Source organism: Leptodactylus fuscus, chromosome 4 (genome assembly GCF_031893055.1).
Source record: "Leptodactylus fuscus isolate aLepFus1 chromosome 4, aLepFus1.hap2, whole genome shotgun sequence".
Taxonomy (NCBI): Eukaryota; Metazoa; Chordata; class Amphibia; order Anura; family Leptodactylidae; genus Leptodactylus; species Leptodactylus fuscus.
The window spans coordinates 117,129,774-117,273,952 of NC_134268.1; the positions used below are offsets into that span (position 1 = coordinate 117,129,774).

The 144,179-nt window shown below is 43.4% G+C and overlaps 1 protein-coding gene across 1 annotated transcript; it reads right to left on the reverse strand.

The window, feature by feature from the left end:
* Positions 1 to 17,421: 17,421 nt before the first annotated feature.
* On the reverse strand, positions 17,422 to 115,231 carry ANKH (ANKH inorganic pyrophosphate transport regulator). Its single transcript, XM_075270979.1, has 12 exons — positions 114,710 to 115,231; positions 61,772 to 61,988; positions 58,696 to 58,814; positions 57,085 to 57,168; positions 43,916 to 44,086; positions 42,182 to 42,316; positions 39,645 to 39,737; positions 36,528 to 36,623; positions 29,729 to 29,858; positions 28,127 to 28,250; positions 20,800 to 20,899; positions 17,422 to 20,181 (listed from the first exon to the last, which is right to left on the reverse strand). Exons 1-12 carry the CDS (start codon positions 114,803 to 114,805, stop codon positions 20,065 to 20,067), a joined length of 1,482 nt encoding a protein of 493 aa, XP_075127080.1. The 5' UTR covers positions 114,806 to 115,231; the 3' UTR covers positions 17,422 to 20,064.
* Positions 115,232 to 144,179: the final 28,948 nt, after the last annotated feature.

A 144,179-nucleotide genomic window follows, 5' to 3' on the forward strand; every position in this document is an offset into this window, starting at 1 on the left:
GGACCTGATGGCAACTGCGGCACCTCGCTATGCCGTCCCTAGCCGTCACTACTTCTCCCGGTGTGCCGTCCCCACCTTGCACCAGCACGTGTCACTCAACATCAGGCGGGCCCTTAGTTCCGCGCTTTGCACAAAGGTCCACTTGACCACCGACGCGTGGACAAGTGCATGCGGACAGGGACGCTACATTTCACTGACGGCACACTGGGTGAATGTAGTTGAGGCTGGGACTGCTTCCCAAACTGGCCCGGTGTACCTCGTCTCCCCGCCTAACATTCCTGGCAGGGACACGAGAAGAACACCCCCCTCCTCCTCCTCCTCTACCGCCTCCTCCTCCGCCACCGCCTCCTCCTCCGCCTCCTCCTCCGCTGTTAGATTGACCCCAGCTACGAGTTGGAAACGTTGCAGCACTGGCGTTGGTAGACGTCAGCAGGCTGTGCTGAAGCTGATCAGCTTGGGGGACAGACAGCACACTGCCTCCGAGGTGAGGGATGCCCTCCTCGATGAGACGGCAATATGGTTTAAGCCGCTGCACCTGGGCCCAGGCATGGTCGTTTGTGATAACGGCCAGAACCTGGTAGCAGCTCTGGAGCTTGCCGGACTCCAACATGTTCCATGCCTGGCCCACGTCTTCAACCTAGTGGTGCAACGTTTCCTAAAGAGCTACCCCAATGTTCCAGAGCTACTGGTGAAAGTGCGGCGCATGTGCGCCCACTTTCGCAAGTCGACAGTAGCCGCTGCTAGCTTAAAATCTCTCCAGCAACGCCTGCATGTGCCACAACACCGGCTTTTGTGCGACGTCCCCACACGCTGGAACTCAACGTTTCAGATGTTGAATAGAGTGGTTGAGCAGCAGAGACCTTTGATGGAATACCAGCTACAAAACCCTAGGGTGCCACAAAGTCAGCTGCCTCAGTTTCACATCCATGAGTGGCCATGGATGAGAGACCTTTGTGACATCCTACGGGTCTTTGAGGAGTCCACAAGGAGGGTGAGCTCTGAGGATGCGATGGTGAGCCTTACAATCCCGCTCTTGTGTGTTCTGAGAGAATCCCTGATTGACATCAGGGATAACTCAGATCACACAGAGGAGTTAGGGATAGCATCCGATCCGTCACAGCTGGAGATTAGGTCCACACATCTGTCCGCTTCACTGCGTTTAATGGAGGAGGAGGAGGAGGAAGAAGAGTTGTCCGATGATGTGATGGTGATACAGGAGGCTTCCGGGCAACTTCGAATCGTCCCATTGTTGCAACGCGGATGGGTAGACATGGAGGATGAGGAGGAAATGGAGATTGAACTTTCCGGTGGGGCCAGAGGAGTCATGCCAACTAACACTGTGGCAGACATGGCTGAGTTCATGTTGGGGTGCTTTACAACCGACAAGCGTATTGTCAAAATCATGGAGGACAACCAGTACTGGATCTTTGCTATCCTTGACCCCCGGTATAAAAACAACATCTCGTCTTTTATTCCGGTAGAGGGGAGGGCCAATCGCATCAATGCTTGCCACAGGCAATTGGTGCAGAATATGATGGAGATGTTTCCAGCATGTGACGTTGGCGGCAGGGAGGGCAGTTCCTCCAGTAGGCAACCAAGTTCTCACCGGTCCACACAAACGAGGGGCACACTGTCTAAGGTCTGGGACACCTTGATGGCACCCCCTCGCCAAAGTGCCGCCACGGAGGGTCCTAGTGTCACCAGGCGTGAGAAGTATAGGCGCATGTTGCGGGAATACCTTTCCGACCACAGCCCTGTCCTCTCCGACCCCTCTGCGCCCTACACGTATTGGGTGTCGAAGTTGGACCTGTGGCTTGAACTTGCCCTATATGCCTTGGAGGTGCTGTCCTGTCCTGCCGCCAGCGTCCTATCTGAGAGGGTGTTCAGTGCAGCCGGTGGCATCATCACTGACCAGCGCACCCGTCTGTCAGCTGAGAGTGCCGACCGGCTCACTTTGATAAAAATGAACCACCACTGGGTAGAGCCGTCATTTTTGTGCCCACCTGTGTAAAGCACCCCAACATGAAACTCCATGTCTGTACTCAACCTCTCCAATTCCTCCGCATCCTCATACTCATCCACCATAAGCGTTGCACAATTCTGCTAATACTAGGCTCCCTCCACCCTGATTTCCCCCAACTCTGCTGGTTAGAGGCTCCCTCCACCCTGATTTCCACCAACTCTGCTGGTTAGAGGCTCCCTCCACCATGAATTGGTCCAAACTGGGCTGTTTAGCGGCTCCCTCCACCATGAATTGGTCCAAACTGGGGTTTTTAGAGGCTCCCTCCACCATGAATTGGTCCAAATTGGGTTTTTAGAGGCTCCCTCCACCATGAATTGGTCCAAACTGGGGGTTTTTAGAGGCTCCCTCCACCATGAATTGGTCCAAAATGGGTTTTTTAGAGGCTCCCACCACCATGAATTGGTCCAAACTGGGCTGGTTAGAGGCTCCCTCCACCACGAATTTCCCAAAACTTGGCTGTTTAGAGGCTCCCTCCACCATTAATTGGTCCAAACTGGGCTGGTTAGAGGCTCCCTCCACCATGAATTTGCCCAAACTGGGCTGTTTAGAGGCTCCCTCCACCATGAATTTCCCAAAACTTGGCTGTTTAGAGGCTCCCTCCACCATTAATTGGTCCAAACTGGGCTGTTTAGAGGCTCCCTCCACCATGAATTGGTCCAAACTGGGCTGTTTAGAGGCTCCCTCCACCATGAATTTGCCCAAACTGGGCTGGTTAGAGGCTCCCTCCACCATGAATTGGTCCAAACTGGGCTGGTTAGAGGCTCCCTCCACCATTAATTGGTCCAAACTGGGCTGTTTAGAGGCTCCCTCCACCATGAATTTGCCCAAACTGGGCTGGTTAGAGGCTCCCTCCACCATGAATTGGTCCAAACTGGGCTGGTTAGAGGCTCCCTCCACCATGAATTTCCCAAAACTTGGCTGTTTAGAGGCTCCCTCCACCATTAATTGGTCCAAACTGGGCTGGTTAGAGGCTCCCTCCACCATGAATTTCCCAAAACTTGGCTGTTTAGAGGCTCCCTCCACCATTAATTGGTCCAAACTGGGCTGGTTAGAGGCTCCCTCCACCATGAATTTGCCCAAACTGGGCTGTTTAGAGGCTCCCTCCACCATGAATTTCCCAAAACTTGGCTGTTTAGAGGCTCCCTCCACCATTAATTGGTCCAAACTGGGCTGTTTAGAGGCTCCCTCCACCATGAATTGGTCCAAACTGGGCTGTTTAGAGGCTCCCTCCACCATGAATTTGCCCAAACTGGGCTGTTTAGAGGCTCCCTCCACCATGAATTTGCCCAAACTGGGCTGGTTAGAGGCTCCCTCCACCATGAATTTCCCAAAACTTGGCTGTTTAGAGGCTCCCTCCACCATTAATTGGTCCAAACTGGGCTGGTTAGAGGCTCCCTCCACCATGAATTTGCCCAAACTGGGCTGGTTAGAGGCTCCCTCCACCATGAATTGGTCCAAACGGGTTTTTAGGGGCTCCCTCCACCATGAATTTCCCAAAACTTGGCTGTTTAGAGGCTCCCTCCACCATTAATTGGTCCAAACTGGGCTGGTTAGAGGCTCCCTCCACCATGAATTTGCCCAAACTGGGCTGTTTAGAGGCTCCCTCCACCATGAATTGGTCCAAACTGGGATTTTTAGAGGCTCCCTCCACCATGAATTGGTCCAAACTGGGCTGTTTAGAGGCTCCCTCCACCATGAATTTGCCCAAACTGGGCTGTTTAGAGGCTCCCTCCACCATGAATTTGCCCAAACTGGGCTGGTTAGAGGCTCCCTCCACCATGAATTGGTCCAAACTGGGTTTTTTAGAGGCTCCCTCCACCATGAATTTGCCCAAACTGGGCTGGTTAGAGGCTCCCTCCACCATGAATTGGTCCAAACTGGGCTGGTTAGAGGCTCCCTCCACCATAAATTGGTCCAAACTGGGCTGTTTAGAGGCTCCCTCCACCATGAATTTGCCCAAACTGGGCTGGTTAGAGGCTCCCTCCACCATGAATTGGTCCAAACTGGGCTGGTTAGAGGCTCTCTCCACCATGAATTTCCCAAAACTTGGCTGTTTAGAGGCTCCCTCCACCATTAATTGGTCCAAACTGGGCTGGTTAGAGGCTCCCTCCACCATGAATTTGCCCAAACTGGGCTGTTTAGAGGCTCCCTCCACCATGAATTGGTCCAAACTGGGGTTTTTTTAGAGGCTCCCTCCACCATGAATTGGTCCAAACTGGGCTGTTTAGAGGCTCCCTCCACCATGAATTTGCCCAAACTGGGCTGTTTAGAGGCTCCCTCCACCATGAATTTGCCCAAACTGGGCTGGTTAGAGGCTCCCTCCACCATGAATTGGTCCAAACTGGGTTTTTTAGAGGCTCCCTCCACCATGAATTTGCCCAAACTGGGCTGGTTAGAGGCTCCCTCCACCATGAATTGGTCCAAACTGGGCTGGTTAGAGGCTCCCTCCACCATAAATTGGTCCAAACTGGGCTGTTTAGAGGCTCCCTCCACCATGAATTTGCCCAAACTGGGCTGGTTAGAGGCTCCCTCCACCATGAATTGGTCCAAACTGGGCTGGTTAGAGGCTCTCTCCACCATGAATTTCCCAAAACTTGGCTGTTTAGAGGCTCCCTCCACCATTAATTGGTCCAAACTGGGCTGGTTAGAGGCTCCCTCCACCATGAATTTGCCCAAACTGGGCTGTTTAGAGGCTCCCTCCACCATGAATTGGTCCAAACTGGGGTTTTTTTAGAGGCTCCCTCCACCATGAATTGGTCCAAACTGGGCTGTTTAGAGGCTCCCTCCACCATGAATTTGCCCAAACTGGGCTGTTTAGAGGCTCCCTCCACCATGAATTTGCCCAAACTGGGCTGGTTAGAGGCTCCCTCCACCATGAATTGGTCCAAACTGGGTTTTTTAGAGGCTCCCTCCACCATGAATTTGCCCAAACTGGGCTGGTTAGAGGCTCCCTCCACCATGAATTTGCCCAAACTGGGCTGTTTAGAGGCTCCCTCCACCATGAATTGGTCCAAACTGGGTTTTTTAGAGGCTCCCTCCACCATGAATTGGTCCAAACTGGGCTGGTTAGAGGCTCCCTCCACCATGAATTTCCCAAAACTTGGCTGTTTAGAGGCTCCCTCCACCATTAATTGGTCCAAACTGGGCTGGTTAGAGGCTCCCTCCACCATGAATTTGCCCAAACTGGGCTGTTTAGAGGCTCCCTCCACCATGAATTGGTCCAAACTGGGTTTTTTAGAGGCTCCCTCCACCATGAATTGGTCCAAACTGGGCTGGTTAGAGGCTCCCTCCACCATGACTTTCCCAAAACTTGGCTGTTTAGAGGCTCCCTCCACCATTAATTGGTCCAAACTGGGCTGGTTAGAGGCTCCCTCCACCATGAATTTGCCCAAACTGGGCTGTTTAGAGGCTCCCTCCACCATGAATTTCCCAAAACTTGGCTGTTTAGAGGCTCCCTCCACCATTAATTGGTCCAAACTGGGCTGTTTAGAGGCTCCCTCCACCATGAATTGGTCCAAACTGGGCTGTTTAGAGGCTCCCTCCACCATGAATTTGCCCAAACTGGGCTGGTTAGAGGCACCCTCCACCATGAATTTCCCAAAACTTGGCTGTTTAGAGGCTCCCTCCACCATTAATTGGTCCAAACTGGGCTGGTTAGAGGCTCCCTCCACCATGAATTTGCCCAAACTGGGCTGTTTAGAGGCTCCCTCCACCATGAATTGGTCCAAACTGGGGTTTTTAGGGTCTCCCTCCACCATGAATTTCCCAAAACTTGGCTGTTTAGAGGCTCCCTCCACCATTAATTGGTCCAAACTGGGCTGGTTAGAGGCTCCCTCCACCATGAATTTGCCCAAACTGGGCTGTTTAGAAGCTCCCTCCACCATGAATTGGTCCAAACTGGGTTTTTTAGAGGCTCCCTCCACCATGAATTGGTCCAAACTGGGCTGTTTAGAGGCTCCCTCCACCATGAATTTGCCCAAACTGGGCTGTTTAGAGGCTCCCTCCACCATGAATTTGCCCAAACTGGTCTGGTTAGAGGCTCCCTCCACCATGAATTGGTCCAAACTGGGTTTTTTAGAGGCTCCCTCCACCATGAATTTGCCCAAACTGGGCTGGTTAGAGGCTCCCTCCACCATGAATTGGTCCAAACTGGGCTGGTTAGAGGCTCCCTCCAACATTAATTGGTCCAAACTGGGCTGTTTAGAGGCTCCCTCCACCATGAATTTGCCCAAACTGGGCTGTTTAGAGGCTCCCTCCACCATGAATTTGCCCAAACTGGGCTGGTTAGAGGCTCCCTCCACCATGAATTGGTCCAAACTGGGTTTTTTAGAGGCTCCCTCCACCATGAATTTGCCCAAACTGGGCTGTTTAGAGGCTCCCTCCACCATGAATTGGTCCAAACTGGGTTTTTTAGAGGCTCCCTCCACCATGAATTGGTCCAAACTGGGCTGGTTAGAGGCTCCCTCCACCATGAATTTCCCAAAACTTGGCTGTTTAGAGGCTCCCTCCACCATTAATTGGTCCAAACTGGGCTGGTTAGAGGCTCCCTCCACCATGAATTTGCCCAAACTGGGCTGTTTAGAGGCTCCCTCCACCATGAATTGGTCCAAACTGGGTTTTTTAGAGGCTCCCTCCACCATGAATTGGTCCAAACTGGGCTGTTTAGAGGCTCCCTCCACCATGAATTTGCCCAAACTGGGCTGTTTAGAGGCTCCCTCCACCATGAATTTGCCCAAACTGGGCTGGTTAGAGGCTCCCTCCACCATGAATTGGTCCAAACTGGGTTTTTTAGAGGCTCCCTCCACCATGAATTTGCCCAAACTGGGCTGGTTAGAGGCTCCCTCCACCATGAATTGGTCCAAACTGGGCTGGTTAGAGGCTCCCTCCACCATAAATTGGTCCAAACTGGGCTGTTTAGAGGCTCCCTCCACCATGAATTTGCCCAAACTGGGCTGGTTAGAGGCTCCCTCCACCATGAATTGGTCCAAACTGGGCTGGTTAGAGGCTCTCTCCACCATGAATTTCCCAAAACTTGGCTGTTTAGAGGCTCCCTCCACCATTAATTGGTCCAAACTGGGCTGGTTAGAGGCTCCCTCCACCATGAATTTGCCCAAACTGGGCTGTTTAGAGGCTCCCTCCACCATGAATTGGTCCAAACTGGGTTTTTTAGAGGCTCCCTCCACCATGAATTGGTCCAAACTGGGCTGTTTAGAGGCTCCCTCCACCATGAATTTGCCCAAACTGGGCTGTTTAGAGGCTCCCTCCACCATGAATTTGCCCAAACTGGGCTGGTTAGAGGCTCCCTCCACCATGAATTGGTCCAAACTGGGTTTTTTAGAGGCTCCCTCCACCATGAATTTGCCCAAACTGGGCTGGTTAGAGGCTCCCTCCACCATGAATTGGTCCAAACTGGGCTGGTTAGAGGCTCCCTCCACCATTAATTGGTCCAAACTGGGCTGTTTAGAGGCTCCCTCCACCATGAATTTGCCCAAACTGGGCTGTTTAGAGGCTCCCTCCACCATGAATTTGCCCAAACTGGGCTGGTTAGAGGCTCCCTCCACCATGAATTGGTCCAAACTGGGTTTTTTAGAGGCTCCCTCCACCATGAATTTGCCCAAACTGGGCTGGTTAGAGGCTCCCTCCACCATGAATTTGCCCAAACTGGGCTGTTTAGAGGCTCCCTCCACCATGAATTGGTCCAAACTGGGTTTTTTAGAGGCTCCCTCCACCATGAATTGGTCCAAACTGGGCTGGTTAGAGGCTCCCTCCACCATGAATTTCCCAAAACTTGGCTGTTTAGAGGCTCCCTCCACCATTAATTGGTCCAAACTGGGCTGGTTAGAGGCTCCCTCCACCATGAATTTGCCCAAACTGGGCTGTTTAGAGGCTCCCTCCACCATTAATTGGTCCAAACTGGGCTGTTTAGAGGCTCCCTCCACCATGAATTGGTCCAAACTGGGCTGGTTAGAGGCTCCCTCCACCATTAATTGGTCCAAACTGGGCTGTTTAGAGGCTCCCTCCACCATGAATTTGCCCAAACTGGGCTGGTTAGAGGCTCCCTCCACCATGAATTGGTCCAAACTGGGCTGGTTAGAGGCTCCCTCCACCATGAATTTCCCAAAACTTGGCTGTTTAGAGGCTCCCTCCACTATTAATTGGTCCAAACTGGGCTGGTTAGAGGCTCCCTCCACCATGAATTTGCCCAAACTGGGCTGTTTAGAGGCTCCCTCCACCATGAATTGGTCCAAACTGGGTTTTTTAGAGGCTCCCTCCACCATGAATTGGTCCAAACTGGGCTGGTTAGAGGCTCCCTCCACCATGAATTTCCCAAAACTTGGCTGTTTAGAGGCTCCCTCCACCATTAATTGGTCCAAACTGGGCTGTTTAGAGGCTCCCTCCACCATGAATTTGCCCAAACTGGGCTGGTTAGAGGCTCCCTCCACCATGAATTGGTCCAAACTGGGCTGGTTAGAGGCTCCCTCCACCATGAATTTCCCAAAACTTGGCTGTTTAGAGGCTCCCTCCACTATTAATTGGTCCAAACTGGGCTGGTTAGAGGCTCCCTCCACCATGAATTTGCCCAAACTGGGCTGTTTAGAGGCTCCCTCCACCATAAATTGGTCCAAACTGGGTTTTTTAGAGGCTCCCTCCACCATGAATTGGTCCAAACTGGGCTGGTTAGAGGCTCCCTCCACCATGAATTTCCCAAAACTTGGCTGTTTAGAGGCTCCCTCCACCATTAATTGGTCCAAACTGGGCTGGTTAGAGGCTCCCTCCACCATGAATTTGCCCAAACTGGGCTGTTTAGAGGCTCCCTCCACCATGAATTGGTCCAAACTGGGGTTTTTTAGAGGCTCCCTCCACCATGAATTGGTCCAAACTGGGCTGGTTAGAGGCTCTCTCCACCATGAATTTCCCAAAACTTGGCTGTTTAGAGGCTCCCTCCACCATTAATTGGTCCAAACTGGGCTGGTTAGAGGCTCCCTCCACCATGAATTTCCCAAAACTTGGCTGTTTAGAGGCGCCCTCCACCATTAATTGGTCCAAACTGGGCTGGTTAGAGGCTCCCTCCACCATGAATTTGCCCAAACTGGGCTGTTTAGAGGCTCCCTCCACCATGAATTTCCCAAAACTTGGCTGTTTAGAGGCTCCCTCCACCATTAATTGGTTCAAACTGGGCTGTTTAGAGGCTCCCTCCACCATGAATTGGTCCAAACTGAGCTGTTTAGAGGCTCCCTCCACCATGAATTTGCCCAAACTGGGCTGTTTAGAGGCTCCCTCCACCATGAATTTGCCCAAACTGGGCTGGTTAGAGGCTCCCTCCACCATGAATTTCCCAAAACTTGGCTGTTTAGAGGCTCCCTCCACCATTAATTGGTCCAAACTGGGCTGGTTAGAGGCTCCCTCCACCATGAATTTGCCCAAACTGGGCTGTTTAGAGGCTCCCTCCACCATGAATTGGTCCAAACGGGTTTTTAGGGGCTCCCTCCACCATGAATTTCCCAAAACTTGGCTGTTTAGAGGCTCCCTCCACCATTAATTGGTCCAAACTGGGCTGGTTAGAGGCTCCCTCCACCATGAATTTGCCCAAACTGGGCTGTTTAGAGGCTCCCTCCACCATGAATTGGTCCAAACTGGGTTTTTTAGAGGCTCCCTCCACCATGAATTGGTCCAAACTGGGCTGTTTAGAGGCTCCCTCCACCATGAATTTGCCCAAACTGGGCTGTTTAGAGGCTCCCTCCACCATGAATTTGCCCAAACTGGGCTGGTTAGAGGCTCCCTCCACCATGAATTGGTCCAAACTGGGTTTTTTAGAGGCTCCCTCCACCATGAATTTGCCCAAACTGGGCTGGTTAGAGGCTCCCTCCACCATGAATTGGTCCAAACTGGGCTGGTTAGAGGCTCCCTCCACCATAAATTGGTCCAAACTGGGCTGTTTAGAGGCTCCCTCCACCATGAATTTGCCCAAACTGGGCTGGTTAGAGGCTCCCTCCACCATGAATTGGTCCAAACTGGGCTGGTTAGAGGCTCTCTCCACCATGAATTTCCCAAAACTTGGCTGTTTAGAGGCTCCCTCCACCATTAATTGGTCCAAACTGGGCTGGATAGAGGCTCCCTCCACCATGAATTTGCCCAAACTGGGCTGTTTAGAGGCTCCCTCCACCATGAATTGGTCCAAACTGGGTTTTTTAGAGGCTCCCTCCACCATGAATTGGTCCAAACTGGGCTGTTTAGAGGCTCCCTCCACCATGAATTTGCCCAAACTGGGCTGTTTAGAGGCTCCCTCCACCATGAATTTGCCCAAACTGGGCTGGTTAGAGGCTCCCTCCACCATGAATTGGTCCAAACTGGGTTTTTTAGAGGCTCCCTCCACCATGAATTTGCCCAAACTGGGCTGGTTAGAGGCTCCCTCCACCATGAATTTGCCCAAACTGGGCTGTTTAGAGGCTCCCTCCACCATGAATTGGTCCAAACTGGGTTTTTTAGAGGCTCCCTCCACCATGAATTGGTCCAAACTGGGCTGGTTAGAGGCTCCCTCCACCATGAATTTCCCAAAACTTGGCTGTTTAGAGGCTCCCTTCACCATTAATTGGTCCAAACTGGGCTGGTTAGAGGCTCCCTCCACCATGAATTTGCCCAAACTGGGCTGTTTAGAGGCTCCCTCCACCATGAATTGGTCCAAACTGGGTTTTTTAGAGGCTCCCTCCACCATGAATTGGTCCAAACTGGGCTGGTTAGAGGCTCCCTCCACCATGAATTTCCCAAAACTTGGCTGTTTAGAGGCTCCCTCCACCATTAATTGGTCCAAACTGGGCTGGTTAGAGGCTCCCTCCACCATGAATTTGCCCAAACTGGGCTGTTTAGAGGCTCCCTCCACCATGAATTTCCCAAAACTTGGCAGTTTAGAGGCTCCCTCCACCATTAATTGGTCCAAACTGGGCTGTTTAGAGGCTCCCTCCACCATGAATTGGTCCAAACTGGGCTGTTTAGAGGCTCCCTCCACCATGAATTTGCCCAAACTGGGCTGGTTAGAGGCTCCCTCCACCATGAATTTCCCAAAACTTGGCTGTTTAGAGGCTCCCTCCACCATTAATTGGTCCAAACTGGGCTGGTTAGAGGCTCCCTCCACCATGAATTTGCCCAAACTGGGCTGTTTAGAGGCTCCCTCCACCATGAATTGGTCCAAACTGGGGTTTTTAGGGGCTCCCTCCACCATGAATTTCCCAAAACTTGGCTGTTTAGAGGCTCCCTCCACCATTAATTGGTCCAAACTGGGCTGGTTAGAGGCTCCCTCCACCATGAATTTGCCCAAACTGGGCTGTTTAGAAGCTCCCTCCACCATGAATTGGTCCAAACTGGGTTTTTTAGAGGCTCCCTCCACCATGAATTGGTCCAAACTGGGCTGTTTAGAGGCTCCCTCCACCATGAATTTGCCCAAACTGGGCTGTTTAGAGGCTCCCTCCACCATGAATTTGCCCAAACTGGGCTGGTTAGAGGCTCCCTCCACCATGAATTGGTCCAAACTGGGTTTTTTAGAGGCTCCCTCCACCATGAATTTGCCCAAACTGGGCTGGTTAGAGGCTCCCTCCACCATGAATTGGTCCAAACTGGGCTGGTTAGAGGCTCCCTCCACCATTAATTGGTCCAAACTGGGCTGTTTAGAGGCTCCCTCCACCATGAATTTGCCCAAACTGGGCTGTTTAGAGGCTCCCTCCACCATGAATTTGCCCAAACTGGGCTGGTTAGAGGCTCCCTCCACCATGAATTGGTCCAAACTGGGTTTTTTAGAGGCTCCCTCCACCATGAATTTGCCCAAACTGGGCTGTTTAGAGGCTCCCTCCACCATGAATTGGTCCAAACTGGGTTTTTTAGAGGCTCCCTCCACCATGAATTGGTCCAAACTGGGCTGGTTAGAGGCTCCCTCCACCATGAATTTCCCAAAACTTGGCTGTTTAGAGGCTCCCTCCACCATTAATTGGTCCAAACTGGGCTGGTTAGAGGCTCCCTCCACCATGAATTTGCCCAAACTGGGCTGTTTAGAGGCTCCCTCCACCATGAATTGGTCCAAACTGGGGTTTTTTAGAGGCTCCCTCCACCATAAATTGGTCCAAACTGGGCTGGTTAGAGGCTCTCTCCACCATGAATTTGCCCAAACTGGGCTGGTTAGAGGCTCCCTCCACCATGAATTGGTCCAAACTGGGTTTTTTAGAGGCTCCCTCCACCATGAATTTGCCCAAACTGGGCTGGTTAGAGGCTCCCTCCACCATGAATTGGTCCAAACTGGGCTGGTTAGAGGCTCCCTCCACCATTAATTGGTCCAAACTGGGCTGTTTAGAGGCTCCCTCCACCATGAATTTGCCCAAACTGGGCTGGTTAGAGGCTCCCTCCACCATGAATTGGTCCAAACTGGGCTGGTTAGAGGCTCCCTCCACCATGAATTTCCCAAAACTTGGCTGTTTAGAGGCTCCCTCCACTATTAATTGGTCCAAACTGGGCTGGTTAGAGGCTCCCTCCACCATGAATTTGCCCAAACTGGGCTGTTTAGAGGCTCCCTCCACCATGAATTGGTCCGAACTGGGTTTTTTAGAGGCTCCCTCCACCATGAATTGGTCCAAACTGGGCTGGTTAGAGGCTCCCTCCACCATGAATTTCCCAAAACTTGGCTGTTTAGAGGCTCCCTCCACCATTAATTGGTCCAAACTGGGCTGGTTAGAGGCTCCCTCCACCATGAATTTGCCCAAACTGGGCTGTTTAGAGGCTCCCTCCACCATGAATTGGTCCAAACTGGGGTTTTTTAGAGGCTCCCTCCACCATGAATTGGTCCAAACTGGGCTGGTTAGAGGCTCTCTCCACCATGAATTTCCCAAAACTTGGCTGTTTAGAGGCTCCCTCCACCATTAATTGGTCCAAACTGGGCTGGTTAGAGGCTCCCTCCACCATGAATTTCCCAAAACTTGGCTGTTTAGAGGCTCCCTCCACCATTAATTGGTCCAAACTGGGCTGGTTAGAGGCTCCCTCCACCATGAATTTGCCCAAACTGGGCTGTTTAGAGGCTCCCTCCACCATGAATTTCCCAAAACTTGGCTGTTTAGAGGCTCCCTCCACCATTAATTGGTCCAAACTGGGCTGGTTAGAGGCTCCCTCCACCATGAATTTGCCCAAACTGGGCTGTTTAGAGGCTCCCTCCACCATGAATTGGTCCAAACTGGGTTTTTTAGAGGCTCCCTCCACCATGAATTGGTCCAAACTGGGCTGTTTAGAGGCTCCCTCCACCATGAATTTGCCCAAACTGGGCTGTTTAGAGGCTCCCTCCACCATGAATTTGCCCAAACTGGGCTGGTTAGAGGCTCCCTCCACCATGAATTGGTCCAAACTGGGTTTTTTAGAGGCTCCCTCCACCATGAATTTGCCCAAACTGGGCTGGTTAGAGGCTCCCTCCACCATGAATTGGTCCAAACTGGGCTAGTTAGAGGCTCCCTCCACCATAAATTGGTCCAAACTGGGCTGTTTAGAGGCTCCCTCCACCATGAATTTGCCCAAACTGGGCTGGTTAGAGGCTCCCTCCACCATGAATTGGTCCAAACTGGGCTGGTTAGAGGTTCTCTCCACCATGAATTTCCCAAAACTTGGCTGTTTAGAGGCTCCCTCCACCATGAATTGGTCCAAACTGGGCTGGTTAGAGGCTCCCTCCACCATGAATTTGCCCAAACTGGGCTGTTTAGAGGCTCCCTCCACCATGAATTGGTCCAAACTGGGTTTTTTAGAGGCTCCCTCCACCATGAATTGGTCCAAACTGGGCTGTTTAGAGGCTCCCTCCACCATGAATTTGCCCAAACTGGGCTGTTTAGAGGCTCCCTCCACCATGAATTTGCCCAAACTGGGCTGGTTAGAGGCTCCCTCCACCATGAATTGGTCCAAACTGGGTTTTTTAGAGGCTCCCTCCACCATGAATTTGCCCAAACTGGGCTGGTTAGAGGCTCCCTCCACCATGAATTTGCCCAAACTGGGCTGTTTAGAGGCTCCCTCCACCATGAATTGGTCCAAACTGGGTTTTTTAGAGGCTCCCTCCACCATGAATTGGTCCAAACTGGGCTGGTTAGAGGCTCTCTCCACCATGAATTTCCCAAAACTTGGCTGTTTAGAGGCTCCCTCCACCATTAATTGGTCCAAACTGGGCTGGTTAGAGGCTCCCTCCACCATGAATTTGCCCAAACTGGGCTGTTTAGAGGCTCCCTCCACCATGAGTTTCCCAAAACTTGGCTGTTTAGAGGCTCCCTCCACCATGAATTGGTCCAAACTGGGCTGTTTAGAGGCTCCCTCCACCATGAATTGGTCCAAACTGGGCTGTTTAGAGGCTCCCTCCACCATGAATTTGCCCAAACTGGGCTGGTTAGAGGCTCCCTCCACCATGAATTTCCCAAAACTTGGCTGTTTAGAGGCTCCCTCCACCATTAATTGGTCCAAACTGGGCTGGTTAGAGGCTCCCTCCACCATGAATTTGCCCAAACTGGGCTGTTTAGAGGCTCCCTCCACTATGAATTGGTCCAAACTGGGGTTTTTAGGGGCTCCCTCCACCATGAATTTCCCAAAACTTGGCTGTTTAGAGGCTCCCTCCACCATGAATTTGCCCAAACTGGGCTGTTTAGAAGCTCCCTCCACCATGAATTGGTCCAAACTGGGTTTTTTAGAGGCTCCCTCCACCATGAATTGGTCCAAACTGGGCTGTTTAGAGGCTCCCTCCACCATGAATTTGCCCAAACTGGGCTGTTTAGAGGCTCCCTCCACCATGAATTTGCCCAAACTGGGCTGGTTAGAGGCTCCCTCCACCATGAATTGGTCCAAACTGGGTTTTTTAGAGGCTCCCTCCACCATGAATTTGCCCAAACTGGGCTGGTTAGAGGCTCCCTCCACCATGAATTGGTCCAAACTGGGCTGGTTAGAGGCTCCCTCCACCATTAATTGGTCCAAACTGGGCTGTTTAGAGGCTCCCTCCACCATGAATTTGCCCAAACTGGGCTGGTTAGAGGCTCCCTCCACCATGAATTGGTCCAAACTGGGCTGGTTAGAGGCTCCCTCCACCATGAATTTCCCAAAACTTGGCTGTTTAGAGGCTCCCTCCACCATTAATTGGTCCAAACTGGGCTGGTTAGAGGCTCCCTCCACCATGAATTTGCCCAAACTGGGCTGTTTAGAGGCTCCCTCCACCATGAATTGGTCCAAACTGGGTTTTTTAGAGGCTCCCTCCACCATGAATTGGTCCAAACTGGGCTGTTTAGAGGCTCCCTCCACCATGAATTTGCCCAAACTGGGCTGGTTAGAGGCTCCCTCCACCATGAATTGGTCCAAACTGGGTTTTTTAGAGGCTCTCTCCACCATGAATTTGCCCAAACTGGGCTGGTTAGAGGCTCCCTCCACCATGAATTGGTCCAAACTGGGGTTTTTAGAGGCTCCCTCCACCATGAATTTGCCCAAACTGGGGTGTTTAGAGGCTCCCTCCACCATGAATTTGCCCAAACTCTGCTGGTTAGAGGCTCAATCCACCCTGATTTTCAAAACAAATGTTGGTGCCAACCTCAACTTACTACAAGGGCCAAATTCACTGCTGGTGACAAGCTCTCCTCACTGCAAGTGCCAAATACACATGTTTCAAGGTGTTTTCCTACTGTCAGAGAGGTGGTATTGAGTGTGTAAAGTGTGTAGTTGTTAGGCAGTGATGTTGGGGTAATAGAGGGTCTTTGGTGTGTTAGATGCCCCCAGACATGCTTCCCCTGCTGTCCCAGTGTCATTCCAGAGGTGTTGGCATCATTTCCTGGGTTGTCTTAGTGGACTTGGTGACCCTCCAGACACGGATTTGGGTTTCCCCCTTAACGAGTATATGTTCCCCATAGACTATAATGGGGTTCGAAACCCGTTCGAACACACGAACATTGAGCGGCTGTTCGAATCGAATTTCGAACCTCGAACATTTTAGTGTTCGCTCATCTCTAATCTCTATATTTTAATCTCTTGTACGTACTTTATTGATGGTGTTGTCTTAATATGTGCACAATTAAAGCTAAGTTTTATATGCACAATTTTGGATTTACTTCGGAAGAGACTGTGGTTTGGGCTGCTACCAACAACCCTGTGTGATTTCGACCTTAGTGTACACTAAGTAGCAAAAATAAAAACAGTGGAATAGCTTTTTCCCTCTTCCCCATAATAGAATTAATAAGTCAATCAATAATTTATATGGACCTCCAATTGGTTTTGTTAAAAATATGGTACATAACATGAGATATCCCATTCAAAAACCATTTTTATTTTTTTGGAGTTGGAACCTTATCTGCAGTTACAACAGCCTTTACACTTTTGGGAAAAGCTTGCACAAAATTGTAGAGTGTGCCTGTGGGAATTGTGTCCACACTGCCATAAGAAAATTTGTTCACACTACCTTTCGGGTTTTCCGTACTTTAGGGTTTCTGTTTTTCGGGTCCTCATCTGCTTAAAAAGTGAATACCTACAGGCCCCAAAGAATGTAATGGGGTCTGCCGAGTCTATATCTGGTTTCTGCCCAAAATTGGTGAAAAGAAAACGCAAGTGTGACTGTAGCCTTAGACTGGTAGAACTGTATAAGATGTATTTTAAGCAACATAAAGGGAGTCTGTCACCAGAACACTCCCTATTGAACTATAATGAGACATTCTGGAGTGGACATGAATAAATTACTTTTATTACACGGAATGGTGTCTGATATACACTGTCTATCAATAAGTATTGGGACACCTGTAGTAGAATGAATAAATGTTTTTCTATATTCAGTAGTTGGTAGAACCCAGCAGATGCTACAGATGGTATTGAGCGACACAATACTCCTGGATGCCTGGTGATACTCCTGGGGTATGTGAGCCATTGGTTGGGTGCGGTTTCTCTGGCCAGCACTTGTCAGTCTCCATCTCCCAGTTTTGGGGGTCTGCCGACTCAGGGCACATTCCGACAATCAACGTTCACCTTCCACTTTGTAATCACATAGGCCACTGTTGATTTTGAGTAATTCAGTTCACTTGCTATTTCCCTTAAGGATCGACCATTTCTCTCTCGAAATCGGACAACTCTGCACTTTGTGGCATCCTGTATGCGACTAATGTCAATGCTGTTTCCTATTTAACAGAGGAAGGCATGACGTACATCACGACCACAGATATCATCATTTGCATGGGTGTCCAAATACTTTTTTTGGAAGACAGTGTATTGCCTTGTTTTGTTTTTTTTTCCTGAAATGCTAATGGTCTGTTGGTAAGTTCAGAACACCAGGCAGGGGACATGGTGGTTGATAGGTCAGATGTAAGTTTCCCCTTAGCAATGTTTACCTGTTGCCTACGATGATGTCTACCTGAGTATATGATCACACACACAAATTAGTTTAAATGTTTTATTATATTCCCTTTAATTTCTACATAAAATGAATTTCACTCTTCCAGTCATATTGTCAATTGCCATTTAGTAGATGTGTCTCATAACACATTCATATACATCTTTCATTTTTTTACAGTTTTAAAAGTCGATTTTTCCAGCCATATCCCCACACACATTTTAAATATATTCACAAATATTCAAAAATACTGCTGATTATATTTCTAGTCAAGTACCCAGAGAAAAAAAATATTATTAAAAAAAATATTCCATTTTGTATTCTGTGTCCAGAAAGATATTCAGTTCTATACAACCAGAGGGAAGATGAGGCTCCATTGGAAGTAACAATTTATACATATCTAACATCAACATAGAATAAGTAGAGCCAATATACAGGTATGAGTTGTAGGAATTGTCACAGCTGACCTACAGAAAATGTGTCCTGGTGCCCAAAGCAACCAGTCAGGGTTCACTTTGTATTTTCTAAAATGCTATAGAAAAAATGATCGCAGGCTCTGATGTTGATAAATTGGTTTTATACCACACAATTCTGTCCAGTTCAGATGGTTGTGAAGAGGAAAACAATACAAGTAAACTACATATTGCATTGCATTGCTGTGAGAAATATCTACAACCTCCTCTAGATACAATGCCATTCTTATCACATAACTTAAAGTGCTAAACTATTGTAGGACTCCAATGTCTGGATTCAGACACGAGCAACATATAGACGTGCCGTTCATTGTTTTATTAACCAGAACAAAAAAATAAGTTATGGCACTAAATAAGTAGCATATTATAATCTATGAAAAAAGTGACTAAATAATATGCAGACTAGCGGAGTATAAAAATGCTGCCCATAAAATGCTTATGGATGACAAAGGCTTTAGAGAGATGTGGAGAATGAAGAAAAATCTTCTGTATTTTGGGGATAATATTTGTATAATAGTAAGCTGGACATTACAGGGTATGCAGAACAGAAACAGTTAACACCACTGATTTTTACACACATACAATATGGGCCTCTAGTACTGACAAAAAGCAACTAATAAAGGTGATGGCCTTCACCTTCCATCCAAAAATGGTATCCGGATCTGGATTTGGCCTGCACTTGCAGCCGCATCTAAAGCCATGTAGGCTCCTGAGTTTTATAAATGATTTTTAGGCTGAGGCCCATGTTGCAGAAACTCAGATTTTGTTGCGTTTTTTTGAGCCAAAGCCAAGAATGGCTACAGAAGGAATGGAAAATCTATATGAAGATATTATACTTCTACCTTCTGCTCAATCCAGTCCTGGGTTTGGCTCAAAAACTGCAACAAAAAAGCTGTTTCCACAGCCTTAGGGTGTTGTGTTATTAGGTTTTAATTCATTTTTTCAGACTCGTGAGATAATCCAATAAAATGTAAGAACATTTTGTGTAAATCTGTAAATACTTTGAATTATTCCAAAATGATCTTATATGACACATTCTTCTCCACTGTTAACCTAAACGATCCAAAAGTCCAGAAACCTCCCGTTACCATCGTGCGGTATAATGCAGGCGCTCAGGGGACAGTTATAGGCCAAATATGTCTTTACCTCAGTAGAATCTAACTAGGATTTTTCTATGTTTTATGTTACTATCCAGGTCTTGCTAAATTTTTGGGACGATACAGGGACTCTGCATAGATATTTTTGCTGTTGACTGGACAAGTAGGCCTCAACCTATCCATTCCCTAGAAGTACTAGTACTTAACTGTCTGACAGTCTCCTATCTCCCTCCATGTTGGCAAAGTCCAACAGTCTTGCTTATGAGGGAGTCAAGAAACACAGCTGCAGACCAATGGATTGGGCCACCAAGGTGTCATCCAATCTATGGTCTGGGGAGTGTAGATACGTCACAAGGTAATTCTGAGTGACAAGCAGCAGAATTCTGAAACCAACCATAGATAAGAATGGAGAAAATGACAAGATCTACAACTAGTAGCCAATAAGTTAAAGCAAAATAGATACAAAAATGACTCAACTTTTTATACAGATTGATACTGTAAATGTTAACAGCGGAGATACACTTGGTGGTCCAAACAAACAGAAACTTAGGTCAAGCATATTAAAAGTTGGATGTAACCATTACAATGTATCAGCAACTGATGTGTGGTATAAAATCACTTTCTCTCGGTTTTGTGCGGTGACTTGTCGCTGAGTTCATATGTGCTTCTGTAGCTGCTTTCTAAAAATAAATCCTTTTGAGCTGAGAATTGGTTCACGAAATGTAACTAAAATAAGAACCCAGAGCTGAATTTCAGTACTCTTATATAAGTAAACACCGGTCAGATAAAGAACATAATGGGACGGCAGCTTTGTTACCAGTAGAGCCAGACTGTAATGCTTTGGTTGACAAATGGGAACTGTCCAATGAAGCTCAGTGTAGTCACTGTCCAAAAGTCCATCCGGAAGGATCTGCTGACTGCATGTCCATGGTCTGGGAAGATAAATGCATGATATCTGTAAAGCAAGAAGCCTCTGTCAGGCTCGGTCTATAGGAAGCATACCCAGTATGCTAAACCCTGGAGACTTCTGAAACTAGGTTTCCATACAAAGAAAATAAGAATTGTTTGAAGACCGAAGACAAGGAGGGGGCGGTCTTACTACTCCAGCCAATATCCTGCTCATTCACCATCTTCTTTCAGCTCCACAATGTCTGTTAACTCCTCACTCTGAGGCATGTCAGTCATTGCTGAGTCTTCTCCTTCCACCGCTGTTTCTGTCTCATTCTTCTTCTTTTTCTAAGACATCAGATGGAAACACTTAGAAATTAAGTTTACCAGACAAGATTCCGGTTGGAAAATATGGTAATGCCATGAGTCAATGGAACACAAATACATTATCTATAATTAGTCCTAAGGGAACTTTTCGATATTTACTGGATACAAGACTGCCACATGTATACTTTAGAATATATAACAATTTGTGATACAAGGGGATATGGATGCTATTAGCTGCATCTTCCAGGAGTAGATAGAAAGTTTACTACACATAAAAGAATGTAATTCCTTGTACCTGTAATGCCATTAGACTGATAGCCATTATATGAAAAATTATATTTTGTCCTTTATATGTAATTATTTTAGTTCTGATAAGGTTCTAACAGTTGAATGCAATATGGTTTGTATTGGCCATCATGAAGCTAATGTATCCAGGTTATAGGTACCATTAACTCTCAAACAGCAGTTAAGCAAATACTTAGTAAAATAATCTGCAGCGGCATATACTAACAGCATTCCGTAACTGCACCTTTCCTAATGATTAATGGAGAAATACTAGTAATTATATTATGGATCAGGGAGACATAAAATATCTGATTTCATGATTTATGGTTATGAATAGAAGTAAAAGGCCATTACCTGTTTTCGATAAACGTAGCAAGATGCAATAGCCACCATCGTGGATTCTCCAACAAAGCCAGCAAGAAGGGATCCTACTCCTAATGTGGCCCCATGAACCCTGCACACAGTAATATAACAATTACATATAATAAGATAGAAAAGCTAAATATGCTCATACATACATACTGTTATGGTCTGCAAGTTAATTAAAAAAAAAAAAAAAAAAAAGTAATAACCTGCGGAGCCCAACTGGGCTCTGAGCTAGACAGAGACGAGTTCAGAGTGTGTGCTACCAGTGCAAATCAGAAACAGGGCAGCTTGCTGCCAGAGACCTAAGGTGTGATTCTAACTAAGAGGAAATTCTAAGGCCAACTACAGAGCAACAGCACTGGAACCATGCACACAACAATACAGCAATGAGGATCTGGAATGAGGCTAGGGCAGCGGGCTGAGCCACCTGCCTCCTTAAATGGGGAAAGGGCGGTTCCAACAGACCAGCCCAGCTGCCCACACCGGGCGCTCATTGGTTGACACCTTTGTCCGTCAGACAACCAACCACGCCCAGCTGTTGCAAGGAAGTTAATCCCTGCTAAGCAGGGCTCCATCAAGTAGGAAAGCGTGACAGCCGGCAAAACGCAACAACAGAGGAGCGAGCTGCGACCCATCCCCTTGGCCGCAGCTGCCGCACTGTCCTAACACATACATACATGTGCAACCAATGGCAGGATGGAAATGACACCCGCTGCATTGCCGGCAGCCATTTAGGCAGGAAATAGGCAGCATCTCATGAATCAGTACTACCCTCACTGCTATGGTTCATAGTAATATTCAATTTCCCATTGAAATATCTGAATTGTTTCAACTGGTGTAAAAGTACTTAAGAATTGACAAATTTGAGCTAAAAAGTTGACCATACATGAATTAGCTTTGGTGGGTCTCCATTACAATTATCTTGATGATGTTGCTAGTCCCACTGCATAGTCATATGGTCCACCAATTTATGCATGCGGCCAGTATTATGTATCTCAATGGTGCACTATTTCACGGAATGACACTTTTATATAAACTCTGGGTCAAACACCTATTGTGCAGCTCTTCTCTGTTGTGCAGAAGGGTCACCATGAAGAGTCAATATCTATTAATATATAGGATCCTCTAAGTTTGATCCCATCACACTTAGAGTAACCCTCACGGCCAGCATGTATTGGTAAAGGTCAAACAGCAACCATCAGTTTTTCACAGCATTGCCCATTTATATAAGTGGCCTCATGGCTTCAGCTTGTATTCAAGGGAAAGCAGAGCGCTGCAGTATAACCTCAGGACTAAACCCAAAGTTTTGGGTAGAGCCTACATTACACTCTTCCCCCTTTCCCCCTTCTGCTAGGTATACGGCCTGGCTCATCAGAGGTTTTTGCATCTAGTGGCTAAATAAGCAGATTACACAAAGCATGATTGATTTACCAGTGCATACTGTCCGTGAGGGCTACCCTAGGTGTGGTGAGGATCCTATATATTAATAGATGCTGGCTCTTCATGGTGACCCTTGTGCACAACAGGAAAACGCTGCACAATAGGTATTTTGTTGTAACCCATCCTTGCCTAACTGGTGCTTGGAGTTTATCACAATTCCAATAAAACCTATTAAATGTTCTCCCAAAACTTCACAGTCTGAAAAAGTGTTCAGTGCTGAGTGTCCATTGTGTTCCATATCAAATAGTCTTTAGTACTCCACAAACAATGCTCTTTGTTTATCCAGTGAGAGCTCATTTCTGTGACTGCACAGTAGACACGCACATTGAGATTAACCCTCCTGTTCATTGTCCCAATGTCCCAATCTTCTAGAAGACTCTTTAATTGGTTCCTAGTTGTCAATAGAGATTTGTGTATCTTTAAACGCTAAGTCATCACGTATGTTCAGTCTTTCTAACCTGTCACCAAAGGCTTTACATGGATACTGTACAATGCATAAGGAAAAAACAGAACAGATCCAGAGATTTCTACCTAGGGCCGGCCAATTGATCACAAAATAGCAGAAACAAAAGTCAGTTCAACATGAACTTGCTAACATCAATTGTTTCATCCATGTCATCCTGTGTCTCACACTGTCATTGGTTATGGAATATGTCATTAACTCTATGCTATCCAGTCAGGATTGCTGACATGTGATTCTCTAATTCGATAGCATAGAGTTAGTGACATATCTGATATAGATTCTGACATAGAGTCTGCTCACTAATGCAATGCATTACATTGTTAATGCGCCTGCAATAGAACGAATAGAATGACAGGCCGGAGAGCCTTTACATGGCTCCCGGTTGGCATAGCAATGCGATGCAGGCCCCGGAGCTTATTCCGGGTGCCTGCGATTACAGGAAAAATGGCGCCGCCAGGAAAATGGCACCTCTGTCAGCTTTGACCGAGGCGCTGTAGGGGTTAATGCGGCCACCATAGTTAAACACTTGGCATCCACCGTCATAGTATGCCGGATGTTGAGAAGGAGTTAAAGAATTCCTCCAGTTATAAACAAGTTTTCATGAATGAACCGTGCAGGTGAATATAAGACACTTTGTAATACATCTCAGATAGATCCTAACATTTCACTTTAGAATTTGCTTGTATAGTTTAGAACTCACTGTTTCATGCATGATGACAAGCTATCCTGGCCTTGATGCAACAGAACAAGCCCAAACCATGATACTACCACCACTGTGTTTCACAGATGGCATAGGATTTTTATTTTGAAATGCAGTATTTTCCTTTCTTCAAGCATAATCGTTTCTCATTTAATCAAAAACTCTCCATTTTGGTTTTTTTCTGTCTGCAAAACATTGCTCCAATAGCCTTCTAGCTTGGCCATGTGATCTTTATAACTGCAGAGGAGCATTTATGTTCTTTTTGGTGAGCAGCAGGTAACCGCTGTTTTAACAGTCCGCCTCTCTGTCATTTGGGTCCCCGATGGATCTGAACAACAGAGAGCCCAGCGCAGATGTGAACCTAGCCCGATAATGGTCTTGAATTTCCACCATTTGTAGACAATCGGCCCAACTCTGTCTGATTAGCAGGGTTAAAGATGTAGGCTGCTCGGAAGCAATACAGTGAGTACAATTCAGTGGAGACCTGGAGCTAATGGCCAGACTGAACTCTGATCGCAGGCACTGCATGCAGTAATCAAAATAAAAAAACGGGGAAAAAAAGCCCCCTCCAGAGTCGGTAATTCTTCCGATGCATGGTGGCTCCATCACTGTAATGTTGTGGGAGTTGTGCTGTTCCTATGATAGCCAGGAGCCTAATAGAGGTTCCCAGGCCTGCCATAGTATTGCAGCTATTGAAGATGATGCTCAGACATTCACTACCTGACCACTTCCAGTCAGGTCTTGTTTAGCTATGACATTATCTAATGTGCACAGCGGACTGTGAGTTTATCAGAATGCTAACTATATCCTGTACGGTATGTGAGTAACTAACTTCAGAGTACAGCAATAACACGATTCACTGGCAGTATAATGTCATCTATAAGTAAGACATGAAGTATAATTAACCAGGCTTGTTCTATGTAATTAAACATTAACTTTATGTTGTGTAGCTGGTGAAAGGTTACTGAACATTATATATAACATACCGTACAAGCTGTACCGATCTATAAAGTCATGTTTTATCTCTTACAAGATTGCCTATTTTGGGCCTTCAGGGTCAACTGATTTTTTCACATTTCCAACAACACATTCCAAGAGCCTTACCTATTAATCTTTATCACTGAGAACGCAGTTTAGTGACATTTTTTGAAGAATTGTTTTATTAACACCAGATTGCAATATATACAATACTAGAAGGAGGACCCAGCATCGCACGGGTATATTACATTTTATGTTTGTGTAGTGGCTCCATAAGAATTGTCCAATTTTGCACTGTGGTTTGTGTGTATGTCCATAAGCGTCATGTGATTATGTGTATCTCATTTTGGATATCAGTGAAAAACATGGATCAGTTGTTATGGATACCTGGAGTAAAGCTGTATCTAATCCTTCCCTGTGTAGTACTGTGTCTAGACGCAAGTATCTAATCCTTGTTGGTGTGGTACTGTGTGCAGATGCACATATCTAATCCTCCGGCATGTGGTACTGTGTGCAAATACGCGTATCTAATCCTCCCCCGTGTGGTATTGTGTGAAGAGGCGCGTATCTAATCCTCCGGCAAGTGAAACTGTGTGCAGACATGCATATCTAATCTTACAGCATGTGGTACTGTGTGCACACGCGCATATCTAATCCTCTGGCGTGTGGTACTGTGTGCAGACACGCATATCTAATCCTCCCTCGTGTGGTACTGTGTGCTGAGATGCGTATATAATTCTCTGGCGTGTGGTATTGTGTGCAGAGGCATGTGTCTAATCCTCCAGTGTGTGGTATTGTGTGAAGACGCATGTATCTAATCCTCTGGTATGTAGAACTGTGTGCAGATGTGCGTATCTAATCCTCTGGCGTGTGGTACTGTGTGCAGACGTGCGTTTCTAATCCTCTGGTGTATGGATCTGTGTGCAGATGTGCATATCCAATCCTCTGGCGTGTGGTACTGTGTACAGATACGTGTATCTAATCCTCCCCTGTGTGGTACTGTGTGTAGATGCGCGTATCTAAACCTCTGGCGGTGATACTATGTGAAGACATGCGTATCTAATCCTCCGGCGGGTTGAACTGTGTGCAGATGTGCGTATATAATCCTCCCCCGTGTGGTACTTTGTGCAGACACACGTATCTAATCCTTCAGCGTGTGGAACTGTGTGCAGACGCGCATATCTAACCCTCGGTCGTGTGTTACTGTGTGCAGACGCACGTATCTAATCCTCCCGTGGTATTGTGTGGACGCGTGTATCTAATCCTACGGCATGTGATACTGTGTGTATCTAATCCTCTGGCATGTGGTACTGTGTGCAGATGCGCGTATCTAATCCTCCCCCATGTGGTACTGTGTGCTGAGATGCGTATCTAATTCTCTGGCTTGTGGTACTGTGTGCAGACACACATATCTAATCCTCCCCTGTGTGGTATTGTGTGAAGAGGAGCGTATCTAATCCTACGGCGTGTGGAACTGTGTGTAGACGTGCGTATGTAATCCTACGGCATGTGGTACTGTGTGTAGACACGTGTATCTAATCCTATGGCGTGTACAACTATGTGCAGACACACGTATCTAATCCTATGAAGTGTGGAACTGTGTGTAGACGCGCGTATCTAATCCTATGGCATGTAGTACAGTGTGCAGACGTGCATATCTTATGCTCTGTTGTGTGGAACTGTGTGCAGATGCGTTTATCCAATCCTTTGGCATGTGGTACTGTGTGCATACGCATGTATCCAATCCCCCGGCGTGTGGTACTGTGTGCAGACGCGTGTATCTAAACCTTCGGCATGTGAAACCGTGTGCAGATGCACGTATCTAATCCTTCAGTGTGTGGAACTGTGTGCAGATGCATGTATCTAATCCTGTGGCGTGTGATACTGTGTGCTGATCTGTGTATCTAATCCTTTGATGCGTGTATATCAGTTTGGATATCAGTGTTGGATTGTGCATGTGGAGTGACCGTGTGTATTGCAGTTGGAATATGAGTGAAAGACTTGCAGGTTTGTATCGGCTAGGGGGGGGGGGGGGCATTGTGTTTTGAATTCTGTATCTCAGCAACGGTACGTCCGAGCGAGTTGGGGTTTTGTCTTCAAACTTCCTGGATACCTGAAGTATCTCTGTACCAAATTTGGTGAAGCTCGGTACAGTCATTTGGTTTGCATTAGAGAACAGACAGAAATTCATTTTTAGAATATAGAGAGATAATGATTTAAAGTGTAACTAAACTTTCGGACAACTTTTGATTATCTGGCAGTATCTGTATCATTAATACATTTTGTAATATACTTTATTAGCAACTTTTGGATCCTTTCTGTGAAATTCATTTTTTCACCATTTTCCTTATTTCTATATTGAAAGCTGTTTCTTGCCTCTTACATAACTGTATATGGAGTCCGGGCTTGGAGTACGGAGCTGTGTAACATGTACAGAAAATGAGGGTTGGGAAAGGGTCACTTCAATCAGTTATATCTCAGAGACTATAAAACATACAAACTTGCTTTAGGTGTCATATGAAATAAGATATGCTCTTCTATATATTATTTCTAGAGACATCACTGCTTGAAATCAGTCGAGATTATGATATTTTATGCAACTGCATAATGTATAGGATATAAATATCTCAATCCCCAATGTGTTTTCAACCAGTGAAATCTCTGGCAATAATATAGCTAGTGCTGAAAGCCTTATGACATCTCCTCTTTCATATGACACCCAAAGTAAATTTGTATATTTTATAATGTCCGAGATAGAACTGATTGAAGTGATCCACTTCTATCCTCATTTCTCTGCATTTTACACAACCCTATTCCAAGCCCCTACTCCATACACAGTAACATTCAGGGACAGAAGCAAGGGGAAGAATAAAGCGGTGCAGGATTTCACAGTAAGGAGCAAAAATTTGTTAATAAAGAATATTCCAAAAGTTATTATTGACATAAATGTTGGCAGAAAATTAAAAGTTATAGTTATGCTTTAATAAAAATGTGTTTAAAAAGCTTAAAGTTTTCCTACAAATAAAGTATACTGTGTTACCAGTGTGGCATAGGAATGTCAAACATTTCTAATATCTTGACATACATCTATCAACGCCATGTCGTCGTTTGGAAAAGCAACAACTGTTCAGAAACATACCGCCATGCTAACTTTTTTTAAAGCATCACTTTTGTAGCACATATAATAATTCAGTGTCTGATGTTAATATTTTTATAGGGAAAACTGAGAAAACAGCAATATTTCACCTGTTTGTTTTGGTTTTTGGTTTATTAATTTTTCCATGAATTGTTCTAATTGTGCCAGTACCAAATATTAGAAATGAGCGAGTACTGTTCGGATCAGCCGATCCGAACAGCACGCTCGCATAGAAATGAATGGACGTAGCCGGCACGCGGGGGGTTAAGCAGCCGGCGTCAAAGTGGAAGTACCAGGTGCTTCCATTCATTTCAATGCGTGCGTGCTGTTCGGATCGGCTGATCCAAACAGTACTCGCTCATCTCTACAAAATATCTATTTCAATCACAATTTTTTCTTATAAATTTTTTTAAAAATGACATTACTCATCCTAGGGGAGGAAGCAGACTCCTGCTCAAGTCCTAATAGAAATCAGCACTTTCTATTAGGATATGAATAGAATACACTAGGATATGAATTGGACACACTCTCTGGCACTAGTATAATCCAGTACTCAAGGTCATGGTTTACCATGCTGTCATGTGAAGAAGAAACTTACCCTAGATAAGGCAAGATAATAAGACTAGAGATGAGGACGATTATTCTTAAGACAGAGCTTGGTGCCAACACAAATGTCTTCTTGAGTGTCATCAGCCATCCAGTTAAGTGGGCCCGCACGGTAACTGAATGAAGAAAAATCAGAAGAGAATAAAACAATGTAGTGCTTACACAGTGTCTCCTGAATGCAGGTATCACATTTACCACTATTCACACTATTGTTACTAATCTTCCTTGTTTCCATCTGTTATAGGCCATTAGGTGAGTGATTGATACAGACAGAACACGGTCCGTCTGTATTCATTCTAATGTAAAAATAATTGAAGCTTTCTTACTTACTTCTGCAACGTATGAAGACTTAATGGTAGACAAGTTACTATGATAAATAAACTACTGCGGAGAATTCCCCTACCTCCTCCAGGTTTGAGACCCTCTAGTGGCCGTGGGTAGTGTTTCGGGAGTCATCCGGGTTCTCTAACCTATTCTCATGACTCTCCCAACCCCCCCCCCCCTCCCCTGCCAACCTCTGTCCTTTCCTCTTGTTCCCCCCCCTTGATGTCTGTGTGTTCCCGGGTGTCTTTTCGTCTCCCCCTTTCTTTTCTCTTACCCTATTTTTCTCCTCCCTTGCCTGTTTTGAACCTTTATGTACATTTGCACACACATTGTTATGATGTTCGTACCATTGTCTGTATTCTGTACTGTGCACTTACCCTGTTTACTTATGAAAAATGTAATAAAAACTGATTACACCTAACAAAAATAAACTATTAACACTTATTTTTTGAAAGAGCCCTTACTTTGCAGCATTTTTCCTCACCAGTGTAAAGCTTTTACATGGTACTGTACAAACCCTTTCAGTTATTTTCTGAAGTTTCACAGTGATGTCATATGTCAGGACAGCAATAAAGCCAATGACCTGCACACCTCACTAAAGGGGATCACAGCACTTGGAGGCTTACTGTCAGAAGTATGTAAGATGCTTTCACAAGCACCGGAGCACTCTAGTCCTGGAATCTGGGTTAGGGAAGAAGACAGTTTTGTTTTCAGACACCCACTGACATTAAAGGGGTTGTCCATGCTTTTTTAAAAAAAAAAATTATGTGGCCTATGCTTAGGTCAAAAATATCTGATCAGTGTGAACAGACAGCAGACTTCGGCAATGCAATGCAGACTTCAGCTATACAATGCAAGGGCCAGTCACCAGGACTGCATCCGAAATCTATGGGAGCTTAGCTACAGTAACAGGGCCAAGGCACTACGTCACTATATTGCACTGGAAGCAACTCTGACCAGTACTCTATCAGTACTGGGGAGGGCTATAACCCCCCCCCCCCCCCCTTCCTCCAATCAGATATTTATGACTTGAGCTAAGGACAGGCCCTAAATAAACAAAAACCATGGACAACCCCTTTAACGTCTGACATGTCTCTGTGATCTAAAATGACTAGAGGGTAACTGTACTTTTATCAACCTATACCTACACCATGTGTGCCACAGTATGTGCTTAAGAACATGAATAGAATAATAAAGCCACAACAATAAATGGATCTTTGACACGAGTATTATAAAACTGCTACTATTTCGAGAACATCATTTAACTTACCTGGTACAGGGAAGAAGGAAAATATCCTCAAAGGAATCACACAAAGCTCCGCAAATGCAAAATCTACTCCAATTATGTCAACAAGTATCTTCTCTGATACATTTGGAGTCCAGAACATGACAAAACATAGCTGGGGGCAAAAAGATATTTGTAAATTATCCAAATCCTAGCTTTGCAGTAGATTTATAAGACATTTGTTAACCCAAACTGTAAATTAAAGGGGTTGTTTGGTAGATTTTTTTTAAAGAATGGTGTAAACTAAATAAATAAATAATACATAAAAAAAATAAAATAAATAATAATAATAATAATAATAAATAAAATACATAAAATAATGCACGTGTCATCAATCCACCAGCATCCCAAAAATGACAGCTCATGCAATCACTATAATAAGCTTCAGCCCCTGATTGATTCGCAGTATTTGTGGTGAGCCATGAAAGTCCAGGAGACAGGGGCTGGCAGGATCATGAGATATCACTTTTTACTTTTTTAAAGCAGGGTTTAAAAAATATACACCAGACAACCCCTTTAACCTAATACATTTGTAAGCATTCAGTCGAGTCCTAACCTTTGCCTAAGCCATTCTTTTATTCTGTAAACAGCAGAAACTAGCATCAAAGCATTAATGTGAGTCTCCCACCTCCCCAAGCATATTAGCATGGTACTGAGTTCATTACAATAAGAAACAACATACCCCTTGTTATGTATGTTACATTTGAAGATTTGGAGGAAATAACTTTGTAGTCTTGTAAGGCGGTCCTTCAGCTTTCTGTATTTGCCACTCAGACCCATACCATCCCCTGCCTGTGCCACCCCATGCAGCAAATGTTGATACACTCACTGCTATTACATCCCCCATCCCACCCAATCCCTGCTGCCGCTGTAGTAGTGTATTAATGCTGAAAGGCATCACTTGGGAGGTCCACGTGTTTCTGACAGGGTATTTATATACTGCTATACTTTGTGATGCACACTAAGAACTATCATACTTTATGGGGTACAATAGGGATCATCATTATGTTTGGTAAAAGCATTTTCATTTTTATTTGCAGGCACAGATGGAGGAGCATCAAGTGCAATGTAGGCCTACCAGAGGCTCCATAGACTGCAGCCAAGAAACACCAAGTACATGTGCAGGAATTCAAAAAAACAGCGTCATAGCTGAAGGACAGCAAGAAACTGTCAATGATTGTATCAAGGCTGTGATACAAACCTGCAACGGAGCTTTTAGAGCAGGGGTGCCCAATAAGTCGATTGCGATCTACCGGTCAATCGCAATGGACGTATCGGTCGATCGCAGGATGCAGCCAGGGATCCCCGCTGTCTGCTTCTTCACAGTGCAGGCTGAGAGTTATCTCTGGACACTGGCAGGCTGGGGCTGCGGCAGCCCCGCCTGCCAGTGTCCGTAGATGACTCTCAGCCTGCGCTGTGAACAAGCACTTGCAGGCCGCTCTTAGAGATGGAGGGGGCCGGGGTGCTGCTTCTTTACAGACATGCCCCGCTCCGCCTACAGGCCCCCTTCCGGCCCCGCCTACATGCCCTCCCCGGCCCCGCCCACAAGAAGTGGGCAGTCGATCTTAGGGCTTGGTTATTTAAAGAAGTAGCTCACTTGCTGACAAAGTGTGAGCACCCCTGTTTTAGAGGTTCTGGCATAGCCCTATTGTATTTGATCCTTATATTTCTAAAAAAAAACTTCCAAGGAAATGGTGCATTTACTGGACTATCTAATAAGGCCTTGTTCACATCTGCGTCAGTAGTCCGTTTGGGGAATCCCCATGCGGACTGCCCCGAACGGATTATCGACGCAGATGTGAATGAGGCATTAAGGTAAGATGTATAATGTCATAATGTCCCTTACAATGCATTGAGGCTGGTCTGAGATCAAACTTTCTGGTTACAAACTCTCAATAAACACAAAGTGATTCATGCATGCATACATACTGTAGATGAGTCATGATGAACCCATCACATATCGGGGTCTCAAATGAATACTATACATCACATTAGAAGGGCTATTGCATATATGTCACTCTAATACTCTACATGCAAAATATGGATGCAACCAGCTTGGTGTAGTTAGTTTTTTAGTAGCTCTTGTTCTTTCTAATGAACATGCAGTCACATATGTATCATACAGGTTCAGAATGGTAGGGGTTCCTGCAGTCAGTCCCTGATCATCAAAACCCTATGTCCAAATATACCATATTGGACCATATACCAAAGTGGACCATATAAGAGGTCCACTTGGTGACCAAAGTATTTGCCAATGCACCCTAAAATTAGCAAATAGTAACAATAATTCCCAGTGTTGTTGTTACTTTTAACTAGCCATGCCGCCGATTTCCAATGACCATAAAAAAATCCATGAGCTACACGTCTTCTAAATTCACCTGAGATGTGACTGCCTGTCTCCCATCAGTACCCATCACAGAGGTGCTGTTTGGGAAGCCTTTAATGTCACTACCTGCCTCCCATCACTAACCATCAGAGCGGTGGTGTCTGGGAAGTCTCTGATATCACTACCTGTCACCCATCACTAACCATCAGAGCAGTGCTGTCTATGAAGCCTCTGATGTCACTGCTTGCCTCCCATTGTTACCCACCAGACAGATGCTGTTTGGGAAGCCTCTGATGTCACTGCCTGCCTCCCATCACTGTCCATCAGAGAGATGCTGTCTGGGAAACCTCTGATGTTGCACCCTGTCTCCGATGGCAGCTGCCAGGGAGAACTGTCAGGTAACCCGTGCAGGGCGATATTTGCAATCTGATTTGTGCACACTGTTATGTGATTTGGGATTTGTGGTTTGCATTTGCCTTATTCAACACAGAGTATAAATATGTCTCACAATATGACTACCCATTTACTCGTATTTTCCATGGATACATGTGATGGCAGTCCTGTCACTATACATGGAATCTGTGAGATAGGGACACATAGTTGATCTGTGAGCATTATATGACTGTAATGCTTCCGCAAGATGTGATGCAGTCTGTCTAGTTGAAGTAATCAGGTGTTCCCATCCCCATAATATCCCATAAATGATTGATGAGATGAGGGTGCAACACCTCAAACCTCCAACTAATTCTAGAATGGAGTCCTGTGACCCACTAGCTGTTACACCCAGAGACTAAGTGGAGAAGAGGCCATGCAAGTGTGCAGCTCTCTCCATCTACTTCAATAGGAGCAGTAGAGCTCAGCTATTTATATATTCCCCACTGAAGTGAATGGAGAGAGCTGGGCAACTAGACAGCCACCTCTTCAATATCCAAAACGTTATTTCTAGGATAAACTCTGCTGTAGGTCATAGTATAGTGGAAATACTTGGTTTATGTTACATGTAAAAAAATAAATAAAAAATTAACCTTAAATTTTTAGCCTTAGAAGTCAAAGGCACTCAATTGTTTTTTAATCCACAACCCTACAAATGCTATAGATGACTATTGATGGAAAATTAAATTATGCACAGATCTTGATCTAGGCTCTGGGTCTGTGGAGTCTGATGATGATGTATCTCACTGCACAGACATTATATAGTGTTGTGCAACCTCTAGTGGGCATAGCTGTGTACTGTGCACCCTTTACAGTACATACAGTAGATAAAAATGGGGTCATAGCAGTGTGAAGAGTGATCACAGGGTACATGCAGGCGGTTTCCCACCAGCACTGTAATTCATTATAAAGACATCCCACAGATATCAGCATATATCATTTACCCTGTAGTATCGCACGCAACAGGAAAAAATCCAAATAAATTCTCAAAAAATAACAATCTACGGTAAGTATTAAAGGCTGCTATTGTGTGACAGCAGTGAAGCATGCAGCTGTGCAGAGTTGTTCCCGTCCTGCTCATAGTCATCCTCACCTGACTCTCATTCCACTTCCATCTCACTATGAACGTGAGTAACAAAACAAAGCTGGGAGTGTCAGGTCAGTAAGCGCTGACTCAAACTGGCTTTTTCAGCAGTTCTTCCACAGTGATTCAGCAGCCCGCTCTGCCCACATATACAGGAGCAGATTTATTATCTCACAAGCAAAAGGCTATTTCCATATAACGTGTCTGCGGAGACTATTTAGTTACACCGGCTCTGACAATTATATCAGCACTTAACCCCCAATACGTCTTGGTCTGGTGTGGGGTATATATTTATTCTAGAGGACAGCTTTTATGTAAATGGGTGACATGTATTAAACACTTCAGTGTGAAATCTCACTGATAACCTTACTGAGAAGTAGTGAATTATATGTCGCATATATATGTGTGTGTATGCTGTACATATGTGCATGCTTGTTACAAGTGTTACCTTGTCTCTGACCGTCCCTTTGAGTATTAGTGAACAAAGGCCAGTTCCTGGTCATCCATTTAACGTGATCCAAGCACTGAGCTGCTGCCGGCCTAGTCACAGATCACTGCTTGGTGCTGCACACAGTGGTGGAGCCAACGATGTGAGCAATTCACTAGACTCATATACTTCAATGGACCATTACCCCTTCCCTAACAATATCAGCAAATTATAACATTACATGTAGCAGACGTTTTCTGCTTATGAGAAGGCTCAAAGCATGCAAAATTCAAAGTGTAAAATCTAAGGTCATCTCTGCAGCATATAGATATAATTGATGGGCTATTTTTCTTCAGAACATGTGAATAGGATGTATGTACATTTATTTCTCCCTGTGATGCCATTTCACAGGGAGAAAGGGAGAAGCAGCAGAGCGAGAAGGAACTACTGCTGATCAAGAAACAGCGATCTTCGCAACAAACGTGCTGAGCACCCCCACTAATTTAATATTGATGGTTTATCCTAAGAGAGCAATATACCCTAATAGATCAAACATCTAAAAACCCTCAGGAATTCCTGTATCACTTAGTTATTTAGAAAGAAAGTTGATTCATATGACATTAACATGAGAATTTATTAAGATTAATATTTTTCATACAATATTTGACAAAGATAAAACACACACAAATAATGTACAATATTCAGCACTCCTATGTGCATTTACTAAATTCTACAACTTATCACAATTTGGTTACCCATGCTGGAGTCAGCCATATGTACAAAGAAGTCAATGAAACATATGCTGACTGTACTGTACTTATTGAGACACAGATTCTATATATACAATTTCTTCAATTCTTTAACTACCACCAAGAACAGAGTTACAGAATCTGCTGTTTCTCCAACGTTAGCAATACCTGGACAGGAAGGAGAATGTGGAAGCACTGCTAGCTTAAAGGGAGTCTATCACTGCAAAAAGTCCTTTTTAGCTAAACACAAGTTTGAATACTACTACCTTTAATTTTTGTCCCTGTCATTTCTTGTTAAAACGTTTTCTTTCGTTATGCAAATGAGCCTCACGGAGCGCCCTGGGTGTTCCCAAAGATCTCTAAGCACCCCTCGCATCATGCCTTTAACATCACCACTCCACTGCTTGTGCTCCGTCTCTCCTCCTCCTTCCTGGCCTCTGACGCTGCGCTGTTCTAGTTGAACTCTCGGGCATGTGCAGTATCAGAGCAGACAGCGCAAGTCTGAGCGACCATTTTGGTGTGCTCAGTTCTTTTGCAGGTGCAATATGCTATAGTTAACCACAACAAAATGGCCGCTCGGACATGCGCAGTACGCTCTCACTGGATCGGTACTGTGCAAGCCTGAGATTTCAACTAGAACAGAGCAGTGTCAGAGGCCATGAAGGTGGAGGAGAGACACAGCACAAGAAGTGGAGAGGTGGTGTTAAAGGCATGGGTGTGAGGGGTGCTCAGACACATTGGGGAACACCCAGGGTGCTCCGTGAGGATCATTTGCATAACGAAAGAAAACGTTTTATCAAGACACGGCAGGGACAAGAGAAGTAATGGTAGCAGTAGAAAAACATTTTTAAAGACTATGTAAATGTGTGTTTAGCTAAAAAGGTACTTTTGCAATGATAGGGTATAACTGGTTAAATGGAGTCTAACACTAAGGCCCCATATTGTGGAAACACAGCTTTTTTTTTTTTTTTTTTTTGCAGATTTTGCTGCTTTTTTGAGCCAAAGCCAGGAGTGGATTGAGCAGAAGGTAGAAATATAAGGACTTCCTATATATTTTCTATACCTTTTGTAGCCATTCTTAGCTTTGGCTCAAAAAACCACAGCAAAATCTGCAACAAAAAAAGCTGTGTTTCTGCAAACTGAAGTCTTAGGCTGGGGCCCCACGGAAGGTAAATGTCGCAATTTGCCCGGAGCGGGGACGCTGCGGGAAAAATCACAGTGTTTTACAGTGCAAGCAAAGGGGATGGGATTCATGCGAATCCCATGCCCACTTTGCGGAAAAAAATGCAATGTGGACATGCTGCGATTTGCAAAGCCATTGCGGCTTTGCAAATTGCAGCATGTCAATTATATCTACGGAAATGCCGGCGGCTTTCCCATAGATATAAATGTAACAGAAAGTCCGCGGAGGAAAACTCTGCGAACTTTCTGTTGAAAGTGCTGCAGAAAGAACTGCAGTGCGTTCACGCCGCAGTTCTTTCCGCAGCGCTTTAGCGCTGCGATTACGGCCCGTGGGGCCTTAGCCTTAAGCTGAGGCCCGACAATGCAGAAACGCAGAACTTCCTATATATTTCCCTTTCCTTTTGTAGCCTTTCCCAGGCTTGGCTCAAAAAAAAAAAAAAAAACCCAGCAAAATCTGCAACAAATGAAGCTGTGTTTCTGCAATGTGGGGCGCTATTTTTCTGAGGTAAGAAAAAAAAAATCCCCTGTTTTTAAAAAAATCCAGACTGTCCTTTTAAGTCAGTAGAATAAACAAATGGACTTACCGTAAGTGAAAGAGCCATGCAGAAAAAAGTGAAGTTTTTGATATGGGTTTTAGACACCGTATTACCAGTATTAACCATTTTATTGCTTGGGTTATTCTAGAAAAGCAGAAACAAATCATTTATTATACAATAATCCTAATTCCTTTTACTATTGTAGACAATTAAATTACTTGGGCTTGGAGTGTCCACGGCAATCTGTTTCATGCTTGTCAGTTTTTTTTTAGGCAGGCAAGAAAGGTAAGGAAAGGTACCGGGGGCCTACTGTAACTGCCCCTTAGACAGGAGTTCTGCTACATTCCAGACATGAGGCCTGACAACTTGGGCCATGTTCTCGCCATATTTTTTCCTTCTGTTAAATATATATGTACCAACATACCGACATACAAAGCAAGGCTAGATTTTTTTGATTTTTTTAACAGACGTCACATGGCAGCATTTATTTCAGTGAACGGGAGGTATTCTCATGACCGTTATTTTGATGGTCCATGGTCATGGAGGATCAAAATATAGGCCATGTATTATTTACTGCTGTTTCATGGATCCCTCCATACACTTAAATGTATGGGGGATTCGTGAAAACCAGTGTCCCTCAGGTGCAAGACCGCTGTGAAAAATGGATGTGTTTCATAGCAATTTTGAACCTCTTTCACGTGCATCTAGCCTAACAATGGCACAGGCTGTAGTGTTGCATGCAAAAATAGTGTCTCATTACCTACTGTACATTTAGAAGATTTGCAGCAGGATATGTTTTTTGTAGAAATGAATACTGTAGGCATTGCTGATACCACAGCAATTATAGCAATTAATGAGATAATAAGTACACCCATATACCTTTAGCTGTGTTTTGAGTGATTTCTGGGTGTCTTTGGGAGCTCCTGGTTTCTTCTGCATTTGTTTACTGGGTTCAGCTTCTTGCTATGTAGCTTCTTCAATAACCTCTCTAACCTTACTCCCCCGCCTCCTTTCTCTCTCCCTCCCATACACGCCCTCCCTGTCTCTCTAGCTATCCTGCCCTTTACTACCTACTCAGACCAACCCCGAACCCATTATACAGTATACTTACCTTCTTGTGAGACGGCACACGCTCTTCTCCATCGCTGCTCTGTTCTCCGCAGCGATGATCCACCTTTACTGCACATGTGGAAGCTGTGCAGTAGATGTGGATTATTGGCAGCAGTGTGTACACTTGGAGAAGAGTTTACACCTACCAAATTGGTAAAAAAGGAGTAGCCGTCCCCAGGAAGAGATGTGAAGGGTACAGTCCTATGAAAAAGTTTGGGCACCCCTATTAATCTTAATCATTTTTTGTTCTAAATATTTTGGTGTTTGCAACAGCCATTTCAGTTTGATATATCTAATAACTGATGGACACAGTAATATTTCAGGATTGAAATGAGGTTTATTGTACTAACAGAAAATATGCAATATGCATTAAACCAAAATTTGACTGGTGCAAAAGTATGGGCACCCTTATCATTTTATTGATTTGAATTCCCCTAACTACTTTTTACTGACTTACTGAAGCACAAAATTGGTTTTGTAACCTCAGTGAGCTTTGAACTTCATAGCCAGATGTATCCAATCATAAGAAAAGGTATTTAAGGTGGCCAATTGCAAGTTGATCTCCTATTTGAATCTCCTCTGAAGAGTGGCATCATGGGCTACTCAAAACAACTCTCAAATGATCTGAAAACAAAGATTGTTCAACATAGTTGTTCAGGGGAAGGATACAAAAAGTTGTCTCAGAGATTTAACCTGTCAGTTTCCACTGTGAGGAACATAGTAAGGAAATGGAAGACCACAGGGACAGTTCTTGTTAAGCCCAGAAGTGGCAGGCCAAGAAAAATATCAGAAAGGCAGAGAAGAAGAATGGTGAGAACAGTCAAGGACAACCCACAGACCACCTCCAAAGAGCTGCAGCATCATCTTGCTGCAGATGGTGTCACTGTGCATCGGTCAACTATACAGCGCACTTTGCACAAATAGAAGCTGTATGGGAGAGTGATGAGAAAGAAGCCGTTTCTGCACGTACGCCACAAATAGAGTTGCCTGAGGTATGAAAAAGCACATTTGGACAAGGCAGCTTCATTTTGGAAACAAAAATTTAGTTGTTTGGTTATAAAAAAAGGCGTTATGCATGGCGTCCAAAAAGAAACAGCATTCCAAGAAAAACACATGCTACCCACTGTAAAATTTGGTGGAGGTTCCATCATGCTTTGGGGCTGTGTGGCCAATGCCGGCATCGGGAATCTTGTTAAAGTTGAGAGTCGCATGGATTCCACTCAGTATCAGCAGATTCTTGAGAATAATGTTCAAGAATCAGTGACGAAGTTGAAGTTACGCCGGGGATGGATATTTCAGCAAGACAATGATCCAAAACACCGCTCCAAATCCTCAGGCATTCATGCAGAGGAACAATTACAATGTTCTGGAATGGCCATCCCAGTCCCCAGACCTGAATATCATTGAACATCTGTGGGATGATTTGAAGCGGGCTGTCCATGCTCGGCGACCATCTAACTTAACTGAACTTGAATTGTTTGTCCAAAATACCTTTATCCAGGATCCAGGAACTGATTAAAAGCTACAGGAAGCGACTAGAGGCTGTTATCTTTGCAAAAGGAGGATCTACTAAATATTAATGTCACTTTTCTGTTGAGGTGCCCATACTTTTGCACCGGTCAAATTTTGGTTTAATGCATATTGCACATTTTCTGTTAGTACAATAAACCTCATTTCAATCCTGAAATATTACTGTGTCCATCAGTTATTAGATATATCAAACTGAAATGGCTGTTATAAACACCAAAATATTTAGAACTAAAAATGATTAAGATTAATAGGGGTGCCCAAACTTTTTCATAGGACTGTAAGTATAATGGGGTGGATGGAGGTGGAATAGTAGTGATGATCTGTTTCTGGAAATGGCGAAACGGATTGTCACCGGATAATCAGAAAACGTCCCTGGGGTGGTCATATGAACGCCCCATGGTTATGAGTATAAATACATTTTTGATTAATTATGTTATTTAGAAAGTTGGCAAGTTATCCGAGACAACCCCTTTAAGCATAGGGAAAAACATGGAAGAGTAAATAAAGTGGATGATCTGATTTTACCTTGTCAAAAGCAGGATAAACAGCACGTATCTCTGTTAGCCAGCCATATGGCATGTGTCCAACGGGGTACGTAGCAGTGAGGATTGCCACTGCCTGTGAATGAAGAAAATTGACAATAGCTTAATGTCTCACTACAGGTGGAGAATTGTCTTGACTTTTACACCCTATAAATATAAATGGCTCTTCTCAGACTTACAAAAGGAAACAAATACACTGTTGACCTCAAGACAAGCTCTGTGCCAAAAGAGGACATAGATACTAACCTCTAATGGAAACTTGTACCTCATCCATTATGTTTTATCTATTGATCTCAGTCTTCTAAAAGTAATAGGCCTGTACAGTGGGCAGATTACCAGGACTTGCAAGATGTAAAAAGCAGTGAATGAAGATGTAAGTACTGGATAAAGAAACTACTCTTAGGCCGAGAGCCCAAGTGGCGTAAGCGCCCCAAAAAAGCAGTTTTACAGTCACTGCAAGGTGGATCAAAAACAAAAAAAGAAATCGCACCGAGCTGCATATGGTGTATGGTGTACCATACCAATACAGCCAAAAAGTTCACATGGATTTTTTTGGCTGCAGATTTTGACATGGATTCTGCCTCAAAATCCACCTGCCAAAATGGCTCCCATTCAATGGGAACCACTCGCTTCATTTTTCTGCTAGCAGAAAAAATGAGTGATATACCTTATCTTGCTGCGGATTCGGCGCAGCAAGTTGTGAAAAGTTCACAACTACTGTACAGGCGGTAGAGCCGATCAACAGAGGGTTCCTGGATGGCGGAAGCGGCAAGGTCCATACACCCGAAGGTGTCGCACGATATGCCAAAAGGACTGTGGAAAATTCCCCCAGGAATTGCCAGAAGGACCACATTTCACCAGGCAGTAGTAGAATAATCATCTTCTTTATTAATGTCGCAACACACAACGTACATTTCAGGGTGAAAACCCCTTTTTTAAGTGTACATGGACAAGCGCTATACAGACATACACGCTACAGACAACAGGAAGACACTCCCACCTGACCAACAAGTGAGTGTGTCTCCTGCTGAACCAAAATCATCATTGGTGACATAAAACATAGTAAATATATATATATATCGCATAAATAACTAATTAAATACAGGTTACCCATCATTGGTAGTATTCAGGCATCAATAAGAGGTTTCAGGGATCAATAAAAAAAATCACCAGGCTCATTGCTATTGGAATGGACCAGTGTTCTGCAAGTGTCCCTGCACACATGGCTAACATTGTGTGTTGCGACATTAATAAAGAAGACAATTATTCTACTACTGCCTGATGAGGCACGGTCCTTCTAGCAATTCCTTGTGAATTTTCCACAGTCCTTTTGGTATATACTGCAAGGTGGATGGGATTCTAGTCAATCCCATCGACACGCTGTGGAAAAATACGGACAGCAGACGCAATGTGATTTTCAAAACCGTTACTGCTTTGGAAATCGCAGCATGTCAATTACACCAACAGAAGTGCTGGTGGTGTCCCTATAGGTATAATTTTTTATTGCAGCCTGCTACATGGGGCTTAGCATTACAGAGGTATCCACTTTTATGGATGTCCTGGTTTACAGATCTTATGGAAAGCTGCAAAAATATACCACTGTATACGTACTGTACTTCCAAAGTAAACAAAAATACAGATGCAGCAGTCTTTAACTTATTTCAGCATGAGATCACACAACAAAAGAAAGAGAAAAGGTTACGTTACAGTTTGCAGAACCAGAACCAAATTAGAAGAAGACTTTGAGATAATCTGCTATGGGTGCTGTAACCAGTTATTGAAATTAAAGGCATCTTGCAAAAGTTAACTATTGACCATCTATCCTAAGATGTCTTATACTACAATGTGCAGGTGAGGTTAGCACTGCACTGTGAGGTTTTCACTGAATACCAAGACAAGTGCTGCACATGGAATAGGGACTGCATTTGGTAGTGTAGCGCAGTCCTATTCACTTAAATGGGACTGAGCTGTAAAACTGGCTACGTGATGAAGATCATCAATAGTTAACTCTTGGCATCAATGGCAGGTACTTCATAGTAATGATATGGATGTGGGTTAACCCTCATTATATCCATGAAGACAGCCCTTATCCATATGCATTATTGTAGTAGGAGAGTAAAGACACTTGCTTAGGACCTCCTCATGAGTCACAACAGAAAGAGACTCTGTAATAACATCTTCCACTTTAATGGATTCTTCAACAGAATGGCCGCCACGTCATGATATCATCAACTACATTCATTCATCCTATTGTTTTCCACCATACAGACTATAGAATACACTATATATCAATCTGCTCTGCTATAACATGCTGTCAGTACGCTACATCTTTAATGTGACAGGTTCCTCTTTAATTCTTAGAATAAATATTTTTTCTACAATTTCTATGGTTCTACACAACAAAACAATTATATCTTTGACATTATCTCCATATTATATACTGTGAAAGTAAGCTATATGATTTTAATATTGTCTGTAATAGAGATCTATATTCCTTTAATGTCTCTCATCCTGACTCACCTCCGTTGCTGCAGCACTACCACCTAGGTCACGTGAAACAAAAAGGTTAACAATAGGCCTGCTGATCCGCTGAGTAGCTAATATTAGTGCTAACGGCCACCAAAAACTCAGCATCTTTCTTATTGTGGCATCTCCCTGTAGAGTAAAAGAGAACACATTCGATTAGAACAATACCCTGGCTGCTGAGGAATACAACACTACATGGACTGTTCTCGTATTCCTGAGCTAACACATCATAGAAAATACTAAATAAAACCAAGCCAATGTGCAGGTGCTGGAGCAGAATTCTGCGGTCATTATGCACAATAAGCTATATGACGCTGCTAAACAATCCAGCCATGAAACAGGACAGTGGGATTCTATAAAGTGTGTGCTATTGTAGAAAAAGCTTCAATTGATGCAATGTTAGGGGAAAAAAGCATGTTCTCCCATCCCTTTCCTCCTGTGTATATCTAATAAGCAATGTTGCTGTATTGAGCCCCCTGAAAACGGCATCAGCAATGACCTCCTTCGTGAATTCTGTAATATCTTGCAGAGGCAAAAACACTTGTACCCAATAGTAAGACACAAAAGAAGCTATAGTAGTAGGCTATTACTATGGGCAACTTCATATATGGATGACTTTTTGTGTGTATATGGCACCTGAAAAGTTGAATGACCCCCCCACACTCTTCCAATAGAGTAAGAAAGAGCAGGAATGGAATATATGCCAGGTAACATGCAACCCCTAAACCTCCAAACTCAACGAATGGTGCTGTCTAAAACAAAGTTCTCACTTTGAAGGGATTGTCTAGGATTTGGACAAATCACAGAGGAGGCCAGGGTAGATGAAACAGAAAAGTCATACTCACCTGTCCCCGGCGCTCAGGTGTCCGCCACCGCTTGTACGTTTATGTGCACTGTGCCTTTCTCATACATCACCGGGTCCTTTCCATGCACCACAAGGACCACTGATTGGCTTCCGCACTCATGTGCGGTACAGGACTTCCGGCAGCAAAGGCACGAAGAGTGAACATTGGAGCACTGGGAACAGGTGGGTATGATTTTTATTTTTTTTAAATTTTACACCTTTTCCCATCTCCTCTGTGATTTGCCCAATTCCAGAAACACCTCTTTTAGCATGGTACATTCCTGATAGTGGAGGAATATCCTGCAAGCCCACCTAGAATAAGCAAGTTTTTACCACCTAAATTTCCAAAGGCAAATAAAAAGCCTACGGTATTTTTAACACTAATATAATACTCTCAGTTTCCAAATAATTCAGTTAAAATCAAACTTCATTGTCATAGAATCAGAATGATTGGTAAAATGTTAAAATCCCATGTGGTTTATTTGTGCTTGGTTAGTTATTAGTCTTAGAACTTATATACCTTTCTAACAAAGTATAAAAAACAAAAAACTTGAGAGTCTTCAGTAGATGATACCTTTTTTAATGGCTAACTCATAATGATGACAGACTATAAAGTATCGAAGCTCTTTGGCTTTCCATATAGACATATCAAAGACATCTATCATGATAATAATAATAATGATGATAATAATAATAATAATACTTATAATAGTAATAATAATAACAACAACATAAAAATAGATGACCCTCTAGAGACAATTTGCTCTATATATAAATAAATAAATAATGGATAGCAATAACATAATGATTGACTATTATATCAAAACGACAACAATAGAGTATGAACTAAGTATGTATAAGTGTTCATACTATCATTCACTTACCCCCACTTCTGGCCCACTGCTCTCTGGAATCTTATCATGTATATTTTTATAGTATCCCAAACACAATGTGGTACAGCGCACAAGTGCCCCTATATATAAGGAGAGGATTGGGATGAGAAGTGGCTCCCTGCATTCCAAGTGACTGTGAAGCAGAATGGCAACAAACACAACCTAGAAAACAGAAAAATAAAAAGAAGCATTTATTATTAATGTACAAAAATAAAACAGCACTCAGAGACTATACACCTGCCATAATGACATACTATTAATAATGTATGGACGTTTCATTGTGTACAGCTAGAGCTAAACACTTGAGGGATTTCATATATTTATTAGAGATAACGGGTATTACTTTGATATTTTCATGTTACAGAATAAAAGGCTGTGCAGAGCTCTTCACATGATGATAACATGAATCAGTGAGAGACATATAGCAGGGATATTGTCTGAAGTAAAGTAACTGCTCATTACATTCGCCTTGTAATATTCATATAGGAGTCTCACGTGACAGTGCACATCCTGGATATTTTTGTGTTTTAACTTTCTCTGCAACCTAATGTATGCCCAAATCAGTCCAAGCAATTGACTAGCACAGGATAATGGTTAAAGACGACCTTTCACATGTAATACACCGCTAGAAAGCCGACAGTGCGCTGAATTCAGCTTTCCCATTCCCGTAGCGGTAAGGAACATCCCCTCTCACAGTACAGTGCAATAGATGCTACCGTGAGGAGGGGCGTTCCTGACAGACTGTCAGAAACACCCTTGTAACACTGAAGAGCTACAGTAACGGCACCGATAGCTCTTCAGTGTGGCACAGAACGGGAAAGCCGCTGAATTCAGTGCACTGTTGGCTTTCTAGCTGTGTATGCTTTAATGCTGTATTTTAGGTGGTGGTGGGTACATAGGTTTACTTGACACACACATCAAGGTATTCAGAAACATCAGACGGTCAGCAATCTGTCATAAGCAGCTGCATGACAAAGAGAACTGGTCACAAGGTGAAGAGACAGCAGTAGCAGTATTAAATTGATGTATATTCCAAGGGGCTTACTCAACATAACAAAAAATTGACCTTTCAACATGTACCAGCTTTCAACCAGCTGGATAGTATCACCGCTTTCACTTCTCACCATGTTTTGCTGTACAAGGATAAATGGATATTGTGACTGCATCATAAACTGTGCCCTATACAGAATAATCGGCTACATGTGCCATTTTTAGCTATAAAAATGGCAATCACACATTCAAACCTTTTCTTAAGCCAAGAAAACCTTTCCATTTGTTTCCAACTGAACACATAACGCTTATAGTGTATCATAGGTACAGTGGTTAACAACACTGAAATGAGAAAAGTATTCTACTGCAGAGCTATCCAAGTGGACCCACAAGCCATACTGAACAAAAAACTGGATTTTTGTACTCACCAGAGAATCCTATTGTCATTGTATTCACTGGGGGACACAGCACCATGGGTATCGGCCTGGTCACTAGAAAGCGGACACCAAGAATATCAAAAGAAGCCAGCTTTGCCTCCAGCCAACAACCACCATGTCCTAATCCCAAAAATGAACCAAAAAAGGCCCAGGCAGGATCAACAAGAAAATAAGGGTGGTATCTCTGTCCCTCAATGAATACAACGAGAATAGGATTTTATGGTGAGTACAAAAATCCAGTGTTTTCGCTTATTTTATAGGGGGACACTGCACCATGGGATGTCCTAAAGTAGTCCCAGAGAGTGGGAAGCATAATACAGCCATGCGAGCCTCCTAGCACACAACCACAGCAGAACCTACACCCCAAGGTGGCATGGGCAGAGGCCACAGAATGGATTTGAGATCCTGGAGAAGGAGTGGACAAAGGCCCAGGTTGCAGCCTTGTAGACCTGGGTAGCAGAGGACTGATGCCAAAACATCCAGGAGGCACCTACAAGTCTCGAGGAAGAGTTGTCACACAGAGAGGCAGTGTCCAATCCTTAATAGCAGACCAAATCCATTAGGAGACGGAAATTTGGAAACAGCCAGGCCCAAGCGAGGGCCCTCTGGGAGATAAAAAGGTATCCAAATGACGGAAGGGTCAGAGAAAGACAAACAGACCTAGATTGACTGATCTAGGCAAAGAAGAAATCGCTCACACGGTGCCTGGGGACTTGGCAGAAAAACAGTAAGAAGACTGGCGTAGGAGGGATCACATGCCAAAGGAGGGAGAGAAAGATTTCCGCTGAAAGATTCCTGGGGAGGAGAGCCATCAAAGAAGCTCTCGGCAAACTCGGGGAGGCAGGAGAAACAGGAGGCCGAACTGGATGGAGAATTGTCCCAGATGGCCAGAAGCACCAATTGCAAGAGCTCAAGTAGAACTGACCCAAAGGGGGAGCACGGAGGGATCCTCCAAAGGCTGGACACACTGGATCAGGTGGCTAGGATGTTGGACTCTGGGAGGAAAAACTTGCCCTGGGTCATGTCAAGGATCATGCCCAGGAATTCCATGCACTGAGAAGGGACGAGGCAGGACTTTTCCTCGCTGATGAGCAAGCCAAATCAGTGAACGGGGTCAAGGGTGATAAGCAAACTTGTCAGAATCTCCATCCTGGAGAAAGCTTACAGGCTTAGGCCACACATTCTAGAAAAGCAGTTTTTTTGTTGCAGATTTTGCTGTGTTTTAAAATGGTATACATTTATTAATAATATCAATAAAATGACATGACAAAAACAGCAAATAGTAAAAGGAACAAACAAAGAAAGGGGGAGGCCAACGTTGCCTTAATGCATCACATATGGAGAAATAAAAACATTAATATGATAAAAGGACACAGGTGGTGGTTCTGTCTTTTGACAACGTGCTTTCTTGTTAATACTGAATACACCATGCATATACGTTTGTAGCCTGTTAACATTCGTGTATTTTTTTCCTGTGTTGTAATGAACAGGGCATATAAAGATAGCAATTATACATCTGCCTCCTGCTAAATTCCCTCCTGGCTTTGGCTCAGAAAACTGCTGCAAAATCTACAACAAAAATACAGCCATTTTACAACGTGTGGCCTTATCGTAATGGCCGTAATGGAAAATACTGTAAATGCAAGCAATCTTGTGACGACTTTTCTCTTTTACCATATACAATAGTTCCAACCTAGTAGATTATTTGGTTTAGTTTTTCAGTTATCCAACACTGACGCTAGTTTCACACTAGCATTAGTCTCGTTGTCATTCAGGTCCGCATGGGGACCCTAAAGACGGAGAACATATCCATTAAAAAAGCTGTTACCTGTGGATATTCGCGGACTCCATAGACTATAATGCAGGACTTTTCTCTATGCCGATTTAAGACGGAATTTGTGTACGGAGAATCCAACACAGATGTGAATCTAGTCTGACACTAAACTGGTACCTAACTAAGGTAAAACCAGTTTATCCAAAGTGTACAAAATAATGGTAATGATAGGGATTTCTATTTTTAGATATGATAACATGGAGAATCCAGTTTTGCTGTCGCTGTCGCAGTGAGTCATGTCTCATTACAGCAGAGGATTGTGTAAATCTCCTTTTTATCTTTAACAGTACAAGAAAGCTTTTACAAAATAAAGGAAACTGGAATAAAAACTCCTACATGATTCCTAGAAGTGATGGTGATCCCAGTAGGTGTTGTCCAGCCTCAGGCTAGGTTCACAACTGCGTTTCCTAAGGTAATCCGCATAAAAAAGTGGTTACCTTAGGAAACCCATGGACTCCGTACACCATAATGGGATCTGTGTGGTTGCCGTCCAAAAAGGGTGAAAAATGCGGAGAGGGTAATGGAATCCCTGAATGTAATACATGCGCTGGTGTGAACCCAGCGTCACTGAGTTTAAATTGGTTGTCCAGAATATTTTTAAAAAAGTAGGAAGAGCAGGGAATGTGATAAAATAAAATATAAAATGTAAAAAACCAACTATTACCCAGTAAATCCATCGCCACTCCAACAGAAATGCCCTGTTTCCTGCTGGACATGTCCTGCACACTGACATGAATGCTGCACCTGCCCTCAGCAGAGATGCCTGCATGAAGGGAGGACAAAATAACGTGAAACTGGCATCTAACGCAGGGGGCCACACGGTGGCTCAGTGGTTAGCACTGCAGCCTCACAGCACTGGAGCCTTTGGTTTGAATCCTGCCAAGGACAAAAAATCTGCAAGGAGTTTGTATGTTCTCCCCGTGTTTGCGTGGATTTCCATCCCATACTCCAAAGACATATTGATAGGGAAAAATGTACATTGTGAGCCCTATGTTAAAAAACTGGCATCTAATGCCACCACATTCAGTAAGTATGGATAAATCTTATGAGTGTGGGCTTTTATTGCTATATATAATAGTTCATGACAATCAGACATGATTTATTGAGGAACTTCATGATTATGCAAAACAAGATTTGTAACAAAGGTATTTTAAGGGTTAAAAAGTAGAAATAATAATACCTAGGTTAAAGTCATTCTTAGGCACCTCGTTGCAGAAATGCAGCTTTTGATTTTGCTGTGGTTTTTTGAGAAAAATCCAGGGATAGATTGAGCAGAAAGCAGAAGTATAAGAACTTCCTATATATTTCTTCCTTTTGTAGCCATTCTTGCCTTTGGCTCAAAAAAACAGTGCAAAATATTCAAGAAAAAAAAACTGTGTTTCCTCAATGTAGGGTCTCAACCTTGAGGCCTGGGTCCCACATGGTGGAAACGCCACTATTTTTAAAAACAGAGGCATTTTACAGTCAGAGCAAAGTGGATATGGAATTCTAGTGAATTCCATACCCACTTTGCGGTAAAAACCACTATGCAAACACTCTGCGATTTCCAAAATAGGCACGTTTTAGGAAATCACAGCATGTCGATTATAACTACAGAAACACCGACAGTTTCCCCATATGTATAATTGAAACAGAAAGTCCTCAGATGAAACCTCTGCAAACTTCTGCAAAATTCTGCATCCTCTATTATGGCAAGTCGATAGTTTTGAGCCAATTGAAATCAATTTACCATTTCTATTGTAAACTTTGTTCCACATTAAAGTACAATACAGTTGGATCTGGACAAGGTTTTAACACATTTCAACCAAATGCCGGGGAAATATCTTCATGAAAAAACTGACCTCCAGTATGAATTTTTAAATCTGTTTGCAACATGTAAATTTTTGCTGCAGATATTCATCACAAGCCTCAGCAATTTCAATACAAAAGAGTGACATCTACAGTGTAATTCACTGAAAATTTGCAGATAAAATCAACATTGCATATAGATTTTGCTGCAGCAAAATGTAACACTGGATTTGATACAATAAACTCTGTGCGCAGTTAATATTAAGTGTAAATGGTGTTAAAAATTAATGTTTCAAATGCAACAGAAGTCAAAGTAGGAAATTATTATTTTTGCTTATTTGCAATAAAATGCGTACAGTCTGCATACATGCGACAATTCAACTGGCAGGGTAGAAAAGAACATATGTATGTACTGCATATAGCCCAAATGGAGAAAACAGTGTCACCATAAAAAACAATACTGCACATTTACAACTACCTAGCTGGCAATAATGGCAGCTGCCATATAATTCTATATACACTGGGCTGGTGGTATCAGGAAAACGTACAAAATACAGTTGGAGATACCCCACTAATTGCAATAGAAGCTAAAACATAACTTTTAATAACTTAATTAAAAACAGACCCAAATCCCCTTTAGAAAAAAAAAAAAAAAAAAATAAAAATTGCTAGGACATTAGCCTAGGTGCTGCATATGTAGCGGAGGGCATCAATAGCAATTTGATTAGGGCTTTTTCTACCCTTTTGCATTTTTCCAAGTGGATTGGGTTCTACATTACTAGTTCACCTTAAACTGCCATATAATTCCCAAAAATTCCTCATGATATACAGAAATTTTATGCTTAAGAAAACCTTTCTATATTCAAGACAAGTCTGACCAGGTACAGACAGGTCACTGGAGGACTATTTAGAACAATCACTCAAAATGAAAACGGTCACAAAAAAAATATGCAAAAAATGTTGGCCAGGAGCCGTATAAGGGGGATTTCACATAAGTATTAGACTTTTTGTGGCAGTTTTTGATGCAGGTTTATAAGGCAAAGCCAGGAGTGGATCCAAGAAGTGGACATTTTAACAAAGACAGAAACTTCTATTCTCTTTTATATAGAATCCACTTCTGGCTTTGGCTCTAAACTGTCACAACAATGCCATGTGGAACGCCAGTTTAACCTATAAAAGAGAAAAAATAGAACGGTAAAATGTCCTCCTTTTCAGTGTTTGGGCCTACTGCTGGCTAAAATGACTTTCTGTCTGAGTTGCATTGCGGACAATGATTATTATGAAAGATAGCAATCCAGAAACTACACTGTGGAATATGGCGATGCTATCTAAGCAGCAGCTAAACAAGTAAGTGAACCCATAAATATGGCAGGTTAAGATGTCTGCAGAGGCGTAAAATAAAAAAGATCCAGTACTCAATACTCCAGCCTGCAGTAGTAGAATTTATTGAGAGGAAAACACTATTACACCTCTATTTTATGAGTGGGCAGTTCTCCTTTAGTGACTCTATGCATTACAACCGACTGTGCAGATAATATATAGCAGAAAATGAGAGGCTGTGATCAGTAAAAACACTTCATGTTCTTTTCAGAGGGACAGACACACAGCTGTAATTCCTGACATGGCACCTCTAGGCCCAGACAAATGTGAGAAATAGGCGGCAGGAATTGTTTCCAGTTGTGCGAAGCCTGAAACTGAAAAGTGTTCTATGAAATAACAGCTTGTGATGATAAATATCAAGTAAAAGGCTCCCGCTATATGACAGCTCTGTATTTTTGTAAACTGGCTCACCCCAGGGTATTTTACATTTGCAATAACATTTCTGCACCCGAAAATATCTGTAATGGTGTGGTCTTGAAAGAGGTGTTAGAATCATATCTTCTATCTTGTATTTTGTCATAACTCTTTCTCTAGCAAAGATAAGTCTTGTCTCAAAAGGAAGTGGTTAGACTAATTAACATGGAGATGCTATGGGGATCAAAGAAGGAAAACCCTTTTCTTCTCTAGGTAATAAGGAAATGGAATGCTAATGAATCCTCATGAATCTGATCAGCTTTAGGGCTGCACCTCTGTCTTGTCAATATAGAGTGTGTGACACAGGATGCCTATAGAAACACTGGAAGTTAGATCCAAGAAGTGACACAAAAGTCTTTGATGTGTAATTATCTTCTGAGCCTTGAGATACACATACTGTATACAGTGACTGTAGGGGGTTAGCTTCCTGGTGGAATGTAATGCTTTAGCCAATGGATAGAGGCTACCATTCCACATCCAATCCTGGTATGTTATGTTATGTCATAAGTCCAACCTGCTTTTGTCTGTATAAATATTGACTCTCTGTAACAATAAATCAGAACTCACTTGATACACTATCAACTGCGTGTGTGTGTGTGTGGCTTCTCCAGGCCCAATGGGTGGTAGCCCATCTAGGCCTGTTAATTAATTATTAATTTGGAGCTCTGCAACCAACAGAGGTAAGAAATAAAAACCAATTGGCCCACATGTATTAAACCTCTTGCTTCATATAAACCACCTTTTTCTGATGCAAATTGATAAATTGATTTGCACTAGAGATGAGCGAGTACTGTTCGGATCAGCTCTATCAGCTCTTAAAGGGGCTCTATCAGCAAAATCATGCTGATAGAGCCCCACATATGCGTGAATAGTCTTTAAAAAGGCTATTCAGGTACCATAAATGTTATATTAAACTACCCCCCAGTTTTAAAATAAAACCCTAAAAAAGAATGTGCTCTACTTACGAATCGTGCACGCGAGCGGACACTGATATTAAAAAAATGGCCTGCCGTAGTAGCAGCCCAGGCCATTTTTTTAACATCAGTGTCCGCTCGCGAGCGCAGGAGGAGGACGGGACCCGAGGACATCGGAGGAAGAGGAGGCGTGGATGAAGATGAAGACACACCCTGAATGCCCGCCCAGCGTGCACGATTCGTAAGTAGAGCACATTCTTTTTTAGGGTTTTATTTTAAAACTGGGGGGTAGTTTAATATAACATTTACGGTGCCTGAATAGCCTTTTTAAAGACTATTCACGCATATGTGGGGCTTTATCAGCATGATTTTAAGATATAGCTTTAAGATATAGCTGTTTTAAAAATATTGAATTAAAAGTCAAATGAAGGTCAATTAATAAATATTAGTAAAAAAAAAAAAAAAGAAATCTCAGAATTCCAATGTTCTTTAAAGAAATACAATAGGGCAGGTTTACCAGTTAAAAGTCACATTTTTTTTGCCAATTAAAAGCAAGAGCCAATGTGGTAGATTTTGGCATATCAAGCCTAGCTTTAAGCTGTCTAAGTTAAAGAGGACCTGTCGCTAGGTCTTTGTTAGCTAGTGTATGGATATATAGTAGCCATTTAAGAGAGAGCAGGTTGGGCCTGATAAATAAAAAACACTACTCTCTTCATCTGAGACATCTATGGCAAACACAGACATCTACAATGGGCAGACTGGAGGCCTACAATGGCATTATAGGCAACCTGCAGCAGGAGGGTCAGTCACAATCTACAATGTGTTTCTCCCCATTTGTCTCTTGTTTAGGGAAGAAACATTACTGCCAGGAGATTCACTCAGTGCTTTTGAGACATTCCCACACTAATATTTGCATGTAATTGTAGGATCTGGCACAGTAAATAGAGATAGACCAACAATATGATATAGCCTTATGATATAACAGATGTCCTACCAATGTGATGGGCTTATAATACTGCATTTTATCTTCTAGACAGATGGAATATAAATGATATATAAACACCACATTGATAATAATCAGGTCTGTAAATGCTTAATGTAATCTAATCAAGAGATCAATAAAGTCCTTCTTTTATGGCCAAGAAAACCCCACAGCATGCATTTACTGCTATTCACACAGCTCTTTGTCCCAGGGATCAGATTCATTCACTGGTTTTGACAATGTCATTTTCTATGACTGGCATACACATTTGTACTTTGGTCAGAGCAGTAGTAATAAGAGTACAGGCAAGAAATGTGTGGGAGAGGTTAACCCAAGAAATAATCTATCCTAGTGAGGAACTAGATTTCACCTAGAAGACAATCATTAACCATTACAGACTTGCCGGTCACGACCCAATAGCTTAGGAAGAGCTGGATTCACAAACTAGTTCCCAATTATTTCTCTGTATGGGTAAAGCCCACCTTTCACATTATTGTATTTTTAGAACATGGAATTAATCTGTATACAAAGTTGAGAAACAGCAACTATTGGATGGAGGAGTAACTAGAAATACTATTTTTTGCTTATATTGCCTGGTGCTAAAGTAGAGCATGCTCAGTGAAAGAAAAACAAAACAGCTTTATTCTATGTCCCTCTTAATTGCCTTGTTTTGGGGAGGACATCTTCATTGACCAGTCTTGTTGTAAACATATACTAAACAGTTGTAAATCCTATTAATATTATAAAGGTGAAAGTTTGTGAGTTTGGATGTTTGTGGGTTTGTGTGTTTGGATGTTTGTTCCTCAATCATGCAAAACCCGCTCCACCGATTTGGCTGAAATTTCCCACAAACATAGTTACTACACAGGATTGCGCAATAGGCTACTTTTCGTCACAATAGCGCACATACGTTTTTCCCAGGACCCCCACAAAACCAAAACTCACATCACTATCTCTGCAATCTCACACACTTTGGACCATAGCAAGCCACAAAATTCATATTACCCTGTATAGCAGAGGTCGGCAACCCCTGGCACACGTGCCAAGAGTGGCACTCCTGCCATATTTCACTGGCATGCCAGCAGCACAGGACCTGCAAGAGTTACATGAAGTCGGAGCTTCCCTTCAGTGCTCTGCTAGAGCTGAGGCATAAGGACACTCCCCTTTTCTCACTGCCCTCCAATGAGAGGGGTGCAGGAAACCCAGGGGGTGGAGCTTAATCGCTCAAGTCTCAGCCTGCTATAGTGATAGCTCTTGCCGTCTGAACCCTGCAAAGGAGGAGAGGAAGTTGCTAGCAAAGTGAAAGTAAAAAGCACACAGGTCCCTTCCTTTAGTTCCTGTTCTCATTAATGTCAGGCATTTGGGGTTATCAGTTTAGTGTTAGTAACTCCCTGTGCGTCACATTAATAGGAATAAACCCCATCATGTCCCTCATATTAACCCCTGTGTGCCTCATATAAGGGTTACTAATATGTAATATAGGTACTAATAAAAGACCTCAATAATGAAGATACTTAATTATTACCTCCAAGTCTCTCACATATCAGTAACTCTTACACAAGGGTTAATGTGAGGGACATGATGGGGTTAATTGCTATTAATAAGAGGCACATGGAGTTACTAAACTGTCATGCACAGGGCCGGACTTTTATCTACAATTGTGGATAAAACTATGGTCCTGTACATTTCAATGGGCCCATACACATAGATCCTGTTTTTGCAGCTGTGTGTCCGGGACAAATTGAGCTGTAAAATGTACAGCAAGTCCTATATATGTCCTATACCTTTCCTACACCTGTCCGTATTTGCAGCCCTGTCAATTTATTTTTAATCTATAGGTCAGTGAAAACCATATCCGTGCCATTTGTGTGCAGGAGGCCTAAGGCTGAAGCACCACGTTGCGTTAACACAGCGTTTTGGTTGAAAATTTTGCTGCGGTTTTATGAACCTAAGTCAGGAATGAATTGAGTGGAAGAGAGAAGCAGAAGAACTTCTTGGATTTTCCCATTCCTTTTGGAGCCATTCATGGCTTTGGATCAAAAAAACGCAGCAAAATCTGCAACAACAAAAAATGCGTTTTTACAACGTGGAGCCTTAGCCTTAGGGTGTTTCTTTTTGGGTAGTGACATCGTGTACCCAGGTGTTCCTAATGCCAAATCCAATTCCTGGGCACCAGCACTGTCAGGGCCTGTGCACACAGAGTTAACGCGAGTGTATTTTAGCATTGTACACGTGTATAGAATACACGTGTAAAAATAACACTCCCATTGACTTCAATGAAATATTTTACATGTGTAAAGAATGCACCAAAAACTTTCATTGAACTCAATGGGAGTGTTATTTTTACACGTGTATTCCATACACGTGTAAAATGCAAAAATACACTCACGTTAACTCCGTGTGCCTGGGCTCTCATTTTGGTGTAAGTGTGACACCTATTAATTCCTGGATGTGGTTTAGCTGTTACTGCGCCACCAGGAATTAAATGTGGCTGAAATTAATCCAAATTTCACTTACAGAAAACTGCAGGTACTGGCGACCGGGGATGCAGCATCCAGGTACATAGTGTGTCACCCCTGTACAGATGTTACCTCCCTCTGCTACCAGTCACATATGTTATCACTAATTGTGGGTTACATATGTGCTTACATCGCTACTAATGAAAAGTACAGGTGTATCAAGGAAAATAACAATAAACACATGTGACTGGGAGCACAGTATGGCTTAGTTCACACGTGGAGCGTAATGGCGGATTTTGGCACCAAGAATGCCGCGGGGAGCCGCGTCACTCTCGGGTCAAAACCTGCCTGCCACGACAGTCGAGGCTTCCCCTTCCAGAGTAGGCTCAAATGAATGGGCCTACTTCAGAAGTTGCTGCCGCCTGAAGAAAGGGCAGTCCGCCCTGGCGGTCTCCATAGACCACCATTGTGAGGGGGCGGATTATGATGTGGATTATGCACCATAATCCGCCCCCTCTGTGCCCATGTTAACAAGCCCTATGACAGCACCTCTATGTTACAGTTTGTTCTATATGACTTTAGTGTGGGTGTCATCAGCCTAAAAATTATTGTGCGGCACTTGAGTACCTCATCTTTGATTTTTTAAATTTAAATCGGCACGCCGAACAAAAAAGGTTGCCTACCCCTGCTCTACAGCCTAGCCCCTAACCCCACACGATCACATTTACATATACTTTACCACTTTCACCCTCACCTTAACGATACTCCAGGAGGCTACCTCTTTAAGGCAACCATGTTTGCCGACCCCCACCGCTCTGACGATCCGCGACATCGCCCACCCAGCCACTCCACTGTGGCGCCAGGAGCAAGCGCATCTTAGCCACCTACAGAACATGTTTCCAGCACGCCACCATTTTGCACCTCCACCGTAGCCCGCAGCACCCAAACTACTCTCTCCAGCCCGGCACACTCCCCGACGGCACTCTCACCTCACTGCTGTTTCATCTTCACGATCCATCCACCTTCCCTAGGTCTCCACGCCAACGACACTGGTAAGTTCCGATAGCATGTTTGCATTTGGGACTACTTCTGGCCTGTATACTCTGATGTACCGTTTCAACACACCATGGACATATAACAATCGATAATAATGTCACCAATCTGCCTTACTGCCCACCTTAGAATTATCCGGCGTCCCTTCACATAAACTAGAACTCAAGATTGGCGTCCCTGTTCTACTCATGCGTAATCTCGATGCACCCCAATTGTGTAATGGCACGAGGCTACGTGTCACACAACTAGGAACAAATATAATTGAAGCCACTATTCTTACAGGAGCAGCTAAAGGTGACAGTGTGTTAACCCCACACATTCCAATTATACCAAATAATTTACCATTTCAATTCAAACGACTACAATTTTCCCTTAAGTTGGCTTTTACAATGACCATTAATAAATCCCAAGGACAAACGCTGAAAGTAGCAGGAATACATTTGGCCACACCATGCTTCTCACATGGACAACTTTATGTGGCTTGCTCAAGAGTATCCTGTGCCCAAAACTTACATGTACTGGCGGAAAATAACAAATCATACAATGTCGTATATCAAAGTATAATAACTTGAAATACCTCTGTCCCAAAGACAGTATGTACAGTGTCTCAGGGCTTTAGGGCTTCCAAAACACCTTAACCATATGCAAAACAAAGATACCCTATGAAGTATTCTCCCCCGCTTCTTTTTTCTAGCTGATCATAAACATTTAGTAGCTGTCAGCTGACACTTAAAGCTATGACATAAGAAGTGATCTCAGAGCATCCTACAGCGGATCAACTGTCTTATGACATCAGAACAGAGCTCAATAACACATGCTGAACTGTCATCTGTGCTATGATATCATAGATTAAGTGAAAAGCACACGTTCATCTGTGAATTACATATGAGGTCAATATTTCGTACACACCTGTGCTATGACATCAGAAATGGAGGCGCATCCAACCAGAAAGCTGTATTTGTGCTTCAGTAATATGCCAGCATGTGTCCATGCCTTTAGGGGGAAAAAAACCCAAAAATCATACATTTATATGATACAGTGCAATATTTTCCTTAGAATGTTCAGCCTTCTTATTCATTAAAGCACTGATAAATATATTCTATATAAAATGTATTTATCTGTAAATGGTGGAAATACTAGGCTGCACTGGTAAACCAGGGCATATAACTTTTTTTTCTACAAAATAATACTATTATACAAGTCTAGTTGTGTAACCCCATTGGGTTTGGTCAACTGACAGATTCTAATGAGAAAAATCTCAGTTTATTAGGTGCCATAAACCATCACATTAAGTGGCCACGTGAAATGTTTATGGCATTTCATCTTGCTGCTTGTATACTTCTGTATTGGAGTGTATTACAGTTTTATACTGACAGCCAGTGTATTTAGACCCCATTTGTGAAGTCAGACACTGATGTTGGGTGAAAGGCCATAGATCAAGTTTTCAATTCATCCCAAAAGATGATTGATGGGTTTATGGGCAGGGTCACTCAAATTCAGCTCACGCAGCCATACCTTTATGGACCTTCTTTTGTGCCCTAGGGACACAGTCATGCTGGAATAAGGAAAGGCCTTCTTTTGATCCACACAAATTGGAAACAATTGCTTAAAATGTATTTACTCTTTTCTAGAAATAAGGGGCCAAACCCTGAAAAACAGCCCCATAGCCAAGCAAACTAATATTTCTCCTCCATCAAATTTTACAGTAGGCTCTTTGCAGTTCAGCAAGAAGTACACTCCAGGTATTCAACAAGTCTTAGAATTGTTAGACTGCAGGATAGTGCTGTCCACAGCCTGGGCAGTGCCACTTACAATTACACCAATTGATGGTTACTGGCCAAGTGGTTTTGTATGTTAACCTTCCAAACCTTGGAGCCAATGGTTGCGGCCAAAATGCCTAAACACAGTAAGGCCGGGTTGACATGATGTATTATGGCACGTAATGTGGTATGTAGACGGCGCGGGAGCTTTTGCTCGCCGGCCGCAAAATAGCGCCGCATATATGGTACCGGATCCCATTGAAAACAATGGGAGCGTATACGGCCCGCAAAAGCTCCCGCGCCGTCTACGTACCACATTACGTGACATAATACATCGTGAGAACCCGGCCTAACACTTTTTGGCTAAATATCTATTAGCCATAAAGTATAGAGTAGTCGCAAGTAGAGATGAGCGAGCAGTATTCGATCGAATATCGAATACCATTATAGTCTAGGGGGAAAAAACGGGAATGTGGTTCCGGTTTCCATGGAAACCAAAGTTCGACACATTGGATCCTCCAAGTTCAGGAAGTATCAGGACGAGGAGGTTCTTGAATTGAATTCAATGGAATTTTCCTGCGTAGTATTCGACCGATACAAGTATTCGCTCATCTCTAGTCACAACCTGTTATTGCTCTAATTTTCCATACATATAACAGGCCCACATAATTATCAAAATGTTATCATCTCAAACTAAAATAGATCACATAGTCTAGAACATGCTAATAAGAAAATATTCATATTATTCATCATTGCTCACCATGGCATCCATAAAGGGGAACGCTGCCAGGTACAGGAAGGCTTTTCGTGTTTTATTCCCCACAGACTCATCCACATGGTGAAGCTTGTTAATGATATAATATCCAAGATCACTATATGCTGTGAATGAATAGAAAAGACAGACATGTGCAATGTCTATGTACAAGAAGTAGGTGAAATGAGCCGAGAAAAAGAATGCTATAAAACAGGATATACAGTAGTTTAACAGGCTATAAAAAAACATAAGGCACTTTAGCATACATTCTAGTAGTTTTCTTATTTTAAGATTACTATATGGGACTAAAGGCTTATTTTACAATTACCTGTAGGAGAACATGGGAATATATGACACTCCCAAAAGCTTATATAAAGTAAATCTGGGAATTTTGAATCACCATCCAGGAGACACAAGGTCCTGTGGTAGCGAACCTATGGCACGAATGCCAGAGGGGGGAACTCAGAGCCCTCTCTATTGGCATATGCGCCATTGCCCTATCCAGGCTTCCTGATAACTCACTCACACTCACTTAGTGTGTTTAGGGGGGTCCACTGTGCAGCATATAATACAGTGTGGAGGGGTCCCACTGTGATGCATATATATACTGTGGGTGGGGGGCCCACTGTGGAGCATATAATACTGTGTGGGGGCTACTGTGGATCATATAATACTGAGTGAAGGCCTCTGTGGAGCATGTAATACTGGGTGGGGGGGCCACTGTGGAGCATAAAATACTGTGGGGGGGCTACTTTGGAGCATATAATACTGAGTGAAGGCCTCTGTAGAGCATATAATACTGGGTGGGGGGGGGCCACTGTGGAGCATAAAATACTGTGTGGCGGCCCACTGTGAAGCATATAATACTGTGTGGGGGCCACTGTGGAGCATAATATACTGTACGGGGGCAACTGTGAAACAGACTGTACTTGATTGTGATTTGTATAATTAAAAGCTCCCATTCACATGACTGTATTCTGTGGATCTGCGAATCTGCAATTGCGGACATTTACAGACATATTAACTTCAATGGAACTGTGTACACGTCCAGTTTTTTTTTTGATATGTCATTATATGGACCACATTTGAGGACCCGCAGTTGTGGCCCACAGATATGGCTATTGTCATGTGAAAGGGGCCTTATTGTGTTTTTCTTTAAGACTAAAGAAGCTAATGTCTGAGTTGTTTTTTCTAAAATAAAACATTTGTATTAAGGTTAAATTGCCATGTTGGCACTTTGCGATAAATTAGTGGGTTTTGGGTTGCATTTGGGCTCTTGGTCTCCAAAAGGTTTGCCATCACTGCTCTAGGCTCTCAACTATAGTAGGAATACATCAGATCTCTTTGAGATACTAGCAATGTCCTCATGCTGTGCTTTTAAAGGGAATCTACCACCACCAAAATCACTTTACTTATTCACTTCTACAAAACAATAAACTCCACTCCACACCAGCATTCGGCACTCCATTCTCAGGTTTCCGTCTTCTGCGTGCAGGAGATGGAAACCTGTCATGCTGAGTCCGGCCGTGAGCACCGGTGAGCGTTTTATGCTCTCCGCGGCGAAACTGTTTTTTTTAAACCGGACACAGAGTACTGCATATCCGACTCTGTGTTTGGTTTTAAAAAAACGGTTTCGCCGCGGAGAGCATAAAACGCTCAAAGGCGCTCACGGACAGACACTTTTCAATCCCATTCAAATGAATGGGTTTGAAAAGATGCCGGCAGGTTTCCATCTCCTGCCCAGTTTTGTGCAGGAAACGGAAACCCGCAGAACAGACTCCCGGGCGCAGATGTGAACGAGCCCTTATTGTTGAAGGTGTGGTTAATGGCATATTGAACACAGCTTTTGTGTGTGAAAGTACAATCTTTCTGCCGAGAAATTCATCATTTAAGCCGTATGCTAATAAGCTGTTTGGTAAATCCAGACTGTGGCTCCATCTGCCAGAGCACCAGCTTTAGCCTGTGGCCGCCACCCAATCCAGCCCCCCTTACATAAAGAAGAAAACAGGCACTATGGCACATGCAGCCATGCCCCAGGTGCACTGAACATATAACTTATATATACGGATTACAAGTGCTCTCGGCAGTACTTTGGTCTAATTTATTGCAAAATGGGATATTTAGCAACAATAAGTAATATTTACAGTTATTAAGGTAACATTGTTACTTCAAACCAAACTTCACCATAACAGTGAAAGGTTGAGAGTATTTGTTGTACTTATGACAAACACTCCAAAAATGATGTCAGGCAATACTTCATGGAGTTATGAATTTTGTCTTAGGCTGCTAATAATGTAAATATAACTAAAAAGTTCACTTTCTACTTCCAGTTCCTCCATCAGCTCTGTTGCCGGTTCTTCATGACATCTTGTTGTGAAGTTTTATTTCTGTTCATGTCACCACTGCAACCAGTCTTTGGCCTAAGCGGTGACCTGTACACAAATGCTACATCACTAATGCCGGTCACATACCTGAACAGAAGCGGAACGTCACAAGATGTCATCAAGCACCATGAATAGTTCTGACCTGGCCGCCACTGCTGTAGCAGGGTAGCTGGGAGAGGCAAGTTAGCTTATTTTAAATGTATACTATTTGCACACTGGCACTCACATGTTCTAGAATCTATATCAATAGATCATAAAAAGGTGGTTTTAAAGACCAGGGGCACACAAGGCATACTCACAGAGAGTATGGTGCCTAATCCGCTGCAATGTACAGCAGTAGTGTGGTGAATGAGATTAAAGAATATCCAATCCATACACTGATGAAAAGTGTCTGTGCTGCAGCTGTTGAACAAGTAGCATGTCCATTATTGCTGTGTGATTTCACACGGTTTCCAGGCTGAAAAGCTAGTCCAGCTACGCGGGTAAATGCGGCTGAGAATTACAGTAAAACCGAGACGATTTGGGCTGATTTTTGCACTAGGATTACTTTGAGATGGCCACTATAGATGTGCTGCAGTGCACTCAACCCATGTTTGTGCCCTTAGCCTAAACAGTAATCATGTGACTTCAGCTATACATTAAGGCTATGCAATGTTTTCTTTTTTCATAACAAGGAAAAAGCAATGGAGAATACATACCTATGAGGGTGTGAAATACGGCCGCCACGATGCCAGCTACCACCATACATAGCACAGCCTTCATTCGGTCCCTCTTACTGTTGACAAACACAAGCCCTACATTCTTGAAGTCACTCATAGGACCAGTGAAGAACTTCATAAGTGAATATGCCAGACCATAGCTGGCAAGCATTTCAATGGCATCTTCTTTAACAGCAGCTATACCCCGATTTAAAGCCTATGAAAACAGCAAAGGAAACATTAGAAACAAATTAGATAGTACTGTACTATATGAAGTGATGTATATATCTGTTCACTGGAATTTGTATTACTCTTACATCAACACATTAAAAGTGAGGAGTGTAGACGACAAAAGACAAGTGCAAATCTTTCCCTTATCTGTGTGTAGTGTGCACTCCGGAGTCTGGCTCACAACCACTAGTACAAAACACTGCAAAAGCAGTCGAATGGTCAAGTACTGTTCCTGCAAGAATTAACATGAACAACATTCATCTTGCAGGTCAAACAAGCTGACATTGCATACCATACATTTTAAACCAAGATACCTTCTGTGCATAATGGGTTAAACTAGTGCCAAACAGAAGCCCACCCACAACTCACTGCATTAGTCAGGTAGGTAGCAGTCACAGTATAGCAACTTTAGTCTAATACAAACCTATAGAAATGCCTGACTACCAATAACCAAGCAATATTAAGAGATAAACTACATGAGTTATTAACACTCTCATCAATCAGTAAATTTCCTTCAACACCTACTTCCATAGTATTGTATATTGGAGGTGATAAAAGTCAGCCTGTAATTATACATAGTAATGGTTGAATGTAAGCTCTAGACAATGTGACTGCAGGGGAGAGTAAAATGATTGATTTTATTCTTCGACTGTTCAGTACCTGACAAATGCTGGAATGGATGCTGCACGTATTGCATTTTTGTTTTGTTATTCATTCCTGAATAGATTTATCTTGTATAACAATAGTAAAGAATCCTATGAAAAATCTGTGTGGCTGTAGATAGATGCCGGCACTGCTTACCGATAATCACCTGTAGTTATAGGATATTGATCCAGTTTACCACTGTGGGTTATCACTCATCCAGCTGAGCCTGTGTCATTGTTTAGTATAAAGAAGAGTCTATATAAATGGAATTCTATATTATACAGCCAGATCTTGTTGTATCAGGTTTAGAATCATGAAGTTACAGGCTGTCTTTCCCTTTGACCCCACAGTAATGCACTGAACTGTTGAATAGGCACTACATACTGTAATCTCAGAAATGGCGAGAGCATATGTAACAAAAGCAGAAACACGTCTGCACACAATATTAAAGTGGAGCAAAATTTTTACTTGGTTTTCATAAACTCGCAGTTCAGTTAAAGATATCAGCTTTGTAATATATTTTATATAAGAAAAATGCCTCTTTCTACAGTTATTTACCTCCTTCTGCCACATAAAACCTGTACAATAGAACTCAAAGGAGAGGAGAGGGGGAAGAAAAGGAGAGTTCCCTAAACAGAGGGACATCTGTAATGTAGAGAAACGGTTCTTTTTCACAACACAGTAAGGTTATCAGGAATTGCTTTCCAGCCATTTAGTAATGGGAATGAGTAATTTAATGTCGTGGACGTCTCTATCCTTCTCCTCTTCCCCTCTCCCGTTTCTATAGAGGTCAGTAACTGAGACAGATTGTGTATAGAGTAAGGAATTGCTATTAACAATCCAGGTGCATCACATGTCAGCAGAAAAGTTGATTAAGATTGGTGTATGAAACTTGAGTCTTAATAAATTCTCCCCGATTTTTCATTATTGTTTGAAGTGTTCCTTCAACACAATAATTAGTCAGACCAAAGGAACAGGAGCAATTTTAGGTGGAGAGGTTAGGGGCAGTTTACATAGACAAATTATTGGTATAATGTGACCATCATAAAGGAACAATTCAAGTCACCTGACATGTCTGTTTTAGTATATTCTCATAATATAAGAATTTCTCTATTGTTCCTGCTAAAAGTTTATGAATAAATAATCAAACAATTGGGTGTCCCTACACAGAGACCGTACAGTCAGTGCTTTGACAATGGGTTATTCACCGATGACAGCATCAGACTGTGTAAGAAAATACCTTTAGACTAAGCTATGCTGGCTACTGCAGATCTGCCCTCTCTCACAATAAAAAGGGAACTCCAACAGCCTAGAACAGAAAACAATAATCTACAACAGCCTAGAACAGAAAGCAATCATATACAACAGCCTAGAACAGAAAAAAATCATCTACAACAGCCTTGAATAGAAAAAAAATCATCTACAACAGCCTAGAACAGAAAACAATCATCTATAACAGCCTAGAACAGAAAATAATAATCTACAATAACCTAGAACAGAAAACAATCTGCAATTTCCTGAAACAGTAAATAGTAATTTATAATAGCCTAGGACAGAAAAAACAATCCTCTACAACAGCCTAGAACAGAAAGCAATCATCTACAATAGCCAGGAACAGTAAATAGTCATTTATAACAGCCTCGATCAAAAACAATCATCTACAACAGCCTAGAACAGAAAAAGAATAATCTATAACAGCCTAGAAACAGCAAATAACAGTTATTAGGAATGTTTTCTTATCTTGTTTGCCACACAGACTGTATGAATATATATGACATATTGAATGATGACTGCCATTTCACTTGGTTCATTGCCCTCAGTCATGAGTTGGGTCTTTATGTGCTCTATGTACTTCCAGCACAAGTGCTAGTACACACTATAATAGATATTGTACAATACAGAAATTTACACTGTAGAGAGGAAATAAATGTCTGACTACTGGGACCCCCACAAACAATATACTTGACTCATCTCTGTCAGTCCCACAGACTATGAATGTGGAGGACAGCACACATACTCAAATGATGCCCTGAGTCTCCCTACTCGGTCATGCGGTAAGGAGGAATGGGTGCGGATTTAGATCCCATGCTCTATTCATCCTTAGGGGTTCTAGAGGTGCAACCCCAGCAATTTGACATTAATCATCTATCCTGTACACTGTCTACCAATAAGTATTTGGACACCCATGCAAATGAAGATATCTGCGGTCGTGATGTATATCATACCTTCTGCCGTTAAATAGGAAACAGCATTGGCATTAGTGCATTGGCATTAGTCGCATGCAAGATGCCACGATGTACAAAGTTGTCCGATTTCGAGAAAGGGGTAATTGTGGGGTACCACAGAAATGGTCAATCTTTAAGGGACACAGCAAACGAAATGAATTCCCCCAAATCGACAATGGCCTATATAATTACAAAGTGGAAGGTGAACGGTGATTGTCGGAGTCGGAAGATCCCTGAAACTGGGAGATAGAGACCGACCAGTGCTGGCCAGAGAGTCCGCACCCAACCGATGGCTCACATACACCAGGAGTTTCAACAGGAATATGGGAGTATTGTGTCGATGAATACCATCTGTAAGGAAGCATCTGCTGGGTTCTATCAACTACTGAATATGAATAAATGTTGTTTTTGTATTCTACCACAGGTGTCCAAATACTTATCGGTAGACAGTGTAGGACCTCTGAAGTCAATTTAATGGTACCTTGCCAAGACAAATATATAATAAAATATCCTATTGACTCCAAACATTTGAACAACTGCTGAGTCTGCAAATTCTGCAGTTAAATCTACTAACCTACTTAAAAATCTATTTAAAATCCTCAGGTAAAGTCTCCTACAACAATACAAATATAACAATCTGCAGAATAGGGTGATATGAATAGAAATGGCTGTTCTTTACCACTAAATTAATTTAATTTCATTGTAACTCAACCTTTATACCATGCTACCTACTTCTGGATAGTAAATACATGTGGAGAATAAGCCTGTGATATGAATGATACATGTTTGGACCAGAAATGACATCCAATATACACTCACCGGCCACTTTATTAGGTACACCTGTCCAACTGCTCGTTAACACTTAATTTCTAATCAGCCAATCACATGGCGGCAACTCAGTGCATTTAGGCATGTAGACATGGTCAAGACAATCTCCTGCAGTTCAAACCGAGCATCAGTATGGGGAAGAAAGGTGATTTGAGTGCCTTTGAACGTGGCATGGTTGTTGGTGCCAGAAGGGCTGGTCTGAGTATTTCAGAAACTGCTGATCTACTGGGATTTTCACGCACAACCATCTCTAGGGTTTACAGAGAATGGTCCGAAAAAGAAAAAACATCCAGTGAGCGGCAGTTCTGTGGGTGGAAATGCGTTGTTGATGCCAGAGGTCAGAGGAGAATGGCCAGACTGGTTCGAGCTGATAGAAAGGCAACAGTGACTCAAATAGCCACCCGTTACAACCAAGGTAGCCAGAAGAGCATCTCTGAACGCACAGTACGTCGAACTTTGAGGCAGATGGGCTACAGCAGCAGAAGACCACACCGGGTGCCACTCCTTTCAGCTAAGAACAGGAAACTGAGGCTACAATTTGCACAAGCTCATCGAAATTGGACAATTGAAGATTGGAAAAACGTTGCCTGGTCTGATGAGTCTCGATTTCTGCTGCGACATTCGGATGGTAGGGTCAGAATTTGGCGTCAACAACATGAAAGCATGGATCCATCCTGCCTTGTATCAACGGTTCAGGCTGGTGGTGGTGGTGTCATGGTGTGGGGAATATTTTCTTGGCACTCTTTGGGCCCCTTGGTACCAATTGAGCATCGTTGCAAAGCCTACCTGAGTATTGTTGCTGACCATGTCCATCCCTTTATGACCACAATGTACCCAACATCTGATGGCTACTTTCAGCAGGATAATGCAATGCCATGTCATAAAGCTGGAATCATCTCAGACTGGTTTCTTGAACATGACAATGAGTTCACTGTACTCCAATGGCCTCCACAGTCACCAGATCTCAATCCAATAGAGCATCTTTGGGATGTGGTGGAATGGGAGATTCGCATCATGGATGTGCAGCCGACAAATCTGCGGCAACTGTGTGATGCCATCATGTCAATATGGACCAAAATCTCTGAGGAATGCTTCCAGCACCTTGTTGAATCTATGCCACGAAGAATTGAGGCAGTTCTGAAGGCAAAAGGGGTCCAACCCGTTACTAGCATGGTGTACCTAATAAAGTGGCCGGTGAGTGTAATTATTTGCCATTTGCCTACCATATCAAGACAAAATTCTGCCACATTTTGGTCAGCGTAAACTGGCAGTAGAGAATGTATGCAATGTATTTTTATATATATAATTTACTTTTATCACTTAAATTTACATTTCTCTTTAACCCATGAAACACAAAATTATATTGTGTGGCCCAATGACATCCAAATAAACCTGGTTCCACCACAGATATTTCAGATAGAAAATATGAAAAGACTGACTTTATAACTCTATACATAGCAGTCTTATTGAGCTATCAAATGTGCTGAGATGTCTCCTTCCCTGTGTGTAGAGGAATTTCATGTTGAAGGAGTGGAGAGAGAAGCTCTGTCATCCATTTGGCAGACAGTGCTCCGACTAGCTTGGGTAATTTGGCATTACTTGGTGCAGCTAGGCAAACACATTAGACAATAGTTTGCTGACAACCTCATGACTAAAAAAAAAAAAAAAAAGAAAAAATGAGTCCATGGCTATCTCGTTATACAGTAAATATGATAATGTATGATCATTCAATTTCAGTATAAAGGTTTATGGAGAAGTCATACTGTTCCCCTATAGCTGCTGAAAATGCCACAGGAAGGTTTATATGGCCACCTGTATCCCATGCACTGAAAAATGAATGGGCAGCCATGAGTGGAACTGTCCTGAACTAGCGGCTCTGAGCTCTGAATAACAGGGGTAATGCTGAATAGGGTACATCCATATCTCCTAATAGGGCATTTGTCCAGGGGTTGCCTTTATAAAGAAATATTCTGTTTTACTTGTATGTGTATATTGTTAGCGAGGGAAACAATGGAAGCCCTCAGAGATTACAGTAATAGGAAGCAGAGGGGATGTTTTATGACATTCGAGGACTAATGAAAGATCTGTGGATTTCTAATTGGACCAAACTATAGGATGATATCTGTAATCTGGTTTTAATACCTAGTTACTGGTATACAACAGGAGAGATCTTCAGTGTTTTATTTTGCCTATGTGTTGTCTTGTAATTTCACAGCATCTGACACACAGGATCACTTCCAAAGCCAGAAGACATAAAGTTTATGCCAGATCTAGAACCATATTACTAAAACTTGAAGCAGTCCAATTCAGAACTACCAATATGTCCATCCTTATCTTTTCAATTTGGTTAAGGCGTTCCATTTCCCAACCAGACATATACACATATAGGATAAGCATCTTATGAGTAGAGATGGCCGAACCTCACAAGATCAATTTCACAAATATTTCTGAGGTTCGGCCCTCCAGTCCATTTTATACCAAACATTTTCAGATAGGAGGAAGCAGAAGTGCTATTTCTTATCAGACCCCACAATATAATAGGTGAAGGCCCAGGAGAGGTCAGAAAGAAAACAATCACCTTGACTCACCTCTCCTGGGCATCTTTGCAGTGTCTGGATTCCTCATTAGGCCTCTGCCTGAGCTCACGTGCCCTGGGATCACCACTGAGTACTGTGATTAGGCCTTGGACGCACTGGGCTTGGAGGCCAGAATAGGTCTGAAGAGAATGCCTAGAGACCACCGGACACCCAGAATAGGTGAGGCAATGTGAGTATAAGTGTTTGTAACCTTCCCAGAGGCTCCACGTATTATACTCTGAGGTTTGAAGAGACCCCAGAGTATAATGATGTTTTGTGGCTGACAAACCCCAAACATATTGTGTTCAAAATATGAAATAGTAGCTATTCAAACTTGAAGGGGACAATGTTGCAATACCCTGCACCACCACTACAATGTGGATTATTGTACAGCCTAACATATATACATTAGAGATGAGCGAACACTAAAATGTTCGAGGTTCGAAATTCGATTCGAACAGCCACTCACTGTTCGAGTGTTCGAATGGGTTTCGAACCCCATTATAGTCTATGGGGAACATATACTCGTTAAGGGGGAAACCCAAATCCGTGTCTGGAGGGTCACCAAGTCCACTATGACACCCCAGGAAATGATACCAACACCCTGGAATGACACTGGGACAGCAGGGGAAGCATGTCTGGGGGCATAAAAGTCACTTTATTTCATGGAAATCCCTGTCAGTTTGCGATTTTCGCAAGCTAACTTTTCCCCATAGAAATGCATTGGCCAGCGCTGATTGGCCAGAGTACGGAACTCGACCAATCAGCGCTGGCTCTGCTGGAGGAGGCGGAGTCTAAGATCGCTCCACACCAGTCTCCATTCAGGTCCGACCTTAGACTCCGCCTCCTCCGGCAGAGCCAGCGCTGATTGGCCGAAGGCTGGCCAATGCATTCCTATGCGAATGCAGAGACTTAGCAGTGCTGAGCCAGTTCTGCTCAACTACACATCTGATGCACACTCGGCACTGCTACATCAGATGTAGCAATCTGATGTAGCAGAGCCGAGGGTGCACTAGAACCCCTGTGCAAACTCAGTTCACGCTAATAGAATGCATTGGCCAGCGCTGATTGGCCAATGCATTCTATTAGCCCGATGAAGTAGAGCTGAATGTGTGTGCTAAGCACACACATTCAGCTCTACTTCATCGGGCTAATAGAATGCATTGGCCAGCGCTGATTGGCCAGAGTACGGAACTCGACCAATCAGCGCTGGCTCTGCTGGAGGAGGCGGAGTCTAAGATCACTCCACACCAGTCTCCATTCTGGTCCGACCTTAGACTCCGCCTCCTCCAGCAGAGCAAGCGCTGATTGGCCGAATTCCGTACTCTGGCCAATCAGTGCTGGCCAATGCATTCTATTGGCGTGATGAAGCAGTGCTGAATGTGTGTGTTTAGCTCAACTACACCGGTGGAGTAGTTGAGCTAAGCACACAGATTCAGCTCTGCTTCAATATGCGCTGGCCAATGCATTCTATTAGCTTGATGAAGCAGAGTGTGCACAAGGGTTCAAGCGCACCCTCGGCTCTGATGTAGCAGAGCCGAGGCTGTACAAGGGTTCAAGCGCACCCTCGGCTCTGATGTAGCAGAGCCGAGGGTGCACTTGAACCCTTGTGCACCCTCGGCTCTGCTACATCAGAGCCGAGGATGCGCTTGAACCCTTGTGCAGCCTCGGCTCTGCTACATCAGAGCCGAGGGTGCGCTTGAACCCTTGTGCAGCCTCGGCTCTGCTACATCAGAGCCGAGGGTGCGCTTGAACCCTTGTGCAGCCTCGGCTCTGCTACATCAGAGCCGAGGGTGTGCTTGAACCCTTGTGCAGCCTCGGCTCTGCTACATCAGAGCCGAGGGTGCGCTTGAACCCTTGTGCACACTCTGCTTCATCAAGCTAATAGAATGCATTGGCCAGCGCTGATTGAAGCAGAGCTGAATGTGTATGCTTAGCTCAACTACTCCACCGGTGTAGTTGAGCTAAACACACACATTCAGCACTGCTTCATCATGCCAATAGAATGCATTGGCCAGCACTGATTGGCCAGAGTACGGAATTCGGCCAATCAGCGCTGGCTCTGCTGGAGGAGGCGGAGTCTAAGGTCGGACCAGAATGGAGACTGGTGTGGAGCGATCTTAGACTCCGCCTCCTCCAGCAGAGCCAGCGCTGATTGGCCAAAGTACGGAATTCGGCCAATCAGCGCTGGCCAATGCATCCCTATGGGAAAAAGTTTATCTCACAAAAATCACAATTACACACCCGATAGAACCCCAAAAAGTTATTTTTAATAACATTCCCCCCTAAATAAAGGTTATCCCTAGCTATCCCTGCCTGTACAGCTATCCCTGCCTGTACAGCTATCCCTGTCTCATAGTCACAAAGTTCACATTCTCATATGACCCGGATTTGAAATCCACTATTCGTCTAAAATGGAGGTCACCTGATTTCGGCAGCCAATGACTTTTTCCAATTATTTTCAATGCCCCCGGTGTCGTAGTTTCTGTCCCACCTCCCCTGCGCTGTTATTGGTGCAAAAAAGGCGCCAGGGAAGGTGGGAGGGGAATCGAATTTTGGCGCACTTTACCACGCGGTGTTCGATTCGATTCGAACATGGCGAACACCCTGATATCCGATCGAACATGTGTTCGATAGAACACTGTTCGCTCATCTCTAATATACATGCATGGCCAAGACATATTAAAGGTCCATCAACATATGAGACTACAATGTATAAATGGGCCATCAACATATCGGTCATATATCATCTAGGTATATATAGCCACATACATGCTGTGTATTTATCTATCCTTAAGTTCTTGCAAGAACTTTTATCTACACATTTTTCCAGCGGATTTGGGGACGGAAACCCCAGTTTGAATGCTGGGGTGTACTCAGCCTCAAAAACTTGAATTGGTGGACGTGGAAAAAGGTCCTTTTTCAGTTATTCATTCACTGACCTTTTAATGAACTATTTATGAGTCAGAGTCAGGCTATAGTAAAATAGAGGAGTTGGAGTTGGGGGTTTGGCTTACACACTCTACAGCCCTGTTCCCCTGGCAGCAGATGTTGGGAGAGATCCTTTTGTGCCATAGAGGTTTGGGAGTGACTCTCTGCCCTCTCTTAGTTCCGTACACATAGTGCTCAGCTAGCCAATTGGGTATATGTGAGAAACTGGGTGATGGCTGTTTACTCTTAAGACGTTTTATAAAGACAAATAGAGCAAAGGTTTTGTTTCTGATCTCCTTGTCTTCACTTTCACCTTGTGGGCACTTTACAAGATGACATCCTGCTAATCAGTGTGCCACCATCTGTGCCACTACCACTATTAACTGTTCTAATGCCAGAACATTCCATGGTCTAATCTCTCAATATCTATTAGTCTCTACTCCAAAGTGACATATTTGTAGTGTGAATTGTCTTTTCTATAACATGAAATTCACAGCCATATTACCTTTCAATAAAAACAATGGAGCACAGTTGTAGCATAGTACTTGTAGAAGTTTCTATAAAGTAGCACACCACAGTACCAGCATAAACGTGTAATTAACCTTTTATATAATCATCCTGGAGGCAAATACAGTAAGTAGAAGAATCAGTGCATGTGACTACAGCAACTATTTACTATGCCATATTATACTGTACTATTTATCATGTTGTACTGTTATGTATTTATATACCATGTGGTTCATGTATATGATCAATGAGTCACTGTCACAAGAATATTCTAAGTAGTATGCCTTAGGCTACAGGAGGAAGCCAAGTCAGATGCAGCACAATATAAAGAAAAAGTTTTGCCCCTTCATTCTATGGATTCAAACAGAGTCAAATAACCAACATCCGGCTCTTTGGATGGCAGCAGGGGATGTACCTAAATATACTGGATTCAAACATGTTCCAAGTAGTCTTTTTCAGTAGGAAAATAGTACTAATGTAAATGTAAAAAGTATACTATGTAATCCAATTATAATGGAAGAGATGGTCAGGAAGGATTACTTATTAGCCAGTAACCTAATCAGAATATCTAGAATGTCACACTGGGCTGAAAAACAGCGTCTTTATGTAGCAGGTAGTATAAAGAAGTAAATGTTCTCTGCACAGAGGATGCATTGTGTATCGCAATCCTTATAACCTTCAGATATGCAATAATATCAGGATCTACTCTCTACACTGTTATTAAATATTACTGTAAAGGTTCTCAAAATGACAATCTGCTCCTGAAATACCTCTTGTATTCTTTGCTCACTGTCTCCGCTCCCTAATTCAAAGCATAAAGAACATACACATACCAAGTACCTGATCTGGGACAGAGCCAACCAAGGCCAAGTGCCAGCTTAGACATTGTGAGCATGGATTCATTTCACTCAGGACACATACAGGTAAGGAAACAATGCCTTTCAGTTCTACAGATTCAGTCTGCAATGTAAGGCACTCTAAACAAAGAAATCTATAGGATACCCAAAAGTTTTAAAGCATAATTCCAGTTGTAAAGAAAACTCTTTTCATAAATTAATAGTAATGGTGATTAAAAGAAACTTTGTAATTATCTTATTAAAAATGTGTTCCCTCCTCCTCTTATGAAGCTGCTCTCCTTCTTATCTTCAGACTGTTTGTGTACATATATATTCAGTCTCACACACAGAACTCTATGGAGAAGGGAAGGGGAGGCTGCTGACGGCTATTTGAAGGGAGTCTATAACCTCCCTCAAGCGTATTTAGCTGCCACCCTCCATATTACAGAGCACAATTCACTGATAAATAACATGCTTTTGTTATGTATATCACTTTTGTAAATCAGGAGAAAAAACTGTTTGAGGTGTTATGCAAATGAGGCAGTTGGTGCACTGGGGGGCAGGCCTTCAGCTCTTAAAGCACTGCTCTCGCTGCTCTGACCCCTATTAGCTTCTGCCTGTGTCACCCTGTGCAGTTAGAGTTGATCCTTTCAGTGAGTTTTCAGGCGAGTTTTTTTGCACCGGATTTTGACGCGGTGGCTGCCTCAGAAACCTGTCCGAAAAACGGCTAGCCGCGACTGAATGCTGATGCAGTGCATACAGTGCACCGGCATCCAGTTGTGGCATTCTGCTCTGTATTAGAATCAAATGAATGGGCCTATTCGGGAGGCAGTGTCGCTAGGCAGATGTGAATGGCTGAATCAGCCGTTGGAATCCTCCTGAAGAAAGGTCAAATCTGTGTCAAACTCCGGCCCAAAAAACCCCGTGTGAATTCCCGGCAATTGGAGTCAGTAAAGGTAGCATCATAATCTATCTTCATGTGAATTCTACCACTGAAATGGGAGGCAGAAAAAACTGACGGCATTTTTTTAGATCAGTTTTCATGAAAACCATTGCAAAAACAATGGCTAGTATTTTTTTTCTGCCTCTTATTCATTTTAATGGGCTTTGCAAGGTGGAAACTGTCTGAAGATAGGTCTTGACCAGGGGTGGGAAATTCATTTTAATTAAAACCGTTCTAGAGGGCTATGAGCGTCGCAGCAAATTTAGCTCCACCCACTTCTACGGTGTCTCATTTTTCCATGTGCCCCACAAAGTATAATCCTCCTACAGTCACCTGTACATTATATGTCCCCTCCAAATGTCCCATAGTATGAAGTCCCTCTCCTCATGCCCCAGTTTAAACTAGCAGAAACTGGAGAGGACATTAAACAGTGGGGATAGTTGGAGGGGGGCATTAAACTGGGGGCAACTAGAAGCAGACATGTCCTTCTCCAGCTACCCCCCATGGTTTAATATCCTCCTCCAGTTGACCCCATTTTACTGTCACCCTCCATCTGCCTTCAGTTTAACTACCCCTTACATCTGCCCCCACTCCCCCCTCTTGCTCACACATGCTGTCTCTTCTCTCCTCTTTATCTTTCAGCAGCCTCCATTGCCGGCAATACACTGTCCTGTGTGGCTCGCTCCGTCTTAGCCTATCCTGGTGATCACAGGTCCTTGAACAAACTTCCACAAGCTATGCGGGCCAGCAGAAGCAGTCAGAGGGCCGGATGTGGCCCACGGGCTGTACATTGCCCAGGTCTGTAAAAAAGCTAGAGAAATGTCTACCCGACTCCCATTGAAATGAATGGGAGAGTCAGGAGATATTTTTTTGAAGCAGATGTGAATTTACCTTTATAAAAATAAATATAAAAAAAAACTAAATTAAAGCCAGAGTTTTAACTTGAAATGTACAGCAACTTATAAAATAATGTAGATTAGAGTTCAGTGTAGGAACACTGAAATAATAGACATCTATATACTTGGGTCTTTAAAGAGGACCTTTCATCACTTGGGGCACATGCGGTTTTATACACTGCTAGAAAGCGGACGGTACGCTGAATTTAGCGCATTATCAGCTTTCACATTATGTGCCCCGAGTGAAGAGCTATCGGTGCTGGTACCGTAGCTCTTCACTGTCAGAAGTTGTTCAGGAACATTCTTCCTCACAGCAGTGTCTTTAGCGCTGTACTGTGAGAGCGGTGAGGAACACCTCCCTCCCCCTCCTGATAGTGCTCGTCCAAAGATGAGTACTGGGGGGGGGCATTACTCACCGCTCAGCGTCATCACAACACCCCCTCTAACAGTACAGCGCAACAGACGCTGCTGTGAGGAAGGGCATTCCTGACTGACTGTCAGAAATGCCCTTCTGACAGTGAAGAGCTACAGTACCAGCAACGATAGCTCTTCACCGGGGGCACAGAACGCGAAAGCTGACAGTGCGCTGAATTCAGCGCACTGTCAGCTTTCTAGCGGTGTATTATACCGCATGTGCACCAGGAGGTGAAAGGTCTTCTTTAACAGCTATCAAAAAATGCGATATTAGGTTAGGTTCACATTTGCGCCGTAATATCTGATGGATGAAAATCAGCAGAATCCTGCATGGTTTCTGAATAAAAACGGTGGGGTAACTGCTATTTTAGCGTTCCAGCTCTGCAATATTTGGGTCCCAGACCAGAATGATGGAGAGCACAGCACAAGTGTAAAGCTAGCCACAGCTGGCAATTATCAAGACAAATCTTACACTATAATTCTGTTTGTATCTGTCAAATCAAGGAAACTTTACTGTCCATTGATCCTGTGACCCAGACATTACGCCAGTAGTGGCCAGAGTTTATTACTCATATGCATTGATTAATTGCGTCTTTATCCCCTAAGCTTTGATATTTTTCCCACTGGCACAAATCTAATCTTATCCGCTACAGATGAAAAATCTTACTCAAGAAGAATTAAACTGCAGCATCCCCCATGCTGTGATTATTCATTGTTAGCGGGATACTATTCTGCACAGAGCTCTCACCATTAATATTTTTAGCATTTCCTGAAAGTTGGTGTAATATATTTCTGTAGAAAATCCAAATATAAAGAAATCCAGTGTTTTCTCTATTGATCTATGATGACTAACCAAGAATACAGTTGGCCCAGTCATGTTGTTGCTAGGCATATAAGTACATGAGAGCACTTTCATGTTCCTGTATTAGGAGGGTTGGTCTTCCATACAGCATTCAGCTATTTTATTTTTTGACGGCAAAATACTCTCTATGACTTTGTATGAAATCGGAGACATATGGAGATAGTACTGCCCCATTTGTTTAATTGTCTACTGCCAGATGTCAGTGCAGTACTCCGCTTTTTCCTGTATCGTAGTAAACTATTATTGTAAATTACTGATACATTGGATACATTGCTATTAGACTCTGTTCACAATGAGTTTGCAGTATTCTTTGGAGGGAAATATGTTGCTGTATAGTGTATATAGTGGTATACACTGTCTAGCAATAAGTATTCGGACACCTGTGGTAGAACAGAAAAACAACATTTATTCATATGCAATAGCTGGTAGAACCCAGCAGATGCTTCCTTACAGATGGTATTGAGCGACACAATACTCCCGGATGCCTGGTGAAACTCCTGGTGTATGTGAGCCATCGGTTGGGTGCAGTTTCTCTGGACAGCACTCGTCGGTCTCCATCTCCCAGTTTCGGTGGTCTGCCAATTCGGGCACATTCTGACAATCATCATTCACCTTCTACTTCGTAATCACATAGGCCACTGTCAATTATAGGTAACTCAGTTCGCTTGCTGTGTCCCTTAGGGATCGACCATTTCTGTGGTACCCCTCAATTACCCCTTTCTAAAAATCGGACAACTCTGCACTTCATGGCATCTTGCATGCGACTAATGCCAATGAACTAATGCCAATGCTGTTTCCTAATTAACGACGGAAGACATGACGTCATAACGACCGCAGATATCTTCATTTGTATGTGTCCAAATACCTTTTGTTAGACAGAGTATGTTTCTCCAATTTTTTAAGGAAGTCAACTATTGAATAATTATAGTTACTCAATTCTAATTAAAAAAAGAATGCCGATGGGCTGAGCGAACCGAGCATTAGTTGACACAACTATTTCCTCACTAGTGCATTGGAAAGCAAAAGGTTACCCCACATTAATATTCATAGGGTCACATCTTTAAGACCGGGACCCACGTTGCAAAAACGCTGCAATTTGGCTGCAGCGTTTTTACACTATCTGCAAAGTGGATGAGATTCTGGTTACTCCTATTCACACATTGCAGAAAAGTATCCTCAAAGAAAATGCTGTGATTTCAAAAGCTGCCGCATTTTTGTAAATCGCAGCACGTCAATTACACCTACAGAAATGCTGGCATTTTTTGTATAGGTATAATGGGTCAGAAGATCCGCAGAGGAAAACTCTATGGATTTTTTGTGAAAAGCACTACAGAAGAAAACATGCATGATGCATTTCCGCAGCGTTTTTGTCTGCGGCTCACTACATAGGGCCTTAGCCTAAAACAGGAAGACCAATTTAAAAAACACAGTTATTTCTGACGTGGTTACAGGTCCTACTATTTTGGCTGTGGCTCGCTACTACACTGTATAATCTACAGGCTATGCATAACAAAATAAAAGCTAGTAGAGAATTACAGAGACAAATGCCTTTCAGGATTTTGCTGAGTCAATATTCCTTGGAGTGTTGGGAGAAATGGTAATATTACATGCCTGACATAACACTAGCTGACGCATACAAACATTAAGGAAAATAAATATACGGCATATAGCTATAATGGTTTAAAAATACAGGAAACTAAATATTTGACATTGGAAATGCTACAAATGATAAACTCAATGCAATGTCTTCTGAGAAACACTGTACATATTGTACACTATGTCCTAAATGAAAGTGTAGAACACTCCAAATAATAATTCCATAGTAATACCACTACTGCTACTAAAAGTAAATATCTTTCTTGCCAGTTTCTTTCTCTATTAGTTCATTACTAATTACTAGGTTTCATAAGATGTATTGGTAGGAAAAATCATTTGTTCTCTACTGAAATATCCCTTTCAGCATAGAGTTAAAAAAAAAATCAAAAAAGTCCAAGGTAGCATCCACTGCCTGTGAAGAGTCAGTCATGCGGGTGGACCCAGTGCCCTGAGGCCAGGATTCGTCACTACAAGCAAGCTCAGGAGGCATCGTGCTTACTGAGATAAGGTGTACTGGCCTCAAGTGCTCATGGATGTCAGTCAAGTCAAGAGAGGCTGTAGCACTCCTTAGGCTGGGTTCACACAGGGTTTTTTGGACCGGATTTTGATGCGGACTCCGCCTCAGAGTCCGGCTCAACAAACCGCCTCCCACTGACATCAATGGGAGCCGTTCACTTTCTTTTTCCGCGAGTGGCAGAAAAATGTGCCCTTTCTTGCCACAGATTCCGCAGCTGAATCAACCGAGGACATCCACAGCCCGACACTTCCTCTCGACTAGGCCCATTCATTTGGGCCTAATCCGGAGCAGAATGCCGCGACTGTCAGAATGCCACGACAGTCACGCTAGTCGAGGGAGGCGTTTTTTTGGATCGGATTCTGAGGCAGATTCCTGCGGCTAAAAAACCTTGTGTGAACCCAGCCTTGGGAGACAAGGATGGCCCACATGGCTCTTACAACTTCTTTTTTTTTCCTTTTTGCTGCATCTTTGGAAGCATATTATCATTGTAAACAACACTATGGTGAAAATAGTGACGACGTGTTCCTTTTTAGGCCCTGATGACACAGCAGAATCTCCTAAGGGAGCATTCACACGGTGTAACTTCCCGCGAGATTTGGCACGTGTACGCCGCGTGACCCTTTGCGTGCCGTACATGCTCCCATTGAATTCAATGGGAGCGGGGAGCGTATGCGCCGCGCTAGTTTGCGGCCGTGAATAAATGCACGGCCGCAAACTAGCGCGGCGCATACGATCCCCACTCCCATTGAAATGAATGGGAGCGTGTACGGCACGCAAAGGGTCATGCGGCGTACACGTGCCAAATCTCGCGGGATGTTACACCGTGTGAATGCTCCCTAATTGTTTTCAGCCACAAAGTCTGTTGCTCGAAACTCCTTGAAAATTAGGCCTAGTCATCTGGACCTAATCCGTGGCAGAAAGATGGATTTAGTAACAGAATGCCAATTCTCTGCCTTGGCATTTCAGCAAGGGGAGGTTGGTTGGGGGAGGATTGGAAAATGAAGCGGAATCCAAGGCGGCGCCCACTTCAAATTTCTCTTCATTTTCCGACATCTGAACGAGTGCTAAGGCAGTCTGGGCTGGTCTGGGTCATTCTGATACAGATTCACACTTGTGCTAGTGTTGTTCTGGTCGTTTGGAGGACCTAAAGAACAGACAAATGGACCTCTAAAATAGTGGACAACAACAGAGCACGAGGGACCCCGATGATTATAATGGCTTTGTCAGGTGTCCCTTCTTTTTAATTTTGTTTACCAGATGAAAAGTTATTTATTTATTTATTTATTCTAGTGTATCTAATAATAGACTGTTATCACAACACCCATAATCGGCAATGGAGAGAGCTACATACTGTATATGCACAGCCTCCTTTCTAGAGGGCTATTTTAGGGATCTATGGAAAAAAAACACAACATTGTGTACATCCCATGTGGATCTGGCATACAGATATATTAATATGCATAAAAATGAAAGATTATGAAAAAAAAATAGAACATTCACTTTAGGTCATAGAAATATTCATAGGTTTTAGTCCCTTCACCAGATTCTGGTCACTTGAGCGTGGACATGGTATGATATAGTGCCTGGAATAAAGCAGGCAGTGCTGAATACATTTTATTACATGCCAAGTTACCATAAGAGCAGTTCAAAACAAGAATTGAAAGAATCCCATGCAGAGGAGTTCCAGTCCATTCTTCACAAGATCTGCAGTAAAGATTGCAGAGTGCACTCAGGTCAGAGGTTTCTTCAAGGCATTCATGTAATTCTTTTTTTTTTTTTTTCTTTTTTAAATGTAGATTGTGAGACCCATATAGGGATCACAATGTACTTTTCCCCCTACGCCAAACAGCAGCACAAGATGGGGTATTCCTGCCCCTGTGTGCTGTTAGGACAGGTGGAACTTTTAATTAGCTAACAGTTTTTCCCCCTATAAGAGGCCAGAGCGACCTCCTCCCCCCTGTGTTTTTTTCTGTCCTGTGCGACTGGACAGGTGGAGGAGGCTGTGGCCTCCTCTATGGTTTAGAATAAGGTGTCTTAGATCCTTTCTTCTCTTTACCTTCTTTCTGAGTGAAAGATCTAGGTTTATACTGCAGTCTTTTGTCTTACCTGCCTTGTGCAGGTTACTGACTTTTTCAGCTGCAGTTCATTTACTGCCCTGCAGTAAGGTAAGCCGTGTCCTCTTTCAGCTTTCCCTCTGTGTTCACTGCAGAGACTAAAAGCACTAATTTCTATTTGCTATGGGCACTCTGTCAACTTCACAATATCGAAGTCGATTCACCGCCATTATGGTAAGATCCAACCAAATTTTTGTATTTCTTGCGGTTTTTCAATGTGCATTTAATTCCTAAGCGGGGACTATATGCTGTGAACCTAAAAGAAGGGTTCATATACCTATGTACTATCATTACTTATTAGGTGCATATTTGCTTATTGCTCACATGATGGTGGCTGCTCTAAGGCAATTTGTTGTAAGGTTATGCATGTCTGCACTGCTGTCAGTACGGGGTCCTCCAGCTAGGAGCCCTTCATTTATTGTTGTCATCTCCTGGGTGAAGGAGTACATGCAGATTTCTGGTAAGGTTCCCTCTCCCAGTTTTCATAAGAGGTCTTACTTAGAAATAGAAGCCCTAGTGGCTCAAGCTGTAGGGTTACAGACTTGTATGCCTGAATCCACAGTATCCTGGGTTCAATCCCAGTTGCACTTTGCATTTGTGATATAAAAAAAAAAAAAGTTAATAAGGTACTTGTGGTTCTCATGGTCCATTCACATGGAGAAAGTCTCTAAACTTCATGCTGGACTCTGTCTGCTTGAAAATCTCCCTCCTCTAGGTGGGAAAAGATCATATCAGCAGTGCATTATTTATAGGTAATACAGCGGGTTTCCATCCTAACTGCCAAAGGTTACTGGATCTTATGTCAGGGTCTGCAGTTGCAGTCCCTTGGGCCATATAGCGCATGCGGCCTGCAGAAGGTAAGTCTGAGGCCTGGAATCACAACCCGTGGGGCCTGGAGGGGCTTCATTTTAAGGGCTGGATGTCCATGTTCAGATAGTCTGGACCCTGTTGACCACAGAGACAGCCCTCTCCGGTAGAGAGCGCATCTACAGGAGATTCCCATACGGGCAATGAGGAATTGGATGGAGGAGGCTGTGTCATCCAGCTGACAAAAAACTCAGCAGTCTGGGTCAAGCCAATTTAGTTATTCCTCAAAATTTGTCTTTCATCCAGGTGGTGTTCCATCTTAAGGACGGGATGTCCATGGTCCAGCTAGCGCTGGACCCTGTTGACTATAAACGCCCCTCTCTCACTAGTGGGGCGAATCTAGAGAAAAGTTCCATAGGAATAAAGTGGAATTGGATGAAGAGTTCATGGTCCAGTTTACCTGGACCCTGTTGCCCACTGATGCATCCCTCTCTGGTGGAGAGTGTCCACGGTCCAGCTAAGGCTGGAACCTGTTGACTACCTATGTCTCCCTCTCTGGTGGAGAGCACATCCAGATAAGCGTTCCATAGGAGGAACATGAAATTGAATGTAGAGTCCACGGTCCAATTTACCTGGACCCTGTTGCCCACTGATGCATCCCTCTCTGGTGGAGAGTGGCCATGGTCCATCTAACGCCAGACCCTGTTGACTACCTATGCCTCCCTCTCTGAGGAGAGCACATCTAGATCGGCTGGGTAGGCTATTTGGTCTCATCATATGTCCGCCTGATCACGGCTTATCCAAGATCCATCGGTCCTTCAACTTGTTCAAGCCAGACAAATACGTAAGGACCCTCCCTCTCCAGGGCATCAAGCAACTTTATCTAGACAGCTCTCCCATTCGGCAAATCCTTGGCCGCCCACACCTTCACAAAGGTAGTGGCCCCGGTCGTAGCCGCCCTGCGCCTCCAAGGGATCTTATTGTCCCATGACTAGACGAATGGCTCCTAAAAGCCCGGTCAAAGGAGGTGCTTGCCACACAGTTGGAATCCACTGTGGCTTTCCTAAATGAGCTGGGCTGGCTAATAAACTGGCAGAAGTCGGTAGTGGTTCCATCTACCCCGATTCAATTTCTGGGTTTATCTTGGATTCTCTCAGCATGATGATCTCCCTGCCTCCTCCTTGGAAGGAGAAGATTGGTCAAGCGGCTCATCACCTATCCACAACCCGGAAGGTTACTATCAGGACCGCCATGAAGGTCCTAGGTCTCATGTCCGCAGCCATCAAGGCAGTTCTGTGGGCCCTATGGCACATGCGCCCCTTACAGTGCGAGATCCTGAGAGTCGGGAACCACAGTCCTTCGGGGCTACAGAAGCCTATCCAGTTATCCATCAGAACCCGTCGATCACTGGCTTGGTGGTCCCAGCTCAGAGACGGGAAATCCACGGTCCAGACATCCTGGACCCTGTTGACCACAGATGCCTCCCTCACAAGATGGGGAGTGCTTCTGGGGGAGACCCCGGTACGTGGGACCTGGAACCAGCTTAGAGAAGGCTCATTTGTCCAACTGGCGAGAGCTCACTGCGGTGCACCGTGTGCTTCTAATGTTTGCACCCCACCTGCAAGGGAAAGCTGTGAGAGTGAAACAGACAACTTAACAGCAGTCCGATATATCAGCAAACAAGGGGGGAACCAGATCCCCCTCGCTTCTGCAGGTGACAAATCTAATATTCTCCTGGTGGAGAGGAATCTTTCACAACTATCAGCGGTTCATATTCAAGGTGGGCTGAACATCCTTGCGGATCAGCTAAGCAGAGGCCTGGTGATGACAGGCGAATGGTCCCTAAATCCGGACATCTTTCATCATCTCACTGAGATGTGGGGTCTCCCCGAGGTGGACCTGATGGCCACCCAGTACAACGCCAAAGTGACAAGGTTTTGCTCCCTCTACCGGGAAGACAATCCTTTGGCGGTAGATGCCCTGTCAATACCTTGGAGGTTCAAACTGGCATACGTTTTTCCTCCTATTCTGATGATTCCGAAGGTATTGGCGAAACTCAGGCAGGACCAGACTTCGGCAATAGTGATCATGCCGTTCTGGCCAAAAAAGGGCATGGTTTACCCACCTCATCCTAATGAGTCAAGGGACCTACTGGAGGCTTCCACAAGTCCAAAACCTGGTAATTCTGAACTGACAGCTCTGCCAGGACCTGGACAGGTTCAACCTCATGGCCTGGAGGTTGACCGCATCGTATACGGAGATAGACGATTATCCCAGGCCGTTCTAAGAACGTTGGCCCATTCAAGAGCGGATTCAACTAACAGGAGTTACCAAAGGATCTCGGATAGGCAGCTTAATAACTCTGCTATCGAATCGGTCTTGGAGTTCCTACAGAGTGACCTGGATAAGGGGCTAACTCCAGCTACCCTGAAGGTTCATGTTTCAGCACTTTCCGCTCTTCTAGGGACCTGGTTATAACAAGATCCTCTATTAAAGTAATTCCTTAAAGGGGCCTCTAGGCTCCGCCCTCAGATGCGGCCCCCTGTCCCACAATGGGACTTGGCTGCGGTTCTTCAGGGGCTTTGTTCTCCCCCGTTTGAACTCTTAACAGAAGTGGACTGGAGATATCTCTCCTACAAGGTAACCTTCTTGTTGGCAATTACCTCTGCCAAAAGGATTGGAGAATTACAAGCTTTGGCTGCCTCAGAGCCATTCATTACCTTTTTCCCTGATAGGGTTCAACTTGGGTTCATCCAGGGATTTTGTCCTAGGGTCGCATATATCTGCGCATATATTTGGATTGTACAGCTTCCTTTCGAAGAACCTGCTCATCAATACCTACGGCCGTAACAAAGGTGTTAAAGCCACCCTGTCAAGATTGATCAGGGAGGCCATCGCTTGCTCTCTTCGCGCTCAAGACCTACCAGTACCGGAATTGGACCAACTTCCCGGTCAGAGAGACGCTCGCTCTCCTTAGAGCAGATATGTTCCGCTGCTTCCTGGAGTTTTCATCTGATGTTCGCCAGACACTGCAGATTGGACTGGCGCAGCTCAGAGGCCACAGCCTTCGGACATTCTGTCTTGGCATCTGCTTGCCAAGATCTCCCACTCTAGTTGGGATTTTACTTGCTAGATCCCCATCTTGTGCTGCTGTTTGGCGTAGGGGGAATGGAAGATTATAAAGATAATCTGTTTTCCCTTAGCCCAAACAGCAGCACAAGGCTCCCTCCCATTGTTTATGGTAATGTTTGTATTGTTATATTGCCTTTTATACTTTTTGACTAACACAGGGGGGAGGAGGTCGCTCTGGCCTCTTATAGGGGGAAAAACTGTTAGCTAATTAAAAGTTCCACCTGTCCTAACAGCACACAGGGGCAGGAATACCCCATCTTGTGCTGCTGTTTGGGCTAAGGGAAAACAGATTATCTTTATAATCTTCCATTTTTTTTTTTTCCTATCAGTATGTCTTTGTAGAGTGGGAGGAAATCCACACAAACATGGGGAGAACATGCAAACTCCTTGCAGATGTTGTTCCTGGCAGGATTTGGACCCAGGACTCCATCGCTGCAAGGCTGCAGTGCTAACCACTGAGCCATCGTGTTGTCCAAGGCATGTAATTCTTATTGGCATTAGGGCACTATTGTCCTGCAATTTAATATTCCTTATATATGAGAACATAGCAATACTACAATGTATTAACCCTTTAAGGACGCAGGGTAGTTTGTTTATGTTAATGCTTGCCAACATTACATTGTACTTTCTTTTGTCACCATTTCAGGGTACATATAATGTTTTGATTAGCTTTTATTTACAGTTTTGGGGGGTCCAGGTGAAATTACAGACGGTTCTATCATAATTTTTGGCATTTTGCTTTTACAGCATTCACTCTGCATTAAAAATTACATGGCAGCTTTGTCTAGCCAATACAGCCAAGTGCCAGAAGTAATGCCACAGGCACAGCTATTACAGCCCTGAGTGTTAAATATATGCTCAGTGCGACATAGTAGTATGGCACAGAGTGGGAAGGGGTTAATCCAATAGTATAAAAAGTGGTTAGAGTTCCTTCTTAACAAACAGCAATCAAATCTTTTATATAGAATTTCCTATAAAGCAAGGTATCAAAGATTCCGTCTTCATTTTTAGTATTGTGGATGGTAATATGTAAATAATTTGGATATGTCCTTGCATACCCACTGCTCAACAACCATGGATTATGTCTAGTCATATGTATGAACTGCCCATAGCTATTTCTAGTCTTCTCAAGCACTGACAAGAGCCAACAAGCTCCAAACAATGGCTTAACTTAGCCATTTGCCTCTATACATTCGGTTCTATTGTGCTGCAAATGGAGAGTTAAATGCTCACAATAATTGACATAATCTAAATACACAACTTATTTAATTCAATTCCAATATTAATTTAATTCTAATATTAACTATATTTTGACCACAAAATTCTTGACATTCTGAAATATACATTTTTTAATTGTAGGACAACATTTTAGTTAAAAATCTTAACAGTCAGGAGAAACAAATATCGATCAGAGCAACTTTTACAGCAGGTTGCTGCGCCCAGGGAGCCTACCATGTGCCCAGGCTTATTCAACTGTTGTGTTACAAACTTCATTACAGTGATAAACAACATAAGATGTTGTTATTTTGGTAGATTTGGAGATAAAACTACGTTGAAGTGATATGAATATGATGTAGTTGGTGCACAGGAGTCAGACCTTCAACTTCCAAAACCACTGCATCATCAAGTAGGATGAGTGATATCAGTAGATGGAGGATCATCTCTGACTGCAGCGCACAGGTAAGATCAGTGCTCACCCTCAGTGCAGCCCTATTGCACATCTAGCCACCACTCATTATATCATTTGTAGAGATATCATTTTCTTAATCTGTTATTTCACCTGACTAAATAGTGGCTACCCACTCAGGCTCATGTCATCCACTATTACATTAGGCAAATAAAAGCTAGAATAGCTTCTTTGTGTGAAAATAATGATGCAAACACAGGAAACTGTGTTGCAACACTACATAATTCTTCATAGCACAGAAGTAAATAAGATGTAATGGAGTTGTTGTAAATGGTAATGCACACTTCCAATCCTCACAATGTACACTCCATAGACTGTCAAGTACTATACAGAAGCCATTATCTGCTGCGCTCAGAGAACCCTCTTCTATCCCTTCAGAGTGAACTCCACTGCTTACTGAGTAAATAGTTTCATAACAAAACTAAGATTGGCCCATTTCATTATTATTAGTCCATAGCTTTCAAGCTCTTAGATCTCTTAGTAATTAACTGGCTGCTATAAGATAGATCTTTGAAGTGGCGCCTGTTCACCTGTCCTTACCTGGCATCTATGCCATGTCTCTTTCACAGGCTGACTGGTATTCTAGTGATAGTATATCCAAGGTGCACATTGCACTGGTCAAGAGGCAAATAGGAGGTAGACAAGGCGGTGGATGGGAAAAATTTATAGGGCAGCTACAGCCATTTTGAGCTAGAAAACCACCATTACAGAAGGAGCTCGTAGCTCTGGAGTTATGATGAATAGCTCAAACAGTAAAGTTTATTTGTTTTAAACTTATTATGCAACTTTTTGGTTTCCTGTATACCCACAATTTACAAGCCTCCAGTCAATAGTTAAACGGGTACTAGTTCACACAGGCATGTTTCTACAGAAATATTAGACTTTACTAACGTTACCTTTGCCAGTCATAGTATCACTGCACGCAGGTTTATTGTAAAAATGAACGTCAATGAAAAGAGGCAGCTCTATCCAGAACATGAGTGTGTTAAACTAGTGCTTTAGAAAGTATGACACGCTATGAAGCAAGCCAGCTTTTGTAGTAGACCTATATTCATATAAACCTTGGGTCATAACAAGAATTTATATAAAGATGGATTATAAAATGTTAGTATTGTTATTACACACAGGTGTAGAATTATTACACTTAAAGGACATGTGCCAAATTTATTAGGTGTTTTAGAGACCATTTTCAAGGCATTGAAAATCAGCCTTAAGGCTAAGGCCCCATGGGCGGGAACCGACGCACTAAAGCGCTGCGGGAACAACCGCGGCGTGAACTCATTGCGATTCTTCCTGCAGCGCTTTGAACTGAAAGTTCACGTAGTTTTCCTCCGCGGAATTCTGTTACAATTATATCTATGGAAAAGCCAACGGCGTTTCCATAGTTATAATTGACATGCTGCAATTTTCAAAACCGCAACAGTTTTGGAAATCGCAGCGTGTCCGCGCTGCGATTTTTTTCCACAAAGTGGGCATGGGATTCTCATGAATCCCATCCACTTTGCAAGTACTGTACAACGCCACAATATATTTTGGCTAAAATGCGGCGTTTCTAGCCTAAAGGGGTTTTTCAGGCAAAATTTTTTTTTATTTTATGAAAGGTCTGTTAGTGCTAGTGATGGGTTAATAAGTACACCCATATACCTTTAGCATTGTTTGAAGTGATTTCTGGGTGTCTCTGGCAGCTGCTATCATCCTCTGCCTTTGTGTACAAGGTGTTAGCTTCCTCTTTAGCAGCTACACTATTTCCCTCTCACTCAGTCCCCCCTCCTCTCTTACTACATTACTAAACCCTTCCTGTCTCACTAGCCTAGCCCCTCCCATCCAGCCTGTCTCGCTAAACCTAGCCCCTCCCACCCTGCCTCACTAAACTAGAACCCCCCCCCACCCTCCTTGTGTCACTAAGACTAGCAATCTCACCCATTACTTGCCCCTCCCTGTGTCACTAAGACTAGTGATCCTGCCCATTAATAGCCCCTCTTAACCTCCCCCATCTCCCTACCTAACCTATTCTGCCCACTGCTAGAAGACAAGAAGAGGGGAGGAGTCATTCCCCGGACACAGGAAGGCTTGGTAAGTATTGATGGGGATAGGGGAGGGGGGAAGAGTAATAATATTGATGTTCCGTTTCAGAAATGGTGAAATGGAACGTCAGTGGATTATCAGAAAGTGTCCCTGAAGTGGTCACATGACTGCTCCAGGGATATGGGTAATTATAGATTTTTTTAAATTAAAGTACATTTGAAGTTAGGTAGGGGAAGTTTAGTTTAGGAGTTCATTTTCAGTTTATCCTGGACAACCCCTTTAAGGTGGCATAGGTAACACCCTTATTGAACCATGGCAAATATATCATGCCAAGGACACAATTTTGATTTGTCCAAATCTGTACCATTTTTGCTGTTTCATAAATGCTCATAAATTTAGGCTGGCTGCCAATGTCAGTACAGTTCCCAACCAGTGGCTAGGGGGTTACCATGTGACTGTAATGTGCTCCAAATAAGGTGAAACTAATGAAAGCAGTGCCATTTTTCTATCTTCTACAATAGATGGGCTATGGTTTTCATCACCATAAACTTAGATTGTGAATTTCATTATCCAGAAGTTTGTAGTAGAGTGACTAAATCCTATACATCAGTCCAGATTTACTGTACAAAAGACCTATGGCTTTGCAATACGACAATTCTCTGTATACTCTAGTAGCTTACTGAGGTCAGGGCAGGCTGAGAGTTAGATGAATGTTGCGGTAAAACATAAGTTGTCTTACACTGGAAAATCTCCTTAGTGTATTTTAATGTAGTTATTATATAATATAGGTTACACCTGTATCTAGATTAAAATATACTTGCTTGTGGCTGGATATCAGTTATGGTCATTTGGTCTTTGAAATGTATTTTGTCCAGGACAATGTATATTCCTGAGCTCTATCTACTAAGTAATAGGCAGTGTATGAGGTGTCAAAAAGAAAGAGGGAACCAAAGTGACATATTCTCCGGGCTGATTTCTGGCTCAGAAAATTGGTTGTCACTTTTCAAGTCAATTTAACCACTGCTGTGACAAACAAAGTTAAATATTTGACCACGCCAACACAAATTCCTATAAAACTGCCAACTACAGAACACAGACCCTCAGCTTGTACATGAGGCTTCTCTCTGACTAGCTGACTACCATGCCTGGAGTTTTTTTTTTTTGTAATGTTCTTCAGTACTCAACAGCTCTAACAGCATCATAAAAGAAGAACTAAAGATAATATTACATATAATTTGTAGCTAAAAGGCAAAATCTTCAACAGACGTCATTTTCCAATTGTAGCCTTAACATAAACTTAGAACATAATCCAATAATTTAGGATTTGTTAAAACACAAGGTATATTTGAGGTTTAAGGATTAACAACCATTTACTCAAATGTCATAATCTGTGCTGATTATGTAGAGATCACAGGAATACTAATACAGATGGAGGGGGATCAGTCAGGTGACATTGCAGTATATTCTAGATACCTCCTGAGATACCATTTACATAATTCCAACAGATTTGCAGTACATTATATTCCGCTTGAAAAGTGAATAAGACAGAAGAAAGCTTCTGTCTTGCTTTTCACATTGCATTGAATAAAGACAGAAATGCTCCATCTTCATCCGTTACTACGTTAGTTTTGCAGGCATCCGTCATAGGATCAGAGCAACGGACTAAAAATAAGCAGATGTGACCTGAGCCTTAGACTGCTTTAAAGCACTTGCTCCAATGTTCTATTATAATTCCAATGACATTCTCGGAGCCGTTCTCTGCCATCACTGTTGCTATAGCAATGAAACCAGTGGAGTGTATTCAGCGAAATACTGCGATCCCTGTATCATTCCGCAGCAGTAATAAACATTACCAATCGTGCTTTTTATTTTCTAGAAGTATTTTGACATTTTGGTAAGGATGATACAATAAGTGGAAACTTAGCAAAAGATTAATGATAATATAAAGAATTCTGCTGAGTAGTACGGACAAGGAGAAGGACAGACCTACTGTATCTAAATACATTCAGTGTGAAGCTTCACAAGGTCATGTCACACGGTATACAGCTAGTAACTGAAGAAGCACAGGCTGCACCACATTGCATAACTATACATAGCTGCTGTCTTTCATGCATACAACTGAGCAAAGTGTACGGCTCAAACCACAGCCACTGTCACTACTACCAAACAAGCTGGAAGCAACACTGACTCAGCACACTAGACAGAAAATCTTACAGTAGGATAGTTAACTCACCCTTTAGTACCAGCCGCAGGGGTTCCTGTAAAAGGTGAGTTGAGTTTTTTTTACTTTAATTATTCAAGCCTAGTAAATATTTTATTTTAAAGGTGCTCAACAACCCCTTTAAGTTTTTAGCCTTGGCATTCTACACATGAGAAGGAAGTACAAAGTAGGTAGCAATAAGCCAATCCTCACCACCAGGGCCGCCATCAGGAATTTTGGGGCCCCATACAGCCTAAGTGTCTGCCCCCCCCCCCCTCCCGCCATTTTAAAACTACTTTAATTTGCGACATACCAATTCTGTATTACATTTCCCTTTATTTAGCAGCATTACAAGGCTTAATCAGATTCTATTTGCAGGTATAATCTGCTACGTGTGACAGCGCCTATAGAGAGCCAAAACCATTTATAAGAGCCCTCCTAATAAATCCTCAGGGCTTATTCACATTGCGTTTTTGGCCTCCCTTGCCGGGATACGTTGGTAACCAGTCAGAATCAGCTGTCAACTTATCCCTGCACGAAGAACTGGCCATTAAAAAAAAGGGGGGCCTGCAGTTCTCCGTGCAGGGATAAGTGGGGAGCTGATTGTGACTGGTTACCAACGTATCCCGGCAAGGGAGGCCAAAAACGCAATGTGAACACTCCTTTATAGTGAAAGTCCCACCCCCAAACAGGCTGCTATGCTAGTAGCATAGCAGCCTACATCATTATTAATACAAAGCACACAGACCTTTGGAGGTATTGTGTGCTTTGTAGTTCTCCAGCTAAAAACTTATATATTATTGCCCCAGACGTTCCCTCTCCGCAGTGCCGCACACCCGATGTCCCAAAAATCCACCACCACCACCCCCCCCCGTCCACCTTCTAACATCTTTCCACTGCCCCCTGTACCCATACCTCCCAACTTTTGAAGAACCAAAAGAGGGACAAAATGTGCGGTGCGCAAATTTAGCCCCACCCACTGTTGTTGACTCCACCCATTCTCATTAATTTTTCATGTGCCCGCACACAGTATAATCCTCCTATAGTCACCCGTACATTATATGTCCCCCCTCTATCTGTCCCCCAGCTTCATATACACCCTTCATCTGCCCCCAGTTTCATGTCTCCCACCCAATCTCTGCCCCCAGATTCATGTCCGCCCATCCATTTCTGCCACCAGTTTCATGTCCCCCCTCCATCTCTGCCCCCAGTTTCATGTCCCCTCCATCTCTGTCCTGTTTCATGTCTCCCATCTCTACCCCCAGATTCATGCCCTCCATCTCGGCCCCACAGATTCATGTCCCCTCCATCTCTGCCCCCATATTCATGTCCCCTCCATCTCTGCCCCCATATTCATGTCCCCTCCATCTCTGCCCCCATATTCATGTCCCCTCCATCTCTGCTCCCATATTCATGTCCCTCCATGTATGCCCCCATTGTCATGCCGTCCTCTCCATCTCTGCCCCCATATTCATGTCCCTCCATCTCTGCCCCCATTGTCATGCCGTCCTCTCCATCTCTGCCCCATATTCATGTCCCTCCATGTCTGCCCCCATTGTCATGCCGTCCTCTCCATCTCTGCCCCCATATTCATGTCCCTCCATCTCTGTCCCCAATGCCATGCCGTCCTCTCCATCTCTGCCCCCATATTCATGTCCCTCCATCTCTGCCCCCATTGTCATGCCGTCCTCTCCCTGCCCCCAGTTTCACGTTCCACATTGCACTGACTGACTTACCTTCTCCTTCGTTCCCTCGCAGCTCTCTGCACGCCTCTCTCTCACTGGCGCACAGTTATAGACGCGATGTGACGTCATCACATCGCGTCTACAAGCCAGTAGCGGAGGCGGCGAAGCGAGAAGCTGACACAAGTCAGCTCCTCGCTTCAGCCGCATATGTGACAGCGAGAGAGGCGCACAGCGGCGAAGCAAGGAGCTGACCTGTGTCAGCTCCTCGCTTCGCTGCTACCGCCGGCTACTGGCTTTTAGACGCGATGTGATCACATCGCGTCTACAAGCCAGTAGCAGCGGCGGCAGCGAAGCGAGGAGCTGACACAGGTCAGCTCCTCGCTTCAGCCGCATATGTGTCAGCGAGAGAGGCACGCAGCGCTGAAGCGAGGAGCTGACCTGTGTCAGCTCCTTGCTTCAGCCGCGTATGTCTTCAACTCAGATCGGCGTCCTCTGGATGCAGATCTGAGTTGAAATAGGACATACACAATGACTGCTACGGGCGCCAGGGGGCCGGCACACGGTAGCGGGCCAAAACCGGGCCCCCCCCCCCCATTTTTCAATTTGGCCGGGCCCCTGACGCCAGTACCAGTAGTACTGGCCTATCGGTGGCCTTGCTCACCACCCTTCTCTATATTGAAGCAGGAGCTGAACAGTTGCGAGATGGACCTATTAGCAGATGCTACAGTATCCTCTGATGGGACTTCGTTGGATGGATACCCAGTTTTATACTTCAGACTCTAACATCTGGTTCATATATGGCTGGGTGTCTGTCCTGTGCAGAGCGTTCAGAAAGTGCCAGACTAAAAAATTCTGGAAACCCAGGTCAAAGGGCTACATTTGTTCTTGTTTTTGTGGTCTGGCATGGCTGTAAACCTAGTCTTAAACCAACTTCTACAGATGTGTCCACTCTTCACTAAGGACTCCCAATTTCTCATAATACCAATTCAATTTAATATCACAACATGCTAGCAAAACTCTTTAGCACAGCACAAGCAATGGGTGGCTGCAGATAGAACACATATAATATATCAACAAAATATTACAAAATGATGTGTCATAAAAAGATAATCTAGTCATAAATATCTGGCCATGCCCAGCCAAAAGGAAACAGAGGACACAACTGTAAAGCTTCCTGTAAAACAAACAAAAAAAATCCATTATAGTCTAGTGTAATGTTTATGAGTGCACAATTGTATACTTGCCTTTTGATAAAGGACTTATACTTAAAAAATACATGAACATGTTGTTCTCAGGAAAACACACAACTGCCAGTCACTATGTCCCCAGTGTGGTAGCTGTCACGATGCCATTGAAAGTTCACTGATGGCAGAACGACACAGCGGTGGGTGAGAACTAGCAGATGTAGACACAGATGTTGCAAGTATGCACATATTATTGTACCGGGAAACAAGGGTCCCTACTGCCATCACTGAACACCAATGAAGTCAGTGAAAACTTTTTATTTTTTGAGAATCTCCTAGATCTTACGGAAAAAATATTGTTGGCTTGAATCAAAACTAGTACATTTATATATTCAATATATTCTACCATAACCATGACTATATACAAACATAAAACCCATGTACTGAATCGAAAGCAGGACTGATGCCCCAGAGAAAACACGGTACAGTCATTTAATGACCCTTAAATTAATGAAAGCTATTTAAGGCTTGGTTCACACTAGTGCTCGGTCTCCATTGGGGGTTTCCATCCCGCACTTTGCTTGAAAAATGTGAAGAGAAAATTCTGCTTTCAGGACTTTTCTCAGTGCATTTTTCGGGGGAAACCAGCCGGATCCGATTATAGTTTATTGAGTCCGCGGGTAACTGCTTTTCAAGTGGATTAGGTTTCCGTTCTCCAGGTCCCCAAGCAGACCAAAGAACGGAATGCCGAACGCTAGTGTGAACCTAGTGTAAAATGGCTGTGAATTTCTATCAAAGAGGACCTTTCATGTCTTCCTGCTCATGCGGTTTTATACAGTATACTGCTAGAAAGCAGACAGCGCGCCGGTAAGGAACGCCCCCTCTAACCATACAGGGCTATTGATGAGTACTGTCAGGGTGAAGCATTCTTCACAGCCCAGCTAGGCGTCAGGAATGGTATTCTGACAGTAGGCAGAGATGAATGCCAAAACTAATGGCACCGATATCTCCAGCCCAGGGGCACATAACAGGAAAGCCGAAAGTAAGCTGAATCCAGTGCACTGTCAGCTTTCTAGTGATATATAAAACTTCATGTGCAGGAGGACAAGAAAGGTACCCTTTAAGTCATAAATTGATTTCTGAATTACTAAACGAGTATTTTATTTCAAAACAGCTGTACCCACAGGACACCAAGATAGAAACGTCATGGTAAAATGTCACAAAAAACAGCAATATACTGTAGGGGTAAGCAGAGTATAGAAATAGCCAGTATGGAGGCTTTTATAACTGAAAACATACAGTCTTCTGTTATTAATAAAGTAGGTTTGAGAACTACTCCTAGTACTACTACCACCACTACTATTATAGAAGATCAATGAAAACAAGTATGCTTAGGACTTAATTTTATTCTATCCCCTATAAATTAGTAATATGATAGTAAATCTTTATATAAATACAGTATTTAAATAAAGGAACTATTCTTTAGTACTAGTAATGAGCATGTTACATGTGAATAATGCTGTGATGTTCACATGGGTAACAGTAGGATAGATTACACTAGGGTCACACTGGCGTCAGCCTCCATCAGAGAACCAAATTGGCAGATCCCTACAACAGTGGTCACATACAGAACCTGAGTAGCCCCTTTAATTATAATGGGATCCGTCAGGTGTCTGTTCTATTAGGGTGCATTCACACGATGTAAGGGTGCGTTCACACGATGTAACGTGCCGCGTGATATGGCACATATACGGCGTGTGAGAGTTTGCGCGCCGTATACGCGCTCCCATTGATTTTGATGGGAGTAGTATACAATCCTAATTCCCATTGAAATCAATGGAAGCGTTTACGGCGCGCACACTCTCACACGCCGTATACGTGCCATATCACGCGGCATGTTACATCGTGTGAACGCACCCTTAAACTGAAACCAGGACCAGGACCAGAGAGTCACATTTTCAGGACTTTTTCCATCTAGCGATTTTAGATGCACACTGCAACGGATATCCAAACACAGATATGAATATGGTCTTATATATTACACCTTGCATGGATACTAAAAACATATATGGCCCCTGGAGTGTTATAAGGGTCTATAGGAATTGTCTGCCCAAAGGCTAAATGAATATTGGGCTCTAAGGTACAATCACAGAAAATGTATCTTAATTTTAGCATCTTTCCTTTGATAAGTAATAAGTATGAATAATGCAGGACACCCAGAACACCTGAGTCACCAGTCATACACAAGTCTACTTTTGAGACATTTTGAAAAATCTTCCACTGTTATTTCTGAAAACATCTCTATCCACTCGAGAAGGAGTGACTGGATGAATTTTCTTGGCTCTCAATAAATGCCTACAGTCTTCATCAATATCTACCCTCCCATTTGCCTATTTTTTCCTTTACCCCATCTTACCTGTGGGTGAACTTAAGTTGAAGAATATTTTCAAACAAATATTAATACTATTAATTAATCCATAACCACGACCTCCAAATAAATTCAGGGCCAGCAAGGTTATTTTACACTAATACAGATTACGCAGACTTTCCTTGTAAAGCGTTTGGCTCCCAAACAAATATGCTAAGCCATGTTTGCAGATCTGACACTCAAGTTTGCTTTTTGATTTGCCAAGACAAGCCTCAGACACAGACATGAGTGGAAAGAGATGTTGTACGGTGTTCCAACCTGTTCATCTTCATACTGAATCAACAATTTCCAAAAAAATCTAGAACTACATTATCTATTCCACGTTATGAATCAAAAAAAGTCAATGCACTTAAGTGATGGATAATCAAACAACACATAAAGATATCTGTCTAAACCAACCACACAGGATGACATGCTCATGGGAAATGTGACAGTAGCAGACACTGTGTATGTTCCATCACAGGAGGAATCAAAGATTGATGGCTGAGGCGAGTGATGTAGAACTCACTCTGAAACTTCTGATGATGTTCCATTTCCAACTACAGTAATAATAGTCTAAAAAATAAAATGTATTTTTAAAAGGGAACTGTAAAAACTTCAAAAGACTAAGGCCTGGTCCCCAAACGGACTCCCCAAATGGAATACCAAACGGGGATGTGAACCAGGCCTAACAATATTACAGATTATACAGTACTTAAAACTACACTTCTCATTAAGGTGCACATTCACAATATGAACGAATGAGAAATCCCTAAGCACAATATAGTTCCTATAACCTGAAGTTCTGATACACTGGTAAATGCATTCCATTCCTGAATCCCCCCGGACGGAAACCTATACGCATAGAAAAGCGGTTACCTGGGAAAACATGCAGACCCCATAAACTTAATTGGTGTCCATATGGTTTCCGTTCGGTTTCTGCATAAATCATCCGGAGAGAAAGATGCTGTTTGCAGTACTTTTTTCTCCGCATGATTAATGTGGAAACCGACCGGAAACCACACTGACCCCTTTATAGTTTATGGGGTCCTAGTGTTTTCCCAGGTAACCGCTTTTCTATCCGTATAGATTTCCGTTCAGGGAGTCCCCAAGTGGACTTCTCCACCGGAATACCAAACACAGTTGTGAACCGGGCCTAAGGCTAATGGTCCATGTAGAGCAAAGCACCTAAAAACCTCTTCAGAAAAAGATAGATCATTAGTATTTAACACAAGGAAAACCCCTTTAATGCACAAAACTAAACATTATCTGGAATTTTACATGACCATATTAAAAATGAATAGTAGCCTAATCATGTCCCTAGGGTCTCCTTACCACAATATCTAAGAATGGAACTATGAGGTTACTGGATTAATGGATTTGCTGTATATAGCATTATGCACACCCTTTGCAAGCAGGTTTGATTCAGTAATCAACCAAGTATACAGCAGAGATAACTGGACACCTTTATTAAAGGAAGTCTGTCACCGGAACCCAGAATATCAGACCAGCCCTCCAGATAGGATATTTGTCAGGAGTTGGACCGGAGCCTTAGCTCCAATATTGCTGGCCCACTCCCCTATCTGTGCCAGGTCCGGCGCTTCCAGGTCCTTCTGGGACCAGAACCTGGACTTCAGTCAGGTGGCGAGCCAGAGGCTATTTAGGCCTGACTCTGGCTCACCGCTGATTATTCAGATTCCCTGGTATCAGCTTACTCTGCGTTTCCTTTTGCCTCTGACCTGGTTTCCTATTGTGTATCTGTTACTTGCCTCCCATGTATGACCCTGCTTGCCTCTCCTTGACCTGCGACTTTGTACCACGTAACCTCCTGTGTATGACCCGGCTTTCCTGAAGACCACCTCTCCTTGACCTGCGACTCTGTACATCCTAAGTACTTCCAATATATTTATTTTTCTTTTTGTTGCCATTCTTGACTTTGGCTAAAAAAAAAAACCACAGCAAAATATGCAACTCTGCAAAAAATTTTCTACAACGTGAGTCCTCAGCATAAAAAGGATATTTCCAATGAAAGACCATAGGCTCAAAACAAAGGCTAAGGCCCCACGTAGTGAGCCTCAGCCAAAAAGTGCTACGGGAAAACCGTTGTAATGTGTGGATGGGATCACAGTGTTTACACTATGGGGTTCCAGCCTAAAACAAACTAATACCTTAAAGGGCCTCTATCCGTAAAATTATGCTGTAAGAGCCCCACATATGCGTGAATAGCCTTTAAAGGCTATTCAGGCGCCGCAAATGTTATTTTAACACTCTCCCCCCCCCTCCGTTTTAAAATAAAACAATAAAAACATATTTGTGAATCATACCCATCGTGCATGGTGGGCGGTCCTCCACAGTCCGACGTCATCTTGCTGTCATGCCTTCCTCTTCTTTCTTCTTCCAGGGGCGTCCTCCTGTCCTGGCTCTTCCCCGCCTTGAACTTCTATTCTTCTGGCGGGTTGTGGTTAAATCCCAGGCGTGCGCAGTATCGCTCCCTCCGGAGCGCTACTGTGCACACGTTGGCACTATTTTTGTTGTAGTTCTAAGTACCCCCATGTGCAGTACGCTCGTGAACTTCTTCATTACGGAAGAAAAGAAGATGAAAGCGGGGAAGAGCGAGGACAGGAGGGCGTCACTGGAAGAAAGAAGAGGAAGGCGTGACAGCAAGATTACGTCGGACCGTGGAGGACCGCCCACCATGCACGATAGGTATGATTTACAAATATGTTTTTATGGTTTTATTTTAAAACGGGGGGGAGGTTTAAAATAACATTTGCGGTGCCTGCATAGCCTTTTTAAAGGCTATTCATGCATATGTGGGGCTCATGCAGCATAATTTTGCTGATAGAGCCCATTTAATCTCTCATCTTTCCGGTTGCCACTTCCCAGGTCCAGAGTAAGTCCCTGTATCCTATAGTCCAATGAGGACCTTTCACATCCTCTGGCACCAGCAGTATTATATATCGCTAGAAAGCTGATGATGCGCTGAAATCTAAGCACTGTCAACTTTCCCGGTAAGCGCCCCAGTGCCGCAGATATCGGTGCTGGTATTTTCGGCACAAAAATCCCTCCACTGTCACAAGAGCGGGCTTTACAACCGAGTATCATCGCTGGGCTTTAAGGAATCCCCCCAGACAGTACTCTTTAATAGCCTTGTACTGTCACAGCGGGCATTCCTTACCGCACAGTGATGATGCTAAACTCTAAGGCCCTCTTCTGACTGTGAAGGGCTATCTTTGCTGAAACTACCGTCAGCAATATCTCTAGCACTCAGGTGCACACACTCAAAGCTGACAGTACATTGCCAGAGGACGTGAAAGGTCCTGTTTAAGGGCTCAAGGTACTAGAGACTAGTGGGACACTTTCAACCAGTGGGCATCAATAAAGAGAATATTACTTTTTAACTTTCATCAAATAAATACATTAATGGGAATAAATGAATTACTGAAAAATCTTACTGATGGGAAATCCAGTGTTTGCATTATTATTTCACAACATACAGTATAACAGGGGACAAAACTTACATTTCTGTGGTTACCAAAATGCATTTAAGAAAAGAGCTGCTACTGTTACTCACACATATGTACTGATTCTGAAAGAGTTTTTAGGTTTGTGGGCGTTTCATTGTCAAAACCTCTGCTGATAAGTGTTTACACTGGGTGCCATTATTGGCGCCACACTGCGCGAACCAGCAAAGTGAATGAGAAAAGAAAAAAAATAAATAAATACTACAGCTTGTCAATTTTACCTGCGGAAACGCTTGCATTTTCCATATTTGTTTAATAAGGGAAAAAAACACAGAAACCCACAGCAAAACGCAAGGAAAAACTCTGCGAAAAAAAATGTGATGTATTTCCGTTGCATTTTGTTCTGCTGTGTTCCTTAACTGCGTTCCACAATGTGAGGCCTTAGCGTTAATTTTCATGTAGATGTATTAAATGCAGACAGTAACATCAAGGTCTATGACAAAGGTTTTCTTCTTGTTGACCCATGTAGCAAAGCCCATGGGCTTTGCTACATGGGTGAGGAAAGAATAATACTCATGTGCTGAGTCTGAAAGCTTGACTATCTGTTGTCCTTACACAAGGATATTTTATAAGGGATCAAGGTATTTTATATAGGAATAAATAAATGTTATGTTTTAATATTGGGCATCAGTGCTTTTGCTTATGTAATAATATCTGGTGTAACTGTGTGTGTCCTTCAGACACTTGGATTGGCACACCATAGCTCCAATTGCTGTATGATTTTCTTCTTGTTGACTAGCCGTTGGAATGTGAACATAGCCTAAGGCTAGGACCTGTAGAGGCTCGTTCTGTGACACAGCACATATTTCAAGCACTAGGAGGAATTGCTGAGTATTTTAAAGAAAGCTAAAAACAGCTCACAATACATTGTTATGAAAAGAAAATATAGAATTATCAATCAATGAATTCAAAGTGATATGTTACAGTCCTGGAAGCAAGTTACTCACTTTGCTAGTTTACCGTAGTATAATGGTCAAATGAATAATTCAAGAGCCGGAAACTATTAACAGAGACATCTGTGTGAATAACAATTCCCAAGATTTTCCATAAAACGTAGCCCGGCTAAATCCGTGTTTATAGAAGTGACCTCTCTCCCATGGCAGGCCAGATCTACCCACTATGTTTACTCATTTCATCATCCAGTCTGTGAGATTCGAGACAATTCTATGCACATCATTTATGTCACACCAACAGGATTTTTTCATGGAGTGGAAAACTACTGGACCTACTATTCTGGTGTCTGATCTGTTATTTTTGCTATTTATTTTCTCTTCAATCTTGTTTTATGCTGCGAGCCAGCAACTCAAAACGGTTTATTGCTCTTCAAGCATCAGGAGTAAAGCTTTCTAAACATACTTTCACTGATAATTTGGATATTTCATTAGACTTTTTCTAGCTAATGGCAAAATATGCAATTTCCACATAGAGATTCAACATTGTAGTAAGCAAGAATAGAAAAGAAATATTGTCCACAGAATAGAGGCAATTTAATACTGCTGGTTTATTATATGAAAGGTGCCCCGATCTTTTCCCCAGTTTGCGATATTACTCAATACTCTCCTCGGATGCAGGGGGAAAACAACAGCCCTAAAGCCGAGTTCAGATGGGGATTTTTGGACATGATTTTGATGCAGAGGCCACCTCAGAATCCAGACCGAAAAATGGCTAGCCGCGGTGCTTTGCATACAGTGGCATCCAGTTGTGGCATTCTACTCCGGATTAGGCCCAAATGAATGGGCCTACTCGGGAGGGAGTGTCACACCGCGGACGTCCGTGGCTGTTTCAGCCGTGGAATCCACCTCAAGAAAGGGCATGTCACTTCTTTTTTTTCCATGAGCGGGAACAAACCACTCGCGGAAAAAGAAACCCATTGAATTCAACGGGAGGCGGCTTTTTGGGCCGGATTTTGACGCCTCAAAATCTTGACCAAAAAACCCAGTGTGAACCTGGCTTAAGTGTTGCTTTTCAACAAACCAAAGACCAGTCCGATTTCCCTGACATGTTCATTTGTGCTGAAAAAAAAGTGCCACAGAAGAGTTAGAAAACTGCAGTATATATATTGATAAATCTGTCCTAATGCTTACAATTTTCTGGTCTTAAACTCCCAGCAAGTCCTAAATCTTGCAATGTTGAATTATTAGGCTGGACTGACATTGCTAAAAAAAAATTGCCTGGGCGCATGCACAGTAGCATGCTGCTTCTACTACGGCTACTGCGCATGCGCCCAGGCCATTTTTTTATAGCAATGTCAGTTCCCGAGCGCCGGAGGAAGACGGGACCCGAGGACATCGCAGGAAGAGGAGGCGTGGATGAAGAAGACGGCGCACCCTGAATGCCCGCCCACCGTGCACAATGGGTAAGTTGATCACATTCTTTTTTAGGGTATTATTTTAAAACTGGGGGGTAGTTTAATATAACATTTACGGTGCCTGAATAGCCTTTTTAAAGTCTATTCATGCATATGTGGGGCTCTATCAGCATGATTTTGCTGATAGAGCCCCTTTAAACTGGCCTGGCTAGTAAAAATAGATGTACTGTACATGCCAATGTTAATACAAGTGCACATACCTACCCACTGATCTGCAACTCTGCTTTTTTCTCTTATCATGCACACTGCCATATATTGCTACATTATTTATTCATCCTCTATATAGAAATAATCTTTATATTTGGGGAGAAGTTCAATGACCCCCATAAGACCAGAGAACATATTATAGTAAATGTCAGGGTTTCATCAATGGTATGTCCGAGTGAGCATTTACCATATCCTGGACAGCAGGTTCCTGAATATAGAAGGAATGGTTTCAACTTACATACAACAGCCTACGCAAATAGAACTTTAAATAAGAACAATTGCAAGTGAGGTATGGAAAAATAAGATCAGAAATACACTGCAAAGTGACATATGCCATGGCTTGAAGGAAAATTCCACTTTTAATTTACTGTTTACAACTTCAGTCAGTTTAAACATACATAAAATGTTCAGTAACTTTGTAAATACTTTGCTTTAAGTAACTTGCACTAATTCTGAGCTACACAAGGTTTTCTTCTGCATTCATATCTAAAGCTAAATTAAGAATTCTGCTAAACTATTATTACCAAAGGGCAGTGCACTGTAGAAGTTCATATGGCATAGCGTGACTAGCTGTCTGGTCACATGTCTAGTGGAATATACATAAACTGGTGGCTCTTTCCAAGGTCAAAAAAATGAATTCTAAAAGAAGTTATGAATAGGGGTTAGACAAAATAACACAAACACCAGTCAAGCTGCAGTTTTCCTCAGACATCTAAAATCACCAGTAATGCCCCCTTTTTTTTTTGACTCACACAGACACGCACCACATCAATATTGAAAACGTTATTAATTATGGTGTTCTAAAAATCTGTTTAGTATTCACTTTCTAGCTGTTTCTCAAGTTCTTTGTATTGGAAAAATTTGAAAATAAAATAAAATTTAATAGACGTCCAAAGGGGAATGGTTGTTGGTATGCGCCTGTTAGGGGCAATTCACACGGAGTAAACTGGCGAGCAATCTGGCACGTATACGCGTGTCACAGTTTGTCTGCTCAAAAAAAGATCCCATTGATTTCAATGGGGGTTACGATCGTATACAGCACGTAATTTTGCACCCGTAATTTTGTGGCCGCTTGACTTTGATTTTGCAGAACTACCATGTATATCAACTTTGTACACTGCTTGACTGACAGTGACCAAGGATACCGATGTCCTTAAAACTTGCACTACCACCTTAAAGAACTTAAAGAAGCTCTTTGAGGTGTTAGGGTCCATTCACACAGAGGAAAATGGCACTATATTTGATTTCAATGGGTTCCGCTAGCTTTTTTCTCCACTAGTGGAATTTTCCATGCTTAGAGTCCATTTACACGGAGGAAAATGGCGCTGAATTTGGTGTGGAATTTCAGCGCTGAAAAAAAAGCCTAGCAGAAAAAGGAACCCATTGAAGTCAATAGGAGGCTTTTTTTCAGCACTGAAATTCCACACCAAATTCCAAAGGGTCCATTCACACGGAGGAAAATGGCACTTTATTTGAGCTGAATTTTCCACGCTGAAAAATAAAAAAGACTCCCATTGATTTCAATGGGTTCTGCTAGGGTTTTTTTTTCCATTTGTGGAATTTTCTGCTAGTGGAATTTTCCACGCTGAAAAAAAAGCCTCCCATTGACTTCAATGGGTTCCGCTAGCTTATTTTTTCACTAGCAGAATTTTCCGCTAGTGGAAAAAAAAAGCAAGCAGCACCCATTGAAGTCAATGGGAGGCTTTTTTTTCAGCGCTGAAAATTCATCGCCAAATAAAGCGCCATTTTTCTCCGTGTGGATGGACCCTTGGTGTCCATTGTTTTAATCAATTAGGGCATCAGAACATCACACATTAAGGCCCCATTCACACGGGGCGCAAATGGCTGATTTTGGTCCTGATTCAGGAAGCCGCGTCAGAATATGGGCAAAATCTGCCTGCCGCGACTTCTGACAGTCACGGCACTCCGGTCCGGCGTAGGCCCAAATGAATGTGCCTAGTTCAGAGAGTGCTGGCGCAAGACGGATGACGCAGCTGAATCAACCGTGGATTCCGCCTGAAGAAAGGGCAGCTCGTTTCTTTTTTCTACATAGACCACCATTGTGAGGGGGCGGATTATGACGAGGATTCTGCGCCAAAATCCGCCCCCTCTTGTTTTTTGTATCAATCATTCATTCGACAATGTATTCTGAAGTTATCCTTTCGACATTTAAAAAAAATCTCTAAACCATACACCATATTTATTACCTTCCTGTGCCATTATTCTTGTTATTAATAAATTTAAGTAATTATGTTATACCCATTAGGCTACATTCACATTAGATTCGATGCCTATATCACAGATTTAAAAAAATCAAAGACAAAGCACTTGTTGTTTGGGATCTTCTACAGAAACTGTGTTAGACTTACAATAATGTACCTGCAAAAACTATGATAATGTGGATAAACTACACTATAATGGAGATCATAACAGATACTCAATGAACACTGTTAGGACCCCATTAAAGGAAATAGGATCTGTCAGGCTCCGTTGGTGTCTGTCATTTAACGGATCCATTTAGTGTCCATTCCATTTTTTCTGCTCCTATGATGGAAAAGAAAAAACGAATGCCAAGGTTGTGAACCTGGCCTTACAGATACCATTACAGTTCTTTGAAGTTAAAGGGGTTGTCCCATCACAAGGATCCTATCTATACTGCTTGTTAATGTGGATGTAAGACTTTTCCTAAATACATTGCTTCAGCAAAACTGCTTTGTTTGTCCACTATCTTACTTTATTCAATTCTTTGTGGCCACAGCCCTGACTTAGCTGCTCATGAGTCAAGTGATGTATCTGCTGCTCTCAGGGGGGAGGGAGGAGGGGCTAAGTGCAGGGAAGCGAGCCTGTGTATCTAGCTATTCCTGTGTCTACACCACGTGACCTAGCTTCCTCCTATCAGATAGGGGAGAGGAGCTGCTTTCATTTCTTCTGTTCTCCCAGTTATCAGGCTAGCTAATTGAATTGTGTTAATTATGGCAGAGACAGGCAGTCTCTGTATGTAACACAGAATGGAGTTGCTGCTGCCTGTACTTCATAGTCCAATATGGGTGGGCGGAGCTACACGCAAATTTGGGGGCGGAGCTAAATGGCAGGTTGCATGTGAAACCCCACCCACCAAATGATGCAAGAAACCAGGAAGGAAGATTTTACAGCAGTAAAGACTGAGGAGTATGTGAGGTGGGAATACCCCTTTAAACTGCTGACAAATATATTTTATACAGTGCATTGCTACAAAACTACATTACTACAAAACTGTGCAAATATGACATAAATATTACTATACAGTATAATATATAGTGAATATTAAAATACAAACAGAATATATTATTCCTGTTAATCGCATGTTAACAGATGTGCACGATTCACTGCGGAGAGGCTTGTCATAATTAACATCAAAGATAATTATCGCCTAATTATATTTTCATTTTGGGAAAGCAAGTAACTGTTGCAAGGATGATCGGAATACTGATAAGAGAGATGACTAGATGACAAAATAACATATACTTTATTAGAACAACATTTTGATATAAAAAGGGTCCAAACTTTTTAAACATAAACCAATTACCGTATATACTCGAGTATAAGCCGAGGCCCCTAATTTTACCACAAAAAACTGGGAAAACTTATTGACTCGAGTATAAGCCTAGGGGGGAAATGCAGCAGCTACTGGAAAATTTCAAAAATTAAAATGGTCGGAGTTTTTGGGTGCAGCAGTGGCTGGGTGCTAGGGAAGGGGAGGGGGTGTTTTGGATGTCTGTCTGCCCCTTCCCTGAGCTTGAGGACTGTTTCCCCCCCCCCACACACTTGGAATTCAGCCTAGCTGAATATAGGGTATCTGCAGTGCTCGTATGAACCCCTTCCCGGCGGAACAGGAGCAGATACCCTATATTCAGTAGACTGGGGATACCTAATGTGTATGTGTTTCAAAGTCATTTTCTACTTTTATATGTATTCTAGGGAAAGGAGTGATTTAGAACTTTTATTTACTTTATTTTTTTTTTATTATATATTTTTTAAAGCTTCTTTTTTTTCCACTATTTTATGGGAGATTCTATACATTACTATTGCAGCTGATCATAGACACCCCCTCCCAAAAGAATTTTTTTTTTTTTTTTGCCTGATTCGAGTATAAGCCAAGGGGGGCTTTTTCAGCACAAAAACTGTGTTGAAAAATTCGGCTTATATTCGAGTATATACGGTAAGTCATAAAATTAAAACATAATTACCAATAATTTTTCTGTGTATATACATGAATGCTGGTAGTGCGATACAGATAACTAATCTGTAAGAGTTAGGGTACATGCACCTATATACTGATGTGTGTATCTGATTTAATATAGGTTTGTTCCAACATATAATGCACAATAGAGACTTTATAGCCTTCTTCTATACTGTTATTCAAGGCAACGTCATATGCCAGCATATAAAGTGCCTATAGAGCAGGGCTGTGGAGTCAGTAGGCCAAATCACTAAGGGCTCGTTCACATCTGCGTCGTCGGTCCTTATTGCAGGTTTCCGTTTCCTGCATAAAACAGATGCAGGAGACGGAAGCCTGCAGGAGACTTTCTCACCCATTCATTTGAATGGGTGAGAAAGCTGTCCGGCCGTGCGCGGCAGTGAGCGTTTTGCGCTCTCCGCCGCGAAACCGGGTTTTATAATCCGGACACAGAGTCGGACATGCAGTACTCTGTGTCCGGATAAAAAAAATCCGGTTTCGCGGCGGAGAGCGCAAAACGCTCACCGCCGCGCACGGCCGGACCCGGTCTGTGGTTTCCGTCTTCTGACATGCAGAAGACGGAAACCACAGAACGGAGACCCCAGACGCAGGTGTGAACCCAGCGTAACTTTCACTCCTTCATTTATCCAGATTTATCACAGAGGCTGATGTAGATGATCATCTTGGTTCAAATTTAATCTGTCTACTCTAAACTTATCCATTTATCGGTTGGCTTGCTTCAAAAATGTAGGCAAGTGTTAAAGTGGGTTTCTGGGCAAAAATTATTATTTTTTTTTTAAATGTCTTAGTGTTAGTAATGGGTTAATAAGTACATCCATATACCTTTAGCAGTGTTTTGAGTGATTTCTGGGTGTCTATGGGAGTTTTTAGCATTTGTTTACATTGTGTAGCTACCTCCCTCTCACTGCCCCCCTCCTCTCTCACTCAGTTATACTCCCTCTCTGTCTCCCTAGCTATCCCACCTACTATTAGCCCTTCCCAACTAATTCAACTCCCCCCCCCCACCCCCACTGCATCATACTTACCTGTCTTCCTCTATGAGGGATGGCTCCTCCTTTTCTTTCACTGTGTGCAGGCTGGAGACACCTCTCTTCCTCTATGCAAGCGAAAGTACCTATGAGAACTGCCCAGTAGAGAATGGAGTGCCATCTCTACTGATCATGTGGCACAGGCACCTTCAGATTGTGCAAGTGCTTGCAGAGAGGAAGAAGGGAGGAGCCTTCCCGGAGAGGAAGAGACAAAAGATGGGGTTGGGGGGAGGGGTTGAGTAATGGTGACATTGTTTCAGAAACGGGGAAACGGATTATCCAAAAGTGTGTCACTGCAAACTACAGCCCTTTCTGTAAACCATACCTTCTTGTCAAACAAGGTGAAAAATGTGCCTAAAACAACAAATGTAGTATGAGATATGTACAACTGTTATCTGCAAATATAGAATTCTGGCACATTTTAGTAAATCTCCTTCATTCTCTGCCAATTCATGTCTTCATCTTATATTGTTAATGCTGTGTTTTTAATAAGAGTTTTCAATCCACTTTGGAAATATATAAAGTTAAAATGATTGTCCATGAGTATTTATTTGTGGCCTAGCTTCAGGATAGGCTATACGTATTTGATCAGTGAGGGGCCAACAGCCAGCCCCTGCACAGATTAGCTGTTCGGAGGTTTGTACGATCTGTGTACTATACAGTGCATGGAGCAGGAAGCAGAAACATACAGACAAATGCACAGTCCTGGTTATAAACTGATCCAGCTTGCTGTGGACTCCACACATGAAACAATCCCACAACCAAGAAAATAAACCATAAGCCACATGAAAACCAGCAGAGTAGATCCACAATACTGACTAATAGACAATAATATAAGGTGGGCTAAAACAAGTTTTTGAAGTATACAGTGTCTCCTATAATTTTTGTTTTAATGCCCTGAACAAAGGAAGGTATTATGAAGATTCAGTAGTAGAAAAAGTATTCCAGTCCGCACTCCTGAGATTTACTTAAGAATTAACCTTTAATTATCCATATAAAAATGGGTAAATCCAACATAAAAAATTGAATGTGACAGTGATAAACACAAAAAGTGCATTTAAAAACCCATAAACCGGCTGACGCGTTTCTGGGTATGCTTTACCCCTTAGTCATAACCATGGCTATGACTAAGGGGTAAAGCATTCCCAGAAACGCGTCAGCCGGTTTATGGGTTTTTAAATGCACTTTTTGTGTTTATCACTGTCACATTCAATTTTTTATGTTGGATTTACCCATTTTTATATGGATAATTAAAGGTTAATTCTTAAGTAAATCTCAGGAGTGCGGACTGAAATACTTTTTCTACTACTTGACCTTTCGTCTTTCCCTGGAGTCCGGGATCATTCAGCCGTGCACCCTGAAGATTGATTTTGAGGTGAGCCTATGTTTTAAACTTCCTCCTTTTTTTGCTTTTTACGATTATGAAGATTCCCAGATGTGCTACATATTCCACTACATTTTCTTAGGGGGGCATACACATTACTGTTGTTAATGTCCATTGCTATTTTCTGCCTAAGGATAACAGCAACATTAAACTGTTGCAGAGAACAGTGTCGGATTGATTCTGTATCTATTCCCATTGACAGTAATATAAACACCATGACAATAAAGTACTGCATGCATGACTTTGTCTTCCATTACAAGAGTATACAAACATGACAGAAGATAGTATCCGTCATATTGTTTTACATTAGTATTAATGGGAACAGACACACAATTAATCTGTGACTGTTCTCTGCAACGGTTTAATGTCCGTTACGGTTATTCTATGACGGAAGACAACAACGGACATTAACAAAGGTAGTGTGAACGCCCCCGTAAAGTGGACAGGTGCCAGTACTGCAGCTCATATTCCATTGCAATCAATCAAACCTGAGATGCAGTACTGATGCTTGGCCATTATACAAGACACAGAACTAACTGCTTTTGACTTCGCCTAGTAAGCTGATCAGATAAACCTCTGCACAGCTGATTTGTGGAGTGTCTGGCTGTAATCCCCTCCCCCTTCACAAAAAAGGTTTTCTGGCCAGTTAGAATTTCTTTAAAGAGGACCTTTCATGGTTCAGGGGCCAGGCAGTTTTATATATTGCTGGAAAGCCAAAAGTGCGCTGAATTCAGCGCACTGTCTGCTTTCCCGATCTGTGCCCCGGGTGAAGAGCTAGCGGTCCCAGTACCGTAGCTCTTTAGTCTTTACAGTCAGAAGGGCATTCCTAACAGTCAGTCAGGAGCACTGTGAGCAGACTGTCAGGAACGCCCTTCTGACTGTAAAGAGCTACAGTACCGGGACCGATAGCTCTTCCCCTGGGGCACAGATCGGAAAAGCAGACCGTGCGCTGAATTCACTGCACTGTCGGCTTTCCAGCAGTATATAGAACTGCCTGTGCCCAAGGACCATGAAAAGTCCTAATGGTAAATTCTGGGTACCTGTACTCACCACTGAAGGAGCTTACTGCATGCTGTACGAAAATGTAGGAATTAAGGTAACACAAAAAATAGGCAATACCAGTTATATCTCCTGTCGCATCAGCACCCATGCTCGGATGGTCTCTGTAAAAGATTGTTTATTTGCTGCAGTGATGACAAACTCATCTGACTATAGAAGTCAATCACTAGCCACAGCAGTAATGCTAGTGTGTATGCCACAAGGCTACAGAGGCTAGTAACTGGCTTTAGTGATTACATGCTAACTGATTCTAAACAAAAACCCTCTGGTTTTAGTGGTAGAATCCCTTTAAATTAAAAACCACAGCGTTCAATGGTGAATGTTATAAAAACTAAAAAAGCCAAATCCCCATCCCTAGAATAATGTGTCAATTGCCTCTATTGGCTAGAATGACCTCTCTTTCTAGTAGAGGTCACAGGGAGTACTTTGTATCCCAGGAAACACACGGACTGTTTATCTGTGCTGTCCCATTACTTTTCAATGACTCAATTTTGTGCGTTGTCAACCAGTAAAACATATGCCATGCGTGCGCTGTCCGTTTTTCATAGGCCTAAAACAATACAAAGTGTGGCATTTTTTTTGAAAAAAGAAATAGGATGACCGTTTTTCACATCAGTTGGGAAACCATATCCAAGATAACAAGTGCACATGCTTTCATAGGAAAACATCGATAGCACGTCTGTGAATGAGGGACGTGAGAATAAGGCCTTATGTTGTCAGTGTGCCCTGTGTGTTATCTTTGATATAGGGGACACAGTTGTGTGTGTTTACGGAGCGATTAGGCTGAATGTTGTGTAGTGTTATAAACATGTGCACACCATATGTGTATATGTAATTTAGCATGTGTGTTTCTGGTGAGGGCAATATATTGTAGCCATCTGGATAGGGGATAGTGCTCTCTGTGTGACAACCAGGTTGTTAAAAAGTGTGTCATTCTTCTCAAGCTTTAGCGTTGTCCAAGCCTTATCCAAACAAGTAAGCCCAGATCACTAACTAGGCTTGTCTGCTAACTTTATTTTACTTAGTAGATAGTTTCTTTCCAATACACTATACATACACTTGTGGCCTTCTACCAATTGCTGAGGAACATGGTCTGTACTGTCGGAATACAACCTCCGCAAATGAAGTTTGTGTTCCCATTTCCATACCTCCCACAACTTGAAAAGGATAAGCTATTTTATCCCCCATTGGATGTGGCCTTGGCAGAACTAAAGTCAGGAGACCACGGCCCTTCCTGACAGGTGGACGTCCCATCTTCAATTTGGGTAACGTAACATAATTGTAACCAAAATGTATGGAAAACATATCAAATCAAAAAGTAAATGCTATAATAGCCCTATTAGCAAGTCTTACTTATCTGACATTCAATATACGTCTAATAATATTCCATTACTTTGTTAATACTTTATGTTTAAATAACAGTTTGACTCTTTTGTTCCTTCCTGTCAGTTTTTTTTTTTTTTCTTTTTAACAAAGTTCTTGTGTGTTGAGATGTCACATTCAATACTATGGCGCCATCCTCCATTTTAGTCACAATAAGACTGGAATAACATGAACGATTCTTTGAATACCATTTTCCCACTCAGAAAAGACAATGCCATTGTTTTCTGCTATAAGATACAAGGCACTGTGGGTCATTGATTTGGGTTTGGAATGGACAGTTATTTAGCAAAGTAAAACTAGGACTCATGAGAGACCCAACACAATAAGTTCAATGTCCCATATATCATTTCCAGAAGAAGGTGCCAGTAGTGTCAAAGTCTGCAGTAAATAGACTTTCTCAATGTTCCCCACTTGTATACATACATAGGCTAAAGTCCAATCTCTTATATTTTCTTCTAAGTACCTTAAAAATGGGAATATGCGTCCAGCATCACATAGGTGGCTTCATTATACCACTTTTGTGTCTTGCGTCACTTTTTTGGTTTAGTCATTTCTTACAGGAATAAACAATTCGGAGCTTTTCTGCCACATGGACGCCTTTACCAGTCAGATTTTTTTCTTTTAGGAGCCATACAAGAAAAATGTCTACAATGTCTACAAGAATAAAATACAAACAACTAGTGCACATCAGCATGGAATCTCTAGGTGCATTAGATTACTATGCCAGGGATTTGTATAGCCCTGTTATTAAAGAAAATTGTCACATAGAAAATGCAGTACAATCTGCAGGAAGCAAGTTATAGAACTGAGCAGACTGATGTACAGGTTTGTGGGGAAAGATTTTGTCATTGACAAACTTTTCATTTATCCATTGAAATATTTGCTCCGTCCATGATGAGATGTCAAGGAGGTGGTCCCATCAGTGTACTGCCTACCCCCTTTATATGACTAAGGCAGTTGTCAATCACCAACTGATCTTTTCCCACAAAATTTTATATTAATCTACTTGACACCTTCTGTTCTATAGCATATTGACTGTGGGTTGCATTTTTCATGTAACAAGTTCGCTTTAGGCCATGGCTACACATAGCGTATTTGGCCACATAGTTTTACATTGACTACAAAGTGGATAGGATTCTGTCTAATCTCAATCCCCACATTGCAGAAAATAATCCGAAGTTGAAATGCTGCGATTGGAAATCAGAGCATGTCAATTATACCTACAGAAACATCGGCGGCTTCTGCATAATTATAGTTAAAGCAGAAAGTCTGCAGGGGAAAACTCTGTGAACTTTCTAAGAAAAGCGTCATGATGCGTTTCCACTGAAGTTTTTCCAGCAACGTTTTTTGGCTGCGGCTTGCTATGTGGGGCCTTAAGGGTCCATTCACATGGAGGAAAATGGCACTTTATTTGGTGCTGAATTTTCCACGCTGAAAAAAAAGCCTCCCATTGACTTCAATTGAACTTCATTTGAATTTTCCGCTAGTGGAAAAAAATTGAAATCAATGGGAGGCTTTTTTTTTCAGCGTGGAAAATTCAGCGCCAAATAAAGCACCTCTGTGTGAATGGGTTTTTTTTCATTTTATAGGAAAAGAACTGTCATGACTTTATGATTGGTGGGGGTCCCTCACTGATACTGAAAATAAAGGATACACAGTGCTAGGTTTAGTGCTGCATCCTATTTTAAAGGGATCCTATCATTTAAACTTAATTTTTTGTAGCTCACACATCGGAATAGCCTTAAGAAAAGCTATTCTTCCCCGCGCCACAGAAATACCGGTTTTCGCCGGCATGCAAATGAGTTCTCTCGCAGCACTGGGGACGGGCCCAAGCGCTCAAACAGCACTGGGGGCATCCCCTATCCTGCGAGAGAAATCTCCAGCGCCGCCTCCATCTTCTTCAGGAACATCCTCTTCATGCGTCTTCTTCCGGTGCAGGCGGTGAAACTTGTTCCCAGACTATGCAGGGAACTATAATGATCCCATGAATTTCCTGAACTTTAGCTTGCACTCCGCAGAGGACAAAGCATGAAGTGTGGAGGTGGGGAAGGTGGGGAATCTGTTGTGGCATCCTTATTCTCACAATCATTGGTGGCCCCCAGAAGTCAAACCTCTGGAATGTAATTACAGGTCACAACTCTGCAGAGTAAGGCCTCATTCAGACGGCCGGCCGTATGAAAAGCAATCCACCACAAATGAATGATGTTCATGTGTATTCAGTCCTTATGTGTATGTAGGAGAAAGGAGAACTGAACAAACTGTGATATGAGCTGTCTGATATAACGGCCTCCAATGGGCTTCAACTCTATGTCCTCCAAAATATGAACCAGAAGTGCCTGCTGACCCTTGTGCACAATGCTGTGTGTGCTACTATGGGTTTGTGCCATCTGTGTACACGCCATTATAATACAGACAGCACATAGACCAAAAACATGGCTGCCTAAGTAAGGCCTAATGGGAGCAAAAGGAATTCTAATATTTCAGAGCGAAGCAGGTCAGTTTCATGAAAGCACTATGAGAAACCCTATCAGAGATGTTATAGAAGACATACTGGCAATATTTAAAGAAACAACTGAAAATAATAAATCTATGGCTCAATATATGCTATATTTACTGATTTTGTTTATTACAGGGTAAAATGCTACTCTACTATTTTTGCCCATGCACAATGATCCTGAATGTGCATTAAAGCTATACATAAGTAGTGCAACTAAGGGCTCATTCACATCTGCGCCCGGTCTCCGTTCTGCAGGTTTCTGTTTCCTGCACAAAACAGGGCAAGAGACAGAAACATGCCGGCATCTTTCAAACCCATTCATTTGAATGGGTTTGAAAAGTGGTCGGCCGTGAGCGCCAGTGAGAGTTTTATGCTCTCCGTGGTGAAACCGTTTTTTTTTTAACCGAGCACAAAGTCGGACATGCAGGACTCTGTGTGCATGCAGAAGAAGGAAACTGAAAACGGAGACCCGAACGCTGGTGTGAACCCAGCATCAGACAGGAAGATGTAAAGGCAACTACAATTGTGTGTATAGGGAACATGAGGGTATGTGTATGGGTATTAGTGTAGCTATCTCGCCACAACTGACAATAAGAACATATTATACAGTCATTACTGACTTGTATAAGAAATACATGAATATTATAACATGGATGATACAGGAAAGGATTATTACAAGCAGATTGTCTGGGCAGCACTCTGGATTGCAGGCCTTCTCATACACAGATGACAGTCCTGACTTCTGCTCCTTGCACAGGTTTATACATCAGATGGGGACAGCAGTCAATGGTTTACATAATGCTTCATTGCATAACAGCAGGACATAGAGTACAATTTTAATGAGTGGTGTGTAAGGGAGATTACGCTGTCACTCACTATCACATGCAGGGAACCTTGGGGCTTTATTTGATAAGGGTGAAGACTTACTGCTACCAAATTCTACACAAATGTCATAGAAGCATAAATGCCTTGTACAGCTACCCATAGACAACTGGTGATGTTACATCCTTATATATGAGAAAACTGTATACATCACTTCTGCCATCAGAACTGGCCCATAGAAAAGCACAACCAATACAATAATGGAACTGGGTAGGCAACAGGGATACTACATTCTGTTATCCTATGAATTATATAGCAGAATCAGCAGCATAACCTGGGCCCAGTGCAAAATCTGTAATGGGGCCCCTACCATTTAGAATAACAGTATAGGTTATATGTCAGAGGGACCTTCGGAGCCCCCTCAGGGTCCAGGTCCAATAGTGACTGCTACCACTGCACCCCTGAGCAGAATATAGGCTGTCTTTATGGCAGCCTGTATGTTACCTAAAGTGCACAAAAATAAATGTGATAAAACAGCATGTTGGCCATAAGGGAGTGTGAAAACTATAGGAAATAGAGACTGGCCCTTGCTATAGTGGTCAGAAAAAAATACATTTCTGTATATGAAATTAACCAAAGAACAAGAGTAGAAAATGAGTAAAACAATAGCCAGAAAAATGTAATAAAATGGATTAAAGACTTTGGAATCTGGCAGTCATTCTTAAGTGATGGTCACTGGATATGGCAGCCAAGGATAAGAGGCTGGCAATGCCGCACAGGTAAAGTTGTACGGTACAATAGGCCACATTCAACTTCAGTGTGGGCTTAGCAGCTGATCTGTATGTGTACAGTAGTGTAGTGGCCATATGGCTGGCAACCACCAGTGATGTATACAGCAGATGAGCTCATCTCCCTGACAAGGCTCAGCAATCCTCAGCACCTCCATCCCTGCAGGGCTCTGACCTCCATTACTAACACTACAGAGCCCTAAGGAGACCACAGCCACTGTATACTGTAGTACTGTATAGAGTGTGAGTGTGTGTGTGTGTGTGTGTGTGTGTGTGTAAAAGCACAGTGTAAATACACACATACTATGTAATCATACTAATAATGACATGATACATTGGATTCTAGTGATGTGATGTAGCCATGGTAAGCCGTGCAGCCCATGAGAAGCCTACCTGCTCCCCGAAGTCGATGGCTATGTTAGTGATGCCCAGAGGAACCAAGAAGCGGATGAGGGGCCAGTAAGGAGTGAGAGCCGGGAATTTCACCATAATAGTAATGGCTGTGGTGCGGCGGAGGGCACATACACAGCTGAGGGCACATACACGGCCGAGGGCACAGCACAATGCACAGCGATGCAACCTGCACACCAAGGATAACGGTCCGCATGTGGATGTCTAGCAAGAAATGGGAAAGATCAGGACCATCCCTGCCCTCCCACACAGCAGTGATCTGCAGCCAGGAGGAGGAGGCAGGCCACAAATATCTGCTGACAGATCTGCCATCACCACCACACAATGGAGAAGAGGGAGAGAGACGCGGCGGCTGGCCACTGTACACACCGCGGCTGTGTGACGGCAGTCCCGGGCTGTGTGTGCGATATCAGGAGATTACAGCTCATGTGTGACCGGGCTCCCCTCCTCCCCCGTTATCGCAGCGTGACACTGATGAAACGGGGAGGACACGGCTGACCTGCTCGGGAGGGACACCGTGCGGCCACACTGTGTACAGCAAGGCTATAGTCTCTACCTCACCAGCTCCGCAATAGAGCCCCCCCTGCAGGAAGCTGGGAGTATCGCATGTCAGATGCCTGGGGCATGTACAGCAGATGTGCGGAGGGAGCTGTGCCTGTCTATATATGTCCTCCTGATGCTCCTATCTCCATAAACACTCTAACACACTGAGATAGCTTAACTCCTCAAAGGGGTTGTACAGGATAAATTAACAACTCCTGGCTAAGACCCCCACGACCCCCCCTCCAACTTTCTAATATACTGTATCTTTTTTACCCATATTGTATAGTTTTTCAGTAATATATGTAGGTCATGTGACCTACATATATTACATTTTATACCTTTCCACTGATGTAACAGGTCTTTGGTATAATCCATATCCTGACCCCAGGGCTAGTTTTAGACAAAATGGGGCCCTGGGCAAAATTATAAGTGGGGCCTCAAATGTTAAAATATTGTACCTACTACGTAGTCATATTGTAAATTTGATGTACTGCTCTGCCTATCACTACTATTTACTGGAGTGTTCCTAAGGTCTTTAAGGCCAGGACCCCACATTGTGAAAACGTAGCATTTTAGCAGCAGAAACACTGCGGCAAAAAACCTGTCATTTTACAGTACCTGCAAAGTGGAGGGGATTCTGGCTAATCCCATACACATATTGCACAGCATATCAATTATACTAGCGAAAACACTGGCGTTTTCCGTACACATATAATAGGTACAGAGAATCCACAGAGGCAAACACTGAGATCACATTTAGAAACACTGCAGAAAAATATGCAATGTGTTTCTGCACCTCTGCAGGTTCCTGGCTGGACAATACCAGGAGACTGATGCAGGTGAAGGCATTATATAGGATGCGGCAGTGAGAGCTGCAGCATCACATGACCCATATTCAGGCTACCAAGGCTTGGCGTTTCACAATAAGATTCAACAAGACAACTTGTAGAGAGAATATATTAGTAAACTGCCGACATCCCCGTACCTAGTCTTATGTACAGATTGCAGATACTTCTCCAAAGGATAACCTATTGCAGGATACCAACAGAGGATTTTCCTGATCTACTCTCCAACAAACACTGCTCAGAATGACCTGCAGCATAAGCGGACATGAGGTTCCTGCAGGATAAGCAGACGTGAGGCTGCTGCAGCATAGATGGACGTGAGGCTCCTGCAGTATAGGACAGACGTGAGGCTGCTGCAGTATAAGCAGACATGAGGCTGCTGCATTATAAGCGGACGTGAGGCTCCTGCAGCATAAGAGGACGTGAGGCTGCTGCAGCATAAGCGGAAGTGAGGCTCCTGCAGTATAAGAGGACGTGAGGCTGCTGCAGCAGAAGCAGACATGAGGCTGCTGCATTATAAGCGGACGTGAGGCTCCTGCAGTATAAGAGGACGTGAGGCTGCTGCAGCATAAGCGGACGTGAGGCTGCTGCAGTATAAGCGGACGTGAGGCTGCTGCAGTATAAGCGGACGTGAGGCTGCTGAAATATAAGTGGACGTGAGGCTCCTGCAGTATAAGCGGACGTGAGGCTGCTGCAGTATAAGCGGATGTGAGGCTCCTGCAGTATAAATGGACATGAGGCTGCTGAAGTATAAGTGGACGTGAGGCTGCTGCAGTATAAGCGGACGTGAGGCTGCTGCAGTATAAGCGGACGTGAGGCTGCTGCAGTATAAGCGGACGTGAGGCTGCTGCAGTATAAGCGGACGTGAGGCTGCTGCAGTATAAGCGGACGTGAGGCTCCTGCAGTATAAATGGACATGAGGCTGCTGCAGTATAAGCGGACGTGAGGCTGCTGCAGCATAAGAGGACGTGAGGCTGCTGCAGCATAAGCGGACGTGAGGCTGCTGCAGCATAAGCGGACGTGAGGCTGCTGCAGTATAAGCGGACGTGAGGCTGCTGCAGTATAAGCGGATGTGAGGCTCCTGCAGTATAAATGGACATGAGGCTGCTGCAGTATAAGCGGACATGAGGCTGCTGCAGTATAAGCGGACATGAGGCTCCTGCAGTATAAGCGGACATGAGGCTCCTGCAGTATAAGCGGATGTGAGGCTCCTGCAGTATAAATGGACATGAGGCTGCTGAAGTATAAGTGGACGTGAGGCTGCTGCAGTATAAGAGGACGTGAGGCTGCTGCTTTATAAGCGGACATGAGGCTGCTGCGAGACATTCTGCACCTCAGTTCAGATTATGCTGCAGGATTTATTTAGATCTCATACCGTTTGCTGCTACTGTACAATGTAGCAAATAAGTGGTCAATAAGTCCGTAATCCTCTGCATATACACACGTGGACAAAATTGTTGGTACCACTAGTTTAAAGGGGCTCAAGCAGCAAAATTATGCTGATAGAGCCCCACATATGCGTGAATAGCCTTTAAAAAGGCTATTCAGGCACCACTAAAGTTATATTAAACTATCCCCCCCCCCCCCCATTTTAAAATAAAACCCTTAAAAAAAAAAAAGAGTATGTTAAACTTATCTATCGTACACGGAGGGAGGGCATTCAGGGTCCGATGTCATCTTCAGCCAAGCTTCCTCTTCCAGCGATGTCTTCCTTGGGCGCTTGCGAACTGCCATTGATAAAAAAAAAATGGTGCGGGTGCATGCTCAGTAGCAGCTGTAGTAGTAGTAGCAGCATGCTACTGCGCATGCACCCGCGCCATTTTTTATCAATGGCAGTTTACAAGCGCCGGAGGAAGACCGGACCCAAAGACATCGCTGGAAGAGGAGGAGTGTCTGAAGATGATGTCAGACCCTGAATGCCTGCCCACCGTGCACGATAGATAAGTTTAACATATTCTTTTTTAGAGATTTATTTTAAAACGGGGGGGGAGTTTAATATAACTTTAGCGGTGCCTGAATGGCTTTTTAAAGGCTATTCACGCATATGTGGAGCTCTCCTTTAAAGGGGTTGTCCCGTCACAAGGATCCTATCTATACTGCTTGTTAATGTGAATGTAAGACTTTTCCTAAATACATTGCTTCAGCAAAACTGCTTTGTTTGGCCACTATCTCACTTTATTCATTTTTTTGTGGCCACAGCCCTGTCTAGCTGCTCCTGAGTCAAGTGATGTGTCTGCCTGCTCTCAGGGGGAGGGAGGAGGGGCTAAGTGCACGGGAGCGAGCCTGGTGGGAGGGGGGGGGGGGTAGTTTACCCTTTGGGGGAAGGGGACGCCAATACAGGGCTAGACACCGGCACAGGGTTAGACGTCGGCACAAGTGAAGTCAGCAACATCTCTATGCTTCTGCCCTGCATGAAGCCAGCAGCGGGGCGGAGGAGCGGAATAACAGCATCGCTTCTCTCGCTGCTTGCTTCATGCAGGGCAGAAGCATAGCGATTTTGCTCGCTTCACCTGTGCCTGCGTCTAACACTCCCCGGCATCTGCTGTAATAGAGAGGCGGATGCCGGGGACAGTTAGACGCCGGCACAGGTGAAGCCAGCAACATCGCTATGCTTCTGCCCTGCATGAAGCAAGCAGCGAGAGAAGCGATGCTGTTATTCCGCTCTGGGGTAACATATGCAAAGCCAAGCGGTGAGATGCCGCCGGCCCTGCGTGCGCGCTCATACACCAGTTCTAGCCTTCACAATGCGAATACAGACCCTACACCCTGTCGGTGGAGTTCTTATAAAATTGTATGGAAAAATTAGAGTAATCCAAAACTGGCTTCCGGCTCACACTTCCACTGTGGCACCAACGGTATTTGAAGGCAACAATCCACAGTGCAGCCATGCTCTGGCCCACTGTGGATTGGTAAGTAACAAAGTTGTGAATATCATTAAGATATTATTGGGATTTTACTGAAGGGGGTGGTTTTGATCATCTCTGAGCCCCTGCACACTATTGAGTCATTGGTTATATACCCCCAACGAACAATATATGTTATGCTATGTTGGGCCATTGGGCTGGATTACTCTAATTTTTCCATACAATTTTATAAGAACTCCACACAATACTTAGCCATTAAGCTTGATCATTCTAGTCCTTGAGCCACCTTCACATGTTTGTACATGCCACCTTTGTTTGGTTGATATATACTATTATATTTTGTTTGGTTGATATATACTATTATATTTGTCTGCCGTTTTGTTTTTTTGCTTCTCTTGGTGAGAATTTTTTTTATATATGGAATTTTTTAATATATGAAAAAAAATTTTATATATGATTTTTTTTATATATGTGTTTTAATGAAGAAATGTATACACTTGAAAAAGGGCTGTGTAGCCAGAAACGCGTTGTGTGTCAATAAAGGAGTATCCACCATTTATACCAGGCGAGCGCTGTTTCTTCCTTGGCCGAAACCTTTTGGGGGCTGGTCCGTTTTAATTCGCATCTATACGTCTGAGTGACGCCTACAGCAGCTGCCTTGGACCCTAAGCATTGGGTGTTACGAGCTTCTTGAGTGTTGTCTCATTACACAACCTCCCCAGGTGAGGGGGCATTTGTCCCTAAGGAATTAGCCCATATTTGAAACTTAATACACGAGGATCCGCTCGGTGTGGTCTCTCCTCTTCTCTTTGCTGTTATATTCTGGGGCTGCTTTGCTGCATCTGGCACAGGGTGTCTTGAATCTGTGCAGGGTACAATGAAATCTCAAGACTATCAAGGGATTCTAGAGAGAAATGTGCTCCCAGTGTCAGAAAGCTTGGTCTCAGTCGCAGGTCATGGGTCTTGCAACAGAATAACGGCCCAAAACACACAGCTGAAAACACCCAAGAATGGCTAAGAGGAAAACATTGGACTATTCTGAAGTGGCCTTCTATGAGTCCTATGGAGCATCTTTGGAAGGAGCTGAAACATGCCGTCTGGAAAAGGCACCCCTCAAACCAGAGACAACTGGAGCAATTTGTTGAAGATTTTACTGCAGTTTTTTGAGGCAAAGCCAGGAATTGTATGAAAACAAATGGAAAATATGAAGGAAGCATGTAGACACTTCCCTTCTGTTTAATCCACTCCTGACTGTCTCAAAAATCGCTCCATTTCTGCATCATGGGGCCTTAGCCGTAAGGTGTTTTTTTCTGTTATTTTTCGCAATAGTCCTCTCTTTAGAATTTTAACAAGCTTGTAAAAATGCATCTACAATGTGAGACAAATTAAAAATCTGACATAAAAGTGTGACATAAACAATGAGACTGAGGCCTCACGTCACAGAAAAGCTGATTTTTTTTGTTGCAGATTTAACTGAAGGGAAAAGTGTAAGTGATTCTGTTGTATTTCTCATTCCATTTCAAGCCACTCTTGTTTCTGCTCTAAAAACTACAGCAAAAATTGGCAATCAAAAAGCATCTTTTCCTCAACAGGCGTAAGGCTAAGGCCTTTCTCACAGCAACTTTTCACAGAATGTCCACAGGGGTTTCCTCTGTGGACTTTGTTTCCATTATAACTATAGGGAAACCGCCGCAATTTAGAAAACTGCAACGGTTTTGGAAGCCGAATCATGTCTGTTGTGCCTATTTTTCTGCAATGTGTGATCTGGATTCATAAATTCGAAATGTGGATATTTTGGACCATTTTACCCCAAACAATACATCATTGGCCAGCCATTATTTCCTATGGACCACTTTTTTTTTTTTATTATTTTTTGGTGAATTTACACATGTTGATCAAGTCTATACCAAAAGTTTTTACCGAGTTGAATAAAGGTTATATTTTAATAGTAGTTGTGTTTTATTTATGTATGATAGTTATTACAAGCATTGTTAACACCCTTGTCTGGTCTTACTAGATGAGTGCACTCGGTGAGGTGCATTCGTGTCTAATAGCTGGTATCTTGATACATTTTGAATTATGACTTTTTTTTATCAGACAATATTTATCCAGATACTGTAGATGCCTGGAATAGGCAAAAATGTCTTTTCAGAAAGGGAACTGATACAGTCTGATCAAACAACATCTATCAAAGAAATCTTTAAGATTTTAACTAAGGTTTACAGGAAATACATAGCTTCTTGGTAGGAATTACAGGGATTAAAGAACTATATGGACAATAAGATTGTCCCTAGGAGTTTCAGGAACCCTGTGCTCCCTGTTAAAAGAATTAGGTGCAAACAACACCTCTCCAAGTGGGAACGAGAAGTAACTGAATTATCATTACATTTGATATCCCAATTTGGTTGAGTAGGAACAAGAAAATCTACAACAATTTTCGATTATATTGAGAAATATGATTGAGAAAACTAAAACATTCTCAACAGAGTCCGATTTTGCTAAAAAAAGAACAGTAATTACAAATCAACATTGAAAGATTCATTAGTATCATCACGTCTAGGAAACATTTTCAGTTCCAACAGGACCTAACAGAGTTTAAGGAAAATAGAGCTTATATTGGATTACTGAATCCTAGGTAAACAATCAATATTTCATCCAGTGACTGTGATACATCAGATATGGACCGCTCAGTCTGCGCCAAGGTACCCACCATTACAGGAAGGGGTAGGAGTACCTCTACTTCAAACCGAAATAGGGGATGGAGTCAGAGCAGGGCCCCCTGATCACCCAGTACTTGTTGAGGGGATGAACAGAACCTAATCTATTTTATCTTGACCCATCCTCACTGAATAACAGCACGAGTCCAATGGAGGAATGTAAGGAAGAGTGTCCCCTGAGACTTTCGTTTGTATTGTCGGGGGAAATCATAATACCCCAGAGATATGCTGTCTGTAAAGGAAAATTAATTAACAGGCCAAGATTGGCTGCCGCCATCTTTAGCCCGGAGAATCAACAGAGACACATGGTGGTCGTGTATCAAAATGGATTCTGATTTATTGTTACAGAAAGTTAGCATTTATACAAAAAAAAAGCAGGTTGGACTTTGACCCGATTGGTTATACATAAGCTGTGGCACATGACTATTGGATAAGTTCTGCATCTCATTATTATACTCCAACCTGGGATGACCTTTCTCATGACATACAGAAGAATTTACAATATTTATGTGTAAACCAACATCTTACACTAATTCTAGATGTATATATCACAGCACGAGAGATAATGATCACATGCTATCTGTCCAGTCCGGTTTGTGGCTAAGGGTCAACTGGTTATAGAACCTGTTATGAGATTCTCACCACAAACAGATAAGGAGTTACAACCCAACCATCAACATTCCACACACCTTATCCCCTAAAGGGGTCTCTTAAACTCTAAACAGACATCCTTATGAAGCTTATATAAGAAAAAGCTTACAAAATGGCTGACAGAATACAAGATGGAAGATGTGATCCTAACAATTCCCCCATTTTGAGATAATTGGATACAGGAATTCATATTTAGGTACTTCAGTGACTTAACGTCTACTGCTGGACCTTTCCAGATTCCCCTCATATGTTCCTGTATTCCAAATTAATCTCAATCATAGTTCTGGCCTGTTATTTTCAGTCTGCTTTGTATTTTTCAAACACTATGTATCATTACTTCCTGTTGTGTTATGAAAACAGCTATATATAACATGACTGAGGCTAATATGGGGCTATGAGTACATATCCTACAGTCTGACACATTCAAATCTTCATTCAAGATCATATGATGTTTAAAGAAAAAAAACTTATTGTCCCACTCATTGTCAAATGTTCTATGCAGGCTTATCGCCAGAATAATCTATAACAGTAACATCAGGAGAATCTTCATCGCTGTTTGTGTAGAGACTTCTTTGCAATGTGAAGCATGGATACAGTTACTCTGTCCTTCAAGTTTCATAGAAGTATTAGTAGTTAGCAGCACTTGGGGCGAATCATCAAATCTTGGTTCAAGAGGATTTCTCACGTGTCATCAATCTCTTGGTTCAAATGAATAGGTCCGGTCCACTAACTTAAAATCTGAGAGGGAGGAGAAAACTCAAAGCCATACATTAGTCAGATGTTTTTGCCAAGACATCACATAGTCAGTCAGTACACCATAATACAACTCTAACCTAGGGGCTGACCCAAAGAAAGTTTGATATGGGTTAAAACCAATTCTTCTGTCAGGAGGGTACCTTACAGAAAATACAAATACAAGTGACACACTACATCTTCAGTATCTGCAGCCCGCTTGTGATGGCTTTCTTCACCAGATATGCCTCAGGCCATCCTGAAGAGAAATAACTATACACACAAGCACGTACTTATACCGTCTCACCTTTAGTAGTTACTAAAGTTATACTTATAGCATATAGTTATCCTGCAATCTCTGGAACAGGTACAAGGGCTCTGGGCATGGCTAAAAAAAACAAACACTTTTCACTTTTTGGCCTACTTTGCACTTACCACATGTCATGCAGGCTCACATATATCTGTCAGTAGTGATACTAAATCCTGCAGCCGCCCATCCTCCGCTCACCAGGTCACACATGGCTACTACTAAACAGTGCACTTAGAAATGAGCTGCTTATGCCATCAGTGGGGACAAATGCTATCAGTAAAAATACTCTCTTACCACCGGAGATCAGGACTTGTACATCCTCTTTCAGTCCTGGACCATTTTTGGTGCTTCAGTGTTGTAAAACCTGAAAAGAGAGCTAAAAGGGGTTTTTGGGCCTAGTATAGTGACCAATTATCAATAAAGCATATCCCCTAGGCCTCTGCAGCTGGTTAGCAGCAGTGTCTGCCCACATGTTACCTCTACTTTCCTTCATATCAGCCTTGGTGTGTGTCCTGACTTCTGACTATACCCACCTGTGTGGGGGCAGCAGCAGGGTCCATCACTACCTGAATAGCCTGGAAATCCTTTTAGGCTTCACATTAACCCTACAGAAAGCTCTCGCTCTCCAGATTGGACCATAGTCCCACTATATCAAACACCTACCCTCAGGCCTTGTACCCTGTCTCAGTGATGGCTTCTAGTTCAGCTTCATGAGCTGAGACCCATACAGTTCTATAATGGTTCTACTTGTGCTTGGTTTTACCCTTGGTTTACCTCATATTCAGTGACCATGACATATCTGGTGCAGAATCCACCATCATTCCTAAATCGAGAATCATCTAAAATGAAAGAACTCTTATCAGAGTTAACAATAGATTCATCATTTACATAACCAAATTAGCAAAAATAAAATTAATTTTAAGTTATCTGACTTTTTCCTCCCCTGAAACTATTGTTAACAGGTTTAGATGGGACTTGTAGTGCAGCACAGAATGCAAAGCTTACATTAGAAGACATAAATAAGACACACTGCAGTCTGAGATTGTTATCTTTGTTTCCACTGCAAGCAACCCTTGTGTCTTATCATGGAAGCAGCTGAGCTGGCTTTTCCCAAACTTGTTATACCTGTAGTACTACATATCCCAGCAGCTTGTTTAGACAATCCCAAATAAATTCAGTTCTCTAAAACTTCTAATTATTCCAGAATTACAAACTAATTCATTAATTAGATAAAACTTTTTCACAAAATAATTCCCGATTATTAACATTCATAGATTTATAGTATAAACCCATAACCAATAAACATTGAGTACATAGCACATGTACAAGGTATATCAAGTACATCTCATATTCACCAGAAGACATATACTGTATATATATTCAACGATGGAAAGGAACTCATATCTACTTATCACCACCCTCTGTGGGGCTATCAATATCTTCATCTGCTCCCTGTGGAGACTGAAAATGTAACAATACAGACATAGGCAAACAGAGCATGTGCATATAGCAAATACATGTAACACATATGGGCCCATTTACTTCATACATACATGCAACCTTCACACTGGAGCTCCAGACAACACACATCCATTAAGTCATAAAGAACTTGTCAAGTTTTCATATATTTTGTACAGTGATATCATCTTATTCTTTTTTTCCTACAAGTAATCACAGGGTTAGTTATAATTCCTGCACAGCTCAATATTGAAGAAAAATAAACAAAACATGTGATTTAGATGCCTTCGTCTTCTCCTCAATGTGTATATCACTGGAAAATAAACATAATGATGATTATCTAAAATTTATGACATTAATCCAATTCTAAAGACATTAAATATGATTTAAACAGCCAATACTGATACCAACATTACATATTAATATTTCTGTGCAGTCTTCGAATATTTCCATGGCAGACCCCACTCATCTAGTTGCTACAGATGCTCAGAAACTCTTACACTATATCTGAGATTTGCCTTGAGGGCTGACTGCAAGACTTTTTGACACTTTACTTTACAAGATTCCAATCAAAGTTTTTACCACTGTAACACATCACAATAATCTTACACAAAGTCAAATACTGGTTAGAAACAGCTTACACTATACAGTTCACTTATTATTAAACCATATATTCCTAATTCTCCATACATTATACCAATGATGTTACATTGTATCACTCATAGCTGAAATCTTAGCTACCTGCCGTGTCTCCCCTCCCCCCTTCTGTTGAATCCTAGCAAAACCTGTCTCCTGTATACCTCTGCTGTGGATATACAGAGGACAATAGGAGGTGGGGGGGGGGAGGCCTGACATTCATTGTGAATTATCCTGACCTCCATTAGAGACACACAGGAGCTTCTGATCTTTTTCTGCCATTTTTCCTTGCATAAATGCTTCAACAATCATGGTGTTTTTCAAAGCATTATAGACCTGATTTCACCCAGAATCTACTACCTTGGTGAGTAGTCTGCCACAATATACTTCAGCGGACTCTCCCTATATCTTTATCTAGTTACCACTCATATATAGTGCTAACATCACAATTCAGACCACATTTAATCCTTTAGCTGGACTGTGAGTGGGGGCTCACTATACATTCCCTTACACTAAGGAAAATATACAAACACTGAATACCTTATTTCTGTAACTATTCCTTACTTAATGTTTATCCAACTATCCAACATCTTATCAGCAGTTTCTCACCTCCATTTCTAACTGCTCTTTCCTTAAACTATCTTTTGGGTTGATTTCCATACCGGCTGACTCTGCACTCCCCCCATTCTGTTCTTCAATTAGAGCACATATCCCTTTGTAACTTATGCTCCTGTATCTGTCCTGCATGCTCTAATCTCCATTGGTTCCCAAAATTTACTATCAAACAATCCTGTTCTTAGGAACCCCTGCTCTCTTAAGGATTTTTATTTATTCTTTTTTTTTTTTTTCTTTTTCTCGGGCGGCAACTTTTTCTCGCTCTCTCTCTCTATTAGTTCATATGGGGTGTACCCTTTCTCAGAGGGTCCCTTCCCCATACTAGCTGATGGCCAGTCAGCTGTGAGCTCCCACCCCTCTAGGGCAATTAAGACAATAGAGGGTCACTCATGACTACTCGAGGGTCATACATATTTCTCCCCAGGGTCACACAGATCGCTCTGGGGGTCATACTGACCTCTCTTAGTGGGATCTCCCAAACAGTCACTCTGTTTTCACTGAACTAATCTCTAATGTACAAGTTTCCGGTATCTGTGCTCAAGGCAAAACCTATTCCGAACACCCCTGAATCTTTACACGTACTTGCGCAGATTCTACTCAGTCCTTAGTGCTTAAACAAGGACTTTTCAATCACTCAGTATTACGAATGGAGACTGACTCTCCCTTCTATGCCTCCCTATACACTTTATAACAGATGTATCAATCAAATCACAGCATGGACAGTATACAAAGAATGAGGTATAACATTTCCCACCCCCTTTACAGACAATATATATTCTTTTAGGTTCTTTGCAAAAAGCTTGAGCTATCTATATAAGGTACATATGTGTTTACCTCACACTCGGACAGGAAAACAAAAGTCCTTAGAAACACAGATCGGATTGGTAAGAAAAAAAGTTCTTACCTGCAGCGCTGACTTTTGTTGGATCTGTGGTCCCAGGAACTTCTGTAATCACTGGTTGTCCGGGGGATCAGTAAACCGTCTCCTTATTTCTCAAGCCGCACGTTGGAAGAGCCAATTTCTGTCGGGGGAAATCATAATACCCCAGAGATATGCTGTCTGTAAAGGAAAATTAATTAACAGGCCAAGATTGGCTGCCGCCATCTTTAGCCCGGAGAATCAACAGAGACACATGGTGGTCGTGTATCAAAATGGATTCTGATTTATTGTTACAGAAAGTTAGCATTTATACAAAAAAAAAGCAGGTTGGACTTTGACCCGATTGGTTATACATAAGCTGTGGCACATGACTATTGGATAAGTTCTGCATCTCATTATTATACTCCAACCTGGGATGACCTTTCTCATGACATACAGAAGAATTTACAATATTTATGTGTAAACCAACATCTTACACTAATTCTAGATGTATATATCACAGCACGAGAGATAATGATCACATGCTATCTGTCCAGTCCGGTCTGTGGCTAAGGGTCAACTGGTTATAGAACCTGTTATGAGATTCTCACCACAAACAGATAAGGAGTTACAACCCAACCATCAACATTCCACACACCTTATCCCCTAAAGGGGTCTCTTAAACTCTAAACAGACATCCTTATGAAGCTTATATAAGAAAAAGCTTACAAAATGGCTGACAGAATACAAGATGGAAGATGTGATCCTAACAGTATCAACCACAGATTTTGATCTTATTACCTGAGTCAAAGAAGAACAATAAGACCGATAAGCCTGTATCGATCCACATATCACACAAATATAACAACAGTGAAATACAGAAGTAAAACAATATCAGGCAATAAAATCAGATAAAAGAGAACTTGATAATATTTTACCAAGAGCTTAAGATGCAAGATTGATAGATAAGAAGGAACCCCAAGTTTACCCAAAATCCATAAGGGTATTAATCACTTAAAGGGTTGCCAATTTCTTGGGTACAGGAAGCCTGACATAGGAGACCAGTGTCTATGTTGAGAAGGTACTGTGCCCCTTTGTCATGGCGTTACCTCCTATGTCTGAGACACCATGGACGTTCTAAGACACCTGCAAGATGTTTCGCTACCACCAGGGTCATGTCTGTCCTTGCTTGACGTGGAGGATCTGCATAGCTCCATACCCCATGACGGGGAGGCTCTGCATACCCCATGATAATGCGTATGGGGCTATCAGACATTTTCTGCAGTCGAAGAGGGTACAACTAGCTTCCCACAATGACTTCCTATTGGAACTGCTTTAATTCATCATCAATAGGAATTTTATTCTGTTTGACAGCCGTTTCTTCCACCAGCAAATGAGGGGGAATACGTGTTGAGGGATCTTTTTAGGGTCACTGAGTCTGATATATTAGTTGTTTCAGAGCTGTTCACTAAACTATGAAATCATGTTATTTATCTACACCGTGATATGAACCTTTTTAGTGGACTAGCATCAGGGTCGGACTGGCCCGCCGGGGTGCCGGGGGATCCCCCGGTGGGCCCCAGCCTTGACTATTACCGTAGTGCTCATTTCCCCAATGCAGAAGCATTGGTCAGGGGCCCGATCGGGATTTTCAGTGGCCGGGTCGGGCCCCTGAACCAATGCATTTGCACTGGCAAACTGAGCACTTGATAGTGGCAGGGGCCGGATCTGTAAGCTCGGGGCCCCGGCTGCCAGCAGCACTGTAATGGTTAAAGATGCCCGGCTGCAGGCAGTTTCCCAGGGCCCCGACACTTACACCGAGGGGCCTCCTGCCAGGGAGAACTGAAGACTCCGAGGCAGCAGCTGCAGTAGCTATTGCTACCTTCCTATGTAGAACTCTCTGCCCGGAATTCCCCCTCCCCCTCCCAGCAGTGAGTCATCGCTCACATCGTACTGTGAGGGGACAGAGAGAAGTCTGCTGCTACGATCAGATCATCACCTTTCTACTTCACAAATGTGAGTATATATTTTTTTCCATTTTTTGGTAAAATGTAATGTTTAATATGTATATGTGTACATTTGTTTAACCCTTAAGTCCTATCATGGTGTCTATCATACACCGCTACCATACACATATCATTATGATAGACACCATGATAGTACTTAAGGGTTAAAGCATGTGTCTTGTATACTGTGTGAGGACTATGTTTGTATACAGGTATGTGTGTGTATACACAGTATGTTATAATAATGTGTGAGTGTATGTATATAGGTAAGTATATATAGTATTCATATATGTGTATATATTGCTTATATATGAATGTGTATATATGCTATAATAATGTATATGAGTGAGCCGCTTATATGTAGCGAACTCATGGTGGCTATGATCCACCGCACTCCTTACGCCATCAGACCCCCTCCCTATTTACGGCTTGCCCCCCACGCACCAGCGCTCTCTTCCCCCCCCCCATACATGCGCTTCCGCACCCATGCGCCTTTCCCCGCCCTTACGTCTGCCTGTGCCCATGTCCCGCCTTCCCTTGCGGTGCTCGTCGATAGACAAGTACTGGGGGGGGGGCATTCCTCACCGCTCAGCTTCATGGCTGGGCGGTAAGGAAAGCCCCCTCTCAGAGTACAGCGCAATAGACGCTACTGTGAGGAAGGGGCGTTCCTGACTGTCAGAAACGCCCTTCTGACACTGAATAGCTACGGTAATGGCACCGATAGCTCTTCACCGGTGGCACAGAATGGGAAAGCTGAATTGAGTGCACTGTCGGCTTTCTAGCGGTGTATTAATCCGCCTGTGCCCCAAATGGTGAAAGGTCCTCTTTAAGGATTAGGTGCAACAGAGAGACGCAGTGTTTTTCATTGAGCTTTTGTCCCCAGCGCCCCGTTATCCACCTGCCTGTGTCTGTTCAGTCTCATGGTCTTATTTCTGGAAATCCTGTATCTAATTGGTTTCAGTGGTCACATGAGGTGCAGGACTCCCAGCAAGGAGGCGGCGGCATGAGACTAAATGGACACTGGCGGCAGACAATGGAGCAATGGGGACAGGTGAAGGCGCTTTTTATTGATTTATTTTTTATTTTACACCTCCCTCCCAGCACATGAGTTGCTCCAATTCCTGGACAAATCTTTAAAGGATTTATCCAACTTTATAATATTGATGGTCTGTCCTTAGGATAGGCCATCAATATTACATCTGCGATGATACAACAGCCAGGACCTCTGCAGATCAGCTCTTCCAGGACAGCGTGGCTACAGGTAATGGTAACATTTCTAGGAGCCATGCTGATCACTTTCCATACAGTGTGTAGCAGTGGGTTTAGGTAGTATGTTGTTGCACATTGTATGGCAGGTGAGCTGCATGGCTCCCGACATGTTATTACCTTTAACCGCCCTGTCTCGGTATCGTTGGTCTGCAGGGGTCCTGATGGTGGGCCCCTAGAAACAATTCCACTGGTGGGCCCTAGACACCCCAGTCCGACCCTGACTAGCATCATGTATGAAGGCTTAGACCAGTCATAGAACAGATTACTCAGCAAGACCCTGGACATATTGTAGCTTTTCAGATACCCTTTAAACCTGTATGGGCTAAATGATGAATCCTGCGGACATTGGAGCTACCACGGTAAAAAGTGGAAGAAAATAAACAAGAACATTTTACTGACAGAATGGCAAATAATAAGTACAGTTCATAAAATAGCACCGAAAATTACATATCTTCCTGAAGTGCAACTATTTTCTTCATGTAAGGAAATAAACTCCACATGTTAATTATATTTGTATTTTTATAACCTTGTGGTAAGGCCAGTGTTGAGTCATTTTTTTAAGTAATAATTTTGCTTTGGGGGATTCCCATTGTAAATTGAGACAAGTACCAATATCTCTACAAGCATGTTGTTTGGCTGGTTTGTATATTTGAACATATAAAAAGACTTTCTTAGGCTGAAGCTCTATGTTGCAGAAAAAAGTCTTTTTTGTTGCAGATTTTGCAGCATTTTTGGAGCCAAAGCCAGGAGTGGATTAAACAGAAGGGAGAAGTGTATGAGCTTCCTATATATCTCTTTTTCTGCAACATGAGGCCTCAGCCTTAAGTGGATAATACCATTTAAATCCCTTTGGTAAATCAAGTTTATTGTGAATAAATGTAAGGTTAAGCAAACCAAGGTCCAAGGAGCGAAATGTAAAACTGTATGTATTGAATAGTAAAATGCCACTAAATTTATACTCTTTGGGTCAATTTATACAGTTTATGCAATGTTTTAACACCTTTACAAAAATCCATACATTTGAAAAATGCAAAACATTTTTTACGTTTCTATGTACAGAGGTGTGTAAGATGTCCTTTTTGCACAAGACGTTTTTATTTACACCATTTTGGGGAATATCTGATGTTTTGATTACATTTTGTTCAGTTTCTTTGGCAAAAAAACTGCTATTTTTATAGTTTTACAGTTCACACGCAGGAATGCCTAACATGCTTTTATTTGTTAGCTAGGGAAAGATTTACCATATATATACTCGAGTATAAGTCGACCCGAATATAAGCCGAGGCCCCTAATTTTACCACAAAAAAATGGGAAAACTTATTGACTCGAGTATAAGCCTAGGGGAAAAAATGCAGCAGCTACTGGAAAATTTCAAAAATTAAAATGGTCAGAGTTTTTGGTTGCAGTAGTTGCTGGGTGCTGGGAAAGGGGATGGGGTGTTTTGGTTGTCTGTCTGCCCCTTCCCTGAGCTTGAGGACTGGGATTTTTTCCCTCACTTGGAATTCAGCCTGGCTGAATATAGGGTATCTGCAGTGCTCCTATTAACCCCTTCCCGACGGAACAGGAGCACTGCAGATCCCCTATATTCAGCAACCGGGCACTGTCAGACACAGGGATACCTAATGTGTATGTGTTTCACAGTCATTTTCTACTTTTGCATATACTCTAGGGAAAGGAGTGATTTACAACATTTTTTTATTTATATTAAAGCTTCTTTTTTTTCCCCCACTATTTAATGGGAGATTCTATACATTGATATTGCGGGTCATAGACCCCCCCCCCCCAAAAAAAAAAAAAAAAAAAAAAAAAAATATATATATATTTTTTTTTTTTTTTTGCTTACTCGAGTATAGGCCCTTGGGGGCTTTTCAGCACAAAAACTATGCTGAAAAGTTTGGCTTATACTCTAGTATATACGGTAGATTCTTTTTATATTTTTTAATAAATTTTAAAAACTTTTCTTCGCCTTCTAGGGTGTTGAACCTGTGAGCTTTTGATCACTTGTATCATACTGCATTGCAGCTGATGGAAAAGTTACTCTAACTATTGAGGCCTGCCCCTGGCACAGCTGCATCCTCACAGCACATGGGAATCTATATGTTTAATTTTGCCTGAACCTATTTAAGAGTAGGTGAGCACCTGTATAAGTCCAGGGCCCCATAGGACATAAATGCTGCGGGAAAGATCGCAGCGTTTTACATTCAGGGCAAAGTGGATGGGATTCTAGCGAATTGCATGCCGACTTTGTGGTAAAAACCGCAGTGCGGACATGCCATGATTTCCAAGACCGATACAGTTTTGGAAATCGCAACATGTCAATTATACTTATGGAAATGCTGGCGGTTTTCCCATAAGTATAATTGTAACAGAAAATACACAGAGGAAACCTCTGCAAACTTTCTGTCTAAAGGAGCTGTGGGATGAACGGTGATGCATTGCCGCCACGTTTTTTTTTCCTGCAACACTTTTTTGCTGCAGGACGCCCTTTTGAGCCTTAGCCTAAAAGACCCATGAGTAGCTTGGTAATATTTGTTTAAATTTTATTACCCTATGAGCATTCTCTTTCTCTCCCTTATGCCCACACTGTCATCTCTGAGGACGACTCTTTAAGTACATTCCATTATATAACAGTGGTGTCTGGGTACCTTCCCTGACCTATTACTTTGAATAGGAGCAGAGCTGCTTCTGCCTCTGTCCTTCGCTGTAGCATGTCACGTCCACATGCAGCTTGATCTAATCAGTGTGGATTTCGAGTTGCATCCACAGGTTAGGGGAAAAGTGTCCAATTGCTGAGGCTCACTCATCTCAAAGTTCCCTTGTATGCTCCATGTGAATGAAATACTGACTTTTGTGAACCATGTTCTATTGACTTCTAAAGGGATAATTGGACAGACAGAAATGGGAATAAGTGTCTTTGTTAGCACTACGCCTTTAAGTGGGTGAATAAAAATATAGAACTTATGCCTCCTACACTTTTTGAGTCGTACTTTAGCTATGTTTTTGTTGCTGTAATTACCTAGTGGTTGATATGTTTGATGACCACTCTGCGCTTCAGACATTACCAGACCATAATATATTAATAGTACATTTAAAGCTTTCATCCAACCCACTGGAGGAAATGATAATGTTGAAGTTACTGCGATAACTGTCTGATTTTGCAACCTTATGAATTCATAAACTTTCTTTTTTTTTTTTTACCTTCTTTCAGACTTTCCAGATACCACACCTTTCCTGTTTCTTAACCAAACGTCCTACACATTTGATTTAGCAATGTTGATTCATTTGTCACACACCCATGAAATGCTGTGCTGAAAAGAACACTATTTTTCTGATTTTTCATTCAACAACCACTACATCACTTATCATGTTTTGGCAGACATAACATCTCTGAAAGGAAATTCGGACGTCTTGTCATTTAATAGAATCACGGTGTATATAGAGAATGCATAGAAAATCAAGAAGCTATATACTAGGAGAAGGTTAAAGGGGTTGTCTGGGATAACTACGGTACTTTTTCAATATGAGGCCGAGGAAGGTGAAACAAACAAAAAAACCCATACTCACCTGTACCTGGTGCTCCAGTGTCTCCCAGCGAGGTTCGGTCCTGCTGCTTTGGTGTTTTCTTCTGACAGAAGTCCCCGCCACACTTCAGCAGCCTCACAAAGCATGAGGAAAAGGACATGGGACATCACAGTTATTGTGATGGTCCCTAAGATACCCTCAGGAGAGTTCCTAGTGAGGATCATAAGGCCAGGGACGTAACTAGCAAAGATTGGGCCCCCTAAGAAACTTTTGACTTGCCACCCCTCCCCCACGGCATAGCGCCTGCTTTCCTGGTCTCCACACAGTATAATGCCTTATGTACAAACACTATAATAGCGGCCTTCAGGCAGTTAATGTCCCACAACAGCCCCTTCAAACAGCATTATGCCCTACAGTGGTGCCTCCACACAGTATTATGCCCCACAGTGGCCCCTCCACACAGTATTATGCCCCACAGTGGCCCTTGTACTCAGTATAATGTACCATAGTGGACCAGGCACAGCATTATGCCTCATAGTGGCCCCTGTGCACAGTATTTTGCCCCATAGTGTCCACTGCGCACAGTATAATGTTCCATAGTGACCCCTACACACAATGTAATGTCTCATAGTGGCCCCTGCACACAGTGTAATGTCCCACAGCGGCCCCTCCACATACTCTTATGCCCCATAGCGGCCCCCCACAATATTATGCCCCATAGTGGCCCCTACACACTTTATTATGCCCCATAGTGGGATGTGACAAACATAAAAACCACTGTTTTTCACCTCTCCTGGGCTCCGTTGCACTCCCTGCTGGTTTCAGCTCTCTTCAATGTCAGCACAGACGTCATGTGCACCAAGCTAGTGTCGTGATGCATAATGACGCTAGCTTGGGCCAGGTGACGATGTCATTCAGCTGTTGAAATATGCTTGGAAGTATCAGTACGTCCTTTCAGAACAAGGCAACTACCTTAGAGACTTAAAAACTAGAGATGAGCGAACACTAAAATGTTCGAGGTTCGAAATCCGTTTCGAACAGCCGCTCACTGTTCGAGTGTTCGAACGGGTTTCGAACCCCATTTAAGTCTATGGGGAACATATACTCGTTAAGGGGGAAACCCAAATCCGTCTCAGGAGGGTCACCAAGTCCACTATGACACCACAGGAAATGATGCCAACACCTCTGGAATGACACTGGGACAGCAGGGGAAGCATGTCTGGGGGCATCTAACGCACCAAAGACCCTCTATTACCCCAACATCACAGCCTAACAACTACACACTTTACACATTCCAAAAAAACCTCTATCAAAGTGGGAAAATACCTGGAAACATGTGTATTTGGCCCTTGGAGTGAGGAGAGCTTGTCACCAGCAGTGAATTTGGCCCTTGTAGTGAGTTGAGGTTGGCACCAACATTGCTTTTGAAAATCAGGGTGGATTGAGCCTCTAACCAGCAGAGTTTGGGAAAATTCATGGTGGAGGAAGCCTCTAACCAGCCAAGTTTGGGGAAATTCATGGTGGAGGGAGCCTCTAACCAACACAGTTTGGGGAAATTCATGGTGGAAGGAGCCTCTAACCAGCACAGTTTGGGGAAATTCATGGTGGAAGGAGCCTCTAACCAGCACAGTTTGGGGAAATTCATGGTGGAGGGAGCCTCTAACCAGCCCAGTTTTGTGAAATTCATGGTGGAAGGAGCCTCTAACCAGCCCAGTTTGGGGAAATTCATGGTGGAGGGAGCCTCTAACCAGCACAGTTTGGGGAAATTCATGGTGGAGGGAGCCTCTAACCAGCCAAGTTTGGGGAAATTCATGGTGGAGGGAGCCTCTAACCAACACAGTTTTGTGAAATTCATGGTGGAGGGAGCCTCTAACCAGCCCAGTTTTGTGAAATTCATGGTGGAGGGAGCCTCTAACCAGCACAGTTTGGGGAAATTCATGGTGGAGGGAGCCTCTAACCAGCACAGTTTGGGGAAATTCATGGTGGAGGGAGCCTCTAACCAGCAGAGTTGTGGGAAATCAGGGTGGAGGGAGCCTCTAACCAGCAGAGTTGTGGGAAATCAGGGTGGAGAGAGCCTCTAACCAGCAGAGTTGTGGGAAATCAGGGTGGAGGGAGCCTCTAACCAGCAGAGTTGTGGGAAATCAGGGTGGAGGGAGCCTCTAACCAGCAGAGTTGTGGGAAATCAGGGTGGAGGGAGCCTAGTAGTAGCAGAACTGTGCAACGCTTATGGTGGATGAGTATGAGGATGCGGAGGAATTGGAGAGGTTGAGCACAGACATGGAGTTTCATGTTGTGGTGCTTTACACAGGTGGGCATGAAAATGAAGGCTCTATCCAGTGGTGGTTCATTTTTATCAACGTGAGCCGGTCGGCACTCTCAGCTGACAGACGGGTGCGCTTGTCAGTGATGATGCCACCGGCTGCACTGAACACCCTCTCAGATAGGACGCTGGCGGCAGGACAGGACAGCACCTCCAAGGCATATAGGGCAAGTTCAAGCCACAGGTCCAACTTCGACACCAAATACGTGTAGGGCGCAGAGGGATCGGAGAGGACAGGGCTGTGGTCGGAAAGGTATTCCCGCAACATGTGCCTATACTTCTCACGCCTGGTGACACTAAGACCCTCAGTGGTGGCACTTTGGCGAGGGGGTGCCATCAAGGTGTCCCAGACCTTAGACAGTGTGCCCCTTGTTTGTGTGGACCGGTGAGCACTTGGTCGCCTACTGGAGGAACTGCCCTCCCTGCTGCCAACGTCACATGCTGGAAACATCTCCATCATATTCTGCACCAATTGCTTGTAGCAAGCATTGATGCGAGTGGCCCTCCCCTCTACCGGAATAAAAGAGGAGATGTTGTTTTTATACCGGGGGTCAAGGATAGCAAAGATCCAGTACTGGTTGTCCTCCATGATTTTGACAATATGCTTGTCAGTTGTAAAGCACCCCAACATAAACTAAGCCATGTCTGCCACAGTGTTAGTTGGCATGACTCCTCCGGCCCCACCGGAAAGTTCAATCTCCATTTCCTCCTGATCCTCCCTTTCTACCCATCCGCGCTGCAACAATGGGACGATTCGAAGTTGCCCGGAAGCCTCCTGTATCACCATCACATCATCAGACAGCTCTTCTTCCTCCTCCTCCTTCTCCTCTTCCTCCATTAAACGCGATGAAGCGGACAGATGTGTGGACCTACTCTCCAGCTGTGACGGATCGGATGCTATCCCTGACTCCTCTGTGTGATCTGAGTTATCCCTGATGTCAATCAGGGATTCTCTCAGAACACACAAGAGCGGGATTGTAAGGCTCACCATCGCATCTTCAGAGCTCACCCTCCTTGTGGACTCCTCAAACACCCGTAGGATGTCACAAAGGTCTCTCATCCATGGCCACTCATGGATGAGAAACTGAGGCAGCTGACTTTGTGGCACCCTAGGGTTTTGTAGCTGGTATTCCATCAAAGGTCTCTGCTACTCAACCACTCTACTCAACATCTGAAACGTTGAGTTCCAGCATGTGGGGACGTCGCACAAAAGCCAGTGTTGTGGCACATGCAGGCGTTGCTGGAGAGATTTTAAGCTAGCAGCGGCTATTGTCGACTTGCGAAAGTGGGCGCACATGCGCCGCACTTTCACCAGTAGCTCCAGAACATTTGGGTAGCTCTTTAGGAAACATTGCACCACTAGGTTGAAGACGTGGGCCAGGCATGGAACATGTTGGAGTCCGGCAAGCTCCAGAGTTGCTACCAGGTTCCGGCCGTTATCACAAACGACCATGTCTGGGCCCAGGTGCAGCAGCTCAAACCATATTGCAGTCTCATCGAGGAGGGCATCCCTCACCTCGGAGGCAGTGTGCTGTCTGTCCCCCAAGCTGATCAGCTTCAGCACGGCCTGCTGACGTCTACCAACGCCAGTGCTGCAACGTTTCCAACTCGTAGCTGGGGTCAATCTAACAGCGGAGGAGGAGGCGGTGGTGGAGGAGGAGGCGGTGCAGGCGGTGGAGGAGGAGGAGGGTGTTCTTCTCGTGTCCCTGCCAGGAATGTTAGGCGGGGAGACTAGGTACACCAGGCCAGTTTGGGAAGCAGTCCCAGCCTCAACTACATTCATCCAGTGTGCCATCAGTGAAATGTAGCATCCCTGTCCGCATGCACTTGTCCACGCGTCGGTGGTCAAGTGGACCTTTGTGCAAAGCGTGGAACTAAGGGCCCGCCTGATGTTGAGTGACATGTGCTAGTGCAAGGCGGGGATGGCACACCGGGAGAAGTAGTGATGGCTAGGGACGGCATAGCGAGGTGCCGCAGTTGCCATCAGGTCCAGGAAGGCGGGAGTTTCAACAAGCCGGAACGCCAACTTCTCCTGGGCCAGCAGTTTAGCGATGTTGGCGTTCAAGGCTTGCGCGTGTGGGTGGTTAGCGGTGTATTTCTGCCGCCCCTCCAATGTCTGAGAGATGGTGGGTTGTTGTAAAGAAGCGCCTGATGTTGCCTTTGATGGTGCAGGAGAAGGAGATAAGACAGGAACAGGGGAGGATGAGGGAGAAGTCAACAAAGTGGCGGAGGCAGATGAAGTGGTGTCCTGGCTCGTCCTCTGGAGTGCATCACCAGCACTGTGAGCAGTGGCAGAGGCAGAGGCAGTGGCGTGAACGGCGGGCGGCCTTTGTCCTGCCGTTGCTGCCTGCCACTGATTCCAGTGCTTGGATTCCAAATGACGGCGCATTGAAGTGGTGGACAGGTTGTTCTTCTCAGAGCCCCTACTCAATTTCGAGAGGCAAATTGTGCAGACAACACTATATCTGTCCTCGGCGCATTCCTTGAAAAAACTCCACACCTTCAAGAAACGTGCCCTCGAGGTGGGAGTTTTTCGGGGCTGGGTACGAACTGGAACATCTTGGGAGATTCCGGGTGTGGCCTGGCTTCGCCTAAGCTGCTGACCTCTGCCTCTAGCTACCCTTTTTGGTGCTGCACCTGCCTCAACATCCACACTACTTTCCCCGCTTGACATCCCCCCTGTCCAGGTCGGGTCAGTGTCCTCATCATCCACCACCTCCTCTTCCAACTCCTGTCTCATCTCCTCCTCCCGCACAATGCGCATGTCAACTGGCTGCCCTGACGGCAACTGCATCTCATCGTCGTCGATGAGGGGGGGTTGCTGGTCATCCGCCACCAAATCGAACGGAGATGGAGGAGACTCCAGTGTTTGAGCATCTGGACACAGATGCTCGTCTGTTAGGTCCGTGGAATCGCAAAATGGAGGGGCAGGTTGAGGGACAATGAAAGGAGCGGAGAACAGCTCTGGGGAGCAGGGACAGTTGGGATTATTGTTCTGGGAAGATTGGGAATTTTGCGAGGAAGGAGGACAAGACTCTTGGGTAAGAGGAGGAGAGGAGGCAGAGGCTGACTGGCTGGTGGACAATGTGCTGTAAGCGTTCTCTGACAGCCATTGCAAGACCTGTTCCTGGTTCTCGGGCCTACTAAGGTTTGTACCCTGCAGTTTAGTTAATGTGGCAAGCAACCCTGGCACTGTGGAGCGGCGCAATGCTTGCTGCCCCACAGGAGTAGGCACGGGACGCCCTGTGGCTTCACCGCTAACTTGCTCCCCAGAACCATTTCCCCGACCTCGCCCACGGCCTCGTCCACGTCCCTTTCCGGGAGCCTTGTGCATTTTGAATTCCCAGGCAGAAAATGACACTATATACCAGTAGCAACAATTGTGGGTGTATGTAACCCCAATATATTTTGGGAATTCCCAGTCAGAAACTGGCACTATATGGCAGTAGCAAGACTTGAGGATATTTGTAACCCCAATATATTCTTTGTGTCGTAGTTCCTGTCCCACCTACCCTGCGCTGTTATTGGAACAAAAAAGGTGCCTGGGACGGTGGGAAGGGAATCGAGTAATGGCGCACTTTACCACGCGGTGTTCGATTCGATTCGAACATGGCGAACAGCGTGATGTTCGATAGAACACTGTTCGCTCATCTCTATTAAAAACCCAATGGGTGGTCCAAAAGTAAACAACCTAGCTGGAAAAAAAAACTAAATGCCTGAATTGTCATTTTTTCTGTATGTCTCCTGCCAAACAAGATTGAATACCAAATAATCAAACATACAGTGCATAACAAAAACTACAATGTTCCCGGTAAGAAATACCACTTACACAGCTCTGTACATGGAAATATGGGCGCCAGAGTATGCCGACTCATAGAATTTTTTTTCAAGTTTGCACACTTTTCTTAATGGCATTAAAGCAAAATTCTACATCTCTCTTATATTCCAATTCCACTTCATTCCGATTTTTAATTCAGTTTTCCAGTACATTGTACAGAATATTAAATGGTCCCATTAGACTACAATTTGTTTCACCAAAAATCTCTCAGATGGCCCTGTAAATGGAAGTTCTGGCTTTTGGAAGGTGGGAAATAAAAATAAAAAACACACACAACACAAAAACATGATATCTGAATGCACTGGTAAAACTGCCAAACATGCAGTACATGAAATTTAGTAAATGTTATACATGGACTGGGTGACCGTGGTAGGGTTTAGTGTCAGGAAGTTTCTTTGTCCTCAAACCCTGTGAACTGTATGCCTAACGCTGTCTATTGTTAAAAATTTCCAAAAATATACTTAAAGTCTACAGCTATAAATTACTAAAGAATGTTATTTATGGCACACTACCATGTAAAATACGCTGTAGTCAGTTTGAGATATGAGGTTCAGAGCCTGATGTTTTGCTAATCACAACATTGTTTTTAATGTGATAGATACATGTAATGCCAAAATTATAGATGGGCTTAATATTTAAAAAAATATTTCTAAATAATTTGATGTGAAAATAATTTTTTGGACATAGGGTTATCTGTAAAAATAGGGGTCTTTTGGACAACGCAATGTGGAAAAATAAAATTCTGATTAATCTGTGAAGTAGGGGGGCTTTGTGTTTTTTTGGGCCCTGATGATTCGATTTCTAGAGTGCAGAGGAAGATGCCAAAAGTCTTGATTCTCTTCCTTCACGGCTGGCACTCCAACTCACAGATGGTTGACTCCTCTCTACTCTATAGACAGGCAGAGGGACTTAGGGCCCGTTCACACGGAGTAAACGCGGGTGTATTTTGGCAAAATACACATGTAAAAAATACATGTGTAAAAATAAGACTCCCATTGACTTCAATTACATTTTTTTACACGTGTAAAAAATGTCAAAATACATGGCAAAATACACGTGTAAAAGGTCATTGAAGTCAATGGGAGTCTTATTTTTGCACGTGTATTTTGCCAAAATACACGCACGTTTACTCCATGTGAACGGGCCCTTACGGCTGTGCGCTGCAAATCTAAGCACTGGAGATCCAGGGAACCTGTGAATGCACAGTATTAGGAATTCATTCATCCAGTGCACGGATTGCGCTGAAAAGCATTATTTGTTGATTGGCCAGTCTTACAGCATTCGGCCAATCAACGCTGGTCAATGCATACCTATGGCAAAATGAAGCAGAGCCGGCCGTGCGCTCAGCTTGGCTATTCCTCCTGTCACACACATCTCTGGTGTAACATAGCTCAGCACACACTCAGCTCTGCTACATGTCTACACTCTGTTGTAGAGATGTAGCAGAGCTGAGTGTGCGCTGAGCTCTGCTACACACAAGATGTGTGTGACAGGAGGAATAGATGGAGGGTTGGTTGGGTGTAGTGCAGAGCTGCTATACCAGAGATGTAGCAGAGCTGGCCGATGTTAGAGATGAGTGTGTTAGTCTGCTGCATATCTGCCAGCTCTCCTACATTTACATCTCCTACACACTCAGCTCACCTACATCGGACACTACACGCTCGGTATAGCCAAGCTGAGTTTGTAGTATCGGACACCACACGCTCAGTTTATCGGTATAACCGAGCTCTGAAACTGGGACCATGGACCGAAGTGGACCAAGAGCAAAGAGCTGCAGGTAAGCGGACACCGGGGGTGGGGTGGGGGGGAGGGGGTTAATCACTACACAGCGTGAGCTACATGCTGTGTAGTAAATAGGATAATCTCCCACACTGCACACTCAGCTGGCTATTCCTTAATAGTACTAACATGCTCAGCTCAGCTATTCCTTTAGTAGTTCCGAGCCATAGGAATGCATTGACCAGCGTTGATTGGCCACTGTACGGGCAGATATGCAGCAGACTAACAAGCTCAGCTTGGCTATTAGTACTACTAACACGCTCAGATCGGCTAGTACACTAAGGAATAGCCCAGCTGAGCTAGTCGTGTTAGTACAGGAAGAGTAGCTGAAGGGATGGTTGGGTGTAGTGCAGAGCTCTTTCATCTCCGGTGTCTGGAGTAGCCGGGCTAACTGCACAGGCTCTGCTATATCTCGCTATAGGAATTCATTGACCAGCGTTGATTGGCCAGTGTACGGGCATTCGGCCAATCAACGCTGGCCAATGCATTCCTATGGGAAAAAGTCAGCTTGTGCATATCGCAAGCTGACAGGAATCCTGACAAGATAGAGCCCCAAAGAGCTAGGTGAATGACATTCCCCCCTAAATAAAGGTTATCCCTAGCTCACCCTGCCTGTAGATCTGTCCCTGTCTCACATTCATATAGTTCACTGCTCCAAATTAAGCGAATGGTAAATTAATCTAAATTGGAGGTCACCTGATTTCGGCAGCCAATGGGTTTTTTCAATTTTTTTCACTGCCTCTATTGTCATAGTTCCCGTCCCACCTCCCCTGCGCAGTTATTGGTGCAAAAAACGCACCAGGGAAGGTGGGAGGGGAATCGAATTTTTAGTGAGTTTGCCACCTGGTGTTCGATTGGAATCGAACACCTCGAACGGCCTGATATTCGATTGAATATCAATTCGATCTAACGCCGTTCGCTCATCTCTACTCACAATGCTCCAAATTTTTAAGATCTATTTAAAGGTATCTCATCACGCCAGAGAACATTCTCCAGATTAGTCTAGGGCCACTCGGCAACTTTGACTCCCATTGTGCGACCAAAAATGTTGCTCTGCGGCTCCTTCACTCATGTTATTGAATGGAGTTGCATTGCAAACCAGAGGGTGCCTCACTGGTGACTTCCAGTCACACAAAAGCAATCATGAAGGAGTTGCAGAGCGACAGCAATATTTTTTTTTTTTTTTTTTTTTTTTTTTATAATGTAGATTGTGAGCCCCACATAGAGCTCACAATGTACATTTTTTCCCTATCAGTATGTCTTTTTGGAATATGGGATGGAAATCCATGCAAACACGGGGAGAACATACAAACTCCTTGCAGATGGTTTTATGCCCTTGGCGGGATTTGAACACCAGGACTCCAGCGCTGCAAGGCTGCAGTGCTAACCACTGAGCCACTGTGTGGCCCCCCCACACAGCAATATTTGTGGCGAGACGGGAGTCACAACCAAGGTCGCTGTGTTGCCCTAGCCCTAACCTACTCAGAGCCTGTGAGTTTACCCTTTTTACCCTTGGTAGGTTAGGGTCACCTAAATTAAATGTTTCCCCTTTTTGATTCAGCGCCTCCTGTCAATATGCAAATTAGCTTTATGGAACAATTATGGCGTGGCACATAAATGAAATATATATATAGCAGGGCAGGATCTCTGTGCCAGCTAGTGTCCCATCAAACCACCCTGCCTAAGCTAGATATTTAGATACAGGAATAGGACTGAGCCTTTGCCCTGTGTGGAGGAGGCCTGGCTTCTACTCTGGTGGAAGTACGTTATTTACACAACCTTATTATGCATGGAAACAGTCTTCGCAGGATGTTTAATATTTCTTTTTTAAGCTTTTGAGGACAGGAACTGTTTTTTATGATATATGATTGTTGAAACCCAACCAAACCTAAGTCACCATTTATACGCAGTCTGTAAACCAGAGTGAATATGGTCAAAAGCTACATGTTTCTTAGTTCACAACTACACCACAGATTAACATTCTCTGAACATCGGGGTAGTTTACAATTAAATTATGGCATTGATGATATTTTTGTAACATATTCTGACAATAAATATACAATAACATTACAAAATTCCACTTACTATGTGGCAGTAATATTTACTAGAAGTGTGTGCTTGAAGCAAAATAATGAAACATTGACCTGATCCCTGAAATGTAACTTTCCTGTAGCAGGCACGGAATATTAGACCATTAATAGCATCTTTGCAATGACTTTGTGCCTTCTGATTTTCACCACTGAAAAATAATATGTAGTATTGATATTGATATACGACAAACACACTTTACCGTAACAGTTAGTTTTTATGACAAATTCTAGTCATATTTATCAGTTGCATACTGTATGCTCAGTTCTTCAGCGAACTATACCAATATGGCGCTCGGACATGCTCAGAGTAGTACTGCGCTTATCTGACAGACATTTTGGTGTAGTTCGCTGAAGAACTGAGCATAACGCTTAGTATGCCCAGTTCTATAGCAAACTGC

Excerpts from the sequence above, each read along its gene's own strand:
- ANKH (XM_075270979.1), bottom strand. The coding sequence starts at position 114,805 with ATGGTGAAATTCCCGGCTCTCACTCCTTACTGGCCCCTCATCCGCTTC. Across the intron at positions 39,738-42,181 it reads GTAGTGCTGCAGCAACGGAG|GCAGTGGCAATCCTCACTGC; the intron begins GTGAGTCAGGAT and ends CTTCATTCACAG. Across the intron at positions 20,182-20,799 it reads GCTACGTTTATCGAAAACAG|AAAAAGAAGAAGAATGAGAC; the intron begins GTAATGGCCTTT and ends CTGATGTCTTAG.